Source organism: Cibotium barometz, chromosome 1 (genome assembly GCF_041138505.1).
Source record: "Cibotium barometz isolate CiBa-2024 chromosome 1, ASM4113850v1, whole genome shotgun sequence".
NCBI classification, from domain to species: domain Eukaryota; kingdom Viridiplantae; phylum Streptophyta; class Polypodiopsida; order Cyatheales; family Cibotiaceae; genus Cibotium; species Cibotium barometz.
The window spans coordinates 28,102,142-28,246,320 of record NC_141046.1 but is presented as its reverse complement, the minus strand read 5'-3'; the positions used below and the strand labels follow the sequence as shown (position 1 = coordinate 28,246,320).

Sequence of the window (144,179 nt, the reverse complement as noted above, 5' to 3'; positions counted from 1 at the left end):
AGGGTTCAATGCTGCCCCATGCAAGCATGCTCATATTTTGATCATTTTCATGCCATTCTGTGAACGTCAATCTGATTGTAAATGCATGCAGAAAAGGGACTTGTATTACAATTAGCACATGCAAGAAAGATTGTTAATTGCTGTGTACTGAGTTTTTTGTTTCACTTCTTTGTGAAGTCTTATGAGGAGTTCTTACTCGGGAACAGTATACCACCGGATAGCAGCAGCAAGTCTAACGACTCTCTGGAAGCTTTGAGAGACGAGGACTGGTTATCACCTCTAATCCTTGATGATGCTTCGGGTAGCCATGCCCTGGATGCGACCACTGTGCAGTACTCTCTTCATAAGCCAGCAGAAAGGCTTGCCAACGTAGATCCGGCAGCAGTATCTTCGGCCACATTCAATATTCACCACAAGAAAATCGAATCCCGACCTTACCACATCACCTCAATCCACCCCAACAAAGGACCCTTAATGGCACAGAAATTCAAGCCCAGAAACAGAAGTGCAGAGTTTTCCAGGCACCTTCATCAAGCTGATTGGAACACATCCAATGCTAATTTCAGTAAGAAGCCCCTAACTAGTGAGCTTCTTAGTGAGATTGCAGCTAAGAAGAGCTCTAATCAAGCTGCTAATAACCGTGATACCAGCACTAACACACATGTCAGCCATGAATCTGCCACTACTACTCAATATTCAATCAAGTCCAATTCATCAACGTTTGGGGCTGATTATTCTGATAATGGTTGCACATCATGTGATAAGTGCTTGCCTGGAAGCCAGGTGACTGTGGTCCCATTGATGGACTCACGCGATTACACGGAAATTCCCCCCAAAGAGAGAGATTTTTCAGAGTCTGCAGTGGCTAAAAGCAAGGCAGGAAGTAATCCCATAATGTCTTGGTTTAGATCCAAGAAGAAACCGGCTGGCTTTCAAACTCCAGTCTTGAAGGGGGTTAAGTACCAGAGCAGCAACAATCAAGTTCAGATGGTGGGTAAAGAGAGAGCAAATGTTGTTAAGGAGAAAATGAATCTAGAAGAAGAGAAAGACTTGGAGATGGCTGTGAACTGCATGAAGCAGGAGGTTTTGCAGGCGAATGAGAAGAGGGATGAAACTTTGGTTGAAGTGTTTGAGCTCAAGGTGGCTATTCAAGAGATGAGCAAGAAGCTAAATGACCTGGAGATCACCTACTGCCAGAACCTTCAGCATGCATCCTCCAAAAAACCTGGGAATGCCATGATTGCAGGAGACTATGGCGAGAACGGTGAAGATGGCCAGATACCGAGGATATCGCCTGGGGGTACTCAGTATGGAGCCACTAAGAAGTTCTACCATGCAGTGACAGAAGCTAGAGTTGGGGTCAAGCAATTCTGCAGAACTCTGTTGCAGAAGATTCAAGAACAGTCTGCTACAGAGAAGATTGAAAGCATCTTGCAACCTTACAATGTGAGGGTGCAGGCTCCAAGGGTATCCAAAAGTGTGAGGTATCATCTCGAGTCTCTGATCAATCAAGCTTTTTATGAAGAGTTTGAGAACATCAAGTTCCAGAGGAGCGGAACCAACTGTGTTCTGGACCCGAGGCAGAGACCTGGGGCATTCTACAAGACATATCTGAGCATCTCCAAGATGGGGTGGAGTGAGCTTGTGAGCAAGGAGTCGAGCGGCTACAGTGAGAGCTTCGACGGGTTCTGTGATGAGAAGATGAACAGGATGGAGGTGCTGCTGAATTGGAAAGGGAGATGGCCTGATGAGCTCGCAAGGTCTTTCTTCGTGGCTGCCAAATGGGTTTGGCTTCTGCACCTGCTGGCTTTCTCATTTGAGAACCCAGCCGTCATCTTTAGAGTGGGAAGTGAGGCTCACTTCGACTCAGATTACATGGAGGAGCTTCCTGTGGACCAGAGTGCCAAAATGATTAAACAGCATAACAGCAATGTAATCAATGGAGTGGATGCCGCAGCCGCTCCTCAAATCAGAGCTATGGTGATGCCCGGTTTCTTCTTCAACAGCTACGAGGTTATCAAGTGCAAGGTGTTACTCTCTAGGCAGCCGGTCGCGCCCAGTTGAACTAACACAGGCTCACATAATGACACTCTCTCTCTCTCTCTCTCTCTCTCTCTCACACACACACACACGCCTGCGATCGCCCAGACAGATCACACAATACTAACTGCCAACAACTCTTCTAATTGCCATTGATCGCTCTCTTTTCTTCTCTCAATGCTGCCCCTAATACACTTTGCATGTCTTCATTCTCCATCTAAGCCCAAGCTACAACACTTACAATCAAGCGCAACCTGTAGAATCTCCAAAAAATAATTTAGCTCTATTCAACAGCGTTCTCTTCATTGCAGGTTAATGCTCTATCTGTGAAGGTGTGTCCCCTCCTTCCTAATCTGCATTTTGTTCATCTATTAAGATGCTAATAACCTGTACAACTTCATGGTAAGTTGTGTTTAGAGTAAGTTAGCAAGTCTCTCCACTGCCTAACCATCTTCCCCACTTCACCTATACAAGCTGGACAGGACAAAAAGATTATTGGTATTTGATTTTCTTTCAAATTCAATGTTTCTCTAGGCCAACTAGGGGGATTACAAAATAGTTACACAATAACATTCATGCGTTGAGGTAATGCAAGAGTACATGGCATCTCTTATGCCAATTTTTTGAATGGGTTCAAGTGTAGCGTTGGGACACGCTGTATAATTCCGTTATAATACGTACGCAACACTAAGGAAGGTTTCATTTCTTTACTCGGACGTCATTTTTTTCAGCAAGAAATTCAAAAAAAAATCGTTAAAATCTAGCTTTATCTATAGCAAGACTTGACATGCTACACATGGCATCACTATGTCTCTCATATTGCATGTCTCTCTCGTAGTATTCTATGACCCCCCTCCCCCCAGTGTTCACAAAAAACCCGCAAACCCTTACAATGCACCCGCAAACCCTTACAATGCACCTGCAAAATTCACGATCTCACTTGTAAATTTTATTTTTGTAATTTTAAAGATAGACAAAATTTTAAGCATTTTAGTTATATTTTAGTAGAAAAACTTGTAATTATTGAAGAAAAACTTGTAAATTTTTAAAATTGCAAGTTTTAAGATCTGAGAAAAAAATATTCTCCGCGAACACCGCTCCCCCCTATATTGACCCCCCTCCTCTCTCTCTCTCTCTCTCTCTCTCTCTCTCTCTCTCTCTCTCTCTCTCTCTCTCTCTCTCACACACACACACACACACAAAACACACAAGGTGACGACATGTCCATGTGTCTCTCTATGCTTGTTGGTGTGCTAAGGAGAGGACTAGGTTGGTGTCCATGTCTCTCTATTGGGGGCGTGGGTTGCATTGAGGAGAGGATTTGGTTGAAAGGCGAAGGTGATTGAGGGCTAAGGCTTAACTATAAGGATTAAGCCTTAGAATTATATAATGCTACTGTACTAATCAACATTATTCTCAAATAGAGTCGCCAATTATTTTTATGTTAGGTTATGCAAGAATTTCCCTTTTTGACCATTGAGTTGACCTCGTGGCATGGTCCTGGGCGCCCACTTTCTTCGCTTCGCGAAGCGTTCCGAGCACTCGATCGTGCCCACTTTAGACACTGTCTAGATGGTTAGAATGCGGCTTATATAAACTTGGTGCCATGCCAAGTAGGATGTGGCATATGTAGACTTGGTGCCATGCCAAGTAGGATGCATGTAATTGTAGGTTGATAGACTGAACTCAAGGATAGAAGGAGATCTTGTTTAGATCGATCTCACTGCATTGTGCACCCTTGTTAGTCCATGACATCCGCTGTCCAGAATTTACGTAGATCACCATCAAATCTCCTTGCCATGGCATTCGAGTGGGTAGATGTCATCAGTTTGTATTTTTGCTTTACAAACAATAATTCAATATTGTTCTCTATCTCTCTTGCATCAAGTTCTTTGTCTTGTGAAGACTTTGTTGTTTGTATACATTTGCAATTTGTATTTTCCTTACGTGGTATTAGAGCATAGCCTCTAGAATAAAGATTTTTGGCAAGTGATTCTTTGTTAGCAAATTTGGAGAAATGGCTCAACCAACAAATAATGTAGTCACACAGGCTCCCACAAGGTCTTGAGCCACCACCATTCAGGTGCTCGGAAGTTGGATGGAACCAACTATACACTCTAGAGGTTCAAGTTGAGGTCCATTTTGGACTTTTATGAGTTATTATGGCAGATAGCCCACTGGGATTGATGTGAGGCTGGATTTAACACCAAATCTGTCGACAAGTCCCCAACACTGACATCCAACACAAAATTTAGCTCTTTTTTTAGCATGGAGGAGAAGGAATGCAATTCTCTATATGCCATCATCACTAACGTCACTGATTGTATGATGATCTAGTTTATTGCCACTCTCTTGCAAAAAGGATTGTTAATGCTAGTATGTGTACCAAAATCCTGGAATTATGCATCTATTTCAAGACCACATAGCCCAAGTGTTCAAACCTCTCGTGCCACAATCTACAAGTGCCCACATTAGGATGGGAAAGTTCTAAAGGTTAACATTTTATTCTAAATTAGTACGTGTGTTTCTTGTTGGCATGGTTACACCACCCTGATCAAAGTGAACCCTCAAGTCACGGTCCATGACTGCTCTATGATTGCTCCATGATTACACTAGCTTGAACCCTTAGGTCATGGTCCATGATTGCACTAGCTTGATCAAAGTGACCAATCAGGTCATGGTCCATGATTGCGGTAGCTTGATCAAAGTGAACTAGTCAGGTCATTATCCATGATTGCACCAATCTAAGTGTGGTTTCCAAGGGGTCTGCATAAACTGACTCACAAGTCCAATAACATAACTCAAGTCCAGCCTAATAATGGTCATGTAGATCAAACTACCTACTATGCGCATGTATGTAGTAGGGTCCTCCAAAAGCTCACCTGTATCTGCGAAAAGCTTTGTGTTCTGCTCCAATGGCGTTGAAATAGGCTTACAGCCTATCATACCATACTTGGACAACGTGTCTAATTCATCTACAAAATAACAAAATGCCATGAGGTGATCTCACCACCTCTATGCCCAAGAAATATTGCAGCTCACCCAAATCCTTCATCTCAAATTTTTGCTTTAAAAGCCTCCCGACATCATGTATGTCAACATCACTATCACCAGTGATGATAATCAAGTCATCCACATAGATGACTAATAGCATGATCCCTCTATCTGTCTTTTTCACATAAAATAAACAATCTGCATTAGATATCTCGAATCCAATGGTAACAAGATACTCCTCAATCTTGTTTGACCATGCTCTAGGTGCTTGCTTTAAGCCATACAAGGCTTTGCGTAACCTGCACACAAAATCTGGGTGTGCATCTTCTCATAACCTAGTGGGCTGCATCATGTAAACTTCTTCTTTACAAATCACCATGCAAGAAGGCATTCTTTACATCCATCTGATGTAAAGACCAACCCTTTGCTACTTTAGCAATGACAGCTCTCACGGTTGCCATTCTTGCAATCGGGCTGAATGTCTCTTCATAGTCAATGCCATAAGTCTATACATAGCCTTTGGCCACCAATATTTCCTTATACCTGCTCACTGAACCATCAGCGTTATGCTTGACATTATATATCCACTTCCATACAACTGCCTTCTTTTTCTTAGGTAAAGGCACTAACTCCCATGTTGCATTTATATTCAATGCTGTCATCTCCTCATTCATGGCATCTTCCCATTTCTTATTTTCAAGTGCCTACTCAAAACAAATGGGTTCTAATTCCTATATTGCTTTAATCATGTAAGCATAATGATGTATTATATATCATATCTCAACCTGTCAACAGGGTGCCTAACCCTCGTAGACCTATGTACGATTGGATCACTACCGGGGGTGTCCTTAAAAAAGCCCTCGTAGACCTATGTACGATTGGATCACTGCCGAGGGTGTCCTTAAAAAAGCCCTCGGTTCTCCTTACACCAGGAGTAACAACAACAGATGGAATGCCAAGATTCTCATCAAGGTTCTGCTTAGAGCCACTAGAGTCACCATCCACATATGAGTGACTTGCTGACAGATGAGGCACAAAGGGTTGATCTTTCTTTTCTTTCCCTTTGCGTGATACATGTGTACCTACATTTATCCTCAACCTGACTAACCATGCACTAACATTGGATCCATTGTTAGAGGACTCTCTAGGTCCACTAAGCACCTATGATTGTTGCTCTACATGTGGTGCAATCATAAGCACTTCTTACATCTACATCTTATGTTGCCTTCATTTTGCTAGTGCATACCAGCTACTCATCTCGTCATCAAAACAACATCTCTCCTTACTCGCATCTCAGGAGTGGTAGGGTTATAACATCTATAACCTTTGTGATCCATAGCATAATTAATAAAGATGCATTTCTCTGCCTTTGGATCCAACTTTTTTCTCACTTTATCATGCACATATGCAATACACCCAAACACTTTCAAGTGAGACACATCTGGTCTTATGCATGTAAACTTCTGTTCAAGCATCATACCATCAATAGCTGTAGTGGGTGTCCTGTTCATAATGACAACAATTACTACTGCTTCTACCCAAAAATAATGTGGCATATTCTTTTCAGCCCATCAAGGCACGTGCGACTGCTACAATGTGCCTATTTTTTCTATCCACAACACCATTCTATTGCGGAGTGTACTTGCATGTGAACTGTCTCTTGATTCCTTGCTTTCTCAGGAAATTGTTGAACTCATTGACCATCTAATCTGAGGCATTTTATTTGCAGTCTTTTTCCTTCTAGACCAAGGCTTTAAATCTCTGAAAGTGAGCAAACACCTCACTTTTCTCCCTCATGAAATAAACCCACACATTTCTAGTGTGTCATCAATGAATGTAAGATAATACATGTAACCTGTTTTGCAGTCTTGGTCAGCCCCCATACATCTGAATGTATGACATCTAATGGCCTTGCACTGACATGCTTTTCATGTGGAAAAGCATGTTTGGCCTGCTTACCAAGCTGGCATGCTTCACATTCTTTGTGCATACCATCAACCTTAAACTTTGGCAAACTTGCACAATAATATTTTGGGCCTACATAGACTTCAGTCATTATACATTCACATGACCAATGCACTTGTGTCATATGTCAATATTTGCAATGACACATGTTCCATGCACAAACATGGTTGCCTTTACTTCAGGCATGTTCACATCTAAAGTAAATATCCTGCCATTTCTGTTACCCTTTGCAACCAAGTGATTGATTTTTGAAGTCTTCCACAAAACATACTTGAGGATTAAACCTCACTTGTTATGGAGACCCTGCTCAACCATCTGTCCAAAAGAATCCAAGTTCTTTGTAATATTTGTAACATGAAGTATATCTTCCAACAAGTATATCTTCCAACAAGGATTAAACCTCACTTGTTGTGCAGACCCTGCTCAACCATCTGTCCAAAAGAATCCAAGGTCTTTGTAATATTTGTAACATGAAGTATATCTTCCAACAAGTACTTCATTTTTTCATCATGCATAGACAATGGCACTTTACCAACATGCACAATGGGGATGCGCAGTATCATCACCTATTTCAACATAACCTGGTTTTTCCATTTTCTACATATCTCTAAACCACTCAGCTTGACTGGTCATGTGGTTAGAGGCACCAGAATTCACATACCATGTATCTTGAGATCTTGACACATCTCTTGTTATGGAACTGAGTATGTGCTGCATCACAAATAACTACTCACTTCTATCATCACCTCCCTGTTTACTAGATGATGCATAGTTGCCTTACTGCAACTTTCCACTTCTATCATCACCTCCCTATTTACTAGATGATGCATAGTTGCCTTACTGCAACTTTCCACTTTTAATGTCATTCTGCTTTTTATAGCAATCCTTTGCCATGTGCCCTAGTTTGCCACAATAATAACACTCTATGTTGTTTGCATTCTCATTTCTTTGCCAACCACTCGGCCTCTTTGGGCTTCCCGTGTCTCTAGACTGGCCTCTTCTACCTGTGTATGATTGTTGCTGTGAATCATTGGAGTGTTGTCCAGAATTCAGATTTCCTTGTCAACCACCACCTTGGCCTCGACCACAACCTTTACCTCTACCTCTACCTCTACCTCCACCTCTACCTCTACCTCTACCTCTACCTCTACCTCTACCTGAATTGGAGTAGAAGACAGTTTCTAATGTATTCTTACTTTGTGAAGAAGAGTCCTCACCTAAAGACTTTTTTTCTATGATCAGCATGGACACCAAATCCCAAAAGTTTGGAAAATTCTCCCTGACTGCAATGGAGGTCTTGAATGGCTTATACTCTTTGCCAACCCATTCGAATAGACACTTACCAAGTCATTATCTTCCACGGATACATTGATAGACCCAAGGGATTCAATAATGCCCTTGATCTTTAAAGCATACTCATTTATTGACATGCTTTTTTTTCCCACAGTATGCAGTAATTGGCTTAGCTGCAATTTCCTTGCCTTTGTGTTGGTTTGGAGAACATCTGCACCAAATTCTGTCACGCCAACTGTTGGAGTGTTGGTATCCTGTATGTGTTCTATCATCATCAGTTTGTGACACTAATTGAAATCCAATACATGAATTTCCTTGCACTCTTTTTCCAATCTTTAAATGTCTTTAGGTTTTCTAGAGTGGCATTATCTTTAGACAACTTAGGAGGCTCCTCATTGTCTCCTTCAACATAGTTCCAAAATCTTTTATCCATAAGGAAATTGGTCATTCTGAACTTCCAAGCATGAAAGTTGTTCTTTTCTAGCTTCTCACTAATGATTGATTCCATCACCATACATGTTTTCCTACAACAATCAAGACTACAACAGATAGTTTCTATATACAGCCTGTAACACAACAGATAGTTTCTATATACAGCCTGTAACACAACAGTATCTTCTATGACTACTGCAGTGATACTTCAACACAACCGGTAGGTCACCAGATCTGACCAAAGTACATGTACATACACCCAATGTCAACAATACATGTGCAAACACTATATACACTCCCAAAATGCACTATAGCACTACAAAAACCAGATTTTGACTAGAGACAGTTCTCAACCAGAACTTCTTGAAACTATCGAAAATACCTTATAGTGACAGAATAAAGATCGAGACGTGTCCGAAACACGTTTCTAGATGTAAAACTATAGTATAAAGTACCCTATGTACCACATAGTCACCTCCAAGCTTGTGAAGAAAGCTCCTCAATGTGACAGATGTGTAGCTCCTGGGAGCTACCAATGGGTGTTGTACCTAAACCAAGAAGGGAAAGAGATGGTGATGCTCTTACCCACGTACCGCTTCCTTACTTGCTTGTTCTTACCTCTTGCTTTCCCCCTTAGCTCTCACACGAAATCGGAGCTCTGATACCATAAAGAGAATGTAGAGGAGAGAGAGAGCTTGAGTTCCTTGCAAGTACACACACACACACACACACACACACACACACACACACACACACACACAAAGAGTGCAAGACACAAGAGAGATGGATGGCTGAATTTTCTTCTATCTTCTTCTCTTCTCTACAACCATATATCTAAAAGATAAGAGTACATACATAAAGGAAAAGTACTCTCCTACAACAACATACAAAGTAGTCAATCTATAGTGTGAAGCCGACTATATGAACTGGTGCTATAACTATGCCATAACTCTAGTACTCCAAAGTGGCTATCACATAGCCTGTCATATCCACTGGCAACATATCAACCATAATGGCGCGCCAACCGTGCTAGTGACATAGGTATGGAAGCTATCACCCAGGCAGGTCATCAATGTCCGTTGTAGCACTTGTTGAGCTCGATATCTCAACAATGCCTACCACTATACTAGGCACTGAGTGGTTCTTCCTATTTTATGTTTTACATGAAGTTACAAAAAATGATAACTAAATCGTGAAAACGATAACTAAATCGTGAAAATGACAACCCACTTTTGTTTTAACAAAAAATCATTAAAAACACCTCTTTTTTAATAAATTTTAAGTTTTTGAGTGTTTTTTAAAGAAGTGAAAAAATACATCATTTCTCAAAATTTTAATCACAATCCATTAACTAAAAAAACTATAAATCCATAAATGCATCATTATTTCAAGTCACAAAAAGAAGCTCGTAACAATCATTCTCGTTCAAGTACTTTGGAGAACATATAAAGTGAGATATTAAAGTCATCTTTTTTTATCAACTCCGTCTACCACCAATTCCAAGTATATTTCCTTGTAATCCAAGCACTTTTTTCCATGTTTTGTAAGTTTCTATCACTTTGTGCTTTGTTTTTCTAGATGAATCTTCAAAGCATGTTGAATGGCATCTATAAAAAAATATCAAATACTCTGCAGATATTGAATATGAACGCAAATGTTAAATCAAGAACCGTTCAAAATCATTGTAGCTTACCTCTCTTCTCTTTGGTCTTTGTGTTCTATTAACTTACCTTTGATTCTACACAAATCTCACATGCACACATCCTGATCTTTTTGGGAATTTTTTAGTATGAAAAGTATTGCCTCCAAATACGAAGGAAAGATGGGAGAGAGAGAGTCTTCTCTCTGAGGTATCCCTGAATGATTCTATGTACACATTCTGTGCTTCCTTCTTAGTGATCATATCAGGAGGATGAGTGAAGTTAGAATTTAGGATTATTTCAACACCACAAAGTTATCTAATCATTGTCGCACGAAACAAAGTTGTGGAGTTTCATGTGAACCAAATTCCAAGCTTGCCTCAAAACTTAAAGATGTTAATACTTTTTGAATCCTTATGTTCCCAACTGCATAAACTTTTAAAAAAATATATCTTCAACAAATAGTGATGATAGAAATAGTATACTTTGGTAAAGATCTACCATGTAATATGGATATATTTTCAACAACATATTTTGTTGAGCTTTGCTTAAAGAAAAATATATATATATTGTTTCCCTATATTTTGAATGTCCTAACTTTCTAAAATAATTTTTCACACAACAAAATGATTTGTATATTTATCTTATTGACTCCTTTAATAGCATGTGTTGATTTCATTGATTATAATGCTTCATTTTCTCTCAAAGGGTTGCTTCTTTCATCTTCTTCATTTGCTTCATTTCCACTTCATTTTCTTCATTGCACTTTTTGTTAGATGAGAAAATCCTCATATTTTCTCATATTTATGAGAAGTTTGCTGACTTCACCTTCTTCTTGTTGCTAACATAGACAAAACCTTACTCACTTTAGAAGTTCTAAATCTGAATCTAGGGATGAATTGAATGAAATGTAGGAACACCCTACGTTAGATTCGATGTCTTTTTATTGAATTCTAATCATGCCATACCATCTTGAAGAGTGCAACATAACTTAAGATCGACTTACTACTATGAAAAGCACTACAAGCTTTGATGTAAAAGGTCTTCACACTAAAATCATTTTTGAAACATTGTAAATGCAATAAACACAATGAGTAATTAAAATCTAGGTTTTTTTCAAAATTTAATGATCTAAAAACTAATCATCAAAATAATTATTATTATTTTTTTAACTTTTAAAAGCAAGGACAAGCCTTCAGCACTCTCAAGTGGATCTAGCAATTTAGAGCTTGTGCAAGGGCATTTAGTCTATTTTGAGCCTTTTCAGCCTTTTAAGATATTTTATATTTTTTAAGTGCGTTAATTCAAGTGAACTAAGTGAAATAGTAAAAGTATATTTTTCAAGTGAATTAAGCGAAATAGTAAAAGTATTTTTTTTAATGTACTAAAATTATTTTATTAATGAAAATATCATATTATTGAAAGTTTCAATTTTAAACAAATCAAATGTGAAACGTTTTTCAATAACAGACTCTTTATTTTGTTAAAATTTGGATTATAAAAGCTTTAAAACTAAAATATTAGCACTTTTTTATTTTTTAACACTTAAAACCAATAACTTCTTATTGTTTTATTATTGGTAATTTTTTATACTTGCTAAATAATATATGTAAGAAAAAAATCAAATAGCGAAAAATTTAGATCCAAAAAAAAATCAAATAGCGAAAAATTTAGATCCAAACCTATGGATCACTTGGATTCCAAAATCCATCTTGATGGATCGTGCAATTCATGTGAAAACTCTCTTGCATTTCAAAATCCGCTCCCTGTAGAATTATATTCATATTTTTAACACTTAAAAATTAAATTTTTTTATTATTAATAAATTTGTATACTTTCTAAGTAATATATTTAAGAAAATATCGAGGCCGTTCAATCAAAACAAATAGCTCACTTGGATTCCAGAATCCATCTTGATGGATCCTACAATCCAAAGTGCATGCTTACTTAGATTCCCGAATCCTTCTTGATGGATCCTACAATCCAAAGTGCATGCTTACTTGGATTCCAAGATCCACCTTGGCAAATTTTGGAATCCAAAAGTGAGCTTATTATATATTTTTTTCAATTCTCTCCCCTTGTCTTCATGTGTCTTCTTGTAGTAAAGTGGGAGTGTGATGTCAATGTAAGTCTTCTTCTTGCTCTCATCTTTTTTTTTCCCTTGTTCTTATTTATATATTCTTCTTCCTCTCGTCCTTTTCATTCCCTTTTTCTTGTTTATGTCTTCTTCTTCCTTCCATGTACTTCTTTTTTGTGTATGTTGTGGCACTTTTCAAGAAAGGGTGGAGGATGGGAGAATGGTTGGTTGGGAAGGGGGTAGGCCATAATGGCAAAGTTAGGAAGGGTGGAAGAAGGGGAAGCAGAAGCGGCAATGGCTACGTGGTTGAGGGATGGAATAGGGGGAGGAGGTGTAGGCAGTGGGAGAAGGGGGTGGGGTGGTAACAATGTGGTTGGGGGGCCAAAGAATGGGAGGAGATTCTAGAGAGTCGAAGAAGGGGGGGCTCATCAAGCCGATGATGTCATGCTCTCGAGAAGGAGCCGCTCCCCATGCCCCGACCCACCTCTCCCCCATTCTTTTTTTATATTGATGAAGGGGGCCACATCAATGTCCTGCTTTCGTGTGGCATCTCACTTTGTGTCGTTCTATCAAGCATTAGTTCAGGAGTTTTGGAGAAGGGGGTAGGAGGGTTGGCTAGGAAGGTGGAAGCAATGGTGATGTTATTAGATAAGACAGAAGAGGTGGATGGGAGAAGAAGGTGTGGAGGATGTTGTTAGATAAGACAAAAGAAGAGGTGGATGGGAGAATAAGATGTGGAGGATGGGATAAAGGAGGAGGAGGCAGTAGGGCATGTTAAAAAAAAAATAGAGATTTGATGTACAAATTTACCCCCAAAACCCATATAGGGCATATCATTTATTTTTTACTACAAGACTTTAAATGAAACTTGTGTTCTCTCCTTTTCTTTTCCATAGCTCTATGTGCTTCAAGTTGGCCATCTTTATGCATTATTCATGCACTGCCAAGCTAATTTTCCAATGACTTTTGTATTTCCACCACTTAGTTATGGTAGGTCTTTTGTTGCTACTTTATTTCATGTTCCTTCTTTTATTTTTAGTGTCTCCTTCTTGGATCTCCTAAGTTCTTGGTTGCATCAACTTCTTCTTGAACCTTATTTTCTTAATCCACCAATTCATACTTGTTAGTAGAAGGCTTTTTCATGGTCCTTTCTTTGTCTTCGGGGCTAACTATCATTAGATTCTCAAGGTCCTTATGCATAGCCCTTGTGGTAATCTTGTTGCATCCTAGCATGGTGTATGTTGCATCTAGCATATCCTTTTATAAAATAATCCAATGGAATTCATTATAATCCAAATTCACTATGTCACAATCTTGAAATTCAAATTCTACATGAGTGAGATATGTCTCCTTCATCTTTTGGGCATAGGCATAAGCTCAAAAGTGGTTGTCCTACTAGCAGTGCTTGATTTGAATTTCTCTTATTTTTCCACATACTATTATTAGAGGGCATAAGCTCAAAAGTGGTTGTCCTACTAGCAGTGCTTGATTTGAATTTCTCTTATTTTTCCACATACTATTATTAGAGGGCTTGTTCATGGGCATTTTCTTGTCTTTGACTAGATCTATCATTAGATTCTCAAGTTCTTTATTCATAGCCCTTATGGTAATCTTATGGAATCTTAGTATGGTGTCTGTTGCATCCAACATATCCTTTTGTAAAAGAATCCAATGGGATTCATTACAATCCAAATCCGCTAGGTCAAAATCTTGCACTTCAAATTCTATGTGAGAGAGCTATGTCTCCTTCATTATCTTTTGGGCAAGGGAAAAGCTTCAATAATTAGCTCAAAAATGGTTATCCTAGCAGCTTTGATTCTTGTTGCTCTTGTGTTTCCACCTATTTTTATTTAATTAGAGATATTTTGGAAGTTATGCTATGTTCTCCCCAGTTGAACGTGTCAGAGTCTTCCTTGTGGTTGAGATTGAGGTTGAGGTTGATGTGGTCATGGAATGTGGTTACTTTGATGCGATTGATGTGGTTGATATTCTTGTTTTTAGTGCTATAATGGACTTCCAAGAAATCATGTGCTTTTGCGTGAACATTTTGTGAGAACGTAAACTTTTCCTAAGAAATCATTTCCTTTGGAGGCATATGGTTATTCATCAAACATTCTTAGTATCATTTCCTTTGGAGGCATATGCTATTCTTTATCAAACATTCTTATTATTTAGGTTCCTTTTTGGACCTCATTCCAATCACTCTTTGGGAAGTTCTGGGAAATCTGGGTCTATGAAAATTACTATGTCATTGGACAGCCTTTAAAACAATGATCCAAACCACATTTGTTTTTACAAGTTTAGGCCATCGGGATTACAACTGTTTGTAAGTTCATAGTATTTTTCATTGGACACTCTACAATTCTATACGGTAGTACAGTAAGAGAAGTACTACAAGTTGTTGTGTTAATATATCTACATCAAGAGTAAACCCCAAGACATCCTATGGGTGGTTGTGTTAATATCTCTACCTTGGGGTTGAACCCCTCCTTGAAAACCTAAATAAAATTCTTTAATGATCCTATTAATAGCTTGGTAAAGAATTTTAGGTTTCATATGTTTATGGTGGGTTTAGTTCAACTCCAATTATATATGGTGGGTTTGTTTCAAGTTCAACTTTGTACCCCAATTTTTCTATAGTTTCATCAATCAAGGCTAGATTGATAGGCATAGTTCTCAATTCCATAGACTATGATGGTGATAGTATCCAATGTACACTCCTTTGATTATATGCAGTTGCACCCTAGCATTTAAGCTTGTATACTACAAAATGGTTCTCAACCATAGTCAAACATGGTGGCACAGGTAAAATGGCAATGCATTAGACATTATAAAATAATGGTAGAATTGGTATCATGGTTACCATATCCTATAAAATGCAACAAGTTAATATAACAAGCATTAATCTAATGCTAACCTTTGCTCTTTTTGTACTCGTTAGATACTTTTGGTGGAATATTACACACAACACTAGATCTTTGCGAGAATACAAATGAGCATACCTTGCATTGTCTAAATTATCTTAAATCTTGAGTTTATGTCCTAACTTTTCCAATAACACTGCTGCAATAAGCTCATCAACAATTATTGGCATTTGAGCTATAGGTTATTGAGAAACTAAGGAAGTTTTTCTTTCTAGCCCTATCTTTCATCTTATCATCTATTCTGATGGAGAGAAAACATGATGCATCCCATGTTTGCAATCCTAGCAATCACATGAATATGAAGACCTGGACAGTGAAATCCAATAACAAATCATGGCCAGCCATCACTCATGTTAATACTCATTCTCTCCCTTTCTTCACATCTTTGATTTAGATGTTTCATGGAAGCCATAAATTCATGCACACTTTCACTCTCAATTTTATTATATGGCATAATTGTTTAGCTACACTCCATTGTGCTGCACTTTGAACAATTCCAACCATAAATGCTGCTTTTATAATTTCCAAATGCTTTTGAGATCTAAACCATTCACCTACTCTTCCATCTAGTGTGAGACTAAATTCTCTAACCTAAACTTAGTCAAGTCATTCAGCTCACAAAATGTATCATAAATTTATTCAAAAATCTCCAAATGATGCTACCTAGGATTTGTATCTCCTTGAAATTTGTGCATCAATTAGGTGACTTAAGCTTGCTGGATTTAAGTTCCTCTCGATCCTCTTCCAACATCTCTTGTTACCCCTCTTCCTATCTCAAAATATCCACTACCAAGGTTGTGGTGGTGGGCTGGAGGTGTCAACAAACCTTCTTGTAGTATGCACCCACCTTCTAGCATTCCATAAAATGGTGGTATCACATGAGAAATTCTAGCTAGGGTTCTCAATATTGGTCATCCTATCATATTCACCATGATCGGCAATGGGAAAAAAAAAACCCTCATATAAACCTTGGTCTTGTTATTGGCACGTGAGAATGTAATATTGTGGTATGAATCCCCATTATTCATGTTTTTACCACTCTTGAATTCTCTCTTACTCCACCCCTTACTACATGTGTGCATGTTCATCTCAATTAAGGAGTCATTGTAGTTTTCCCCACATTACGAATCAAGGATTCCTTTAAGAGTTGAGTTGATGTTTCACCCAAGCATTTGACTAAGATTTCATCAATCCCTTTCTTTCTAACTCCTCCTACTTCTAAAAAATACACATCATTAATTGTTAACATTCCAAAAGTTCTTTCTCTATGAAGTCTTCTAGCATAAAACGAGGAAACATCCTCTTTAGTTGGTGGTCTTGTGGCCACAACTCAGTCTTTGTCTACATAGGCTTAAAGTTAAAGCTGGCATTTCATCTAGAGGTCCCTTCTCTTGGTTATAAACTGATTTCAAGGTCCCTTGAAATGGCACCTTCCCTTAACTCTAAGTCTTCTTTTGAAATCCTTCCTAGATAGAGTTTTCTGTGATAGGGTTTATCCCGAAACAACTTAAGATAGTCCCTAACAAACCATTGGGAAGGCATTAGTTGATGACACTAGTTGGTGATAGTGGTATGATTGGATTAGAATTTCCTTCCATTATTGCATATATCTTATGTAAATCCCAACTTTCCTCACATTATTGCATATACGTGATGTAAATCCCAACTTTCATTCCTTTGATCCATATGGAATTTGTGTTTGGATGGAAGCATGATACGGTGTCCCAAAAAATACTCTTTTGACAAAACAAATGGCGGATTACTAAGCACAAATTTAGTACTAAATTAAATAGTAGTTATGGGTTGGCACCTAAGTAAAATTGCATAAAATTCAGATCCTTCCCTACACAATGAGGATTTCGTTCATGTTTTCTGTGATCTGCAATCGTTCTTCTGGCGGCAGCAGATTCTCTCTCTCTCTCTCTCTCTCACACACACACACACACACACAAAGGATCGCTTGCATAGGTCTCTCCCTCCCTCCTCTCTCTCTCTCTCTCTCTCTCTCTCTCTCTCTCTCACAAGTTGAACACATGTATTTGTTATTTGATCAAGCCCCTTCCTTTGCCATTGATATTCTCTTTCTCCATACAGTAAGATTGATTCACCAAGCATGCATGTATTAATGTTAATTCTTCTTGTCCCATTCATTAATTCAAGATTAGCCACCATTGAAATATGATTGTATGCAAGATGGATCATTCATCTTCAAATGCAGTGGAATCTGAAGTTGTTCATAATGATATCAGCACCTAAGCTCGGACATCTAACACAGGTCTATTAAATGAAGATGAATCATGTTGTGTACGACCGAAATGCTCTGAAAGAACATACAACACTTGACATTGACAATTGTGCCACATTTCAAGAAAGTGACAAGAAACCTTGAGTTAAGTATGAAGACATACATTTTGGCCAGGCTTATATGACATCTAGATGTGAAACAGGTTGTGTATAAGATAGATTTTCCAAGCCATTCAATATCAATGGCAATTGTGGAGAATATGTAGACATCACTGGGTGTTGTCAAAGGAGTGCAAAGTGCTGATAAGGTAGCTGCAAATGAGAGCAGTGCTCCACATGATGGCGAAAAAATCAGCAGAGTAAAAGAATATAGTGATAGCAAAGTCGCTAAAGCCCTTGGTATTCACCATGAAATTTAAAGAAGCATTGTGTCAACATAGAAGGAGAAGATTTCAAATGGGCTAATGGAGGTTGAAAGCACATAAAAGATTTCTTGAGTTTTGAGGTTGTTGAAAGTGTCACCGACTTCTAGAAAGATAACACTAGGGTGTGTCCAAACAAGAAGGATGTTTGTAAGAAGAGGCTTAGTCCAAAATAGTATGAAGAGCATCCCATTTCTTGGAGCTTACAGAGTATGTATTAGACACTCATTTAACACTTGACATGGACTTGATGTATCCAAACAAGAAGGATGTTTGTAAGAAGAGGCTTCCAAAATAGTATGAAGAGCATCCCATTTCTTGGAGCTTACAGAGTATGTATTAGACACTCATTTAACACTTGACATGGACTTTTGATGTATCTAGTACTATTTATTTAGTACCATGTATTATTTAGAACTATTCAGTAATATTTAGTACTTTTTGGTACTTGGTAATTAGTACTATATGTAGTACTATTATATAGGAGTACTTGTACTATTAAGTACTATTTATAATAGAGACACTTAGTACTTAGTACTATTTAGTAGTAGTTATACTAGAGATACTATTAGAGACACTATTTAACACTGTTAGAGACACTATTTAGTTTTAGCAAGTACTATTTGATAGTATACTAGTTATATAATAGTTGTAGTTAAACCCTATGTATTTAAAAATATTAGAGACACTACTAAAAATATTATCTAATACTATCATATGTACTCGTTGTTACTAGCACTATTAATAGTACTTTTTAAATAATATTATAATACAGTACTATTATTATTACTATGCAATACTAAATAGTATTATTTAATAGTTCTTAATAATTGTTTAACAATATTGGTTGTAATAACATTCAAAACTTCTAGAAAAACTATTTGGTAATATTAAACAATAGTATTCAGTACTATTATTAAGTAGGACTTTTAGTACTAAATAGTTATCTTTAGTAGTGACGTTGATGACCCACCTGTGTGATAGCTTCCGCACTTATGCCATTGGCATAGTTGGTGAGATTATGGTCAATATGCCGCTACATATACGTGCATAGTGGTGGGTAGCTTGATGTGCATGACCATTACTAGGCCAGACTTGGGTTATGCTGTTGGACTTGTTAGTCAGTTTATGCAGGCCCCTAGGAAGCCACACTTGGATTAGGCTAGACAGATTCTTTGGTACATAAAGTCCATAGTTGATTATGGACTTTCTAGTTGGTGAGATTATGGTCAATATGCCGCTACATATATGTGCATAGTGGTGGGTAGCTTGATGTGCATGACCATTACTAGGCCAGACTTGGGTTGTGCTGTTGGACTTGTTAGTCAGTTTATGTAGGCCCCTAGGAAGCCACACTTGGATTAGGCTAGACAGATTCTTTGGTACATAAAGTCCACAGTTGATTATGGACTTTCTAATGAGGCTGTTATAGAGATACAGCTTGCAAGGAACTCAAGCTCTCTCTCTCACACATTCTCTTTACTCTTTACCAAAATGCCATTCATATCAAATACAAGCAACTTCTTTGAGGCAAGACATTTTGAGTATAACCTATAAGTAACAATGATCTGTGATAACAAATCTAAATACATGAATAAATAACAAAAAACAAGAAAAGGGGAATGTAGATAAAATGAGTTTTTCATTTCATGTTATGTAAAAAGTAAGAAGACCAACACAAATACAATGTTCTCACTTCATAGAGGATCTTGTCCTACTAGGCTCATTTACAGGAACATTAGAAGTCTTCTCAAGACCAAATTTCCTTTTCTTCAAACCAGCTGAGAGAAGGCTACCTGTACAGTGTTATCCAAAAGGTCATCTCCCTTAGAGCCAATAGAGCTAAGAAAAATGAAAAAAATTGAAATAATATATGCCGCCTCTATGAGCTTTTCGTTTGTTGTTCCTCTCTATACCCTAGCCATCCTTGCTCCCATCTTGTGGGATGTCTTTTCCAGGCACATCTAGGTTGTCTACCGCAACTTCTTTGGTGTCTTCCATACATTGTTCACAATTGTCTCTGCAATAACATCCAAGTCCTCTAGCAAGACTTTGTGTATCTTCCTTATCCTTGTCTATAGTGTAATTACAACAAGGTCAATTATATTAGGACTGTAATTGAAGTATAGCACGTAGTACAAGTCTCAGAATGTGCATCTTTGGATATACATACAGACCCTTCTTATCTTTTCTCTTCTTGCTCTTGTACAAGGACTATACAACACTTCTCTTTTTGGGTTCTATCCCTCACTTCATGGCACCAACAACCTCCTTTTCTGACATACTTTTGCCTAGTGAAGCAAATAACAAAATGCAATAATCTCTATATGTATAAAACATACATTACAATAGAAAAACCAAGAAAAAAGGGAAGAATGATCAAGACATGGCCACCCCTGGAGGGTCTCCCTCTATCCCATCTCCCTCTTTTGAATCTTCCTTTGTCGAATCTCCCTTTGTAGTAGCTGCTTTCTCAATGACTGCCTTTTGCTCTTTCAGACCCTTTCCAATACATCATCCTCATCATAGCCCTGGCTCCCTTTGGCATCTACCAAGTCACCCACAGGGTTATCATCTTCCACCATGGTGATGGTGACACGTACGAAATCATCATCACCCAAGTGGCTGCCATCCATAAGGATATCATTCCCCTATTTTCTACACGAGGCCTGTGCAGATCCATGTTGGTCTTTCTTCAAGTTTGGGAACACCTTCCTATAATACTCCTAGACTTCTCCCAACATGTTGTATGAGAGACTCCACCTACATTTGCATTGAGTACTAAATTAGAACTACGCGCGCGAAACTAGTTTAGTACTAAAGCAATTGTACTACTTTATATACAGTTAATCACTACTACCTTAGTACTAAATTAGTACTAACATGATACTAAAATAGTTATAAAAACAAAGAAGAAAATAGTACTAAAATAGTAAAATCAGTAACAATTAGCACTAACTAGTACTTGTATATAGTGCCAATTTAGTTAAAACACATCACCACTAGTACTAATAGTACTAAAATAGTTAAATTAGCATATAGTACTAAATATTACAATCATCCTATAATCCTAACATAGTTCAATCCTAGTAAAATAAGCATAAGGCATATGTTGATAGTACTAACGTAGTACTATTAGGATGTCAAGATACTACTATCAGCATATAAACATGTATAGTACTGTGAATCAGAGAGATGCCATGGTAGCACCCAACAATAGTCACAGAGTACTTTGTTAGTACTAACACAATATTATTTAAGTACCAACATAAAATTAAATTAGTACTAATATAATATATGTAAGTACTAATATAGCACTATGTTAGTACTAAAATATGACTATTTCAATATTGACATAGTGCTATGTTAGTACTAGCATAGTACTATATTGGTATCTGCTAGATTAACAACATATTACTAATCTAGGATTTTACTAATTACTAAAAAACTGATATTTTAACAATCACACATGTGACATAGCAAATTTACCATTTTTTTGTGAATCCCCAGAGGCCACCCATGCATCAAATTTACCATATTTTTGTGAATCCCCAGGCTGCCACCCATGCATCTAATACATACTTATCGTAGGACAGTGAAATTGATTGCAAACACTCAAAAAATGAAGTGCTGCACACAACATGCGATAAGTGTGCAGACATGGTGCAAACACCACATCAATGGTCTCTTTACAAAATCCAAGCCCACAATAAACACACCTGCATATGTATGGAAAGGGTTAGTAGATACTAGCTATAAAGACCTAGCCCCCTAAGATAAAACAGAGATTTTGTTAATGGAATGTTCATCTTAACATTCAATGTCCACCTTCATTCTTGAAGAGCCTAGTGGATGGTCTACTAGTTTGGGGTTCATAACCCACAAACCCTGCTTTGTAAGGTCCTCAATCAAATCGTTCATATTACTCCAAAATCTTGTACTTGCCCCAATGGGGACACAGTGCATTTTTGCCAATTCTAACATTTTTCTTATTGATTCCTGCTCTGCTTCCAAGTTGGTCATATCCTTCATTAGCTCTTGCTGAAGTGCCTGATTAGCGGTGCTAAAGGCATGTAGAACATTATCAATTTTGCCTACAGACCCAATTAGCAGTGTACGTAATTGAGTCAACCTTTTTTGGGCTTTTGACTCACTTAGGGTAGCAGACTCAAATTCTGACAACAATATGGTATTCTCCTCACCCACCTTACTCTTCCAATCACACAGTACACTTTTTTGGTCCACAGTCAAGTTCTCATGCTGTACAATAGTCGCTTGCATTTTCCCAGCATGTTCCAATTTCAATGCTTCTGATGGGGTGTGTACATTAGGCTCGTGTTTAATACATGTGTTGTCTTTACTAACTACCCTTGTTAACCCATGGCGGACATGGCGACGTACTATATTTTACGTCATTAATTTAAATATTCTGAGCCATGGCCGGGCTTGTCGGCACCATATGTTAAGGATGAAGGGATTGGGTGATCGCCGATGAGAGGCGCACCTTGGATATCAGTAGGATAAGGGTTAGGGTCGGCCGGCCATGTATGGGCGCCCAAGTGTGAACGGCCAAGTCACCTATATGAGTCAAATGTAACCCTAAAATCCTCATTCTCATGTGTTGTGAATACAAGAGTGCTCTTGCCTTATCTCCTTGGTTTCCTTCTCCTGCGTGTGTGTGTGTGAGAGAGAGAGAGAGAGTGAGAGGGCGATCGAGCGCACTGTGTAGCGGCACGGCGACAGCGGCGAGGCGGTAGAGCGGCGACGGCGGCTCCTCCTTCACAGCTGCGACACGGGAATCCTTCAAGGTGGCGGTTGAGCGGTGAGTGACACACCCTTTGGCATTCTGTTTGAGCTTCCTTCCCTGGTTGTATGCTTGTAGCCATTCGTGGCTCGCATACGGTGTCTGGCAAGTCCCCAGCTACGACCTGTGCGGCAAAAGCACACATTTTTGGCGTCACTACCGGGGAGTTACCCTGCACCAAGCTCTAGTTTGCAACTCGGCTGCTGCGTGAAGTTTAATCTACACTGTAGGAAAGCGTCTATGTTGCTGTTGAGGTGTTTCTGTGGTTTTCTTTCTCTGTTTCTGCAATTTGTCTTCTGCATTTCTGTTTCTTTCGTTGTTTTTCCGCTCCGCGTGTGGGCGTGCGTTCTGTTATTTGGTTTCTGTGTGTGAGGGGGTGAGGGGGATTTCTGAATCCCCAGATCTGTGCTGTGTGTGCGAACTGCGCCGCGGCCAAGGCTGCACCCTAAGGAAACCCTAGAAAACTTATCTCAAAAAAAATAGAAAATAAAAAATAAAAAAAACTATAAAAAATAAAAAAGAAAAAATTAAATTTTATTTTCAAAGAAAGAACCGAACGTGTGGAGAGGAAAGATTTTCTAATTGGAGAAAAAAATTTTGAAAAGAAAGAACCCCAATTGACCCACGACCCCGGCCTCGGTCTCGGTCTCGGTCTTTTGATATATATATATAGGAGAGTGAGCCTCCATAGCTTTCTTTCAAGTGAGAGCTTATGGGAAGTTGTGCCCTATATGTAGCCCACTCCCCAAGGAGTAAAGTGAGTATGTGGGATAAAGCCCTCACCCTTTCCTCCACAAGCAAATAGGCTTTTGCCCCTTCCCCCCAAGGGAAACGGACTGTTTTGAGGACTACAGGAGCTCTAGATAGGTGAACACGGTGCTGTAAAGCACACTAGGATCCTTTGAACGATACGCTCATTTCGAGCTATCATACGCCCTAGTCCAAGTTCGACCGTAAGTAAGGGGGTCAAAAACGGGTTAAAAACAACACAAAAACAAGTAAAAACGGGGTGCGAAACACCTAAGAAACCACTTGCGTGAGTTTCAAGGGTAGTTACCAACGCACGTAGGGTATCCACGTCACATGCATCTACGCTCTGGTCGGGTGCTGGAGTCTGAGCCACTAGAAAGCGTTTCAGTCTACGCAGGCTCACACCATCCCTCCACGTTAGCATCTTGGCCTTCGGCTGCTGGAACCCAAGGGAGTGCGACCCAAGATCCACGAATAGTGGATAGTGACTCATCTTCTGACTCAGAAGCCATGGAAGGACACCCTACCAAGAACCCTGAGGAGACAAGCCAAAACATGCCAGTGTGGGCCCCACAACCTGGATCTAGCATGTTTAATCGTCTAATAGAGACTTTTAGTAGAGCTACACGCTCTGAACATGCGACAAGCGAAGTAAATGAAGAAGGAGGGGTAGTGGATTCGCCATTCACATCTTATGTAGACCCTACCCTCCAAAAGAGTGTCCATGTGGATATTCTACCCACTTCGTTTAATGAGAGCCCTACTGAGCTACCACCTTCCGATACTCTTCCTAAAGTAGAGGTCCCTAGAAGCCAATCCATAAGAAGTGACATTGCGTCCACTTCAAGAGAACCGTTTGGCACACCAAGTCTAGATGGGATATTTCTCAATGAAAATTGGGAATATGATCTACACACAGAGACTCTAACGGACCTATACACGGGTTACACATACCATGTAGGTTGGTTAGAAGTCCTACGATCTACATCTAGCGCCACTAATCTAGAGGAGCAACAACACATGATATGTGATGTTATTCATAGAATTATCCAAATTGAGAGGCAAAATAGGGGAGTGGACCTAGTTTCCACTGGCCCTATGAGGTTTTTGGATACGGGCAAGGCCAAACAACCAACCCTATCACAATTGGAACTCCCTCGGTGAGTCCCATAGACCCTTCATACGTTGTTTCGCGTGGAGTCTCAATGCAGGTTGAGCCCACGAGTAGTAACTTTAGCTTTCCAACCTTGGCTCAACTTTCCATTAGGGAATCCGCAATGCCTACCCCAATGATGAGCATAGCTGAAAGTGCACCTGTTACCGCTGTAGTTAGTACGACACCACTACCTAGTGGAACAGTACCTACAACAGTGCGTGCCAGTGCCTATCAACCATATGTACCTATCGCTACTCATGCTTATGTAGCTCCTACGCCTCTTAGTATGCCAATGGCGTATGCTCCACGACCACCTTATCATAACCATTATCCAAGGGGAGCTAGGCCTAGCCACATATCATATCCTACATCATTTGCCAACTTACTCAGACCAACGCCTACTCCTATCAGCCAGGCTATCCCGGAAGTGCCTCCACCAACTATGCCTGTCACTTAGGTGATCTCGCAGCATTTGCTCAGACGATCGGACGATCCATTGCAGAAAACATGCGGGGTATGCCTGAGAGAGAACCTAGAAGCAAGGCAGTACAAGTGGCTAAGCTCACTCAAAACTTCAATGGTAACGAGGATGTTAGGAAGCACATTGAAGTCTTTGAACACGTGTGTGATTCCTTTGGAAGAGCACAATGAGCTGCATAAGTGTAAAGCTTTAGGCTTAACCTTGAGTGGGAAGGCCGGAGATTGGTATCGAACCTTAAGGGTTGAAGAGCGCACTCACTACCCCACTCTCAAGAGATTGTTCTTGAAGGAATACATACGTGAGGGTGTGCTTTGGGGAGTAGCATCTCAACTCCAAAAAGCTGAACGTGAGGAAGGGGAGTCAGTGAGAGACTTTATAAGTCGATTGAAGCATCTAAATTCTCGCTGCACTCCCGATGAACGCTTCAATAACAACCAACTCCTCGATAGATTCATCCGAGGATTGCGCCACGAGGACATTTACAATGGCCTAGTCATTAGAGGTCTTACAACGTGGGAAGCAGTCACTGCCAATGCAATCCAGTTAGAAGACAACTTGATGATTGCAGGTAAAAAGGTGTCTTCAGAAACAAAATCCGTTAGTTCGCAAGTATCTGGGCACGAGCCAATGACGGTAAAACCTATTGCCAAGGAGCCCAAGATATCTGAAATGTCTGTGACCGACCTTACTAAGGCTCTCCAAGAATACTTTAGGGGTAATCGAGCTCCTCAGAATAGCCATATGTACCCAAGGAGAGAGCAACAATGGTGTTCGGTGTGCTTAGGACCACATAGCACGAGTGAATGTCCCACATTTAGAGTCAAATTCAATGGGAATTGCAATGCATGTGGTAAGTATGGCCATCAATCTAAAGATTGCCTAGTACTTAAGCGAATGTTGGCGAATCAGGCACCACTAGCCTGGTCAAACACACCTCAAGTATCCGCACTAATGCCTGCACAACCTGTCGAGCAACCGTCACAGCACATAGTTCCAAGGAATCCAAATGTAGTCCAGTCTGTGCCGTTACCACCGCCAGTGCTAGGACCACAACCTCCACATCCAAGGATTACCCCAATAAACCAGATGGGTTGTGAGTCACATAGTTCATGTGGGGATTATGAAGAGGAGATAGACCCCACTGCTCCATACGGGATTGATACGTTTGAAATGATTCCCCAGTACTACATGGAGGATCATTTCGGGCAAGTTAAGCCTGTATATCAAGCGGCTGCTCTCGCCACAAGAGGGCAAAACCTTAATACCTTGGCGAGGAGACCACCTCTTCAATGCTACGATTGTGGTGGACCGCATCGTGTAGCGGAGTGCCCTAATAGGCTACAGAAGATCTCTACTCAAATGCAACCAAATCAAGAGAGCACATCGGGAATGCCGGTACTTACATGTAATCGTTGTGGCATAGATCATTTGATCGCTCAATGTCCACATAATCCTAATGCACCCAAGATTACGCCATTGAATTTGGTTGAGGTCACCAACCAAGCACGAGGAACCACACCCGTTGTAACCGCGAATGTAGTTACACGGTCAATGCTTCAAAATCAAAACTACATTCTTGAAGAGAGGGATACTGCATCAATCGCTCAGGCAAAGAAAAAGAAAACACGACGAAAGAGATCACTTAATGCCACGAGCTCCAAGCCCAGTTCAAAGACTAACATAGGGACAGGAGACGACCCCGTGTATATGAATGATCCTGAAGATGATTCCGATTCAATAGAAACCATGGGGACCAAAGCCACTACCTTAAGGGAGGAACCCACTCGGGAGCTCAATGAAGGAGAATCAAGCGAGTACAAAAATAAGGGGAAACAGAAGGAAACTTCCTCGGCCCCACAACCAAGTCAGTTAATGCCCTCTCGACCACCCAAACTGACTGAGACTCCCCAAGACAAGCCACGTGGGCCAAAAATCCTCAAGAAAAAGATTGGTACTTACCCGAACCCAGTTGAGGAGATTGAACAAGTGCAACACTTAAGGGGTTTGGTGGAAGAAACACAAAGAGAACTGGAGCCAAACCCGAGAAAAATCAAAATTCCAGACACAGTGTTTCCTACGCAAGTTCAGCCTCACCGAAACCATAAACCGTTAGCTATACCGAGTATCATTCGGGAAGAAAGTGAGGATAGGACATCCGGAAGTGGGCAAACACCCTTCTTGCTGGAAAGAATGTTTAGTGAGGGAATGCCTGACCCCATTGAAGAGGAAGTGATTCCATCTTCACCAGTCCCTAGTCAAGGGGCGATGTCTCGAAAAGTACCGTTGAATGTGTCTAAGCTAATGGATTTCATGTCCTCTGAGATCAGAACCACGATCATATCCAAATTATACGGAGATCCTGAGCTATTCTTAGCTCTTCGGGCATTTCTCACTGGAGAACTAAAGGCGGGGCTACCACAATTTGCAAATATGGATAGACCTGACACGCTTCAAGATGAAGGGGGGCATTGGGATCTACAACCCAAATTCGGTCGTGGAAATACCTGTGAACAAGTTGGGTCAGTACTTTGAAGGGGACGAATCTAATGCCACCCTCCCCATTACTACCAAGGGATTAACTCTAAAGGGAATCCTTGATGGTGGTGCTGGCGTGAGCATTGTGACTAAAAACTGTTGGGAATCTATGGGAAGACCTCACCTCGAAGTCACAAACATAGTGGTTAAGATGGCAAACGGAACCATAGCTAAACCTATTGGAATGTTAAGGGACCTCAAGATCAAGGTCCTGGGATACAAGGTAAAACATACCTTCATTGTAATGGATTTCTCCAAGCATCCTATGTCATATCAAATGATCTTAGGACGTCCTTTCATGAGGGAAGCACAAATGGTACATGACTGGTCCAAAAACCATGTCTACCTACAATTCCAGGACTCTGTCATTCGAGTTGATCTTGAGAATGGTCGTGCACATCCCTTAGGAAGCAAGGTTATCATCGATAATCGATCGGATACCACTGTTCATTCCGCCCCATTAAGGTATTGCTATACATGCAAAAAAGAGACTGATGATGGGAAAGATTCTCCTTACATGGATGTCCTACCGGGTATGACTGAGTCGGATAACGTGGATTGGGTACACCTAGCGGCAACCATAGACACATGGGGAAATAGAGGCACAAGTTGGGTAACACCTGAGGGGCAAGATATGCCGCCGTTAGTGCCAATAAACATGATAGGTGTTATGCACTTGACTCCTGATGGCGAGAACGTGGCAAACTCCACCGACACTGAAAGTAGCGAAGACTCTGACCAATGCAACTCTGAGTATGAATCTCAAGAAGAAACTGACCCTGAGCCTGATGGAGAAAATGAATCAAATATTCACCCAAATGTGGAAGCAAGGTGCTCAAGGCCTAGGACAGTGACCTCCTGCAGTTCATCCAAAAGTGAGGGGGACACAAGTGAAGATCGACCAAGTGAGTCCGAATCGGATAGAAACAAAAATCAAAAACTTGGTAAGAAGAAAACGAGACATAAGCGCCAACGCTATCGAGCTAATGTACGAACTGCAATAAATAAGGAGAGATCCACTGCAGAATGGCTTAGTTATGTAGGAGCCATTGACGCTCATCGGAAGATAGCGGATAATTGGGGACAATACCTCCAAAGTGTTATGTGGTGTATTCCGCAACCTCATGACGTCGCCCAATTAGAAATCGAAGAGAAGCCAAAACTAAGTCGTACTGCAAGAAGGCGGCAAAACCAAGAGTTGGCTCAACAACAAAAGGAGGCAGAATTAAAAGAAAAAAACCGGGCACAACAAGAACCAGTAGACTTACACCCCGCACCCGAGCATTTCAAATCATTCACCACAGGGGAACGTAAAGTATGGCCCTGCGGGTAGTTAAGGAGATAGACTTAGCAGATCCGGGTGAGGAGTCTAAACCAGTTTTTATTGCTCAAGACCTCACCAAGGCGGAAGAAGCTGCACTTACGAAGCTTCTTAAAGAATTCAAGGACATATTTGCTTGGACATATCATGATATGAAGGGTGTTCCACCCTCGGTGGTGCAACACACAATTCCAATGATTAGCACTGCTAAACCAGTCCAGCAACGTCCCTACCCAATGAATCCTAAGTACGCAAAGATTGTACAAGAGGAAATTGAAAAGCTGGTAAAATGTGGATTCATATACCCAATTGAGCACTCAGAATGGGTTTCTCCGATAGTCATCGTGCCAAAGAAGAATGGGAAACTCAGAGTGTGCGTTGATCTCAAAAAGGTTAATGCAGCCACCAGAAGGGATCATTACCCCTTGCCATATTCTGAACATGTGCTTGAAAGAGTGGCAGGCAAGGAGGCATATAGCTTTTTAGATGGGTACTCGGGTTACAATCAGATCACAATTGCAAACGAGGACCAAGCTAAAACAGCATTTATCACGGAGTTTGGAGTGTTTGCCTTTCGCGTCATGGCTTTTGGCTTGACCAATGCACCTGCAACATTCCAACGATTGATAAACACGACCTTTAAGGAATATCTAAGGGACTTCTGTGAAGCTTTCTTAGATGATCTTTGTGTTCATTCCTCTTGGGACGAGCACTTGATGTGTTTACGAAAGATATTTGAAAGGTGTAGATTATATCGCATCTCCTTGAATCCTTTCAAATGCCAATTTTGGGTTAAACACGGAGTTATCTTAGGACATATAGTGTCCAAAAATGGGATTTCCACTGACGAGAGTAAAATCAAGGTCATTCTGGAATTACCCCCACCCACCAACTACAAGGGAGTCCAACGCTTTATGGGCCACATTGGTTATTATCGAAGGTTTATTCTCTTCTTCGCCGAGATAGCTCGACCATTGTATAAGCTTCTCATCGAGTTTATTTGGACCGAAGAATGTGACCGTGCCTATGAGCTATTAAAGAAGGCCTTGGCGAGTGCTCCAATCTTGAGAATGCCTAACTGGGATTTACTCTTCCATGTGCATATTGATGCATCAAACTTTGCTATTGGGTGTGTGTTGACTCAACCTGGAGAACACAAGCTAGACTACCCCATTAGCTTTGCCAGTCCCCAGTTGAATGATGCAGAGATGAACTACACCACTACGGAGCGAGAAGGGTTGGCAATGATATATGCAGTAAGGAAATTTCGTTATTACCTCCTTGCCACCAAGTTTGTTTTCTATGTGGATCATCAAGCATTGTTGTATCTGGTAAACAAACCATGCTCCACAGGAAGAATCACACGATGGCTATTGATTCTTCTTGAGTTTGATTTCACTGTTGTCGTGAGACCTGGCAAAAAACATATTATGGCTGATCATTTGTCTCGCATACCCAATGGTGAGGCTCCTACAGGGGTTGATGATGACTTACCTGACACTTCCCTGTTCATGGTGGAGACAATGCCTGAATGGAGTGAGAAGATTGTTAACTTTTTGGTTAATGGCTTTCCACCCAAGGAGCTTCGTAAAGATCTAGCTCGAAAGCTAATCAAAGAATGCGAACCCTATTGCCTGATAGCCGGGACTCTTTATAAAAGAGGAAAGGATGACGTTCTTAGGCATTGTGCCCGAGAGGATGAGTATCTATACATTTTGCAAGAGGCACATATGGGCGTAGCCGGTGGTCACTTCTCAGGAGACTTAACTGCGCGAAAGATCTTACAATCAGGGTATTGGTGGCCCACTATGTTCCAAGATGCATCACTCTTTGTGAAGGGTTGCGATGAATGCCAACGATATAAGAAACCCCAGAGGAAAGATCAGATGCCCCTACATCCGATCAAAGTAAACCAACCATTTAAAAAGTGGGGTTTAGACTTTGTAGGTCCAATTAGTCCAGCGGCCCGGAACACACAATCTCGCTATATTATTGTGGCCACTGACTATATGACCAAATGGGCTGAAGCGAAAGCGACACGTAAGGCAGATGCGAGGACAACAGCCAAGTTCCTCTTTGAAAATATAATCACACGATTCGGTTGTCCTTTTGAACTTGTGAGCGACAATGGTACGCATTTTATAAATGAAGTGATTAAGGAGCTCACAACAAATTTCATGATATCGCATCATAAATCTACTCCTTACTATCCGCAAGCGAATGGCCAAGCCGAGAGTACCAACAAGATTTTAATCTCTATTTTGACAAAGACAGTTGAAGCTCATCGCACGGATTGGGATCTAAAGCTTATGACAGCTTTATGGGCCTATCGTACTGCGTACAAAGTGGCTATTAATTGCACACCATTCAAAATGGTGTATGGCCAAGAAGCAGTCATGCCATGGGAATTTGTCATTCCTAGTCTTCGTGTTGCTACTCAAGAGGGTTGGGATGGTAATCCCTTAGCAGAGCGTCTATATATCCTTGAGCGGCTAAACGAAGAAAGACAATTGGCGGTATACAATGCCCTTGTGGAGAAGGATAGAAGGAAAAAATGGTTTGATCGCCATCTAAAGGACAAGGACATCAAGGTTGGGGATAAAGTCCTGATGTATGGAGTGCGAAACGAAAAGAAGAAGCTTAAATATGCTGGTAAGGGACCATATAGAGTATGTGAAATTACCCCGCAAGGTACCATCAGAGTGGAGACTCTCGACGGAGTTGAAACCATTGGATTCCTTAATGGGAGTAAATTCAAAAGGTACTATGACCCCCTGAGCCAAGAGGAGTTACATGCAATCCATCAAAAGAAGGCAGCTAAAGAACAGGCTGAGCTTAAAAAGATACAAGCGAGAGTCGAAGCCAAAGAACGTCAACAGCGTGCTAGGAGACAACGAGAAGCCAACTTGGGAATTACGCAAGTATTTTTCGAGGAAGTAGAGGAGGATGCACTAGAATCTGACCCACCTCTAAGATACCCAATTGAGTTACAGAGTCCTTACGGGGAGGTGCTGTATAATGCATTATTGGATACAGGAGCTCAACACAATTTGCTATCATATGGCGTGTGGTGTCAACTAGGAAAACCACCTCTATCCAAGAGTTCTATCCAAGTTCAGGGAATCAACAAGAAGAAAACCCCTGTCTCAGGAATTCTGCACACTCCGGTTGCCTATGACAAGGGAACCATAATTCAAAGCTTTTTGGTTATGCCTGCTGGTACCATGGAAGGGACTGTAATCTTAGGGCGCAAATGGATGATGGCCACCAAGTGCAATATCGATTGGGCAACCAGACAAGTCACAACGCAAGAACCAACACTAGGTCTGACCGCTCAAAATCCCGCACCTAAGTCATCCACTCAAATATTAGATAATGAAAAATCACAAAGTCCAGTGGCAAAACCATCTTCGATTGTTGGCCACCCCTCTAACGCTTCAACGCCAAGAATGGAAACAGGCAAGGTGGTCCCTAAAGCTTCGCTTACTATGCCAAAGAGTACATACAAATGGGTCCCCAAAGCTTTGTTAACAGCTACTTCCCCTGCTCAATCCACCAAGAAGCCTCGTAAAAGGAAAGCAGCTACCCACCCGAAAAAGAGCAAGGTAACATCACGATGAATCCCTAAAAAATTATTAATAGCCCAAGGGTACTACGAGGGAAATGACCAGATTTGGGTCCCTAAACATAAGCTGAATCCCTCTACATCACCTGTAAAACTTTGCAAACCAATTGTTGCCACCCCAACGATAATTCAAGATCGTGGTAAGGGAAAGGTAACAGAGTGCTCCACACCACTTCTTCCAGAGTTAGTTTGGATTCCCAAACGATATCGATCATTACCACCTAGCTCAGGAAGGGGGGAGCCACATGAAGCTTCTAACTCCTCATGCCAGGCACACGCTGATATAGAAGTTTCTACATGCTCTACACCTACTCTTGTCAACACCCAACAAAAAACTGATGAGTCTACGTCTCCCCTTGTAATAGTATCGTCGGAAACCATTTCCTCCATTCGCCAATGGGAGAGTACACTACCATCTCTGCAATTGGATGTGGCCACAAGGGTCATAAAAAGCTATCTGCCCACATCACAACCTATGACCCGCTGGACAAATTGGTTCCAAGAGGCTGCAACATCATTGCAAATAATATGATCTACCCAAGGAAAGGGGGAGCATGTACTCACGCTTGACATTCTAATGCTTCCTCCTTAACCTTCTCCCCTGACCATGTAATTGCCAAATTAAAGGGGATGTATATATATAGCTTTATACATTTTTAAAAAAAAAAAGAAAAGAAAAACAAAAAATAGTAAAAAGAGCAAGAGCACAAAAACAAGAGAAATATCCGTATACAATCAAGAACTAGATTGTCCTGTCATAAACCTACTGATGCTATATCTGTGTTTGCAGATATGGCAGATGCCCGATCATCATACACTTCATCCACTCCTACCTTTGGTGAGAGGTATCACCTGTACCTTTCTCAGATATTCCACATGTGCTATCCTGTAATTGAAACTGAACGGGATCATATTGATGTACTAGCCAGAGAGGAAAATATTGAGGAATTAGAATGGCTAATTCGCCTATTGACCATGACTGACCCCTACTCCGTAGAGGACATATCCCCGATAGCCCAATGCTTTCCTTTTCCACAAGATGACTATCCTCGCATGGTTACATTTTTGATGAGTTTATGTGGATGGAAAAATGAAAAGGAAATATCTGACAATGATGAATGGACGGATGAAACTCATGGCACTACTGAGGTTGACTTTATTTGTTTGGATGATGCGGATAGAGGCTTAGCCTTAGGGCTAGAGCCAGGACTCTACAACATCCTCTTACCGTATCCTCAGTAGTAGTGTGGTGACTGGTAGGTAGGTTAGCGTTTTCAAGTTTTTTCTAGTTTAGATTCCTTAAACAAGTCTTGAAATTTTCACACTGATGTGCCTCTCGAGGTATAGTGCTTGTTAGTTGATTGTACAGGTTGAAAAGTTTGAGGTGGGTTCGCTTTCAAGTCTTGAGACTGCCGCAACGTTCATCAAAATATATCTACATCAAATTGCAAGCTGTCTCGTCAAATCAAGGAGATCTCCAATTACAGGTGTAATTCTTCCATACCCACTCTCTTTCGTTTTTACTGTTCAATTAATTGCATAAACTATAATGCATGACCACATGGAAATTGTCAATGTACTACTTAGTTTTTGAAGTTGCTTGCATGCTAGTGTAAAACATTAATGAGCTTAACTTTATTGGAAATATTCCTAGGCAGCATGATGTCTTTAGTTAACCTTGGAATACGATTGTCTTAGGTCTAGGGTCAAACCATCTTAATGTTTGACACTTGGCCATGTGTGTGTTGACCTCTAGGACATAGCTATTACCCCTTTGTCGAAAGGATGCAAGACAAATAATAGTTCAGGAGCAAAGATCAAAAGAAATAGATTTTTTAAAAAAAGCCTACAATAAATGGCAATACAAGTCTTAATGTGCTTTAATGTTGGCCTATCGCCTTATTGATACTTGGTAGGCGAGGAGTATTCTACTCCAGACCGATGCCTTGGTTGGTAGAGGGTAGCCTTGCCTAAAGTGAGCTAATAGATTCCTGGATAATGCCTTGTGTTAAACATGGTACCAGGATCGATGTTAGTTTTGCCTTAAGAAGGTCGCCATTGTGTGTAAAAATTGTCACGTGCATTAAAAAAAAAAAGAGGCAAAAGGCTCCTGTAACTCTGATGTTTCTTGTGTCCCTGGATGCGTGGTATTAACTTGTTCTTAGAGTAGACACAATGTGGTCATCTGTTTATTTATTAAGCTTGGTTATTTTCCGTGACTTAGGCCAGTTATAAACCTTGATTAACCTTTAACACCTTGCTAACTCTTGAATTCCTTTCAATAATTTTAAACTCCTATTAATTTGCTACACTAGCTCACTCATGTGACCCTTAAACTAAGTTCTCCTAGCAACATCCATTGTGGTCTAACATGCTTGAATTTATACACTTTATATCTTTTGAATTCCAGCATACCTTCACTCTACTTCCCTGTTTTGCAGACGGTCTACCACAACACCCTCTCGAGCTTACCATACCATAGCTTCCGAGGACGAATCTACATCAGGAAGGGGGGCATGTTAACCCATGGCGGACATGGCGACGTACTATATTTTACGTCATTAATTTAAATATTCTGAGCCATGGCCGGGCTTGTTGGCACCATATGTTAAGGATGAAGGGATTGGGTGATCGCCGATGAGAGGCGCACCTTGGATATCAGTAGGATAAGGGTTAGGGTCGGCCGGCCATGTATGGGCGCCCAAGTGTGAACGGCCAAGTCACCTATATGAGTCAAATGTAACCCTAAAATCCTCATTCTCATGTGTTGTGAATACAAGAGTGCTCTTGCCTTATCTCCTTGGTTTCCTTCTCCTGCGTGTGTGTGTGTGAGAGAGAGAGAGAGAGAGAGTGAGAGGGCGATCGAGCGCACTGTGTAGCGGCACGGCGACAGCGGTAGAGCGACGACGGCGGCTCCTCCTTCACAGCTGCGACACGGGAATCCTTCAAGGCGGCGGTTGAGCGGTGAGTGACACACCCTTTGGCATTCTGTTTGAGCTTCCTTCCCTGGTTGTATGCTTGTAGCCATTCGTGGCTCGCATATGGTGTCTGGCAAGTCCCCAGCTACGACCTGTGCGGCAAAAGCGCACAACCCTCAAGTTTTGATCTCTATGTTGTGCAAAGTTGTCCCAATCCACTTGAATTTTGTGAGCAGATACAGCATATGCTCTTGCTAAAATAGTGCCTACCTCGTGTTAATGACCAATTGGGTTTCGTATATCATGTTGTATACTTACAATGAATTCCTCAAACAAACCTCCCTCGAGACCGCTGATATGATAGCCATGGTAGCTAGCCTTGTCATTGGTGCCCTAGGTATCAAGCATCCATTTCTTGAACGCGGATACAATTCGAGCCTAGCTCTAAGGAAAAATTTCCATCCATGCTTAACACATGTTAGAATTAAAAGGATTTTTTGTGCCTTACACTTTCCCTTTCCCTTTGTTACAGATTTTCTAGTGGTAGAGGTGATCGATTTCTTGGTGCAAGAGGTCATTGATTTCCTAATGGGAGAGGTGATCAATTTCCTCGTGTGGGGGAGAGGGGATCGATCCCAAGCTTTGATGTGGATTTATTTGGAGACATGTTGGGCTTCTATTTACAAAGTTAGAGTATATTCCTATGAAACAGAGCAAAAGAAGAAGAGGAAGAAGAAGAAGAGAGAGAAAGAGAGAGAGAGAGAGAGAGAGAGAGAGCACAGAGTATCACACACTCACATGTCTGCTTGTTCTTTTTCTACGTAGCTTCAGATCAAAGGCTCTCTAGCAAAGAAAGTACCAAAAGGATTGTCAATACAATGAAATTTTGAAAAGTGAACTAGTGCGCGTATATGAGAATCTATAATGTGATAGTTCGCATGCATTAATTCATCATTTACCTAACCTGAAACATACTTATAGTATAGTACTACATTTTTGCCAAAAGTGCATACACTGTATTAAATAAAATTTTGAAAAGCAGAAAAATCTAATGTGATAGTTTGCATGCATTAGTTCATCATTTACCTAACCTAAAACGTACTAATAATATAGTACTACATTTTTGCCACAAGTATCATGCTTTAACTCATTTCAAGATTCCTAACATCTCAAACCAACAACACTTCACAAACTATCATACATGAGTGACATGAACCTAAGCTTAGTTGTTTATAAGGGGATCTTGTTAGATGTACTTTTGTTGACATCATTCACAATGATTCTTCTTGATCTCAAGTGAATTAATTGGGTTGGTTCAAGAACCCATATACTCAAAAAACTCAAAGATTGAACCTATTCTATTCTGAATTAATGAACCTATCTAACTCAAAAAAACTCAATTGCATCAAGTAGGACTTCCCTGTTATGCTTTCGATTTGATCTCACTGCGTCCGGATTTGTTTGTGCAAACGTGGTGTAATTTCGTATTTTTCTAACTAGTTATTAATTGGAAGCAAGTTGGATGGCGATGAATTATGATTGGTCTAAACCTTCAACCTCGTTCAACACAGCGAATGAAGGCTGAAAGAAGGTTCAAGGTTGAGCTATCCTACTAAAAATTAATGAACCTATCTAACTCAAAAAATCAATTGCATCAAGTAGGATAGGTTCAGGATCAAACCTATCATGCTCAAAAACTTGAGCATTCTCAAGCTCTGAAAATGTGCCCCAAAACTCAAAAATATATGTCTAAGTTTTTAGTTTTCTACAATTGTATGTGTATAATATAATTTTTCTACGTAGGATTATAAATATTCTATATGGTATTATATACGACATATATGGTTTATACGTACAATTGCAAATGTAACATATTTTTCAAATTGTATGGTTATACAATATGGTTTATATGACATAAAATAAAATGTACATGCCAATTTTTATGGCTTCGCACACGTATTGTATCGATCAAAATGTACAAGATGATATTAAAAGTACGACATATAATATAATGTGATATTATACAGTGTACCAATCAAAATGTACAAGATGATATGAGAAGTATGACGTATCAAATGAAACATACACATATAAGACAAAGTTCAAACTATTTGACTGACAATCAAGTTGTATGATATATTTTTAAAATGTATAATGTTTTTTTCATTTCATTTACCATGTATCAAATTTTCATTTGTCTGTGGTGGATAATGTTATCATTTTTTTTCATGTACAAAATGATAATATACAACGTACAATGCAAACAATGTGTACATTTTGTAGGTTTCAAATTTTTGAGATGTTCTTGCAAATTTTGAGTTTTTGAGTTGTTACCTAGGTTTCAATGAATGAATCAAGTATGAGTGCACCTAATTTTTCTATCAATTGAAATTATTAAGCTCAAATTTTATGGATTTTAATTTTTTTTTAATAAAATAAATGCTTAAAATAAATAGGATACAATAAATTACACCAAATTGGAAGCTATGTTGTGCACAAAAACCCATTGACAAGGTTTTCCCAAAGTGTTCCATGGTCCTCAACTTTCAATGCAAAATAAAGTAACAATAAACAAATCTTTTCAACCTAACACCATGTTCAAAGAACACAAGCAAGAAAACACATCTCAAGTGTACTAAGCTAGCAAATAAAAAGAGGGAAGGTAGCAAGACATCCCCCTAGCAATGGCATCAAAGATGTTACTTCCTACCGCAACCTAACTAGTATAAGTGCAAAATTCTCATTTGGAACTTATCTATTACCCACACCAAGTCGTGCCCCTAGGTGGTGCCTTTATTTGGTCATTCACTCTCCTAGTTCGCTCCACGAGTGTCACTAACTGTGGTTGCTCTAACATACGAGAGATGATCTATTCTCTCACTCCCTCTCTCACACACACAAGAAAAAAAAGAGGAGGCAAAACACACAATAGGCAAGACTGTCTCAAGCTCACTCTCTTTCTCATGCACAGGAGTTAGTCAAGAGTCATTTCTATTATGTTTAAGAATGTATTTTCATACAAGCAAAAAGTCACTTATATTGTTACATGGACTCAAAAAGAATGTATCTCCATACACGCAAAAAGTAACTTATATTGTTACATGGACTCAAAAGATTGACACTTGGCTAAGTTATTGGCTAACCCATTACATAAAAAAGTATTAGCTTACAATGGGAGACAAAATAGTGTTAACATATGTTATGCCACCATATGGGTGAACGTACTTGTTGCAATTGAAAAAGAGTGTCATGCTACCCAAGTGAAGAAAAGAGAATCGTTGAGCTTTAAGGAATTCAGCACAAGGTTGAAGACCACCATGTTGGAGAAGATGACTTTGACCTTCATGCTAATTGTTCACTATGTTGGGTTCAAGGGTTGAAAGAGCTTGTTATGTGGTGGCATGAGCAAATTTTAATTCAATCAATTGTCATTATTTATGCGGCTATGTCATCCCCTTTTTTGCTATCAATCAAAAGCCTGAACAATTCTTGGTCATCATTATTCCTTTTGTCAACTTCCTTATTTCCAAGCTTTGAGGAGCCAAAGTCGAATTTCAAACTCGGCCATATAACACTCTGGATCCTGTAGGCAATATGCACCCACAACGTTTTTTTTTCCACTTAAATTAAATAGATTGTAATATGCTTTGAAATAAATCAAATTTGCATACACAACCTTCATTGGATCACTTTAGTAAGAGATCTAATGCAATCTTGCTTTCTTAGTATATTGGACACGTCTTTTAATCATATGCATGCACGTTAACTCTTGCAATTCGGCTTTGTAGGGCAGACTGTAGCTCATTTGTGCTTTGGAGCTACCGGATGATCTCATTTCTGAGCTTCATCGGCTTTGAGCAGCTTCTTGTCTCTCTTCATGGCCGGGGCTGTGTGGTGCGTGGGCTGTGGATGGGGGGATTGGGAGCCTGAGTCTTGAGGAGGAGGAGATGAAGCGTCGAAGAGAGCTGAAGGTTCCAAGAGGCCTAATTACGCTTGACATGGCATGCCTTTATTGCGCATCAACGAACCATTTTCATTTATTTTCACTTACATTATGGTTATTAAGGTTATATGAGAGAGAGAGAGAGAGAGACACACACACACACACACACAGAGAGAGACTGTGTGTGTGTGTGTGTGTGTGTAACGGGAGAGAAAGAGAGGGGTTTCTTTCTTGACATTCAACTGGGGATATTCTTGCATCAAAGCGACCACAAAAATCACGTATTACTAAAGATTCAATACAATCCACCACCAATGCCAACTTTTTGAGTGATGTTTGTTGATGGCTGAAGGTTCATCCAAAGGTGATTCTATCCTGCAAAAGTTCATTTATCTAGAGACACTATAATGTTGACATGTTTGCGAAACCCACATGATTGATCATGTTGCTCTTTAAAAATTAGAGGTCAGACTATTTCCAGCCTGTTTCATCAAGTCGCAACACCCTTTTAGGAGAAAATCATGTTCAGATACACTCCCAAGACCGAGGAGATTGCAAACCAAGGTGAGCATGCATGGGAGAGTTCCATTTGAAAGGCTGGAACCTGAAACTGCCCTGATGTTGCCGGATTTACTGCAGGGAATTTCTATTGTATGGTGGCATTTCCATGCCCTTTCTAAGTAGAAAAAACCACCATAAAATTAGAGATGGCAAATCATACTCTGCCTGACTACCTCAGAGTGCTGAACTCTTCCCTCTAAGAAACAATGATACATTTTTTAGCTTTGCAAAAGCTTGACCAGGAAAATTACATACTAATTGAGCGCCATGTCCACAAAGGGGTTCCGCCGGGGCTGCAGTTTGCTGCTCACCATCTTGGGGGTTTTAGCAGCCTGCATGGTTGCAAAAAATCCATATGAACATTTGCTTTCTAGGCTATAGAAGGTATTGATATGCATAATGCAAGGACGAGAGTTGCCAGCTAAGATAAACATGGACACTACTCAGAAAAGGTTAAGCATGTTCGAGTGTTGGCTCAGCCCAAGCATTTTCTCTCCGATCCCACAAATCATGTGAGTTCACATATAAAAGCAGAACCATGATAACAAGGACACCAAGAATTCAAGCTAAGCTCCCAATAAAGGGAATACCGGAAGTTACAAAACGGCCTTTAGGAAGAACATCCAAGCTGATCTCCAAACGGTGAGAAAAGGTTTAAGTACAAAACAGTCTTTCCGGCTACTGAGACTTTTACATAGGGAGAACATAGTAGAGTACGATTGGCAATCACTTGAACCTATCAACCTACTTTGATTCCTAACAATGACTATAATTTACAGGACATGCAACTTGGAGAAGTTGAGAAACTTACTCGCTTTCCTTTCCTCTTAAACCTTCCTCGGACCCTGTTCTTGGGTGACTTCAACTTGTAGATACGGACCATCCAGTGATGGGTTGTAAAGACCTGGAAACAGTTGAGATCATTAAGAACTGCAAAAAGAACTGAGTCTACCATAACTGACACCAAACCTGCGGCAGATGCATCTGCAACTGCCAGCAGCACAAACCTCTTCAAAGTGTGTCAACTTGAAACTCTTCTTCCCAATCTCCGTCTTCCGTACACGATCAAAACCTTTCCCATCTGTGGATGACTCAGCAAACCTAATACCATGTAAAAACAGAGGATCCAGACTCATCCATAGTCATGTTTCATCTAAAGCTATCATAGAAGAGAATCTTTTGCAATACAACAAAATCTTACCGGTAGTATGAAAGCTTGTACATCAGACAGTTCAACATAGTTGGTGTGGCCTGTGCATCGATTCTGTATGTGCCATCTCTCTGCAAAACACGATCAAACTCTCAACAAGACTTGAGGAATAGAACTACTGCATAAATCGAACACAGTTAAGATGAGGATGGTTAGGGTCATTACCAAGTAATCCGGCTCTTTTATGTGGGGGAACACCCCCCCTCCAATCCGCACCATCCATAAAAACTTATTTATATCATCGCTTGGATAGCCAACTAATCCTGGAGAAAAAAATACCAAGATTTTATAAGGCAAAGAAGGGGTGAGATGCAACAATCTAAGAAAGACTTATACAATTTAACACTACATTTACGTACCTCCAAATACTACAAAGACATATTTCACATCGAGAGACTGGAAAATTTCCCATGCTTGTTTCTCTGGGGAAGACATGGCTGTGCCCACTGTTGCGATATGGGTGTTATTCCAGGTATTATTGTCAACAATTACTGTTCTGTTCGCCATTGCTGTCGTCTGGTACCCGTAATCCCACCACGAAGCTACCTGCACTGTCAAATATAAATTAGAAAAGCTGTACACAGTGGAGACTTCAATAATCAGTTTGTTGGGTAAAGGGCTCTCTCTCTCTCTCTCTCTCTCATATGCCTTCAAGGCATTCCGCGGAAGTTAATATGACTTTCTTTCTTTCTTTCTTTCTTTCTCTCTCTCTCTCTCTCTCTCTCACACCCACACACACATAGCATGACAATGTGGGATCTATGGGACAACGAAAAAGGCCACAGAAAAGCTAAATATCGAAGTTTGAATTGCAATGGCACTTCATGATCAGATCCTGGAAACTTAAGTGAAACTTACATAGACAGAGTTAATACAGAGAGAGGACTACCAATTGTGATAGGGTATAGCTGCATGTGTAGTAGCTGTGCTTTTCCGATCACACCTCTTGAAGATTCTCTCTATTGTGAAGGACACAAATGTGCAATACCTGTGTGGGTGATCAAGACCAAAGGACTTCAACAAGTTTGATTGCTGCATGCTACTTCCCTCACAATGGGTCACCATACACCAGTAAGGAGATTCGAGAGGGAGAGTGTATGAGGATATTGTTATGATTCGGGTTCAATAGGTGTAAATACCCTCTTAGGTGTGAACACCCCCTAATTGTGGATACAATGAGTGTGCCACGTTTCATCAGTTCAGTGTATGTGTGTGTGTGTGATTTCTATGGGTCAAAAGATAAGGCTTCAAGCCTACAAAGGCATGTACTTGGTGAAGGTTCAACACATCAATCACATCATCATTGAGTGGTGCAACCATAGTTGCCAAGAAACGCGTTTCTTCCATGAAAGATCTTGGGGAAACGTTTCGTGTTTGAAACTCACGTTTCTTTGAAGGCTTTTTCTAAAACTCTTTTTTTGTTCTCATTTTTCATTGATGTAGCCTCTTTGACTTGAGAGCCTTGACTCTTCATTTATGGCTCTAGTGACTACTCTCCTTTTTTTCATCTATGAATCATTTCATGAACATGTGTTTTTGTCTTATGAAGATGTGTTTGAATGTTCATGTCATGATTTCTACCCATAAATCGCAGGGCATAATATTGCTTGTGTAGCTGTGATTTATTCAGTTCAAGTTTGAAGATGGTCATGACTGCTCTTGCAGCTCATCTACAACTCATCTGATGTGTTAATTTGACATCTTGTGCAATGTGCATCAATATTTAGATGACTACCATGAGTTTATAACTTGAACTTTCTTATAAGGTTAATTTGGGCATGTTTCTGGATTCATCTAGGTATATATATATATATATATATATATATTTAGAGTCTATGTATAGAGATATATGTTTATCTTTGAGTTTTTTACGAAACCTCTCCGACGGCATTTCATGCATGGACCAAAACCTCTTGAAACCTTTGAAACCCGTTTCGAAACTCCATGCCTACCATGGGTGCAACCTAGCTCTCACTCTCTCTCTCTCTCTTCAAAGGACCATAAGTTTAATAAAACATATTAAACTTATGGTCCTTTGAAGAGAGAGAGAAAAGAAAGTTATATTAAACATCTTCATAAGGTCTATGAGACATAAGGGAAAATTATGTGTTACAAAAAACTGGTAAAAAGACGAAAAAGACAAAATAATGCTGCTTAGTTAAAGGCTTTGGGCCTTGGGGCATGTGTACATCATGTAGCTGGTGTGTCCATGCCATCCACATCTACATCTATGAGGTGAGACACATCCACTCATAGGGAGAGGCAGATCCGATACCACTCAAGTATGTCCCGAACCTGGAGCTGTTGTGTCCAGGGTCTGCACCTGGGTGAGCATGCGCCGTGGACATCGGGCTCATCAAATCTGGCATGCTCTCTCAATGGTGACCCCTCGCTAATGGGTGCTCTAGGTAAGGCGTTGGCGGGTCTGCCTGATTTGGGATGAATCCTGCTCATGGGTATGACGTCTGGTCACCTCGGGGGTTGTCTGGGCAAAAAACTGTGAGGACTCTCGGTGATGTGTCCTGAATAGTCTCTCTCTGTGGCGACGCATCTCCAACAGAAATAGGCCTAGGCAACGCTGATCCTCATAATCCATCACCCTAGAGAGTGGGCCAAATCCTCCCTGAATAGGCAATGGTATCGGCCCCAAATCTCATGAGGCATCTGCAGATATAGTGCTCCTTTGTCTCTACCTCCCCAAAGGTACACATCTGACAAATCCTCTGCTCTTGTATGCACTCGTATCTCCCTGTCTCTATCCTCAGCAAGTGGGATGAGACTCAGATCCAGCCAATCGCCATCCTCATGGCATGTGACATGTGACATGTGGCCGTTGTATGAATCCATTTGGTGTGAGCTTGAGAAAATGCTCACTGTAGAACCGAGATTTGGTGGGAAGCTCCTGAGGGTCTAGCCATGTACAGTGAGACAGATGGCAAAGCCGTAGAGTGAGAACTAGATTGCACAACTTGATGATTTGACTGATGTGTTGAACCTTAACCAAGTACATGCTTTTGTAGGCTTGAAGCCTTATCTTTTGACACAGAGAAATCACACACACACACACACACAGAACCGAGACGATGCATGGCACACTTATCCTATCCTCAATTGTGCCTAGTCCTCTTCCTACTAGAGCTTCATCGCCACAGAGACTCACTGATTAGGGAGTTGAGACCTCGAGAGAGACATCCATCCCAGCCCCAGGTGACCATCACTCGGTTCTTACGACCGTGAGAGGACGCCACACCAGTCATGGATGACATACCCCCAGCCTCATCGAGAGAGACATTCTCGAGTGCCCGACTTCCCGTCAAACCCCACTCTGGTATGACTCTAGATCCGGCCATGGCACTTAAGTGAGCCCGACGTCCCAAGCTCCCTGGACCTCACCAGCAACACAGACATCAGCCCCAGCTTGAGGAGATCTTGGAGAGGCACAGAGCCACCTTCCCACGCCCAACGGATCTGCAGAGCCTTCTACAGGCTACCCCCATGCTTTCTATCCTTGATGGCCCCCTCCTCCTACCGGGGGGTAGCTCCATAGACTGCATGATGATGATTGTCCCATTTTGTAACATATGGCTCGGATTTGACATTCCTAGCTCATAGCTCATCTTTGTTTTCTTTTGTACCATGATGAGATTACATGGACACTATTGTATCACTTTTGGTCTCACAGACCCATTGGGTCTTTTCAAGACGTTTAATATAACTCTCTCTCTCTCTCTCTCTCTCTCTCTCTCTCTCTCGTAATAGAAGATATATTACCAAAATTACTTTACAAATGGCCACATGGCTGCCATGTGATGTACTAGCTTTCCCTCACTAATTCCTCCGAACTACAGGTGTAGCTCGTAGTACCCTCATCCAATATATAGCCGTGTCATTCTCCACCAAATGAGCTAATCGCAAGAAAGAGACTTGCCACAATGGTAGCCCTTTTATACAACCTATGTGAGCTGTAATACCCGCTTTTGCATCAAATATGAAGGCATTCCCAGTTAATCGGATATGCCACACAAACATGTCCACTTGAAAAAATGAAAAAAAACTGAATGTTCTGGGTTATCTAGCCTATTCAGAATCCTGCCAAAAATCCAGTCTTTAACCTTTACGGGCGGGCCTATCTATCAACGGAGTCCAAACGTGTGAAAGAAAATCCCACGCCTTCTTTGCCACCAAACATGAAATGAAAAGATGCGGACATGTTTCCAAGCATGTAGAACAAAACACACAATTACCAGAAGCAATCTGCCGCGTTCGCAACTGGTCCCCCAATGGTAGACCTCCAACTAGCATGTGCCATAGGAGCACCTTCCCTTGATATGGAATCATAGATCACCAACCCTGTAAGATTACTTCCTTCCACCAGGCCCTACTCTTCCTGATATTTTATACCCTATTAGCCTTCTCAGTGATCTAGCGCTTATCTTCCACCATCATATGGTACACTTGATTTATTGTACACGAGACAATGTCCTCAGGCTTTCTAAATGCCCAAACTAACCAAGGTTGCTAATCCTCTAACTGAGGAATATCACCAAACAGTGTAAGTGCTGCTCTCACCTTCTCCCATAACTGCACATATCCGCATGGAACCTGAAAATATTGACGGATTTTCCGAAAAGACAATAAGCGACCTCCACGTGACAACAAAGCATCCAAAATTCTCACTAGTCCCAATTGAGCCATTCTATTGAAATTTGGCCGCTCAACAATTTTGTCAGGCCACTCCAGAATTTGTGAAGTAGCCAACACCTCACCTACCATAGAATTCAACTACAACCGTTGATCTGAAGGCTTCCATTTAGTGTGTGCCAACACCTCCTTCCATGAGATCATCAAATGAGAAAGGAGAGGTGAAGCTACCACTCGAACCTATTGGGAACCATTCACTACATCCCACCATCAATCTTGGTATTACCATGCACAAGTGCGACCCCCTCTATAAGGACCTTAGCTATTACCACCCATGGCTCTTGAGATACACACGTATCTTGCAATAAAGGCCATCTCCTAGCGAGAAATCCACGTCTATCGTGGCTTATTTCTTGCTCTTTTCCATAGCAGAGCAGACAGTGTGAGGTGTATGACTATGATGACATGGAGATCCTCCACCCTGTGGATCCACAGGAGATAGGGGCTAGTCGGGCATCAGAGGACACTGGACCAGACAGAGGACATTATGGGGACCACTTACTAGAGTTGGGAGCCAGGCATCGTCTCATTATTTATAACGGGATGCTACAGTGGCCGGGATCAGGAGGGCTAACATGCTTCCCACATGGGGGTCATACACGGACCGGAGACACAGTGGTAGACTACATTATGGGGTCTTTGGAGGCATCACAGCTTGTCACCTCATTCTCCATCCCACCTCGTCCTATTGGGGCAGATCATACATACTTGGCATTTTCACTAGCCGGATCACCAGTATCACCAGCCCCCCACATACCGACGCCACACACTACCATCTATTTCACACATGACATGGCAGACATATACACTGGCAAAGTAGAGGATGGGCTCCTATTCATGGATCCCCTGGTACCTATGGATACCATTACAGCCCAGCTGGCATCCCTCCTACACACGGCTGCATTACAGAGCTTCCCACATACACAGCCTCTTCCACCGAAGATGTTGTACTACAGAGATCACTTCATGAGTATCACTGATGATGCATTTATAGAGAGGCCTAGATACATGGAGGGCTTTTTACCACACGGCTCCCGAGTAGCTATTGGTCAGCTTAGAGTCTCATCACATCGATTGGAGATCGAGACTGGCAGAGCAGCACAGATCCCCCGAGAGGAGAGGGTATGCAGATTGTGCAGAGAGGAGGTGGAGAGTGAGGAGCATTATGTACGCAGATGCAGAGCATATACAGCCATCAGAGAGAGATATCTCATTTTATTTAGAGAGCCACCTTCCCTACACCAGCTCTTTGAGGCAGCAAACCAGCACATACTGGGGAGATTCATTCTAGACATAGAGCGTCACAAGAGACATCATTACAGGCTCAGACAGCTCCAGAGGGGGGACGACAGACACAGATTACTACATTTTTTCAGAGATCCACCCCACTCCCAGCCCCTACACAACAGGGAATTACTCTCCAGAGAGCAGAGACACTCAGAGCCCGCAGAGCCCGCAGGATACAGAGGACACCTGGCTTTCCGACACCACGCCTATACCAAAGAGAGATGACAGAGATCACAGCTCAGTTTCACAGAGAGGGTGTGGAGCGACTGGCTCGCTTCAGAGCAGACCCAGGCATGTTCTTCAGGGAGCTGTGGACACCCCCTTCATTGATGTATACCATTTTATACCCCCAGTATGATACAGGATGGAGCTAGCTAGGTTGCATATCATGATTGTATACTCCATGCATATAGCTTTGCATTCTCCTAGTAGTAGAGCTCCATCCCCTCCCCCACTCATTGTACTTATTGCACACCCAGATTCAGCTTTTTAGTTCAGTACTCTTTCATTTTGTTGGGACACTGATTTGTCTCATAGGCTGAGTTCGGTCTTTTGGAAGACGTTAATAAAATCTCTCTCTCTCTCTCTCTCTCTCTCTCTCTCTCTCTCTCTCTCTATATATATATATATATGTGTGTGTGTGTGTGTGTGTGTGTGTGTGTGTGTGTGTGTGTGTGTGTGTACACGCGCGCGCACACACACACACACACACACATATATACATACATATGTATATATATATGTGTGTGTGTGTGTGTGTGTGTGTGTGTGTACACATATACATACATACATATAATATATATATATATACCTAGATGAATCGACGAACATGCCCAAATTCACCTTGGAAGAAAGTGCAATTTATAACCTTATGGTAGTCATCCACAAGACAATAACCCATCAACTCCATCATGCATAGTATGGACTAAATACTACAACATCCCTACTAACGACATTAGTGTGTACGTGTATATATACACACACACACACTTTTTTTTTTTGGTAATGTCTAGTGCAGTATATTTATATGTTCACAAATTTACAAAGATGGGAGATCTCCATAAAGGAGAGGAACCCAAATGTCAAAAACATAAACAGAAGAGCTCTATGCAAGAAGCATCCATATCACCCTCATGGCAGGCATCATATAAGGATTGCTGCAATGAGGCTCTGAAGAATTCATATGACTGTTGATTCAGCCTACCCAAGTATGCCATGTTGTGCTCACTCCAAATTGTCCAAAGAGCCCAATATCTCACCCAAAAAAGAAATAGTGAGTATCGGGACAAAGACTGCAATAATCTGCCAAAAAGCCAAAAATGTTTCCCAAAATCTGTGACTCGGGAATCGGAGCCGAAGATAGCCTGAAATTCTGCTGAGGAGGGTCCTGGAACAAGGACATTGCCACAGCAGATGAAGAAAGGTCTCTGAGGGAGCTGAACATCTTAGACATGTGGATGGTGCAATGTGACGTTTGGCAAGTGTGACCCCAACTGATAATGTGCCTATCAAACATCTCCAAAGAAAGAGTCTTTGCTTCAGTGGCATTTTACACTTCCATAACATGCGGAGATTCTTCCGCCACCAAGAGAGAGGCTTTCTCATATGCCACAGAATTGGCATGTTGCTGAATCCATGGGGGAGGCTGAAAAAGCCTGTAAGCTTTGATGGAGGTCAAGGCTGGAAGGGGAACAGGATGAGTGCTTGCAGTAGATGAGCACAATTGCCAATCCATGAGCCTGTCTATGTCAGCCATAGTTGGAATAGGTAAAAAAGGAAGCAATATATCAGCAATTTTCTTCCATATTGGCCTATGATGCATTCCCAATGCATAGGTAGGAGTGGCCCGAGGAAAGGATAAGACATATCCTCGATCATCCACCACATCATGTATGTACCTAATTCCCAGTTTCATAAGATTGTATGCCCGAACAGGTTCCTCCAAGGCAAGTGGAGTGTCAAAAATGGCACTCCAATGAATACTTTCCTTCCTCATGGAGTTCATCCCCAAGCAATTACGAGGAGCCCATTTGACCTTAGAGAGAACTTGTTTCTAGTCAAGTATTAAGGCAGTGGAAAAAGGACAGCCAGGTATCATGCCTTGAAATCTCCCAATAACAACCTCCCAATGATCCGTAATCCAATGACCATAAGCTGAAGTCCTCATGTTGACACACATGGACGCTAACATACAAGTCCATGGCTGTTGTTGGCAAAAGAAAGTGTGCAACATAGTAGCCTTCCTTGCAAGTACATGATATCTTATATTGAGAATATTGAGTCCACCATGCATCCTTGGGGAACACACCATTTCCATCTTCATCAGTCTCAAAGCTTTAACAGCAGATTTTGTCTTCCATAATATCTCCATAGCTTGAGACATAAAGGCTGAAATATCCCTGGAGGACCAATGCAATAAAGGCAAATAGAACTGAACATAAGACATCACTATGGATTGCACAATTCTGAGCCTGACATGAAGAGGCCAAGTAGATATCTTCCAGTATTCCAGCTTATGATGGAGTTTTTGGAAAATCCATTTTAGTTGCTGCTTTCTTGAGATATGCCATCCAATGGGATATCCCAAATGTCTGACCACATCTCTGGAATGCACCACCTGCCCCGGCCAAAGAATAGAATGCCAATCACATTCTTTCAGGGGTATTAATTTAGATTTATCAAAATTAATATGCAATCCAGCTGCCTGTCCATATAATGAGAGAGTGGCCATAAGCTTGCAAAGTTCCGTAGGAGAATTCTGTGGCATAAAGAAGGAATCATCTGCATATGCTTGTGCCAAGAAAGGTTTAGCCCCTGGGATTTTAAGACCAGTCATCTGTCCTGAGTCTGTTAGATGATCAAGATACATCAACAGAGGATGAGTGGCAATGGCATAGAAGAGAGCACTAAGAGGACAGCCCTGTCTAACCGATCGACCCAATATCCATGATCGAGACAAATGGCCCCCAAGAATGCATTGAGCAGTAGCGCCAGAGTATAGCCAATAAACAGCATTTGCCATCTTGGGACCAAAGCCCAGCTTTGTCATAATCTGAGAAATGAAATCCCATTGAACATTGTCAAATGCCTTAGCAATATCCACCTGCAATATCAGCACATCCTGACGAGAATACTTAGCATATTCAATTGCAGTCAAGGCATTGGATATATTGTCATGGATTTGTCTTCGCGGCAGAAACCCATACTGATAAGGGTGAAGACCTGCATGGAGTATCCCATGAAGCCTATGCACTAACATTTTGGCAATAAGTTTGTGAATTACCGGCATCAATGTAATAGGCCTCCAATCAAATATGTGATCACACAGATGGTTTTTGGGCACAAGCTTGACTATGCCATGTTTCCAAGAATGCAGCAACTGATTTTCTTGCCATGCCACATTGATCATTCTCAAGAGGACCTCTTTCAAATCATCCCAAAAAGAAATGTAGAATTCCACCGTAAGGCCATCCCAGCCAGGAGACTTATATTTACTGAGGTGGAACAATGCATTATCCAATTCTGTGTGAATAAAAGGCCTCTCCAAAGCAAGAGCATTATCCGGCTCAACTATTGCAGAAACGTATTGGAGTAACTCAGTCCATGCATCAATCACTTGATTAGATGGGAAAGGAGGAGCAGAGAACAATTTCTGAAAATAGTTGTGGCATTCATCTTGGAGATCCAAAAAAGAATGAGTCCAAGAACCATCCAACTTCCTAACCCTTAAGCATGAGTTTTTCTTTCGAGTAGCATGCAACCCCTGAAAGAATGCTTTTGATGAGCAGCCCTTGTCCATGAGGGGCTTCATTCTCGCCCTTATCTGCCATTTGTGCAATTTCCTCTAATCATTAGCAGAAAGTTTTGATTGAGCACGTGATAGGTAATCCTTTTCTGAATCCGTAAGTGACCTAGATTGAGAAAACTCAGTCAATTATTGCACTGTCTTTTTTGCCCCCCTAATCTCATTCCTCCATTCAGTCATATGCCACTTGCCATACTCCCTAATGACATTTTGCATGCAAGAGACAAAGCTGTCCCAAGCAAAATTCATGTCCTCCTGGGCATGCAATAGCAAAGGATGAATAGCAAATTTAATCATCGGCCGGAAATATATGTGCTAGAAGTATGCGCTGTTAACATGCAACAATCTACTCGGAAAAAGTGGCAAATCATCCAGAGGCATGCCAAGCTGTAAATTCATCCACAATGGAGCATGGTCTGACAATCCCAATGAGAAATCTATTAGTAGATGAGGGCTGAAATCTGCAAATTGTTGTGGATAAAACAGATACCAGCTATCTAGCCTTGCCCAATATGTGGTAAGTGCATTATGGTGAAAGGTATATCCAGGGACCGACCCTTGAAGAAGTAGCCATAAATCTTCAGCCTGCACAGAGAGAAGCATGCCATCCCATTTCTGCCTTTCCAAAGATAGCATATGAGACCGTGAAGTGGTGTTATCCCTAAGCAGAGGGGAATTATTAAAATCCCCACAGATGAATGCATTGGATCTCCATGGATATCTGCATATAGAGTCCCACAATGTAGCCCTCATGGCCGAGGTCTGGGAGGCATACACTGATGCAAACTCAAGAATATCACCATTGACATTACATTGTATGACAATCCATCTGCCACTGCTGTCATTGAAGGCCAACTGAGGCTCCAACTCATGTCTCACCAGTATGCATACAGCTGAATAGGTAGCGGTACCAGCATAATATATATCATAACCCTGCAAAAAGCCATGATGTCCACAGTCCAGCCATGGAGTGCTGATTGTGCTCTTGCAAACAAACAATATCTGGCTGCATTTTATGTACATAATTCCATAGAAGCCTCCACTTTGAAACATTGCAGAGGCTCTGTACATTATATGTAAAGCACTTAAGTGTTTGAAGCATAAAGGGGGTATGTACAAAAAAGTGAGGATAAAAGGAGAACTTCAAAGAGGCTAAGCCTCTGCCTGCATAGGCTGCATGCCTTCACTACTCATGTAGGACATAGCATTTTTCCCCTCCTCTGAATCACATATGGGGATGCCTTTCTTCAAGACCCCCACCCAATTTTGAAGGACAGGGGCAGAGGCTGAAGTAGAAGTCTGTCCTGGCGAAGGAGAAGAAGCATCCCATTCACGAGATTGAAGAGGGCGTTGCTTCAGAACAACTACCTTCTTAGGTTGTTGGAAACCATCCTGATCAATTCCCACAGATTCCTTCAGCTTCTCTTTCCCTTTATCTTTTCCTTTTCTAACAAGCGAGTGCACCTGATTAGCTGATTTTGCATTCCTGGCTGCATTTGTATTTGCTGCCTTAGCTTACAAATTCTCATTCTGAGCTGAACAAAAGGAGATGGGAGGTTTAAACTTACTCCAATCATGGAGTAAGGATCTAGAATTAGTTATGGGAAGAAGTGAGGAGAAATTTCAAACTTATAACCCATAAATGAGGAGCCTAGAGCTGAGGAAGGGTTTGTAACCCTAGAACAAGAGGATAATCGAGCAAGAGTGGTGGGTGAAGTAGTAGTTTCTTGTATGACCTTTTGCAAGCATTCGTCAGCACACACACACACACGACAGTCTCTTCTACAACCTGTGCAAGCATTCGTCAGCAGACCCAGGCGATAGTTGTAACATAACGCATCATTTTTTTTTTAAATTACCAAAAAAAAAAAAAAAAGAGAGAAAAAGAGAAACTTCATCGCCTCTTAGGCTCATCACACAAAGTCAAAAAATTGAATTATAAAAGAGAAGGATCCACCATCAAGCTCTCATGTATTGGCTGCTAGCTTATGAAGAAAGGAGAAGAATGGCCACCAACGTGAGGGAACTTTTGAGCTTTAACCTTTAGGTTTTTTTCTCCCTTGGTCTTTTCACACTTGTTTCTTTCTCAGGTGGCAAAGCATTTGGAGGGGGCTGATGGAGAACCATCGGGCATTCAGAAGCTAGATGCCCAAACTTGTGACAGGTAAAACAAGCACCTGCAAACACACCCCACTTCAATTCAAAATACTTTTTGCCCAATTGCACCCCCTCAACTTCAACTGCAATAGAAGGAGGGGTAGGTATATCAGTGTCCCAAAGTATACAGAATCTGTTACGGTTTCCCATGGGTGGAGGACAAATAACCTGTCCCAAAGTGGCAGCCAAGCCAGGCAACTCTTCACGCATATAATCCGGAAAGTTTGCAACCTCAACCCATACTGGGCAGTGGTGCCGTATCAGGCTTTGGTAATCCTTGTTGGGGGACCAGGGCATAGCATGCACCATTTGCCTCCCATAAAACAGCGGAGAAAACTCAAGAAGCCTCTGTTTGCATGAAGCATCTGATAGATGCACCTCATAAAAACCTCTGGAAGCAAAGTATACTCCTTCTACAAAGCATCCTCCAAGGATGGATTTGATCCATTGTGCAACATCACTGGCCGCGGGAATTCTTCCTGGAAAGAATATTATGACCGCAGTTTGAGAGAGCTTCCTGAGGGGATTCACAATGGACGGCAATTTCAACTTATAGGTGACCTCTGGAATGGGTTTGCCCCATTCTTGGGGAGACTGCTGGAAGTCATCTTTAAGAGTGTCATATACATATTGAGCTTCTGATGTAGATTCTTCCTGCAACAAAGGAGGCTCTAATAAGCGACGTTTCGCATCTGTATTTCTTTCTTTCCTGGCATATGTACAGACGTCCATTCCTTGAGCCATAATCAAAGCACGCAGGAAAAGGAGAGAAAGGTTCTTGAAGGAGGCAGATGAGATATTGACAGAGAATTCGAGGAGAGGGCAGAATCAATAGAAGTGGATACGCAGGTACGTGGATGAATGGGAGAGAGAATTAGGGTTAGGTTAGAGTTCATGTGTGGGAGACATACACAGAAAACTAGGGAGAGAGAGAGAGAGAGAGAGAGAGAGAGTTGTGGGGATAAGTCAACTCAAGCATTGAGTGTGTGACTCCCCTATCACACATGTATATTGCACTAGTACACATAGTGCACTTAGTACATTAAAAGTACTAAGTGTACTATGTACTATAACCAATGGGCTTGTACACACTATAAGGGCGGGCATAATGCCTTTACCCCAACAACCTCCCACTTAAAGGCAAAGTGCCCTTAAATGAAGGAAAAGAAAAAAAATCAGCATGTACATGATAATATACAAGGCCATATCAAGGCTGAAACTGGCCTCATCCAATGCCCATCAAGTGTCTGCAATGAGCAAACCGCTCCGGAGGCAAACTCTTTGTCAACAGATCAGCCGGGTTGTCATCCGTATGAATCTTAACAAGCTGAATTTGCTTGTTCTCTATCACCTCTCTGATGAAGTGATACTTCACATCCACATGCTTCGTCTTTGCATGAAAGACAGGGTTCTTTGCCAACTGGATGGCACTCTGACTGTCACAATGCAACAATGGAATATCACCTGTATAGCCCAAATCAACCACTAACCGAGATAGCCATAATGCCTCCTTGCAAGCCTCTGTGACTGCAATATACTCGGCCTCTGTAGTAGATAAGGCTGTGCACTTCTGCATCCTGGATATCCATGAAACAGCACCTCCTGTGAATGTAAACACATAACCGGTAGTATGACCGGCATAATCCGAATCCGTGTAACCATGCACTAATGCATCCTGTTTGCCAAAGCAAATGCACATATCCTGTGTGCCCTTCAGGTATCTCATGACACCTTTCACTGCTTCCCAATGCTTCTTGCCAGGGTTGGCCATGTATCTAGAAACCACTCCCACTGCAAATGCAATGTCCGGCCTAGTAGCAACCATGGCATACATGAGACTGCCACAAGCTGAAGCATACGGAATCTTGGCCATATCAGCCCTGCCACTATCTGACTGTGGGCTATCCATAGCACTGAGTTTCACATATGGAGGCAAAGGAGTACTAGTCTTCTTCCCCCCGTCCATATTGAACCTCTGCAAAACTTTGCCAATGTATTCCTTCTGAGACAAATACAACACATGCTGATTTCTGTCCCGAAGTATCCGCATACCCAAGATGTGATTTGCATCACCCAAATCCTTCATATCAAAGGTTTGATGCAGCCTCTTCTTCAAGGCATCCATCTCTTTACGAGATTTCTCGGCAATCAACATATCATCAATATACAAGATGAGGATCAATAGACTGCCATCCAAAGCTTTCTTGGTGTATAAGCAATGATCTATGTCACTTCTCCTGAATTTCTGGGATTTCATGAATGTATCAAATTTATGATACCATTCTCTTGGTGCCTGTTTGAGCCCATAAAGACTCTTTTTCAGCTTGCATACAAGCTTCTCCTTTCCACTCACTGCATCATAACCCTCTGGCTGTTGCATATATATCTCCTCATGGAGATCACCGTGAAGAAAAGCAGTCTTCACATCCATTTGAATCAAGTCCAGATCATCATGTGCAACCAAAGCTAACACAGCTCTAAGTGTGGTCATTTTGACCACTGGAGAGAAGATCTCATCAAAGTCCACACCATATTCCTGCTTGAAGCCCTTAGCCGCTAACCTAGCTTTGTACCTTGGCTTTGCATCAGGTGCAACTTTGAGCCTGTAAACCCACTTGCATGGCAAAACCTTTTTGCCTGCAGGCAATGCACCAACTTCCATGTTCCATTTTTGTGCAAAGAATCCATCTCTGACTTCATGGCACGCTCCCAAAGAGCCTTGTCTGCCCTCTGTAAAGCCTCCTTATAACATGAGGGCTCCCCACAATCAGTAAGCATCAAGTAGTCAACCCCTGGAACAAACCTGTCAGGGGCTCTAGAGGGTCTTGTGGACCTCCGTACCCAATGACCATCATTTGCAGGTTGCTGTCCAGCCTGCATATCACCTATTGGTGGCTCTTGTTCCATGCCATAAGGCTGAAATATCATGCCCGGTATCTCCTCTAACTGTGGCATATCCATAGGGATATTTTCTGCCATCTCTGGCTGTCCATTTGGACCATTTTCAGCACCATTTAAGGGCTGGTTTTCCTGCTGTAATGGCTGATTTACATCCCTTGGTTGTTGTCCATGATGTCCATCATCATCAAAGATGACTCTGCCAGGCTCCTGTTGCCTTGCAGGCTCCTTATACATGCATGTTTCATCAAAAATGACATCATTGCTGCGTATAATCTTTCTATTCACGGGATCCCAAAGTCTATACCCCATTTCACCTATGTCACCATATCCTAGGAATATGCATTTGTGAGACTTAGGATCAAGTTTGGTGCGCATTTCCCTGCGTATGTGCAGGTACGCAACGCAACCAAATACTCTCAAGTGCTTGTATGACGGAGGCTTCTCTGTCCATACTTCTTCTGGCACTTTCCCACCAAGCCTCGTGTTAGGTGACCTGTTTATAAGGTGAACGGCTGTCATAACAGCTTCAGCCCAAAAACCATGAGGTAATGCAGCATGTGACAACATAGAATGGACCTTCTCCTGTATGGTCCTGTTCATCCTCTCTGCTGTCCCGTTTTGTGGAGGATCATAAGGAGTAGAGAGCACCCTCTTGATGCCTTTAGCATCACAAAAGTCCTGAAACTGTTTGGACATATACTCTCCACCATTGTCGGAACGCAAAGCCTTCAGTGTTTTGTCAGTTTGATTCTCAACAAGAGCAACAAACTTCTCAAACACTGAGAATGTATCACTCTTCAAACGAAGAGGATAAACCCACACCTTACGTGTGGCATCATCTATAAAAGACACAAAGTATTTCGCCCCTCCCAAAGAAAGCTGAGGCATCTCACATATAAAACACAAAGTATTTCGCCCCTCCCAAAGAAAGCTGAGGCATCTCACATACATCTGTATGCACAACCTCTAACTGAGCATCTTTCTGTCCAAGAGCTTTCTTGTGGGGGCACTGTAGTTGCCTACCATATATACAATGCTCACAAAACTGAAAACTTGAAAACTTTAGAGAAGGCAAGTAACCCAAACGAGACAATTGCTCCATTCCCTTGATACTCATGTGTCCCAACTGGCTATGCCACATAGAAATTTCCGGCAGCTCGGTTGCATTTACATTAGCATGGTGACAAACACCTGCATGCATGAAGTAAAGAGTGTCCACCTTAGAGCCTCTGGCAACAACCAGTGAGTCCTTACTAATCTTCCACTTTCCACGACCAAATGTGGTAACATAATCAGCATCATCAAGCTGTCCAGTAGAAAGCAGATTCTTCTTGATCTCACGCACATGCCTGACATCATGGAGCATAAGCTGTGAGCCATCTGAAAACATAAGCCTCACATCACCTCTGCCAAGAATCTTGCATGCATGGTTATCACCCAAATAAACCACTCCTTCATTGCCAGCAGTATACCTGACAAACAAGTCTCTGCAACCTGTGACATGAAAGGAGGCACCTGAATCAATGATCCATGAGTGCATACCATGACCACCTGTAAGAAGTGAATGGGCATCAAGTGAAGACGTAAATAGGACCTCATCCTCACTGTCACCTGCATGTGACACATTGATTTCTTCAATCTTGACTCCACTTTTGCCCTTTGGCTTTACATCTTTGGCTTCATCTTTGTCTTTGCCTTTGCCTTTTCCCTTTTCCTTTTGATCATTTTTCCATTTGTAGCATTGCTTTTTGATGTGTCCCTTCTTGCCACAATAATGGCATTCCAAATCCTTTTTGGAGCGAGACTTGCTCCTTCCTCTTTCTTGGCTTTTACCCCTTTGTTGGGATCTCCCACGTGTATTCATTGCATTGGACTTTCCAACAGAGTTGTTTTTCTTGTTCATCTCTTCTTGAAGAAGAGCACCCTCAACATCTGCATATGACAGCATAGCATTCGAATTGCTAGTGGGTGTCCTGAATGTGTCCCAACTCTCTGGCAAAGTGCATAAGAGAAAAGTGGCTTTGAACTCATCGTCCATTGCCAACTTTTGATTTATAACTTGGCTGACAATACCATTAAACTCATTTAGATGGGCTGTCATAGACGCCCCTTCCTTCATCTGAAGACCTATGAGTTTCTTCAACCAATACACTTTGCTTGCGGCACTTTGCTGGGCATACAAGTCCTGCAATCTCTGCCACATTCCCCAAAAGGTCTTCTCTTCACGAATGCTGAAAAGTAAAGAGTCTGACACAGATAACATGATAGTAGATCTTGCCAGCTCAAACATATCTTCCCACTCTTCAGCAGTAAGAGAAGCGGGCTTTACACCCCTTTCTTTGATAGGCTTGTGCTGCTTCTTCTGGAGCAACACATTATAGCACTGGGTTTGCCAAATATCATAGTTATGTGAGCCTTCAAGCTTCTTGATGTGAAGCAATGAAGAGCTCTCACCTGTGGTTGCCATAGCAATATGCAACCTGTCAATGCCTGACTCCCTGCAAAATGTGCAAACACTGCACCAAAAGCACACAAAGTGCTTACAGTTATTCTCCCAAGCTTTATCTCCCACTGCAGAAGCACAAATGCAACTTTTCTCCCACTGTATGTGATGAAAACACCAAAATCTGGTTGCTGCAGATTTAGGACAGCACCTTAAATGTGCTCTGTTGCCCTTCCAAAGTACTGTACAACAGTACCAAGTGCTCACCTGTGATGTACCAAACCTGTACCGGCAAGTACAGCAGCTGAAATTGAACCTTTTTCTCACTCAAATCAGTGTACAGCCATGCCAAAACTTGCACAAAGCTGTGCCAAATCTGTACCAAAAGGTACAGTAGCAATAAATGCTCTCCTGGCTGTCCAAATGAGTGAAAATCAGACTTTTACAGTCCCGAACACTGCATACAACAGTCCCGAACAGAAATTGGGCAAAAGCCCCTTGACTGCAAGCTGATTTCTGAGGATTCAAGGCATAAAAGTCTTGCTTGCTGCTTTGCCAAGCTTAACAAGCATAAAATCTTGAAAAGCCCCTTGATTTAAGATCAATTTCTGATCATACATGGTACATTGACGCACATGAAGGCATCCAGAGTCTTCGCGATGCTTCCCCCTGGCCACATATACATCTAATACATGAAAGCCCCTTGATTTACAGGCACATTGAGTGCTTGACAGGCATCAACACATTGCCCAAAGCATCAATTGCGAGTGCCTGCATGCAAATCAACCAAATCAGCACAAAAGCCCCTTGATTTGCACTGCAATTTGCTGCAATTTTGCCCGAATGTGCGATTTCTCACATCATACAGCATGTATGAATGCTTAATTGCACAAATACATCAAAAGCCCCAAATTTCGACATCCAATTTCCTCTTAATTTTTGAATTTCTCTGAGATTTGCAGGCTGAATTTCTGTTGATGCTGTTGCAGAAATCTCATGCAGAAAGGGGGGGGGCGCTTCTTGCTGTAGCTGATACCAGTTGAATTTGCTGTTGAAGGGCGCCTGGTTGGCAGGTACAGTAGCGCTTTAGGCTTGTACATCAATAGAGATGCACAAAGAATACGAGCCGAGTGTGCTGCACCGGAAAATGGCAAGCTCTAGGGCAAAGGGGGAGGATCACGAAGACTCTGGATGCCTTCATGTGCGTCAATGTACCATGTATGATCAGAAATTGATCTTAAATCAAGGGGCTTTTCAAGATTTTATGCTTGTTAAGCTTGGCAAAGCAGCAGGCAAGACTTTTATGCCTTGAATCCTCAAAAATCAGACTTTTACAGTCCCGAACACTGCATACAACAGTCCCGAACAGAAATTGGGCAAAAGCTGATACCAGTTGAATGGGAGAGAGAATTAGGGTTAGGTTAGAGTTCATGTGTGGGAGACATACACAGAAAACTAGGGAGAGAGAGAGAGAGAAATGAAAATGATATATTAACGTCTTCAAAAGGCCAAAATGACCTATGAGACCAAAAAGGTTACAACAATTGGTGGATCTGATACAATGTCTGTGTAAGAAAAGCTAAAAACAACTAACTGAAACTGAAATAACTATGAGGAAAAGTACGGTACTAGGAGCTCCATGGATAACATCTGGGAGGAAAACTCCAGCAACAACAAAGGTAAGCATCATACACATCACTATCCAAAGAAGTCTCTCATCGGTCGATGGTGGATATCCTTAATGTCCTCCATGGTGAGTACTCTGACTGGACGTCTCCCATGCCGTGCTAGTATGGTCCTGATCCTCTCTTGTAGTCTCCGCCGGTGTCGAGATGGGCCTCTCATCTTGGGGCGCCTGGACCGCCCCAGCTCTATAGCCCGATCAATCAGTGTACCTCTAGTGCGGCTATGCTCTGGGGCTAGCTGCAATGCCTGCTGGCGTGACTGCTCAATCTCTGGTCGAAAGAAGTCTGTAATCTGCCTCTGTAGTAGGTGTCTCTCCCTCTCTGATCCCCTCCCTCTCAAGAGACCCTCTCTATGTCTACGAAGCTCCAGAGAGAGAGAGAGAGTTGTGGGGATAAGTCAACTCAAGCATTGAGTGTGTGACTCCCCTATCACACATGTATATTGCACTAGTACACATAGTGCACTTAGTACATTAAAAGTACTAAGTGTACTATGTACTATAACCAATGGACTTGTACACACTATAAGGGTGGGCATAATGCCTTTACCCCAACAGTGGACAGATAGGGGAGGAAGATTGAGGGCTGTTTGGCGGTCACAGTGCAGAACAGAAAAGGAGAGAACTGGAACAAAAACTGCGAGGCAGAAAAACTGAAGCGTAAACAGTGAAAGAGGGCAGCACAGGTGCGACAGACAGATGAGGAGCAGGGAGGATGATGAGCGGCAGTCTGGGAGACGATGGTCGGATGCTGCACGCCGCGTTAAGCAGGGCAGAGCTTGCAGCGGGTATCCTCTGTCGACGTCTTGAAGGCAGGCAGCAGGGTGCTCTCTTTCTCTCTCTCTCTCTCTCTCTCTCTCACACACACACACACACACACACACACATATATATATATACACACATATAATATATGTATATACCTAGATGAATCGAGGACCCAAATTCACCTTGTAAGAAAGTGCAATTTATAACCTCATGGTAGTCATCCACAAGACAATAAACCATCAACTCCATCATGCATAGTATGGGCTAAATACTACGACATCCCCACTAACGTCATCAATGCCCAATAGTGGGTGTAGAACTTGGTATCAATATATATACTCCCATACACACACACACCCCACGAGCATGCACACCATAGCAGCAAAGAAACGTGTTTCTTTCGAAAAGAAATGTACGGGACATTTCTTACAATAAGAAATATTTCTTTCATAAAAAACGTGAGGTAAGGGGTTTTTTTTTTAATAAACTTTAGCCTTAGCAAAGATTTTAACGGTTTGATGTTTTCAATCCTCTGCTCGCTCTCTCTGTGTGTGCCGCGTTCTCTTGGTTTGGCATGCACGGTATGCAGATGGAGGCACTCCCCCCCTTCCAGTACAGCATAGAGGCCCCGTCATTTGCTCTCAGCCCGCACAGAGCAGAACAGGGTTATCAGGAAGGACATTGTCAGACTGGATACTCAGAGGACATGGAGTTCACCTAGTCGTCCACTGGGGACGAAGATGGCCTTCTACAGAGATCACCTCCTATGCCTAACAGTGGATGGGTTCATCATCCATCCACGCTACATGGACATACACCTATCCTTTGGGGTGAGATGTGCGATCGGGCAGATCCGCACCTCGTCCCACCAGCTGAGAGTGGAGACTGCCAAATATGGGCCTAGGGCGGCCACACCAGAGGATAGGATATGCTAGCTCTGTCACACAGAGCCCGAGATAGAGGACCATTACATATGATGATGCCCTGTATACTATGAGATTCGGGGGAGGTTCTACTGCCTCTTCCGAGCTGGGTTCGGACCACCTTCTAGGATCATGGACTTCCCGGATTAGAGATGCATGGGACTTTTTCTTTCTACAGCTCCGCAGACACAGGGAGTCCTTAGTGAGATCCAGATCAGCTGTACTTGCTCGAGGACGAGCACAGAGAGCTCTCACCGACTTCTTCCATACCAGCACTCCGAGGGCCGATCCACCCATCATACCCAGACCACAGGCTAGTGTAGGAGCTCGACGGAGAGGTGTGACACTCGACAGAGCCACTGAGTTCTGCAGAGCTCGACGCCCCAGACCCCATGGTCCTCGCCCACGGCCACGCCACCACAAGAAGATCCAGGCAATTATCTTCCATCATCGCAGGACATTCTCGCGCCAGCTCAGTTTTACCACCTTGAGCACCATGTCACAGCGGCCCATGAGGGATGTATTAGGGTGATATGAGAGCTCTCTGCTCATGTACCTAGATCAGATTTTAAAGTTCTAGATTTTTTGTTATCTTTCTTTATTACTATTTTGTACCCAGGATGATATACCTCATGGATATGATGTAATCTTTTGGTCTCATAGGTCATTTTGGCCTTTTGAAGACATTAATACAACTTTCTTTCTTTCTCCCTCTCTCTCTCTCTCGTGCGCTTCTTCTTCTTCTTCTTTTTCCTTCCCTCTTCTTTCTTCTTCTTCTTCTCCTTCTTCCTTCTTCTTCTTCTTCCCTCCCTCTTCTTCCTTCTTCCCTCTTCTTCTTCCTCTTCTTCTTCTTCTTCTTCATCCTCCTCTTCTCCTTTCTTTCATCTTCTTCTCCTCCTCTTCTATTCTTCCTCTTCATCCCCATATCATTCTCAGAAAATGACAAGTTTTAGCTTCTTACTACTTTAGTGTTGCTATAATGTTTAGGTTTGAAGCTAAAATCCTATATGAAAATATTAAAAACCTTTTAAAAAAAGGGTGTTTCTTATTTTGGCCCGAATTTTATAAACGTTTCTTATGCGTTTCATGCGTTTCTATTTCTAACGTTTAATATGTTTCTAGCTGCTATGGCGCACGCGCACACACACACACACACATAAGAGCATACATTCATATAAAGGTCTATGTACTGAGTTTCTGTCAGAACTCCGGAGATACAGGGCAGACTCAGCCATAATGAAGCCTAGCACTAAGGCTCATAACAAATAGAAAGAATTATTACAACAAAAAGGTAGTTGATAGGGCATATGCACCACTAAAGATAGAAAGAATTAACACAATATCAACCGGCTGCAACTTGGACGAAAACTTCACAATGTGAAATTTGCATGTCCGCTAATACAGCATAAAGATATGCCTAGATGAATCCAAGAACATGCCCAAATTCACTTTATAAGAAAGTGCAATTTATACCCTGATGGTAGTCATCCACAAGGCAATAAACCATCAACTCCATCATACATAGTATGGACTAGATACTAAGAACATGCCCAAATTCACTTTATAAGAAAGTGCAATTTATACCCTGATGGTAGTCATCCACAAGGCAATAAACCATCAACTCCATCATACATAGTATGGACTAGATACTACGCCATCTCCAATAACGTCATCAATGCCCAATAGCGGTTGTAGAACTTGGTATCAATAAATGCTCCCCCACACACACCCCCCACGCGCACACTTTTTTTAGTAATTCTTATATTAACAGTGAGAAACCTCGTTGTGAAGTGAAACCCACAAAAAAGAATCATGATACAACTAAGGCCCTTTGTAAGGGCCACGGATGTGACTGCCTAGAAGCAGTCAAAGAAGACCGTGTGTTGTTGGTCATCTATTTGTTGAAGGTTTCGACAGTCATGCATAAACTGTCTCAACAAGCGAAGTAGGCATATTGATCAAGAGGAATGTGTTCGTAATGCATTTGATTGTCCACAGTGCCAAAAAAGTAGTGATTCCTAAATTTTAGGAAATCTCTATTTTTGAGGGTTAGCCTTCTTAGGGCAAACCGAGATCCCTATTTTTTTAGGACCCGACCCTAGATTTTAGGGACCCCCCAATATGGGAGTCAAATGAAAGCTCTTTCCGTCCACATTCACAAAAAGTAATGGTTTTTCAATCTGATGCATCTAAATCATGTAAAATGAAAATCAAGCAATCACTCTAACATAGACTTTAATTGGTCATGCCATCTTATCGATTGTGACTGTCTGTTCTAGCGGATCTAGCCCACACTCCCAGGCATCAATCCTTTCTATGTGCAAGCTTGACCTTGGTATGCTTGATTTCCGGCCATAGGCGCCCACTCAGGTCATATAGGAGGAAGTGTGCACTATCCATGTTCTAGTCCACTGCGTGGACCCACCATGACCTATGGCCACTCACCAGTAGCCAGCTCCTATGCATGAATCTATCCAAATGAATGGATTTTCTTGCTTTATCTAAATTCAAAGGAAAACATCAAAATTATAGAAGAAAGTATAATTATTACCAAGGATACAAAGAATTCTTTCTTTCATTTTGTGTTGAGTCATGACAAGGTTGATATAGACCCTTTTAGCTATTAGTTCATGTAACCTTGTAGCTTGTGGTGGAGCGACCCGCCAGTCTTTCAAACGTTCCTCATGATTCAGCAAAGGCACTAGCTGAAGAGGCTGTAAGAGGGTGCGCATGAGATGCCATAGAGGCCTATAATGCATGCCTAACCCATACCTCCAGCATGCTCCTGGGAAGGAGATAACATAGCCTTCATCATTAACCACGTCCGCCACGAAACGTACACCCTTTTGTGACAAGAAGAAAGCTTTCTGTAGCTCAAGAAGGCCTAACGAAGCACGAAACAGCCTACTCCAATGTATGCTTTCCAGCCGCATGGTGTTTCCAACGTCGAGTGGTCTACCATGCCATTCTAGTTTCTCTGTCAGTAATTTCCAGTCCATGAGTAGCCTAGAGCTGTAAGGGAAGCCTGGAATTTTACCTTTAAAGTGCCTGAAAACCACCTCCCAGTAATTTGTGGTCCATGCACCGAATGTGGCGGACTGCAGAGTGGTGCACATGGCTGCTAGCATCTGTGCCCATGGCTGTTTTTGAGCCGCAAAATCAGTGAGCAAAGTGGCTTTCCTCGCAATAACATGAGTACGAAGGTTGAGAATGTTGACGCTGCCATGATTTCTTGGCGTACATAGCTTGTCCTTTCACAACAATCTGAGGCCTTGAGTATGGTGCTTAATTTTCCAAAGTACCTCTAGTATAGCAGACATGTACTCATCCAACTGCTTCTTTGGCCAAGCAAGCAGCAGCAAGAAAGAATTGTATGTATGCGATGAGAATGGACTACACAATATGGAGTCTAACATGTAAGGCCATGTGGCCAACTTCCAGTACTGCGATTTAACATTTATTCTTTGCAGAACCCAATCAGCCTAGAGTTTGAATGACGTGTGCCATGGTGGCATGAAGAAAGAATCATTTGCATAAGCTTGTGGCACAAAATGCTTGCCAGATGGCAATTGAAGACCACGAAGTGAACCTTGCTGAGTAAGATGATCCATGTGTAGGCACAGAGGATGAGTTGCTATGGCATATAACAAGGCACTCAAAGGGCATCCTTGTTGCACCGACTTACCCAAAGACCACGAGTCAGAGAGTTCACCATCAAGAATACATGATGCCTTACTACCTTGATACAACCAAAACACAAGATTTGACATCTTAATTCCGAACCCCATCTTGCACATGGTCTCCGTGATAAAATCCCATTGCACTGTGTGTCAAAGGCCTTCTCTATGTCCACTTGCAAAATAAGCACATCTGGTTTTGTATATTTTGCATATTCAACCCCAATGTAAGCATTTGCAATGTTATCCCCGTTATATGCCTTTGCGGGACAAAACCATATTGCGCCTTGTGTAAGCATGCATATGCCATAAAGTACCCCTTTTACCCTATTGACCAATATTTGGGTGACCAATTTGTATACGATGGGCATCAAGGTTATTGGCCACCAATCAGCAAAGGTCTCACATGGACTCTTTTTTGGGAGAAGTTTTACAAGCCCTTCTTTCCATGACACGGGCATTTCCCAAGTACGCCAAGCATCATTAATCCTGAAAAGCAACGCATGTTTGACGTCATCCCAAAAGTGCAAGAAGAATTCCACAATTAAACCATCCCAACCTGGAGATTTCCAAGTGCCCAATTGTTTTATTGCATCTTGCAATTCTTCCTCCGTGAAGCATTGTTCCATAGAGAGTGCCTCTTTTTTTTTTCTTTGAGAAAAAGATCCTTCTATTAGTTAATGAAAAACAGCCAAAATGGGCCAAATACAACCCCCAAGGGCTAGATACAACCTCGCCTCATGTACAGGGTGGGGATCAAATAATCAAAGGGTTGAGAAAGATGCACTTCCCCTCCAGGTGGCCGCTCTGTGAGGAGAAGGCTATCTCATACGGGGGGGAAACAACCACACAGGTGGCTTGTAATGCCAAGTGGGTTCACCTCCTCTATCGGTAAGAAAAGGGCCAGGCCTGCAAAGCCTCAGGAAACCTTCCTGTCGCTTCTGTATGCGATCAAAGCCTCCCTACAACTTCCCCCACTGACCGCGGAGGGTATGAATGATGTTGAGCCAAATGCTCCTGATGGACTCCACAAGCAGAGTGTGGGTACCCTCTATGGCTTCGCTGCATCTAGCCCGCCATATGTGCCATGTTGTAATGCTACTGCAAATCTCCCATCCCTAACATGAGCCCAGTCTCTAGTGGTTCGTAGATGGGGCTGTGCCTAGTACTGCCGAAATACGGAGGTGAGAGACCTGAAGGGCAAGCCTCCCAACATCCTCCTCATAAGATCTGATCATCTCAGCCTCTGTGGCCCAAGCGACGGTGCCCCAAGAAATGATCCAAGTTGAGGCCCTATCCATCGTGAAGATGCCGAGAATCCACTGCCAAACCTGAGGCCCTATCCATCGTGAAGATGCTGAGAATCCACTGCCAAACCTGCTGAGCCTTTAAGCCTTTAGACACTCCCAAAGGCAATGACGCTGGTGCATACAAGTTACGGGTCGACCTCCAATGGCCAACCGCCAAACTCATGTGTGCCATGAGCAAGAGAAAGAGGGTGATCTTTCAAGGCCGAAAATTGTCCCAAAGCCTCTTCCAAAAATCTGAGAGGAACGCTGTGAGAGGCCCTGGGACTGCCAATGTACTGCTACTACCGGGGTGCCATCAATCTCTAGAATCAGAATCTTGCGGCCTAGCCGCGCTATATATGCAAAAAACGGGCCATCCAAGGTCTCCTCCCGATCAGCAGGGTCATGCCAAGTCCACTCTCTTGGGTCCTACTGGAGGCGCATGAGGGGTCGGCTCTCCCATATCCATAGCCGCTAGAATCTCTCCCTGGCCACCTTGGCGGGTGGGGGGTCTATGTGTCATTTCCGCTCCTGAAATCCAATCACCCTCACCCTCTGTAAGGTGTAACCATTGAAATCCTCCAAGGGGGGGTCGGATCTCTCTAATCTGCCATGTGAACCAATAGAAAAAGTAAGCAAACCACTGCTCTCATCCGCTCCGTGGACTGCCAAAAGAATATCATGCCTAGTAAACACACCTAGCCACAGAGGGGAACTTGGGTGTGGGATAGGGGTCAACCACTCTTGAGGGATAGCAAAGTCACTGTCGATGTTGAGCCTATCTCTACCGCGGATTCTTGTTAGGCCTCTCCTGAAGCTCCAGGGGTAACTGCCTGTGTGCAATCCAATCTCTAAGGGACTTGGCAAGTCCCATGCTCAAAGCACCGCATGATACATGAGGTCACATTGATGCCAACGATCAAGACCAACTTCAAAACCTTGAAATCAGCCTTTATACATGGCTTTTCAAGACAAGATGATCGGTGGAGCGCATCAACAAAACTCTATTTAATTGAGTGTCAAGCAAATGAATCCATGAGAGATTTTATCCTTCGGTAGATAAAACTCTTAGACTCACGTTGTGAGTCATGGGAAAAATTAAACGATGTTCAATTGAAGAGATGTTTCATGATGGGCTTGAAGAATAACAACTTACACAACTTGATCACTGTATCCAATTCGGAAACATTCGATCAATGTTGTAAAGAAGCAATATGTTTAGATGACAACATGTTGGAAGATGATCATGCTACGAGGTGTTCGTCATCTAAACCAAGTGAAGCAATGGCAAAAGAAAGATCGATCTCGGAATTGACATTCCCCTCTATGCAGCCTTGCTTAAAACCTTCCAATCGACATCTATAAGAGAGGATGAGAACCTTCAAAACCAGACATCCTTAATGCCTCTACAAGTGAGGAACGAAATGCCTTGTGTTGAGTGAAATCACTACGACCATCCCAATCCCCATTGTGCATACAAGGCACTTGTTCTTCTATACTGCATATATTGTAAGACCTTTGACCACGATACTAAAAAGTGTCCTGCTTCATCCACAATTGACTCAAAACCTCCAGCTCTCGTGCACCAAACAGAAACAGTCCAAAGGGTAGAAATTGCTCAGGAAGCAGTTAATCGAACACATGAGTGTTTCTATTGTCGTGGATCTCACAAGGTGGCAAACTGCACAGTTTGGAATACTTCCATGCCCATAGTCATTGAAACCAATGGATCAAGGGGTTCCAAATCGATGGCTGCCGGAGCTGCTCCTCTGACGCCACCGGAGCAATATGCCTTACGGGCCGGCCTGAGGTGATCCCAAGCCCCAAGAAAACTGGCTGCAAATCTGACCTCAAAAGTTGGGCTGAATCTGCGAGCCCGCATCACTCTGCGCCAAGGGCTCCCTAGGCTTGGGGTGCGGGCTAAAATTCGGGCCAAGAGGAAGTCCTTCCAAGGCTCACCACCAAGGAGGCGTCCTCTAACAATCAACTTACCCAACAGGGCACGGCTCTGAATACCAGGGTCAATGATGCCTAGCCCTCTCTACATCGTGGCTGAATGATCACTCTCCATGCCACCTTGGCCCTAGCGGGCCTCCCATCACTGCCAGCCCATAAGAAGTTTCGGATCAAACGTTGCACCTGGCCAATACATGCTCCAGAGAAGGCCCAGCAAGAAGTGATGTACCACATGGTGCCAAGAAGGACCTGGTTCGCCACCACCGCTCTACCAGCTAGAAGAAGAGGGGTGAGTTGCTGCTCCAGAGAGATGTCAATGCCCACCTAACATCCAAGATAGCGAACTAGAGTGCCCCTCGGGATCCACTAAAAAGCCTCAACTGGGCGCCAAGTCGGGGCAGGTACATAGCCTACCCAAAAACCGCACGACTTGTGCCAGTTGATCTGTTCTCCTGATGCGCGATAGAAGATCTCGATCGCTTCAAATCTCTAGAGATTCCCAACATCTCCAGAAAGAAAAGCGGTTGTATCATCTGAAAACTCTGAGTCCAACAGCTCCTCCTGTGAACGGAGGGGGAGACGCGATCCTCGAAGCCCTGTCTCCTGGGCTGAGAGGAAACTCCTCATGGCCTCGGCGACGAATATGAAAAGGTAAGGTCCCAGAGGGCAGCCCTGCCGAACCGAGTGGGAGAGGGAAAATCTGTCACCACGGGCTTCCTAAATGAGAACCTGGCTGTAAAAGGCTAAGTATAGTCTTGAAACCCCAGGGTGATGGGTCTCCACTATCAGATCTCCAATCCGTCACCACCCTCCTTAGGAATCAAGTGTATCAAACCCTCAAGAAGCCTCTCTCGCATGGCTCCTATGGACATAATCTCATTGAAGGCAGCTCGAAGGCCGCCTTCCATGAGGTCCCAGAGGCAGAGAAAGAAAGAAACTAGAAGCTCATCCGCCCCCGCGCATTTACCCCTAGGAAGAGCAATCAATGCCTCCACCATCTCCTCTATAGTAAAGGCAATCAATACGAAGACAGTGCCTCTTCCTGTGATACTATGCGTGAAACATGACAGAGCAACTAATCCCTAGCTGCCCGAACTTGTGCATTTGCAGGACCTGTAGTAGCAAAGACCTGCACATAGTGGGACACACATTCACCAGCCAATTGTTTTTTGAAACATGTCCAAGCTTGCGTCGAGGCCTTGACGCATTTAACGGTGTCTTTTTGCCGTTCAAAGTGTAAGCTTTTGAAAAAATCCTTGAAACAGTATCCCTTATCCTTGAATGGTTGTTGCATGGCTTTGACTTGCCATTTTTCTGGCTTACATATGTCGTTTTCAGCAAGAACATGTTTTGCACTGTATGAATTCTCCTCTTCAGACAACGAAAGATTTCTCGTGTGAACAAGCTCCTCCAGAACTTGACAAGTTGCTTTTGCATCATGGACCCTCTCTTTTTCTTCATGCATGTACCAGTGACCATGGTCTCTAATGATGAATTGGACCCTCTGAACAAAACAATACCAAGCCACATCCGTACTTTCAGCATTTGCAGCTTTAGCGGTGTGATCACCACTTTAACCAAGTTATGGAAAATGTCATGCGAGAGGTAACGGTTATTGATTAGAAGTGGACAATGGAGGTATAAAGGACGATCATCTAATTGCACTCCAAAGTATAGCCCCATCCAAAGTGGTACATGGCCAGATAACACTTCTGAGTGATCCATCCAAAGCTTGCACATAAAATCATCATTCTGATCTGCATGTAATAAGTACCATCTATCCAGGCGGGCTCTATATCGAGAAAAAGCCCTGTAGTGGAAAGTAAAGCCGAAAACCCCATGGCACATGTGAGTCCACAAATCAACAACTTGCAAAGCATTTAAAATCCCCCACGCACACACACACAAGAGCATACATTCATACAAAGGTCTTTGTACTGAGTTTCTGTCAGAACTCCGTAGATACAAGGCAGACTCAACAGCTTAGCACTAAGGATCATAACAAATAGAAAGAATTATTACAACAAAAAGGTAGTTGATAGGGCATATACAACACTAAAGATAGAAAGACTTAACACAATATCAATTGGCTGCAACTTGGACGAAAACTTCACAATGTGAAATTTGCATGTCCACTAATATAGCATAAAGATATACCCCTAGATGAATCCAAGAACATGCCCAAATTCACCTTATAAGAAACTGCAATTTACAACCTCATGGTAGTCATCCACAAGACAATAAACCATCAACTCCATCATGCATAGTATGGACTAGATACTACGACATCCCCACTAACGTCATCAGTGCCCAATAGTGGGTGTGGAACTTGGTATCAATATATGCTCCCACACACACACCCCCCACGCGCACACATGCACACATAAGAGCATACATTCATACAAAGGTCTGTGTACTCAGTTTCTATCAGAGCTCCCGATATACAAGGCAGACTCAGCCATAATGAAGCCTAGCACTAAGGATCATAACAAATAGAAAGAATTATTATAACAAAAAGGTAGTTGATAGGGCATATGCACCACTAAAGATAGAAATAATTAACACAATATCAGCTCACTGCAGCTTGGACGAAAACTTCACAATGTGAAATTTGCATGTCCACTAATACAACATAAAGATATACCTAGATGAATCCAAGAACATGCCCAGATTCACCTTATAAGAAAGTGCAATTTATAACCTCATGATAGTCATCCACAAGACAATAAACCATCAACTCCATCATGCATAGTATGGACTAGATACTACGACATCCCCACTAACGTCATCAGTGCCCAATAGTGGATGGAACTTGGTATCAATATATGCTCCCACACACACACACCCCACGCGCACACACATAAGAGCATACATTCATACAAAGGTCTGTGTACTGAGTTTCTATCAAAACTTCGGAGATACAGAGCAGACTCAGCCAAAATGAAGCTTAGCACTAAGGATCATAACAAATAGAAATAATTATTACAACAAAAGGTAGTTGATAGGGCATATGCACCACTAGAGATAGAAAGAATTAACACAATATCAACTGACTGCATCTTGGAAGAAAACTTCACAATGTGAAATTTGCATGTCCGCTAATACAACATAAAGATATACCTAGATGAATCCAGCAACATGCCCAAGAAACTGCAATTTATAACCTCATGGCAGTCATCCACAAGGCAATAAACCATGAACTCTATCATGCATAGTATGGACTAGATACTACGACATCCCCACTAACGTCATCAGTGCCCAGTAGTGGGTATAGAACTTGGTATCAATATATGCTCTCACACACACACCCCACGCACACACGGACATGGACATACACGCACACAAACACACACACACACACACACACACATAAGAGCATACATTCATACAAAGGTCTGTGTACTCAGTTTCTGTCAGAGCTCCAGAGATACAGGGCAGCCTGAGTCATAATAAAGCCTAGCACTAAGGATCATAACAAATAGAAAGAATTATTACAACAAAAAGGTAGTTGATAGGACATATACGCCACTAAAGATAGAAATAATTAACACAATATCAATTGGCTGCAACTTGGACGAAAACTTCACAATGTGAAATTTGCATGTCCGCTAATATAGCATAAAGATATACCCCTAGATGAATCCAGGAACATGCCCAGATTCACCTTATAAGAAAGTGCAATTTATAACCTAATGGTAGTCATCCACAAGACAATAAACCATCAACTCCATCATGCATAGTGTGCACTAGATACTACGACATCCCCACTAACGTCATCAGTGCCCAATAGTGGGTGTAGAACTTGGTTTCAATATATGCACCCACACACACACCCCATGCGCACGTGCGCACACACACACACACATAAGAGAATACATTGATACAAAGGTCTATGTACTGAGTTTTTGTCAAAGCTCAAGAGATACAGGGCAGACTCAGCCATAATGAAGCCTAGCACTAAGGATCATAACAAATAGAAAGAATTATTACAACAAATATATATATATATATATTTATGTGTGTGTGTGTGTGTGTGTGTGTGTGTGTGTGTATGTATACATACATACATACATACATTTGAAGCAAGGCGTGGGGATCCTATTACATAGTTAATTGTGCCATCCTGTATATATATATATATATATATATATATATATATATATATATATATATATATATATATATATATATATATATATTTATTTTATTTTTTTAATTATTTTTTTGAAGCAAGGCGTGGGGATCCTATTACATAGTTAACTATGACATCACCTTGCTTCAAATGCCTTTATATATATATATATATCACCTTGCTTCAAATGCCTTTATATATATATATATATATATATAAAGGCATTTGAAGCAAGGTGATGTCATAGTCAACTATGTAATAACGCCCTGCTTCAAATGCCCTTGTAGCTGCAGAAGTGAACCAAACCTTGTCATTTTCCTCGGTGTTGTGTCGCAGCCAGGCATATGCCTCTCTAAAATCATCAAACACATGGAGACCATCCCCCGTATGTGAAGTCAGCACAATCGAAGGAGCTGAGTAAGCCTCCGCTGCTGCCCATACACAGTGAACCTGCAAAAAAAAAAAAAAAAAAATCAAGTTATGCCATATAAGCGAGGAACCCTTCCACTCTGTACCTATGTAAGTAGAAGAAACTATTAAAAACACACAGTAGTCGATTAGACTCTAAATTTTATGTGAAACTTGAATATAATGTATTGGCTGTTGAAAAACAAGACACTTCTATGAGTCAATGGCACAAGTGTGGGAAGTTTATCCTTCAGAGGCATCACAGAGGCATCACATACCACATAGAAACTCCCAAGGATGATAAGTAGCACAATACCAACAGCTGATGCTTCATACGGCAGCCCTAAAAGCCTCTTCTTCGTCTCTGTGTCAGCGATCTTCTCTAGCACCTCTTTCTCTTTCTCTTTCTCTTTCTTTCTGCTACGTTTGGACGACCTTTCTTTCAATTGATCTTTTCCCTTCTCACCTAACGCTTCCTTGGATTTCTCCTTTTCTCCATTTAATGATGGTATGAGATTATGATTCGTGTTAACAGTTGGATTCCCTCCTGTAAGCTTTGTTTGCAGAGACTCCTTGTTCTTGAGCCCAAAACATCAGCGCACATATAATCAGATAAATGCTCTTGTAACCTGAATCAGTTTGCATGCTTTGAGTTGGCTTTTGGAAACCCACCAAATCTTGTGATGGTTGAGAAGCACTTGGGACAGGGACATAATACTTGAGTGAACGGGTAAAGGTGGTGAAGGCTTCTGATAAGGCAATGCCAGACAAGATGCAAGCAGCTGGAGCAAGCACCAACATGAGACGAACCTACAGAGAATAATCTCAACAGTTACAAGGCACAACCAAGTTAGCAAAAGCTTAGAGTTAAAAACTGGTGACTAGAGCCTGTCAGAGAGAGTGAGACTGTTTGCTTGACATACTTTTATTTCTACTTGCATGCACTCTTATCTCACCATAACACCCGAGAAGTATGCAGCCGTCACCAGATAAAGAACCACAAATGAGCTGGAATCAGACAGTGGAAGAAAGCAAGCCTGTATCAAGCAGAATAAGAAAGATAAGTCCAAGCAAGCAAGCAAGGGAGACGAATCAGAGCACCATGGACATCGCATTATCTTTCCACGTTACAACACCAAAACATATACTTACAAGAATTCCAGCTGGCACCAGGAAAGCCAGTACATTGATGTCCATGAAGTATGACGGCCAGGTTGGCGGTTGATGTTCACTAACACTTGCTATTATAGGTATGTACTTGCTAGCATAGGTTCTACAAAGTCAAAGAAAAAAAAATGGATAAACAAGCTAGTTCGAATTTGTTGATAATCCATGGTTTTCCAAAAAACGCAACATAGAAAATTCCTGTTACATGTTCCAAATTCATATGACACACCCAAACTAGAAAATTCCTGTAAGATGTTCCAAATTCATATGACACACCCAAAAAGTAGTTACGGATCAAGCAAGTTCAAGCTCCAAACACTCCAACCTTTTGTTGGACTTGCTGCAACGAAGGTAACTAAAACTGCACCTAGAAAATTCCTGTTACATGTTCCAAATTCATATGACACCGAAAAAGTACTTACGGATCAAGCAAGCTCAAGCTCCGACCACTCCAACCTTTTGTTGGACTAGCTGCAACCAAGGTAACTAAAACCACACCTAGTGTGACGGCACCTACCCTGCAGCAGATGCAACAACAAAAAAAAAGGGTTAATTTCACAAAGTTGTGAATATGTTCACAAAACTAGGTGAGCATGACAGGATAAGACACAGGCAGATTGTAACTACAGCAACAATTTGTGGATCCCCAAAACAATTCTAACAACATTTGTGTGCCACTAACTCTCCATGAACAACAAAGTATTACAAAGCCAATGTAAAGCAGCTGCAGAATACAAGGGCTGATAGTCACATGCCTAAGAAATAGAAATCAATAGATCAGGCTATCCTCCTGAGCGTGCAGAAGCAAACAACTGCCTATAGTTCTTGATAGCTTTTCTAGGCTGTATACACAATTCTCCCCATCCATGGGACAGGCATGCAATTGGATGGGCAAGACTGCCCATCAGTCATGCACCTGGTCTTTCTAGCTACAGAGAAACACCCATGCATCATCCATCAAAAACCACAAATCAGAAGCACACTTGGCCAAAATGGTAGCACTTTACCAGGTTTTTCTATATGTGATAGCATAAATTAGAATTCTTTGCTTACACCATGAAAAGCCAAGCCCTTTCTTCCATTTGAATATAGTAAATAGACATTTCCGTCTGACCCATTCTATGTCACTCAAAGGTCCATTGACACCATACTATGTTCGATAGCCAACCAATGCAAAAAAACTACCTTGTGTGATCTTCTTATGCAAACCCTGCAAAAAAAGGAGGCTCAATTTTGACAAGTAACCCAAACCCACCTGCCATTGTGCAAACAGCACAGCACATACATCTGAGGAGAGTTTTTGAGAGAACGAGTTGCAGGTCCTATGGGCACATAGAACTAGATTGACCATTTTATATTAGCTACAAAATAAAACAAGAATGTATAGGGGTGCCTTCTTGAAGCTCTATGGATAGAAAACACTTTCTCTTTAACAAGACAATGAACAGGAGAGCACAGTGTGCAGTGACGTTGTTGGGAGTTTTTTGGTGACCCACGGAGGAGCCAAGGCGGGCACCAAGACCGATGTTAAGCTGATGATGATGATGAGCCCTAGATGTACATACTTTTTTGTCTGTGTGTCAGTGTTGAGCTTTGTGTGCCCAATGGATGAATAAGCTCTTGTATATATTCAATCAGTGTCTGCATGTGTGTTGAAGGGTGTAGCCATTGCATCTTTTACATCTTGTAAATATATAGCATGGCTTCTTGCAAAGCTGTGTGTGCACGCGCCAGTGCTCTTGTTCCTTATGTAAGTGCTTAGTGTGAACCTACACTATTGGAGGTGACACGTGCTTAAGAGGTGGTGGGTGTGAATCTTTGCTAGCTTAGGAAAGTACATTGGACCTAAGGGCAAGTGGCCAACATGTGAGTAAATGCAATATGTAATTCAAAAGCTTTCTGCCACGTGGGGCAGATCGATGGTGTGAATTGCCGCTAACCTGATTAGTAGATGATGGCGCTGCCAAACCCGATTTGGAAGGTGATGGTGGACTTCTAAATAGCACGAGATGGAGCTTATGACAAGAAGCCGAGAGATGGATGAGTATGGGTCACCACCACAAAATTAAGCATGGTGTATGGAACACCGACGAAGCCACAAATAGCAAGCATAGGAGGTGCATGATGGGCGAAGAAGCAGCCGACTGCAGTTGGGGTAGCCGATGGCCTATATATACAATTGTCTGCGAATGAGCAAAGCCCGGCTGGGAGGAGATACCAAGATGCTATTATTATGAGAGCAAAGGATATAATTCAAAAAAAAGATAGAGAAGGAGCAGCCGCCAACGCCTAGAGTCGACCAGTCTGCAGCGAAGGAACGAATTCTTACGACATACAACACTGATTAAAGGGGAGTAGGGGCACGTTGCATTGTGCAAGTCTGATTAATATTGTCTCTTGAGTCTGTATTGCATCATTCTATCTTCTTGTTAAAAGTTATAGCATGTGCATGAGGATGTCTTTGTTTATTTACACAGTTGTGCATGAAGCTAGTTGATGGATATATGAAGATGATGATGAGTTCTCCTGCCATAAGCCTTGTATCATCAGAGTCGACAATGAGTGTGTCTTGTTTGAATTGTGGAGACAAATCCATTGAATGTATGACTGAGAGAAGAGATTGAGATAATACCATGCTATATCTTGTTCTATGACAAGCTGAGAAGACATTTGATGCTGTGCTAAGGTCCCTTGCCTTCTCAAGGGTGGTGCCCCTTTCACATTGTGTGACGATGTTTGTTGCTGTGTGTTGTCGAGTTGGTTATATGTGGATGTTTTTCTGGGTTTTAGGTATTCTCGTTGATCAAGAGTGGTGAGAAAGCTATGGAGAGGCTGTATTGTGCTCTACCCAAATTCCTAACAAACGTGTCACGCCATGGTCTCCTTGACACAAGATATCACCAGCCTGGACATTTCCAAGTGTGAAAGGGGTTTGGTGGACTCAAAGACGTCTAAATATTTGGAAAGCACAAGCTTTGGGAATGGGGGATTATCCTGGAATACAAAGGACCACACTCCTAAAATTTAGGAGAGTTGCTATTTTTGGCCAGACTCCGATGGAAATTCTGTTCGCGTCATTACATCTCGAATTGAGCAGATACCAAGAGTTGGCAAAGTACCTATGACAGAATGTCTACCAGTTGGGATATTTTTAGAGATAAAGTTTATGGAAGGACCAATCTCTTAGATTGGGACATGTCGCAAGAAAGTGGACCAAAGTGAGACAAGTGGCCTCACACTTGTCACTTCACCTATTGTGTGGCTCTCCACTTGTCATCATAGCCTTCTCTTTCCATTTTCACTCATGGGAGCCCCAAATCTATGAATTGGAGCCCTCTTTCTTCATTAATGGAGGCTCTCTTGCTACACACTAGCCTCTACCACCGTTTACAGGCTGCCCTAATGATGGCTACTCTCTTTCTCTCTCTCTTGAAGGCTGCCTATGAAGAATACCGGCTGTCGGAGACTATTTTGGAGGCTTCCATCGCGAAGAAATACTGTTTTGGAGGCTTCCATCGCGAAGAAATACTAAAGGCAAGGGTATTTAATCATTTATTATGATTTCTAGCCATTGTACTTGTTGTACCAGCCCTTGTACCTACTGTAACAGCCACTGTACTGGCTGTACCAGTCCTTGTACTTACTGTACCTGCTTGTACCAGCCATTGTACCAACTGTACCAACCATTCTACCTGTGCTGTACCAGCCATTGTACCTACTACCAACTGTACCAGCCATTGTACCTATTGTGCCAGCATGTGTACTTGCTGTACCTACTGTACCTGATGTATCAACCACTGTACTTGTTACCAGCTGAATGGAGAGTTGTACTTGCTGTACCAGCTCTATTGCATGAAGACCCGTGGTTTTTGGGGAAGAATCAGTACCCACACGAAGGTATATGGATTATATTGTTGGCTCGGCATTTCTACAGCCTGTGTTCCGGCTTGGTTGCCTCGTGTTGGGCTATGTTACGGCATTTTGTATATGGATAATCCGGCATCTCCCGTGGGGAGAGTAAGGCCCTCAAAGCTTTACATAATATTATTCTCCTTGGGTAATAAAATACTCCAAGGGGGGGTCGACCCATTCCGGCCTCTATGCGGTGTCACATGTGCAAGCTCCATTTTCAGCATTTGTGGATGTTTTGTCCAGCTTTATGTTTTATGCAAAGTGATGATGGATATGTGTTAAGGCTGGGGCCATGTTTAAATGTGTTAATATGCATTGATGGTATCAACAAGTGTGCCAAAGGCCCTAGTCCCCCGAGCGCCACGAGTTTCACAAGAAGGAAAGCACAAGGTGCAATAATGCGACGTCTTTTTTGAGAGAAACAAGGTTCACTTGGAGAATGACTAGTTTTCAATACAAGGCTGTGTGGCTTAGCACCCCCTCCTTGTGTGTTCGACCTAGTTCACAAGCATTTTTCATTTAGTGTTGCATTGCTCTATGAAATCTGTCTCACTGTTTCCATATCTTATCAAAGTCCGGTCAAGTCTCATAGCAGCTCAAACAAGTAAAATTCAGTAATCAAAAGTAAAATAACTTACACTCCCACCATTACCACTAGTGTAACTGCCACTTTGTACATTCTTGGGGCAAGGAGACGCTTCACATGATATGCCACCGCAACAACTTGCAGTATAACTAGAACCTGCAAAAGAAAACAAAAAAAAAATGAGCACTCCTAAAAGATTCTGGCAAAAGAGAGACAGAAAAAGAGGAAGGCATTAGACAGGAACTAGCATAAATCTAGCATTACGTTCAACAGCCTGCCTCATCATAACATTCTAAGCCAACTAGTGGCCTCCACACATTCTGAGGCAATCTGGAAATCTGAAACGTTCATCCCAAAACCATTCCACATGAGAATTGATGGGAGTTTCAACTTTTGTTTCCCCGCGGAAAAGATCCTCTATTAATTAAAAATCAAGCAGCCATAGGCTAAATGTACATGCTCAGACCCCTCAAAAGGAGGCGAAGAGAAAAAACTGGGGGAGGGGGTTCCTCTACGGCTCACCACTCTCAGAGGAAAACTACCTTGGGGGGAGAGAAGCCACACAAGAGGCCTGTAATGCCAAAAGATCTCGCCATCCGTGTCAGAGAGAAAGGGACCTGGTCGCATCATATTTGTCCATATGGAATGGATGGACTCAGCTGGGGAGGTGTAAATACCCTCAATAACCTCGCTGCATCGGACCCGTCATATATGCCAAGCAGCAATGATGATGATTATCTCCCATCTCTGACAAGTGCCTTGAGACCAGATCTCTGAAGATAGATCAAGCATAGCAATTGACTCTAAAGAAATGCCAATCCTTTATAAGCATTGATGTTAATATATGTAGCTTTGAAGAGGATAAAGGAAATTGAAATGATATGGCCCTAAAACAAGACTTCATTTACCAATAAGGTGATAGCTCAAGTGGTGAAAGTGTTTGCCTAGGACCAAGAGGTCTTGGGGTTCAGAACACCCTTGGTGGTTCCTAGGCGGCATCGCCTACGGGCAGATAAATAAGCGCCTATGGGCGGGCGCCTACGGGTGGTGAAAAATTGGTAACTATGGGAGGATCTTGGGCCAAAGGCCAGTTGAAAAAAAAAACACTTTGTTTTTTCCAATACACTTTCATGGTTTGTATGTTTAAGATACTTTTATCACAAAGATTGTGCTAGCTCTTGGTCGATACCGCAAGTAGGTACCACAAAGTTTAGTCATGCCCAAAAAGGGTCATGTAAGCAGAAAATGACTGACTGGCCTCTGATGCAATGCCCTCCCTTCCTCCCCCTACACATATTGGCTTCCCTCCCCATACACATACTGATCTGACCCATGTTGGGCATTGCCAGCCTGCAATTGTTTTCCGAGAAAGAGATCCTTCTATTAGTTAAAAATCAAACCGCCATAGACATGATCAGAACCCTCCAAAGAGATAAAGTAGGAACTGGGGAGGTGGCTCCCTCCATGGCTGGACACTCTCGGAGGGAACCTACCTCTTAAGGGAAGAGGGGGGGGGGGGGGGGGGGGGGGGGAGGGGCATACACGCAGCCTCTGTAACGCCATGTGATCTCGTCGTCTTGATCAGAGACAAAGGAAGCCGGGCGCCATGTGCGCAGAAAAACCTCTCGCCATCTATGCATGCGATCCAGACCATCCCAAAGCTTCCCCCACTTGCTGCAGAGCATATGAATGATGTCAGTCCATATGGAACAGATGGACTCAGCAGAAGGGGTGAGAGTGCACTCGATGGCCTTGCTACAACCGGCCCACCATATTCTACTTAACTTGACGGAAGCCACAAAGCCTCCTAACAGTCCGTCAATAATGCCGGAAAATCTTCGAAGAAGGTATTGTCAAGCCACATCGCTTCGCGTGTCCCTCATTCTTGAAACTTCGTGAGAAACTTTTCTTTTTGGCCGGAGCCGTGCTTGAAACGATGATGAAGGATGTGTTCTGGAACCATAACTTTAGCTTCGTCCACTATGTCTAGTTCCCGTTCATCGTGGACACCAAAGAGAGAAGGTCCAATATAAGGCTTCAACCAACTCACATGGAACACATCATGCATAGTCTCACTATGTGGTAGCTTCAGCTTCATGGAAACCTCAGTGATCTTCTTCAAAATGGAAAAGGGTCCGAAGCTCCAAAATGACAACTCTAGGCATCGCTTGCCCACCTATTTCAACCTCTGCTTCATTATCCTGAGATAAACCCAATCTCCTTCCGAAAAGATTACATCTCGACTATCCTTGTTGGCCTATCAAGTGTCGGCTTCCTGCAATTTAGCCAATCTATCTTTCACAGACTCCAATATCTCCTGGTAAGACTCCGTCAATCTGTTCGCTTCAAGCACTAGGATGATATTTTAGTCAACAAAGATTGGAACGGTCTTCCAAATGTTGCCGCATATGGAGTCCTGCCAATAGCTGAAGAAAAAGAGTCATTCAAAATAGCTTGAACTAAAGGCAAATATTGTTCCCACTTACCTTGCTCGTCGTGAACATAACACTTCAGCACATCGAACGCCAGTTGTTTGTAAATCTCCATCTGGTTGTCCGTCTGTGGGTGGAATGCACTCGAAAAGTTCAACTTCGTCCCAAAGTTATCAAATAATGCCCTCCAGAAATGACTAGTAAACTTGGTATCTCAATTTGACACAATGGTCCTAGGTATGCCACCTATGGGGTACCACTTGTCCTTCATGTCATCTATCCACAAGAAAATTCCAACCAAGTGGATGTGGAACACAATTCCTTCATGCCCAAGGCATCAACCACTGGGTTGGCCTTGCCCAAAAGATACTTGATCATACCACCAAACTGCTAGAAAATTTGGCTCCAATTTGCGCTTGTCATCGTCTGAAAACGATGTAGAGCCTGGTGATCTATGCGAACCTCAAAGTCGCCCATAAAGGAAATGTTTCCAATGCTTCAAGACCTGTATCACTGTGAGGAGTTCCCGATCATAAACCGAGTAGTTCTTCTCTACAAGGATTAGCGTATGGGACATGTAAACTACTGAATGTCCATTCTGTTGCAAGACCGCTTCGATAGCAATCTTACTCGCATCAGTTATCACCTGAAATGGGTCATCACATGAGGCTAATGTTAAACAAGGAGCCTCAAATAATGCAACCTTGAGGTCCTTGAAAGCCTACAAACTTGGAGGGATCATCTTGATCTTTTGCCTCCGAGTCTTGACACCTTTAAGCAAATCAGTCAGAGCTACTAAGACCTCGGAAAACTTGTCGATGTGGGTGGAATATGTTTGGTAAATACCCACAAACGACCTAACATCATACGCTATTTCCAGAATCTCCCAGTTTAGGATCTCTTCCACTTTTGTTGGGTCTAATTGGATGCCTTCGGCACTGATTATATATCCACGGTACTGAACCTCATATAAATAAAACTCTAATTTCCTCTCATTGACATAAAGCTCGTTGCTTTTCAACAACTTCATCACTTTTTCAACGTCAATGTCGTGCTGTTCTTCCGGTAGCTGAGAAAATCAATATGTCGTCCAAAAAGATGAAGATATTGTCCTATCAAGTCCTTGAAAACACGCATCATCATGCGGTTAAACAAACCTGGGACATTGGTTGATCCAAAAGGCATGACCACGAACTCGTAGTGGGCCCGCTCAGTTCGAAATGCGGCTTTGGGGATGTCCCCATCCACAATTCTCACCTGATGGTTGCCACTTTTGAGGTCAATTTTTGAAAATACCCATGCTCCATTCAGCCTCTCTAAGATATAATCAATCCAAGGCATAGGAAACTTGCTCTTTATCGTCAGCTTATTGAGCGCATGATAATCTACGCAAAGTCTAGAAAATCCATCCTTCTTTTTCACAAAGAGGATAGGGACTGCGAATGGAGACACACTAGAACGTATGAAACCAGACAATTCTTGGAGTTGACGATCCAACATCGTCTCCATGGCCATACTCAAGCGGTATGAAAACTAAATGGGGGAGTTTGGAACTTGGGAGGAGCTCAATTTTATGGTCCTCCGGTCTAGATGGGAGTAGTCTAGGAGGTAAATTGTCTTGAAGAAAGATCTTCTGGAACCGGTCATGTAGAGCCTTATACTTCTTCGAAGCACTAGTCACAGTCTGGGTGGCCCGAACGTATATCACCGCACACTGTGCGCCTTTTCGAATCTCTCTTTTAGCCTACAGATGGCTAATGACTAGAAAGTTATATAGCTTGGGTTCACACTTAATGATTACTAGGACCTTTCACGCATTTTGGGTAATTTGGAACGTGTGTTGGTCCCAATCGATGTTTGGGATAAACTCGTGAAACCATTGGATCCCTAAGATTATGTCTGCTCCTACAAGAGGGGAAACCATGAAATCCCACATAAATTTTGTGCCTTGTATGACCAATTTAGCTCAGCAAGCTTCAAACTTGATGCTCGTTGTCATGCCCGTGCTAAATCCCTCTACTTTCTCGTCTATCGAGGTCAACGAAAACTAGGCTCTCCAGGTAGCCTGTTCCGTGACCACATCCTCTGTACTGTCGTTGTCAAACAAGATGACGACTCTCTGGGCACCTATGTAGCCAAAGGTCTTGAGCAATTCATTTACGCTCATACTCCGGGTCATGGTTGCCCTTCTACCTGTCTTCGAGCTCTCGGCTGACAATGGCACCAACCAAAGATATGGGAGCGGGGGGATCAGCAACAACCTGGGAGGCCGGTGTGGAAGGCTGTCTCACCACAAAAACTGTCAAGGCCAGGGTGGTGGTCTGAGCAGGGATCTTCTTAGGGCAATCCCTAATAGTGTGTCCTTTTGTATGATAGAAGAAGCATTGCCCCTCCTCCTTGTACTCTGCACGCTCTTCGTCATTGAGCTTACCACCTGTCTTGCCAAACAAAACCTTCTAGTCTAGAGCAAGGCGAGCTCCGTTGTTCAAGTTCTTGGAGCCAACGGCTACGGGGTTAGACCCTGACTGGGTCTGGTTCTGACCCTTGCCAGAGGAAGTGGTTGCCTTGGCTACTCCGGACTGGGAGGTCTTCAGTTTCCCGTTGTCATACTTAATCTTGGCACTTTGCGCAAGCGAAAGTGCCCAATCAAAAGTTTGTGGTTCGAATATGCGCACATCCCACTGGATCTGCGTGTCCAAACCGTAGAGGAATTGTCCTCTTTTGTCTGCGTCCAACTTTTCCAACGGTAAAGCCAACTTTGTTTGCAAATTGTAGGACAGGTAGCGCGTTCTAGCGCAAACCCCGAAACTCGTCCTCAAGCCGCTCAAGATAATGAGGCGATAGAAACCGCTTCTTGAGGTCAATGACAAATTGGTCCCACCTATAGTCAGCAACTCCATAGTTGGAATTGACTTGGGCCCAATGAGTCTACCATGAGATGGACTCCCTTTCAATGTAGCAACTAGCTAACACCCCCTTCTCTATGTTTGACTTCATAGTTGGAATTGACTTAGGCCCAGTGAGTCCACTATGAGATGGTTTCCCCTTCAATGTAGCAACTAGCTAAACAAAACTTTATTTCAATACAAGTCTTCGTCTTTACAGAGTTGAACATCCATTACATCCTCAGAACCATCTTCATCTAACACCCATTCATAATCAGCCCACTCCCCTTCAGCGATATGAACTATGACTGACCAGTACCCTGCATCACTCTCAGAATAAACGACCTCAAACATAGAACCATCTTCAAAGTACAGTTCTTCGATGTCTGGACCAAACTCCAGGACAAGATACATATCTGGGGTGGGCTATCCTCAAAGCTCTTCTTCAAATTTACAAAACTGTATTTTCAGGATAGTAACTATTACAAGCATGTATACAAAAGCTCAGTCCCAGCTTTGACTCTTTACATAAAATCTCACAGAAAAAACCCGTCCAGTATGCTCTCACACAAGAATTCAAGCGCTAGTGTTTGATTGATCAACCAAGAACACAAACATATATTGCCATCATCATCATAATCATCATCATGGCCATAGAATGCAGCAATGTCCACAACCCACAAAGGCAGCAATACAATCCTAACAAAGGCCCTATGGCAGCCAACCCTTGCATTCCACAGTCGGACAAAACTTGACCACAGCAGGCCCACTATATTGGCCAAACAGCCCGTCAACACACCCACATGAGCTTACCATCATAAGGAGAGACCTCAACGCCAAACCCTCCTTTTCCATCAAACACAATCTACTCCCAGTTGTTGCAGGAGACTCCCATGCTTCATACCAAAAGATCTCTGTATCTAATACCTCAGCCACCACACAACGTACAACATGGCTGAGAGCATAGCTCTGTCTATAGCCACCACACAACGTACAACATGGCTAGCCTTGATGATGTGAAGAAGTGCTTCAACCAGTTCTCAGCAAGACGCGGCAACAGACCTCCAAGGCTCCTTGTTTCCAACTATCCCACAGCCACAGCAGCCCACTCTTAACTCCCCACGGTCTCTGATCTCATGCCTAGCATCTTGCTCCCCTGACGTGCATACTTCTGTCCACGCCCCTGCTAATTGAACATTGACAACAACCAAGCAGGCAGCCACGCATGCAATCTTCTGGCCTGTAGGCTACCGAGCAAGTCCTTCCCCTCTGAGGTTTCAAAATATGAACACTGTATGCTTGTAAACTATGGCAAATACAGCCAGATAACACCCAAAATTAACTCCAAACTCCTTAAAACAGATTTCAGCAATCCTGCCATCCTCTCAAATCGGCCTGCTTCTCTGCGCTGCCTGGCAACAGGAAACTCCAAAAAGAAAACTTGCCTACTTTTTGGCCATTGATTGATGTCTGACTTCCTACTAGCAACAAAGTAGGCTTCAAACTGATGAATCCAAGAGTAAAGAGTTGTGGAATCGAGTTTATCGCTATACTTATTGAAGTTCACCTTATCGTGAAGATGAGTCGAGAAGGTCGCGGGTATTGACCTTGTGTCATGCTCGTGCTCCACGTGTCGTCTTTGGTCGTCGAGTGCAGCAGCGCAAGCTGTTGCCTGTGTTCGAAGCTCTACCTCCCATACCTGGATTTCATGTATAATGTACGAGAATGCTATGTTAACTCCTCAAGGGAGAAAGCCAAGGTATGGATCTAGGAAGGGTGCTCCGTGATGACTAGCAGGGGGGATGGGTGTCAAGGCTTCTTGAACAGGTATCCATTTCTGCAAGGCTTGTATAGAAGCCGTACATTTCTCCATCTGTTTCCCTTGTCACAAGGACGTGTGGAACATGGCGTTAGTATCATCACTGATGACCTGGCTTCTGGAAGCAGTCACTATCGAGGAAATAGTTTCTGTTGGGATCTGGTGCTCTCTTTCATCGCCGAAATTCGCCATAGTGGGAGTGGTCAAGATTTTCTGTGTCGGAGACATTCCGGGTCGCTTCTAGAGGAAATAAACCAACCATCCTTCGAGGGACAAGAGTCATGCTGGAATGACACAAGCGGAAAAAAAAAATCTTCTTTTTCCTTGGCTGAGTCTCTTTACCGAAAGGCAAAGCTCCGATAACACTGTACCATGTGGAAGCTTACTGACAAAATTATACTTCGGATAACGAATATTCAACACCTTGGTTCGTGACAATTTGCACATGTAGTGGAAGTAAGAGTGCAAGAGAGAGCGGAAGAAATGAAATGAAATGAAATGACATATTAATGTCTCTAAGAGGCCATAGTGGCCTATGAGACCAAAAGTGAGAGTACATCTGAAGTTGGTGTCTCATCAAAGAGAACAAGACTAGAAAGTACAATAAACTGATTGTCCTACAATTATAAGAACAAAACTGCAAGACTCCGAGATGATACTGAGTAGAAAATACTGAAAAATACTGGAAAATGTATATCAGGTAGATCCATGTATGATTATCAGTTGAATTGTTGCCCTCTCCTTAGATCAAGTATCTCCGCCATGGGGCTGTCTAGAATGGAGAGGTCGTAGAAGCGAGGTAGGCGCCTCCGATGCCGAGCAATAATGGCTCTCATCTCGCGATGGTGAGGATGCCGTGGTCGGGATCCTGGTGGGCGTGGCCGACGAGCACGACATAAGATAACTGCTTTATCAGTGGTGACTCCCTCGGAGCGTGGTTGGTGCCCTGATGGCCCAATGGAGGAGGTGTCAGGAGGTGTGTGGGCTGGGTTGCTAACTTGCTGGTGCTGGTGCCAAAGAAATCTGCCAGGGTCCTCTGTCTAGCTACATCATGGCTCGGCCTCCTGTCTGCCAAGAGGGTCTCTCCGTGTCTCCTGAGCTCAAGTAGAAATAATCCCAGGCATCTCTGATCCTCAAACTCCATGACCCTGCGTAACGGCCCAAAACCCTCTCGGAAGAGGCAGTGATATCTCCCTCGGATCTCATAATAGACTGTACATCGGCAAATGTAGTGTTCCTCTGTCTCTACCTCCTGGTAGCATAGCTGACAAATGCGGTCATCCACGATCTGATGCACATATCGCCCTGTCTCAATCCGCAACTGGTGTGATGAGGTCCGGATCTGTCCAATGGCACAACGTATCCCATGTGATAGGTGTACATCCATGTATGCCGGGCGGGTGATAAAATCATCCGGTGAGAGGTGTAGAAAATGGCTCTTGTAATGAGTCATTTTCGTGCCCAAGGGCTCAAGGGGGCTAGTCCATGTCCTCTCTGTGTACACTCTCATGATATCCATCCTGATCACGCGGTTTTGCTCTGAGCGGGTGAGATCCAAAAATGGACAATCCAGACTGTACTGAAAGGGTGGTAGTGCCTCTATCCGCAAACCATGTAGGTCAAACCATGATCTTATCTGAGCGTACCAACAATGAGTATCTCCATCCTCTGCCAACTGTATGGATGAGGTCAATGCCAAACAGGAGTACCTCTGCTGAGGAAGCTCCCATAGCCGCTATAAAAAGGTAACTGCCTGGAATAGGGCCTCGATTACTACTGGTGGGGTACCCAGCTCAGCCCGAACAATCTCATGTGGTACTGATGATTTGCTCCAAATCATACGAGCAATCATCATAATCAGTGGCCTCTCCATTTGCCTCCATCCCTCATCTGTCCCTCTCTGAGATCTGTGATGTATACTGGGAACCCAAATTGGAGCTCCGTACAGGAGAGTCGGTGTGACAAGCGTATCAAATAGCCACAATTTGGTGCGTGGCTCCTGAAACTGTATGTGTGCACACTGCCTCTCAAGTGCCCCCAAGGCTGCATGCCCTCGAGCTAATCTAGCTGCTGCTACCCCCTTCAGGGAGAAACGCGGTCCTGTGAAAGTAACTCCCAAGTAGACATATGACCTGACGTACTCTACCGGCTCCCCTCAGAAAGTGAACTAAGGCTCTGATCTCGTCACCCATGCCTGTGTGGTGTTAAATACCATAACCTTGGTTTTCCCAAGGTTCACTGTCAGATCTCTATCTGCACAGAAAGCCTATAATGCATCCAGGTGTCTCTGTAGTCCCTCTGGAGAGTCTGAGATTAGAACAATATCATCAGCATATAACAAGATGGGTATCAACACCCCTGCCAGGCATGCCCCTGGGCCTCCCAATCTGTCTACATAATCAGAGACTGCATCAATGTACAATCCAAAGAGGGTGGGCGATAGCGAGCATCCTTGCTTCACCCCTATCGTGCTGGTCACCCTATCAGACTCATACAAAGCATATATCCCCCACTGCATATCCTCGGGTACCTCAATGTCATGCAATCTATGCATAAGCTTGGCACGTGGTACGGTATCGAAGGCTTTGCGGAAGTCCACAAAGCAGCAATATATCCTTCTCTTCTGTGCCCTGCCCTCTTCAATAAGTGCCCGAAGTGTCAGTATGTAATCCAAGGTAGTAAATCCTCTCCTGAAGCCAGCCTGTCCATGTGCTCGATGACCATGCCTCTCTGCCCATCGGCTCAGCTCTAACTCCAATATAGAGCCATATATCCCCACTCTTAAAGAGTGATACAATGATATGCTCTGTCCAGCTTGTCGGGAAACCCTCACAAATGGCACGATTAAACACATGTAGCGATGAGCGGAGCCAAAGTGTCTCGTGCATATGAGAAGTGCTCTCCAACTAGCCCATCATGATCCTATGCCTTTCCATTCTGTAACTTGTCTATCGCATCTAGCACCATCCGCATAGTAAAAAAGGTGCTGCTATTAGCCGGTCTAGCTCCCAGTGGAGGGGGGGTGGGGGGCTGTCCTGGTGCATCATATAGCTCTCTAGCATAAGTATGCCATGCCTCAGGTGCAGTAATCGGAGTACCAGGCTGTCTCTCCTGAAACATCTTCCATGCCCTCTTGCTGTCCTCCCCCACGAAGAGTTGGTAGATCTCCTCGTCTAGCTTAGCCAGATAGGCTCGTTTCTTCTTCCGCACAAGGCGCCAAAAGATCATCCTGGCCTGTCTATGCGTGTGAGACCCAATGGCAATCTCACGATGTAGCTGTGCTCGTGTCTCACGACACTCATCATCATACCAACTGTTCTGTGGGGCAGTGCTGCGCGGGTGGGTGGAAGGGATCATAGTGCAGGGAAAAGCATATAAGGCGGATGCATGTAGAATACCTGCCAATCCTCTCGTGATCTCGTCCAGAGAGCTATGCGGGTCTAAAGCGAACAAGCCATCAAATACTGCATCCCGATAAACCCCAACTGTCTCACGTGTAAACTGATATCTCGGGTACCTAGGTAGATGAGTGGTTGGCCCATCTCTCGGGGATCTACCTACTAGTGTGAAACTCAGGTATGCATGATCGGCTGCTATGCCAATGGGCCTACTGGAAATCATGAAACCCCGCACATCAGGTATCAATGACGGAGATCCCATCAAGTAGTCCATTGTGAGTATCATACAACTCTGTCTGCTCTGTGCCTGTACGTGCATTAAAGTCTCCCAATAGTAGTATGTCTCCCATGCTGGCAAACCTCATGATATCATCATATAGTGGTATATAGGGTGACTCTCCTGATGGTGCAAACCTGGAGTGGGCTGGGGGAAAGTAGCATACCGCCACATATAGCTCGCGGAGCCCCTCTCTGCATATTCGGACCCACATGTACCTCGCATCTGCATCTCTATGTACCACATGTATTTTGTCACGAAGCTCCTCCCTGTAAAGTATTGCCACTCCTTCAGATCCTCTGGTACCTCCCACTGTGCATGGCTAAGGGCGGAAAACTGATTCCCATCTATAACCCCAGACGTCAGGAAGCCTCTTGTTTGTGCACTGATGGGTCTCCGTATACATAGCAATATCACTGTGTCTGAAAGTATCCTCAAAGTATCCTGCATCTGTTCTAAGGGCTCCGTTGCAATTCCACACCGTGAATCGCAAGGTCTCATAGGCCGCGCACCGTCAAGCGGGCCTCCTCTCCGTAATGATGACTCGACCATCTCTATATACCGCCCATTTCCCCTCTTTCCTTGCCTCAAGCACACGCGGCATGTGTTCCTTCCGGTGTGCTATTTGTGCCGGTGTAAGGTCCTCATCCAAATAAATCTTTTCCCCCTTAAGGGCCATCCTTTTGGAGAGGAAGGCCTTCTTCTTCTCCAAGTCACCAAACCTGATGATCAATATCTTCGCCATGGTTTCATCTCTGCCTACTCGCCATGCTCCGGTAATGGGTACATCAATGGCTCCAATTTTTGTTGCAAGAGCTTTTGCATCCTCTTGGGGATTTCCCTTATCTTCCCACCCAACTACACGTACATGTAAGGCACGTGCCCGTCTCTTGGCTTCCTCTTCCAATGTAGCATTCATCACCTCTGCTTTATTGACTGGTGTATCCTTCTGTTTTTTTACTACTTCAATCCATGGGTTGACTTCCTCAATTTGTTTCTTTGTGGCACTGGCAATTTCAGCCCATGAATGCATTTCCTTCTCACCTGCAGCCACTTTTGCCTTACATGATTCCAAAGTGTTTTGCATTTTTGTGATGTCTTTTTCACGGTCAGCCATACATGTCTTCAAAGTGCCTTCGTACGACGCAACTATTGTGCCAATCTCTCGGAGCATGTCATCCTTCCATTTTTGCATCTCTTTTTCCATTTCCGTGTGCATCAAGGCTTGGGCTAATTCCATTTCAACCCGTTCTTGGGCTTGCATTTCTCCCTTCAATTGGACATATATCTCTTCCTTCAGCGTTTCGTATATCACTTTCCTTTGGGCATGCATCTGCTCGGTCCATTCCTTTTCAAGCTCCTGTCGCATGGTGTTCATCTCTGTCCTTATGTGAAGCTGTAGCTCCTCATAAAGGGCCTCATCTCGTCGGGCCATCTTCGTAATCCTTCGTGAGCCAGGGGACATGATTCCTTCCCTCAGTCTTCTGCGGTAGGCATTTGGTGCCTTCGTGGGGTGTGAAAGGTTGTCTCACCATCCTGTTCCCCCTCTAGGGGTTGAGACATGTTTTCCTCTACTAGTTGCTGCTTTGGGGGCCTGAGCAAGGGTGGGTGGGAAAAGGGACGTAGATGCACCTTACTGTACCTCCTGCACCTTACTGTTTGCACGCAGATGCACCTTACTATACCTCCTGCACCTCACTGTTTGCACCTGACGCAGATGTACCTTACTGTACCTCCTGCACCTTACTGTTTGCACGCAGATGCACCTTCCTGTTTGCACCTGACGCAGATGCTCCTTACTGTACCTTCTCTTGTTAATCTCTGTGCACTGCCTGTAGCCTGGCCACCCTGCAGTCCTGCGCAGCCTTCCACAAGAGAGAGAGAAAGTGCAGTCCTGCGCCTCCCCTCCTACATCCGTGTGCAGCTCACCAGTCGCCAAAAGAGAGAGAGAGATTAAACTAGGCGGCTGTCTCTGTTCAGCAACGCTCCCCTTGTTTCTCTCCCACCTGTGTCCGGATGTCCGGTCACCAGTGTCAAAACTCAAACAGGCTACGCCGCCATTGATTCGCTAAAGGCTGGCCGCTGAAGCGACAGGCTGAAGCGAAACCTCTGTCCGCAACTTTTTGAAGGCTGAGGCGCCGCAGATGAATCCACGTAGGGCGATATGGCGCCAACGAGCGCCAACGAGCGAGAGAGAGAGAGAGAGAGAGAGAGAGAGAGAGAGAGAGAGAGAGAGAGAGAGAGAAAGATATATTAACGTCTACAAAAGGCCAAAATTGGCCTATGAGACAAACAAGTAGTACAATGATATTCCTCCAGTCATCAAGAGGAAAATGTGGAGTAAGAATAAAATGTACAAGTATGACAGCACGACCACAGGGGACTCAATGGTGGTGTACAAACGAGAGAGAGAGAGAGAGAAGAGACAATAAGGCACAGTACACCCAATTGGGTCCCAAATACCCTCCGCACGGCCCCCACCAAGGATCGTGTATTTGCTTTATTGAAAGATGAGAAAAAGAATCAGTTCTGTAGATCTTCTCTTGGCTGTAGACTTTCAGCCTGTAGATGATCTGATTCTTGACCTTCAATCTTAACCTTTGCTTGAGAATTCCCTTGGCTATCCTGGCCCTTGAATACCTTCAGCACTTTGTGAATTATGAGATATCTAGAATACTAATCAGCCCATGCTTGCATAGTCTCTTTTAGATGCTGGTCAATGGGTGATAAAGGCTGTCGGCCTGTAGGAAAACCCTCCACGACCTGTTTTGTTTCTATTAATTTAGGCGCCTTTTCTTATTGACTAGCAGCCTTGCTTTTGATGTCCAGGCTGGCCGCCTTCCAGTCTGCCTGCCCACGCCATAGGGCGAGCTGACAGGCTGGCCAAGGCCTTGTGGGCTGGCCGACTTGGCCCCTAGCCCTTCTAGGCCTGGCCGACAGCATGCCCAGCCATGGATTGGCTGTAGGGCTTGGCCATGGGTCTCCTTGACCCTTAGGGTGGCCTACAAGGCCTACCCCTTTCTTAGGCAAGGGTCTCCAACCCTTTTCTGGGGTAGCCCAAAGGGCTGCCCCTTCTTCTACATGCAGCTACATGCTCTACTCAGATGCCTAGTATCTGGACAAGCCGAACACATGGAACACCTATCATCATTCCAGAGGGTGACTCATAGTATGGACTGGCACTGCCTTCATGTGCAGGACTTGCACACCTGACCAAGACCATGTACGGGACTTGTACACCTAACCTTGGACACTAACCCTGGCTGTCCCGGACTGGGGCACACAAGGGACCAATTTCCACTCCAGGTCTTGCACCTGCTTGTACAGATATGTCCATGTGACATCCAAGTGCGGGATGCACGTGACACCCAAAAGGGCTCTGCTTTGATTAGTTGGATCAATGATGCCCAATCCTCATCAATGTCGAGGCTGGATAATAACCGTCCACGCCACCTTGGCCCTAGCAGGCCAACTGTCTATCCCTGCCCAAAAGGAAATCAACCTCTGCACCTGTCCGGCGCATGCCTAAGAAACACCACACGCCCAGCAAGAAGCAATGTACCACATGGTGGCCATGAGCACCTCGTTGGCCACCACCGCGCAGCCACTGAGGGAGAGCCGAGTGGTACACCAGTAACAGGAGATTCTTCTGAATGCGCAGAAGAAGAGGGGCATGTTGCTGCTCTTCTCGCGAGATATCGATCGCCACGTGACATCCCAAATATCTTACCGGGGTGGGTATCCACTAAAAAGACTCAACTCAACCCCAAGCCGGGGTGAGTGAGGATCCAACCCAAAAACCACATGACTTGTGCCAGTTTATCTGTGCACAAGAGACCAAACAAAAGTCCTCGATTGCTTGCACAAACCTCTGAAGATTCCCCTCCTCTCCTAAGAGGTAGGCGGTTGCACCATCCCCAAACTTTGAATTTAGAAGCACCACCTAGGATCTGATGGGGAGATGCAAACCCTGTAACATTGTCCCTTCAGCAGACAAAAAAGTGCTCCTCGCCTTTGCAACAAAGAGCAAGAGGAAGGGAGCGAGAGGACACCCTTGACGAACTGCTTCTGGTGATCGGATATCTGTCCCCCGTGGCACACCTGACAAACTGAATCGTGGAGGAATAAAGTGCAGAAACTCCCCGGATCCATCCTCTCGGGAATCCCATCGATGACATGGTGCCCTCAAGAAAAGCCCAATCCACTCTGTCATAGGCTTTCTCAAAATCCAGCAGCAGCACTGCCATATTCTCATGTCGGGGGTCGCCTCCCAAAAAGTGAAGATGTTATCCAAGATGCTCCTATCCAGGATGAATCCTGTCTAGTGCCATGAATCAAATCTGGGAGGTAAGGCACCCCAGATTCAGCATTGAAACTTGATTCTCTTTGACAACCTTTCTCTACAATTTCATGTTGCTTTTAAATCAATACCACAAAGAAAGTGCCAGTCTCTTTTGAGATGTTCACATCAATTGCAGACCTTGCTTTCAACAACACTCGTTAGCAAGCACACCTCTTATGTATGGCAACCCCAAAGTGCCTGATGTGTCAACACAAGATTCATAAAGCACAATTGGGAGCATTCAACATCAACTGCTCCATAGGAAAATAAAAGATGGAACTCCATAGAATAAAAAGAAAACGTTTAAAGCTCCAACCAGAAATGAAGCAAAATGTTCTGAAGTCATGACAGCATTGAAGCCAACAACAGGTACAAGAGCTGCCAGCAAAGTCCCTAAAATTACCTATAAATGCCACAAAGCCAGGTAGCATTGCTTAGAAAGCAATCCTTGTTATTGATCCTTTCACTGACATCTCACAGTCAAATCAGAGTGAGAGAAGCAAGCGTATTTACCAAGGGTGAGTAGGCAATGTACAAATTTGCTGAGAATCTTCCTGTAACAATGCATAGCAGGACATGCATTGGAATAAGATTTATGATGAACGTATAGCCTCCCCAAGAGCAAACCTAGTCACACAGGAAAAAAAAATGCTCTCAAGAATCCTGAACTTGAATGTATGGTAAACAGTATCACTCTTTATTGAGCCGCTACAAATGAGCCCTAAACCATCACCTGGATCAAACTCGACAAGTCCAACATGCTACCCCTACTTGCACCATAAGTCTTAAAAAAGCACTACAACTTAGGGTCTCACCATGTAGAAGTAGGCAAGGGCATTCAATGTGGCATAGAAGAGGGAGCCTGTATTGAGTGTCTGTAGAAAGAACCAAGCATAGATGTAAGATCCACCTTCAAAAGAAAGAAACTTATTTAACCCAGTTATTTCACTCACTCATTGTACTATGGCAGTATACCATTCAATTTTTTTCAAACCTAAATGGAAGGCTAACTTAGAGCACAACCATTGCAACAACCTTGATATAAAGGTAGAACGTGAAAACTAGAGCAAAAATAGCAACTGCTTCATTATCATAAGAGCCTGCCACAGACCGTGACATGTATGAAGGAACCTGGAATAACAAACACTTTATTAGTATCTTCTCAAGCACCAAACTAAGCCTTTTGCATACATATATATACATGCATGCATGCATGTATATATATACATACATATATTTACATACATGCATGCATACAAACACACACAAATATTATATGTATGTATATCTATATACATACATGCATACACCCGTTTGATACACAAATATTATATGTATGTATATCTATATACATGCATGCATACACCCGTTTGATACACACAACACACAAATATACTCTCTCTCTCTCTCTCTCTCTCTCTCTCTCTAACTTGGTTGAACACAATGCTAATCAATACACTTAAATACACTAAGATTTGATGGACACATGTTCAATACAAGAAGTAATTTGCTGAATTGACAAGAGACACACAATGAGCCGGAACGGCCGGCCCCTCCCTCAAATAAAGTATATTGTTTAGCAAAATCAAGTACATAGTGTCATGGGCATTTCTGACCAAATTTCCATACCAATGCATATGAATAATGTATTGCAAACAAGTGGTTTGTCGATGTAGACTTACAACTCACACTACCCTCTCAAGTGCCCATGTTCCCTACCATCTTCTCTCTATTGTTCCACCAACACATGGTAGCAACAATCTACAAGAGAGCACGTAGGACAAGAGAACACTACACATGGTATGTGATCTTGTAATCCGGTTCCTCCCTACTGCTACTTGCTTCCACATTTAAGCATAAAAGCTTACCAATTGCAAGTAGAGTCGATGACAGCGGAAGTCTTCGCGATGGAAGTCCTTGGAATGATGAGATCTTCGATTTGTCGCATTTCTTCGCGACAAAAGTCTTCAAGAGGATGAAGGGAATCCTAGGAAAGCTTCCCCTATGGTTCAACTTGAGAAAGGAGGACTGAAATTAGGGTTTTCAGCAAAAAGACCAGAAATTACAGCAATAAAGAGAGCTGTTTTGCTGAATTTCAGTCATTGGGAGTGTGTAGGAGAGTGATTAGCACAAGGAAACACTCTTGAAAGCTTGGGAAACACCTTAGCAAGCTTGGATATGGAGTTGGGAAGAAGAAAGTGCAAAAAATACAGCCCAAATGCCCTCATGAAGGAGGCGCCTATCTCTGAGAGAGGAGGAGGAGTGAGGTGGTGAGTTGTCCAGTATAGGTGGCAGGCATGTGCTTTGTGGAGCAAGCTAGAGAGGACACATGGCTGGTTACTCCCTTTGTACAAAGGGATTAAGGTCTAGGCGGTGGGCATTGGGCTTTGTCTACCTCGGGACATCAATGTGTGTGAACACCGAGCTGGTCATAATTTATAGGCGAGTTTTGGTCGCCCAAAACTTAATGAAGTGTGTACACACTCACTTATAAATTAGTGTTAACACCTAAGGCAAGGTTTATGACCAATACTTACCACCTGTCACATGCCACATAACCATGTCAGCAGATAGTTTCACACGCATGGTTCACGAGCGGGCGTTCCCTTACCTGGAACTACACATTGGTCAAGCAAGCATGAAAACAGCATGCAATTTCAATTGCAAGCAAGCACATAAAAATGCTATGCAATGCAGCATTGGTATGGACAACCCCCGTTCATGAGACTATACCATAGTCACAGGGGACGGAGGGGACGGACCCTTGGAACGGGGGGACGCCGTCCCGGGAACACTGTGGGACGAGGACGGGCGGGGACGGACGGACGTCCCCAATTGGGCGTCCCTCACAAGGGACGGCGTTCCGGGGACGGACGGACGTCCCCAACTGGGCGTCCCTCACAAGGGACAGCGTTCCGGGGACAGATCCAGGAGGGGCCCGTTGTGGGGGCCGGCTGCATGGGAACGCCGCAGGTTACTGTTTGGGCAATGGTCACATTTTTTACCTTTGTTTTTGGCTGTTTGGGAGGGGTTTTTCATGGGCCTTTAGCCTTGGCCCATAGGCCTTGAGCCTTTGAGGCTTTGGGCCTTGGCCTCTCTCTTGCCTCCCTCCCTATAAGAAGACACACACACACACACACACACACTCCCTCTGTCACACTTCAAGCTTTAGCTTCACACACACACACACAATCTCTCTCTCTCCCTCAAGCGGCAAGCCTCAAGAGCCAAGGTCTCAAGTTTCAAGCTCTCACACAAGCAAGCTGTAGCCTCTCAAGACACTCTCTCCCCCTCACACACACACTCTCTCAAACTTCACACACACACACACACACACCCACCCACTCTCACACTCAACTTCTCAAGTTCTCCCTCAACTTTCAAGGCTCAAGCCTCACTCCCTCTCTCTCTCTCAAGCTATCAAGTGACAAGGAGGCATCCATCATCCAGGGCATCCTCCTTGTGGTAGTGGCTCTTCAAGTTCCAACTACCCGTAGAAGGACGATGGGATGGACATTTTGGGATGAGGTCAATCACACCCCATCCCCTCATGGAGGTGGTGCACAGCCATGGGCATGCAAGCTTTGCCCGTATAGGCGAGTGGGTGGTACTAACAAAGTAATTTTTAAGTGTCGTTCTTACCCCCGTCCCCGTTCCCTACATATGGCCGTCCCCTGTCCCGTTCCCGTCCTCGTCCCCCGTCCCTTGTGACTATGGACTATACCAAAATAGACATGCTCCAGGCAAGTACACGAAGTACCACACCCAATGGAACACCAATCCACCAGGCTTTGCCGGACATGTACACAGAGGCACAAGTCCCAACGGAAAGCCAAGTCCACAGTATCACATGAGTGGCATCAATCCCCAACATATGCAACTGCCATGGACACCAATCCAATGTACATACATGATGAGAAAGTACGGGTGGACCAATTGGATGGCCAAATGGTAAAATCCCCCCTGGCTTCTAAACAGTTGTCCACAACTCAAAAGCATCCAAATATGTCTGAAGCACATGCGGGCAATCTCTGAAGAACTCTTCATCTACCCATTTAGCCATCAATGGGAAGATAGTTCTTAAACTTCACAAGGTAACGCCTGACAACTTTGCCTGCAGCAAGCTCGCATTCCTTGTGATACACAATCTGCTCTAGTTGCAAGATCTCCTAAGCTCATCCACTTCTGGTGGATCCTCGATCACCGTTTCACTGGGCTCCGGTCCATAGTTGTATGCGGGATGCGTACCACAGCACAGGTACGTAAAGCACGAGATGGGACGAAACGAGCAGAGCGAAACGGATGTGAAACGTCCTTCAAGCCAGCGGACGTTTCGGTCCAACGAAACGACCCGGATTTCGTAACGGTGTACCGTACCAGATAGCTACGAAACGGACCTAGAAAAATCACCGTTTTTGACCTTGAAGTTGGGCATGTCACATGTGCCTTGGGCCACATGGCCTTGGCCCTTGGATCCCTTTAGGCTTTCACCTCCATGCTTGAGTCTTGGCCCTTGTATAAGAGCTCTCAAGGTCTCTCCCTCTCTCATCATTCAAGGCTCAAGCTCAAGCTCTCAAGCTCTCTCAAGCTCTCTCTCTCTCTCTCTCTCTCTCAGAAATGGAAGGATGACATGCTCCAAGAGATTGGCACAACAGTTGCATCGTACGAAGGCACTTTGAAGACATGTATGGCTGACTGTGAAAAAGACATCACAGAAATGCAAAACACTTTGGAATCATGTAAGGCAAAAGTGGCTGTAGGCATGGTTAGTTAGTACGAAGGGTACGATACGGTACGGTACGATAAAATACGGTACTAATTGGTACCTTAAAATTTTTTGAGGTACGGTACGATATTAGTACGTTTTTTTTTTTTTAAATACTTCCTAAACTTAAAAATTGTAGACAAGAAGTTACAAAATAGTAGAACCACGAACATGATGTCATCATGCCATTAGAGTACAAAATTGCTACAAAAGGATAGGCCAAAAACTCATGGCATGGGCGACCGCCAACATGCGTACATACATGATACAGTATACTACATACTACAATACATCATCGATGGGCTAGAAGGAGATAGATGCCCAATGCCTAGAGAGCTATAACATATCAAAAGTCTACATCATCACCAACATCTGCATGATCATCAACATGATCACTACTAGAGTGTCCATCAAGAGAGTTCTCTGAAGAGGACTCTTCGAAGGTGGACGAGACACTCTGGGGATCATTCTCGCTAAGTAGGTTGCCATCATCATCAAACAAGGGCTCTCTAGGCAGTGGGGTATCATCATGAGGGGGCAATGGAAGCTCACTATAGAGCTCCATGAAGATTGCCTCCTCCTCCTCATCAGGCAATATGATCGCTTGCCTAATATGGCAATGGCAAGTGCACACGCTCCTGACAAACAGCTTCCTATAGGCTGCAAAGGGCGATGAATGGCTCTCTAGAAGACTGAAATTGCTCCACGCAACAACAACAACAACAACAACAACAACAACAACAACACCACCACATCCCCCCCCCCCCCAAAAAAAAAAAAAAAAAAACTCGTACGGTATTGTACGAATCCGTACGGTACCGTACCGTACAGCAGGTACGTGCGATTTCAGTCGTACGACGTACGGAACTAACCCTGGCTGCTGCAGGTGAGAAGGAAATGCACTCATGGGCTGAAATTGCCAGTGCCACAAAGAAACAAATTGAGGAAGTCAACCCATGGATTGAAGTAGTAAAAAAACAAAAGGATACACCAGTCAATAAAGTAGAGGTGATGAATGCTACATTGGAAGAGGAAGCCAAGAGACGGGAACGTGCCTTACATGTACGGGTAGTTGGGTGGGAAGATAAGGGAAATCCCCCAGAGGATGCAAAAGCTCTTGCAACAAAAATTGGAGCCACTGATGTACCCATTACCGGAGCATGGCAAGTAGGCAGAGATGAAACCAGGGCAAAGATATTGATCATCAGGTTTGGTGACTTGGAGAAGAAGAAGGCCTTCCTCTCCACCCAGAAGGATGGCCCTTAAGGGGGAAAAGATTTATTTGGATGAGGACCTTACACCGGCACAGATAGCATGCCGGAAGGAACACATGCCGTGTGTGCTTGAGGCAAGGAAAGAGGGAAAATGGGCGGTATACAGAGATGGCCGTCATCATTACGGAGAGGAGGCCCGCTTGACGGTGCGCGGCCTATGAGACCTTGCGATTCACGGTGTGGAAATGCAACGGAGCCCTAAGAACAGATGCAGGATACTCTGAGGATACTTTCAGACCCAGTGATATTGCTATGTATACGAAGACCCATCACTACACAAACAAGAGGCTTCCTGACGTCCGGGGTTATAGATGGGAATCAGTTTTCCGCCCTCAGCCACGCACAGTGGGAGGTACCAAAGGATTTGGAGGAGTGGCAATACTTTACAGGGAGGAGCTTCGTGACAAAATACATGTGGTACATAGAGATGCAGATGCGAGGTACATGTGGGTCCGAATATGCAGAGGGGGGCTCCGCGAGCTACATGTGGCGGTATGCTACTTTCCTCCAGCGGTTTGCACCATTAGGAGAGTCGCCCTATATACCACTATATGATGATATCATGAGGTTTGCCAGCATGGGAGACATATTACTATTGGGAGACTTTAATGCACGTATAGGCACAGAGCAGACAGACTGTGTGATACTCAAGAGGCTATGTACCGGGAGATCACGGCAGAGGATGTAGGGTTGCAGAGATCAGCACACGATGAGGGGGAGATTACAGATTATAGCAGGCATTTTCTCACACTCGGGAGTGCACATGGGTTGGTCATATACAATGGTTTATCGAGATGGCAAGGATCAGATGCTCTCACACACAACAACTCTAAAGGGGGAGCGAGCACAATGGACTATTTGATGGGATCTCCTTCATTGATACCTGATGTGCGGCGTTTCACGATTTCCAATAGGCCCATTGGCATAGCAGCCGATCATGCATACCTGAGTTTCACACTAGTAGGTAGATCCCCGAGAGATGGGCCAGCCACTCATCTACCTAGGTACTCCAGATATCAGTTTACACGTGAGACAGTTGGGGTTTATCGGGATGCAGTATCTGGTCGCTTGTTCACTTTAGACCCGCATAGCCCTCTAGACGAGATCACGAGAGGATTGGCAGGTGTACTACATGCATCCGCCTCATACACGTTTCCCTGCAGTACGATCCCTTCCACCCACCCCCGCAGCACTGCCCCACAGAACAGTTGGTATGATGATGAGTGTCGTGAGACACGAGCACAGCTACAACGTGAGATTGCCATTGGGTCTCACACGCATAGACAGGTCACGATGATCTTTCGGCGCCTTGTGCGGAGGAAGAAACGAGCCTATCTGGCTAAGCTAGAGGAGGAGATCTACCAACTCTTCTTGGGGAAGGACAGCAAGAGGGCATGGAAGATGTTTCAAGAGAGACAGCCTAGTACTCCGATTACTGCACCTGAGGCATGGCATACTTATGCTAGAGAGCTATATGATGCACCAGGACAGCACCCCACCCCCCCTCCACTGGGAGCTAGACCGGCGACCAGCACTTTTTTTACTATGCGGATGGTGCTAGATGCGATAGACAGGTTACAGAATGGAAAGGCACAGAATCGTGATGGGCTACTTGGAGAGCACTTCTCATATGCACGAGACACTTTGGCTCTGCTCATCGTACATGTGTTTAACCGTGCCATTTGTGAGGGTTTCCCGACAAGCTAGACAGAGCATATCATTGTACCACTCTTTAAGAGTGGGGACCCCATGGTCATTACTTGGCCAAATTATATGGCTCTATATTGGAGGAGCTGAGCCGATGGGCAGAGAGGCATGATCATCGAGCACATGGACAGGCTGGCTTCAGGAGAGGATTTACTACCTTGGATCACATACTGACACTTCGGGCACTTATTGAAGAGGGCAGGGCACAGAAGAGAAGGATATACTGCTGCTTTGTGGACTTCCACAAAGCCTTCGATACTGTACCACGTGCCAGGCTTATGCACAAATTGCATGACATTGAGGTACCCGAGGATATGCAATGGGGGATATATGCTTTGTATGAGTCTATGACAGGCAGAGTCTGAGCTCCAGGCGGACTATCTAATAGGGTAACCAGCACGATAGGGGTGAAGCAGGGATGCCCGCTATCGCCCACCCTCTTTGGATTGCACATTGATGCGGTCTCTGATTATGTAGACAGATTGGGAGGCCCAGGGGCATGCCTCGCAGGGGTGTTGATACCCATCTTATTATATGCTGATGATATTGTTCTAATCTCAGACTCTCCGGAGGGATTACAAAGACACCTGGATGCATTACAGGCTTTCTGTGCGGATATAGATCTAACAGTGAACCTTGGGAAAACCAAGGTTATGGTGTTTAACACCACACAGGCATGGGTGACAAGATCAGAGCCTTAGTTCACTTTCCGAGGGGAGCCGGTAGAGTACGTCAGGTCATATGTCTACTTGGGAGTTACTTTCATAGGACCGTGTTTCTCCCTGAAGGAGGCAGCAGCAGCTAGATTAGCTCGAGGGCATGCAGCCTTGGGGACACTTGAGAGGCAGTGTGCACACATACAGTTTCAGGAGCCACGCACCAAGTTGTTGATACGCTTGTCACACCAACCCCCCTGTACGGAGCTCCAATTTGGGTTCCCAGTATACATCACAGATCTCAGAGAGGGACAGATGAGGGATGGAGGCAAATGGAGAGACCACTGATTATGATGATTGTCCGCATGATTCGTATCAAATCATCAGTACCACATGAGATTGTTCGGGCTGAGCTAGGTGCCCCACCAGTAGTAACCGAGGCCCTATTCCAGGCAGTTACCTTTTTACAGCGGCTAAGGGAGCTCCCTCAGCAGAGGTACTCCCGATTGGCATTGACCTCATCCATACAGTTGGCAGAGGATGGAGATACTCATTGTTGGTACGCTCAGATGAGATCATGGTTTGACCTACATGGTTTGCGGATAGAGGCACTACCACCCTTTCAGTACAGTCTGGATTGTCCATTTTTGGATCTCACCCGCTCAGAGCAAAACCGCATGATCAGGATGGATATCATCAGAGTGGACACAGAGACGACATGGACTAGCCCCCTTGAGCCCTTGGGCAGCACGAAAATGGCTCATTACAAGAGCCATTTTCTACGCCTCTCACCAGATGATTTTATCACCCGCGCCCGGCGTACATGGATGTACACCTATCACATGGGATACGTTCTGCCATTGGACAGATCCGGACCTCATCACACCAGTTGCGGATTGAGATAGGGCGATATGAGCAACAGATCTTGGATGACTGCATTTATCAGCTATGCTACCAGGAGGTAGAGACAGAGGAACACTACATTTGCCGATGTACAGTCTATTATGAGATCCGAGGGAGATATCACTACCTCTTCCGAGAGGGTTTTGGGCCGTTACGTAGGGTCATGGAGTTTGAGGATCAGAGATGCCTGGGATTATTTTTACTTGAGCTCAGGAGACACACAGAGACCCTCTTGGCAGACAAGAGGCCGAGCCATGATGTACCTAGACAGAGGACCCTGACAGATTTCTTCGGCACCAGCACCAACAACCCAGCCCACACACCTCCTGATACCTCCTCCATTGGGCCATCAAGGCACCGACCACGCTCCCAGGGAGTCACCACTGATAGAGCAGTTATCTTATGTCGTGCTCGTCGGCCACGCCCACCAGAATCTCGACCACGGCATCCTCACCATCGCCAAATCATAGCCATTATTGCTCGGCATCGGAGGCGCCTACCTCACTTCTACGACCTCTCCATTCTAGACAGCCCCATGGCGGAGATACTTGATCTAAGGAGAGGGCACACTTCAACTGATCAGCATACATGGATCTACCTAATATACATTTTTCAGTATTTTCCAGTATTTTCTACTCAGTATCATCTCGGAGTCTTACAGTTATGTTCTTATAACTGAAGGACAATCAGTTTATTGTACTTTTTAGTCTCATTTAGTTGTTCTTTTTGATGAGACACCAACTTCAGATGTATTCTCAGTTTTGGTCTCATAGGCCACTATGGCCTCTTAGAGACGTTAATATATCATTTCATTTCTCTCTCAAGACTTAAGCTCAAGATTCAAGGCTCAAGCTCTCAAGCTCTCTCTCTCTCTCTCCCCTACCTCTCTCCCTCTCACGAGTCCCGCCCTCTAGGGCCTACTACCTAGTACCTTGAGGCTAGGGTCTAGCCTCTCCCTCTAGGCTCTATCTCCCAAACTACATCAGAGGGAGATCACAGAGATACGGGCTCGACATCAGCACCATATCCAGGAGCGGCTAGCTCACTGACACTCACACCCGGAGATCATGCTCCGAGGTATTTTTGCCTCGCCATCACCTATGTATCACATATTACACCCCCATCATGGTACTGGTTGGAGCTAGACAGATCTACATTGCATTCTTGTATACCCCGCGCATATAGGTTGCATACTGAGCCTCTAGCAGTAGTGCTCCATCCATCACACCCCCCCACTAAAAGAGTACTTTCATAGTTTATTTCATGTTCATTTTGTTCTTTTTTTTCTGGACATCCAGAAGACAATGACAGTTGTACATTGATTTGTCTCATAGGTCGAGTTCGGCCTCTAGTAGACGTTAATACAACTTTCTTTCTTTCTTCTTCTTTCTCAAGCTCTCTTTCCCTCTCTCAAGTTCTCTCTCTCTCTCTTTAGACTTTGCCTGCCAATGAGGTCCGGAGGAAAGGACAAGCATGAGGCTTTTGCCTTAGACACCACCACCGGTGAGAACCTATATGTAGGTACTTATATATGCACATTGCACGTTTATGTATGCTGATTACCAATAAATACCGACCCCAAAAAGATAATAAGCAATCACCACTAGGATTAGATAGCATGTAAAATAAGTTTAACTGCTAGAGAGGTAAATGCAGTAACAGTTCCTACCATAGCAATTAGAGCTGCTGCAGCAAGGCCTGCTCCTGTACCTTTCACTTCCTGTGAATCAAACACAAAAGTACAAAACAGAAATGCTTACATCCTGAACTGTAAGTTGAAAAGAAGATTCAACCTTTATTTGTTTTGTTGATTAATTTGAGTTGCCCATTTGTTGTAATGAAACAGTAAATATTCAACTTTTTCCCCCAAACAGGAGAATTCACACACAGACATAGGGATTCATCCATGTAAAACAAGTTGTTGTAGTGGGCGCAAAGCCAAAGATATATTCAGCACTATCCAGATTACGCACAATGCTTACCCATGCCTAGTTATGGGAATCATAAACTCAGGATATGGAGGAACTGTGTCCAATTTGAAGAGAAGCCAGAGCCACAATGCCATCTCAATGAGAGAAAGACGGTGGAAGAAGAAAGTACACACACACACCCCTTTTTTTTTTGTAAAAGTCTATGTTATATTGCTTCACTACACAAAGAAAGAAGTCCTCAAAAAAGGGCAAGCTTCTTAAAGAGCAGTCACATAAGCTAAAAGCACTCAAAAAACAAAGCCAGCTGGCCATCATCAATGTGGATGGAATCCAACAAGGATTGACACAAGGACTGACAAAAGTAGGGATATCGTGCAATCCTTACGAAATGAAAAACCAACTGATTTTTTGCATACCACATTGTCAAGTTCAGATTAGAAAGGGCTGTGCATGATTCAATGTAGAAGGCCACCTACCAAAGAGCCCAAAAAATCTAGAGAAGGAATACCCTGGAAATTTGAGTCGAAGAAAAAGTGAAATTTGGCAAAGGAAACTTTTGGTCTGTGGACAACACCAAAGAAGATACATCACTTTTTCCTTTATGCAAGGGCAAGAAGGGCATTTCGGTGCAGCTATGTGTCTTTTTCAAGAAGTTCTCTAACTCGGAGCAAGGACCCATCTCTTCGATTGGGACATATGGCAAGAAAGTGGACCAAAGTGAGACAAGTGGCCTGACACTTGTTAGAAAATGAATCAAAGTGAGACAAGTGGCCTCACACTTGTCACTTCAGCTATTGTGTGGCTCTCCACTTGTCATTGTAGCCTTCTCTTGCCATTTTAGCTCATGGGAGGCCCAAATCTATAAATTGGAGCCCTCTCTCTTCATTAATGGAGACTCTCTTGCTGCACACTAGCCTCTACCACCATTGTTGAAGGCTTCCCTAATGATGGCTACTCTCTTTCTCTCTCTCTTGAAAGCTGTTCATGAAGAATACCAGTTGTTGGAGACTGTTTTGGAGGCTTCCATCGCGAAGAAATATTGAAGGCAAGGGTATTTAATCATTTATTATGATTTCTAGCCATTGTACTTGTTGTACCAGCCCTTGCACCAGCTTTTGTACTTGCTGTACCAACTTCTGTACTTGTTGTACCATCCATTGTACCAGCTTTTGTACTTGCTATACTAGCCACTGTACCTACTGTACCAACCACTGTACATGTTGTACCAACATTTGTACTTACTGTACTTGCTCTACCAACCACCGTACCTACTCTACCAGCCATTGTACCTGCTGTACCGACTGAATGGAGAGTTGTACTTGTTGTACCAGCTCTATTGCATGAAGACCCGTGGTTTTTGGGGAAGAATCAGTACCCACACGGAGGTATAAGGATTATATTGTTGACTCGGCATTTCTACAGCCTATGTTCCGGCTTGGTTGCCTCGTGTTGGGCTGTGTTATGGCATTTGTATATGGATAATCCGGCATCTCCCGTGGGGAGAGTAAGGCCCTCAAAGCTTGTACATGATATTATTCTCCTTGGGTAATAAAATACTCCAAGGGGGGGGGCGGGGGGGGGGGGTCGGCCCATTCCGGCCTCTATGTGGTGTCACATGTGCAAGCTCCATTTTCAGCATTTGTGGATGTTTTGTCCAACTTTATGTTTCATGCAAAGTGATGATGGATATGTGTTAAGGCTGTGGCCATGTTTAAATGTTTTAATATGCATTGATGGTATCAACAAGTGTGTCAAAGGCCCTAGTTCCCCGGGCACCGCTGCGAGTTACATTGGTATCAGAGCATAGGCTTCCTTGGAAGCGGAGGCTTCCTTTTATCAATAAGGAAGAGAAAAGATCTCAAGTGGGGACCACACTTACCATCATTGCTGTTAAGCATGGCCAGCCACTTCATAGCTTATGAAGCAAGAGCATGAGCAGTAGACAGCTTGTTGATCTAAGGATTTATGAATTCACAAAATTTTATCTTGGAAGTGTGAAGTTGGCTTTATGTGCACACGTTTAGCACTCTTTCCATATGGATATTGTGGATTATATTATCAAGCTTACAAGCAAGCTATATGGAGATATATCTCGGGATCTCTTAAGGATATGGTGAGGAGATATTTTTTTTGGCTTCATGACCAACTTGGCAAAGAAAAGTTAAGTATACTTTGAGTTTGCAAAGTTGGTGCTTTGGCTATTTACTATGAAGTATTTTTTATGTTCACTAACCCTTGTATAGCCATGCAAGGAGAAAGGTGGTGTTGTTTGCCTTGAGATGGTTTCAGGGAAACATTGTTTATGGCTCCCTTTATTGGGATGGATTATATCTATGGAGATTTCTTTCTTGGACGAGATTTATATAGATATTGGGCTTCACAAGCAATTTCTATGGACGAATCTGTTCGAGTTTATAGAGAAGAAATTTTTGGATATCTCATGGATATGATGCTTTTATGGATAAAGTCCACCTCTACTCCAAGGTGTGTGGTTAGCACGGAGTATGTGGTAAGAGGTATGGTATACAGGTCTATGGATTCTTGGACTTCTTTTCTAGAGATTTGGATCCATCCTCAGGTTTATGGATTTTTATTTTTATTTTTCCGAGAAAAGATCCTTTCATTAGTTATATAAAAACGCCCGTAGGGCTACAAAAAATCTCTCCTGCTCATAAGAGAAAAAGAGCAGTGAATACAGCATGGTAGCCCGGGAGACTCTCCCTAAGTGCTGCAAAATACAAGCATCAGCACAAAGGACTGAGAGGCTAAATCATACAATAGGGGGGGGGAAGAGCCAAACAAGTGGCCTGTAGTGCCAACGAGGGGATCCCGTGTGTAAGGTGTAGAAGGGGCCACAGCGCCAAGCGGTGTGAAAGGCCTGGTGCCGCAAGATCGCCTCATCCGAGTCTCCCCGGATGCGGTCGTACTGTCCTCGCAGGGTGTGGATCAACTCCTGCCAAATCCCCCGTACAATCTCTGCCGGTGGCTCCAATCTCCCCTCAAAGGCCGTGAAGCACCGGGCCCTCCAGGTGAACTAGATGGTGAGGCTGCTGAGGAGCTCCCATCGTAAATCCCTCTCCTGTGTCCAGCTGGCGGACGAGAAATCCGGTGCCGGAACCAGGCGAGGCTGGCCCCTAATAAATCTAATGGCCTGACTGCCCTGCTCCATCTCATAGCCCATCGCAGGCCCTGACGAGGTCGACCAAGCAGCGGCACCCCACGTAAACATACCCTCAGGAGAGAGGGGAGCCAGAATACGCAGCATCCGCAGCCAAATCTGCTGCGCCTGAGGGCAATCCCAAAGGCAATGTCTCTGTGTCTTCATAGGGTGGCCGCATCGGACGCAGGCCGCCGGAAGACCGCTGTAAACAAGCCAAGTGCCAACTGCTGAGCCCATGTGGGCGACCAGCCCCACTGAAAAGTCGAGATCCTGCGGGCCTGTCGACTAGCCCAAAGCCGAGCCCAAAAATCCTCTAGGAACTCCTGTGAGAGTCCCTGTAGCCGCCAATGCCCCGCTGCCGCTGGAGAGACCGTCCTCCTCGCCGTCAAAATATGCCGCCCCAGCCGAACAGTATACTGGAAAAAGGTAATCTCTGTGGCCTCAAGGGATGCATAAGGATCATGCCACTCGTACTCCCCGGGGTCCTACTGTAGCTGGGCCAAGGAGCGCGCTGCATATGCCCATATGCGCCAATCCGGGAGCACATCTGCAGGGTCAGGGTCAATATGCCACTTCCGAGAAGCGGCGGCCACTACCCGAATCCTCAGAAAGGTGCACTCTGCAACCAAAGGCGACTCCACCTCCACTCTCTGGAGTCTGCCCTCATCCTGAATCTCATAGTAGAGGCAACTGCCATCCTCAGTGCAAGCGCTGACTGCAATCAAGATCTCCAACTATGTAAAGGCTCCCATCCACCGTGGGGCCACTGGCTCGAGAGGCGTGAACCACTCCTCTGTGAGTGCCTCCTAAATATCATCCCTCATAATCAACCCCCCTCTGAAGTGACTCAGCCTCTCCACCTGGATCTCCTCTAGGAGACTGCAGAAGGCCTGCCAGTCTCCAAAACTACGAGCTGGGCCTGCCGCTAAAGGTCCCCAGGCTAGACGAGGCCGAGAACCCAACATATGACCCTGCGCCATGCGAACCGCTGGGCTCCAGATGAGCGGCTGTCTGGCCCGCTCCTCAACACAAGAAGGAGGTCGCTGAGAGAGCCCCGGTCTCAGCAGCTCCCAAGCCCTCAGGATACTCAAAGCAAATCTGTCCTCCCATCCTCTACTGAGAGCTGTCCTCCTCATCTCTATATGAAGATCCAGCGAATCTCTGGTGCCCAAGTACCCCCTGCTGGGGGCGCCCGAGCCTGCAGCCGCTGCAAGAGGAGCTCTTTCCAAGGCTCAGCGCCTGGAAGCAACCCCCGAACAATAAGCTTCCCCAATAAGGCTCTACTCTGATCGACTGGATCTATAATGCCCAAACCTCCCTGAGCCAGCGGAAGTGTAATAACTGCCCATGCAACCTTTGCCCGAGCTGGCTGACCGTCCCGCCCAGACCACAGAAAGTTCCTGATCAGCCTCTGTACCTGGCTGATGCAAGAGCTCGAGAAATCCAGCAAGACGTAATGTACCACATGGTCGCTAACAGCACCTGATTTGCCACCACCACCCTCCCAGCCAAGGATAGTCGAGCTGTACTCCAATACAAAAGCTTCTTCCGAATGCTCAGAAGAAGCGGGGCAATCTGCTGCTCAGGTGACAAATCTAGGCCAATCTGGCATCCCAAATACCGCACTGCTGTGCCTGGAGGAATCCATCTAAAACCGGGGTCCGGGCTCCATGCCGGAGTGGGAGCACTACTGATCCAAAAGGCCACTGTCTTGCGCCAATTGATCAATGCTCCCGAAGCTGCACTAAAAACCTGGAGCGACTGCTCTGCCCGACGAAGATTGGCCTCTTGGCCATGCAAAAATAAGCCCGTGTCGTCTGCAAACTCAGCATCAAGCAGGTCCTCCCCCCGGACTGGGAGCTGAAGTCCTCTCAAACCAACCTCCTCTGTCGTCAAATACATGCTCATAGCCTCCGCAAAGAAGAGAAAAAGAAAAGGGGCGAGGGGACACCCCTGACGGACTGATCTGGTCAGCTCAAAACTCGGCCTCTGTCCTCCTGCAATCAGCACCTGGCTGCGAGCTGTGGAATACAGAGCCGCCACCCCTCTGATCCATCCTGGCTCAAAGCCCAGGCGAAGCATAGTGCCCTCTAAGAAACCCCAATCAACTCTATGAAGACCAAGTCCTCGCCAAGAAATCTAGCTCGGGCCGTCGCCTCCCAAAAAGTAAAGATGTTGTCAAGGATACTGCGCTCCTTGACAAATCCTGTCTGAGTAGCATAAATCAACTCCCCCAGGAAGGGTTGGATCCTCAAACTCAAGGCCTTTGCTAAGACCTTGTAGACAGTATTGAGGATCGTAATAGGCCTCCAATGCCGAATATCATCTGATACTCCCTCCCCCTTGGGGATAAGATAGATCAAGCCCTCTGAAAAGCTCTGCGGCATCACCCCAGTGTCCAAAACATGCTGAAAGCCCCTGCGGAGGCCTGGCCCCAAAAGGTCCCAATAGCGCATAAAAAAGGCCGGCGTCAGTCCGTCCTCCCCTGGGCAACTATGTCGCGGCAAGACCCTCAAGGCCTCGGCAAGCTCAATCTCTAACAGAGGCGCACCTAGAACTGTACGCATACGGTCTGTGACCCTCCTCTGCACATGGGCCCACACAGTCTGTCTGCAAACATCTCGATCCTCAGTGGCTGGCTCCGCTGAAAGCAGGTCTCTATAAAATGCAGTGGCAATGGCTCTGATCTCCCCGAGCTCAGTAGCTACCGATCCATCCGGTCTACCAAGCTGGCGGACTCCTGCTCGCGCATGACGGGGTCCAGTGATCTCAAAAAACTCCCCAGTCACTCTGTCACCAAGCTGCGTCCACTGAGAGGCCTGACAACGATAGTAAAACTCATGTCTCTGCTCCTCTACCTCTCTAACCTCCTGGTGTGCCTGGCTCAGCTGGGACGCCACCCACTCACATGCAGGCTGCTGCTCCTGAAGGCGCTGTAGCGAAGCAAGGCTGCGTCTCAGCCGATGCTCCTGCTCGCGAATCTCTCCCAGCCGTGTCAAAGCTGCAGCGTGTAGAAAAGAGCTAAGATCGGTGAGTCCCTGGGCACACTGGCCCGCTGCATCCTGGTCAGAGCACTGACTATCATGCCAGATCCTCTCAATGTCCTCAGCGAGACTGGGATCTGTAAGTACCCTCTCTGGGATCCTCAACTGCAAGCTGGGCTCCCGTGTCTCCTCCTCCAATGTCAATATAACTGGCGCATGATCTGAAAATGAGGTGCCAGCGAGAATGCCGACGGAGCCCCCTCGCTCCCCTAACCAGTCGCCCACATAAAAGCGATCAATCCGTGATAGATTAGTCCCTCCCTGCCGGCGATCCGACCGAGAGAAACTAAGACTATCCTGAGACCGGGAGAAAGCCCCATGCTGCCATGCATCAGTGATCCTCAGTGACATGCAAAACCGGTCCCAAGCTGCAAGCTCCGTGCCGTGCACTGTAACATGACTGCCTCCCACCCTATCTGCCGGGTCCTCAAGCATGTTGAAGTCTCCCCCGACACACCAATGTGCCGCCTCTGGCAATGCATCCGTAACCTGGGTCCAGAACTCTGCTCTGGCACTAGCATGATTGGGCGCATAGACGTTGAGCACACCCAATAGCTCATCATGCATCCTCAGAATGACATACTGTGCTCTACCAGGCACAATGATCCCTCGATCCACAATGGCCTGCCGCCATACATCTGCAATGACCATGCATACTCCTCCCTGTCCACCCAAAGGACCAAACCCTACAGACCAAAAAGTGTCCCATCTACCAGGCATCACCGAACCATATCTCCGGATCCTGCTCTCACCCAAGTGGTGCTCCTGCATCATCAAAATATCAATGTTGCCACCAACCAGGCATCTCTGAAGCTCCTACCTCAAGCAACCACGATAGCGTATAAAGTGTGCTCCGCCAAGGCCCTGTACATTCCATGAGATGATCCTCATGGATACCCTGCTGAGGTGGATGCTGTCTCAGCCGTACGGTGGGCCTTCGCAAGCGGCTTGGATGGAGAGTAGTCCCCATCCGAGCGGCTGCGAATCTGCCCACCCGGTGTACTGCAAGAATCCCGGATCAGGCGCCAGTGGCTGTGGCCCATGGCGACTGCCTCCCGCTCTGACAGAGCAACCTCGTGTATACACACATATCCAGGGTCGCGTGCTAAGTCTGCCACTATACGCACGACCAAATGCCGAATCCCTGAGGTATCCACACTCCCGCGATCCAAGAAAAAATGAGCCAACTCCCAAAGTCGGCCTATCACATCTGTCACCTCCAAATCGCTCATGTGATGAGAAAACTCAACTGCCTGAGTCTTCAAAGTGCTGAGAGCGAGCTCTAGAGTCCACTCCCGGTCACAAGGGCCACATAGAGGGAACGAGAAGGCCACCGCTGAGTCTAGTGCCTCCTCCCCGCGGGCCGGAGGTATCGCTACATGAACTCGGATGGGTGCTGGCTCATGGGGGCCCTCTGCTCCAAAAAGCCGTGTGAAGGTATAATCAAAAGCCTCCGAGCACTGTCTAATGCCAAGGCGACTCAGCCGACTGCGGATAGATGTAATCTGTGAAGCCCTAATCGGCATAGGTCTCCTCTGTGATGCTCGAGCGAGGTCAGTGCTCAGCGCTCTCCGGACTACAGATGAACGCCAGGGAACTGCCAGGGCCTCCCGGGAAGGTGAGGCGGGCGGAGGGGGAGGAGGGGGAGGCGAGGGGGGTGGAGAGGGAGCCGCTGCCGAAACCGGAGCGGAGACGGGAGGAGGCGATGGTGGAAGCGAGGCGGTGGGAGGGGACGGGGGTGGGGGGGGTGAAGGAGGGGGTGCTGGCATCTCCTGGTCCTCGATCGTCGCCGCGGGGGTCTCCTCCTGGAGGGGAGAAAAGCTGTTCCTCACGGGAACCCAGTGAGGCTGAGACTGGCTGCTGCTGCAGCAGTCTCTAGGCGTGCTGCTGTGGCTGTCTCCCTCGGCGGCGCCCCTGTCCAGGCTGCCACTCCGAGGTCTCTGTGGCCTGAGCAGGTGTCCCGGAGGCAGCCTGCCGAGCCGAATCTGTGGGCGGGCCATCAGTAGCCTGCTGCTGTGGTGAGGGTCGGGGTCTCCTATGAGGGCAGGCCTTGGCCAGATGACCGACCTGCCTGCAAATGAAGCACTGATTCAGGAGCCCCGAGAACTCCACTCTCTAATCTATCCATCCCCCCCCTATCCTAGGTAGCTGAATGACCTTAGGAAGGGAGGAGATGTCAGACACCAACACTCTGACCGAAAGTAGCCGAGCTGCTCTGGCCACCACTGAAGCTGCTGAGGGGCCAGTCTCTAGTACTACCGAGCCCACCAATGCTCCGAGCCTGGAGAGGAGCGGAAGATACTCCCGGCGGAGTCCAGGGAAGCAAACTGTAACATGGAAGAGGCGCTCTCCCTGCTCCGCCGCTACTAGGTCAAATCCATGCTGCCAAGGTCTGAAGAAAGCCCGAGCACCCCTGATGTCAAGGGGACTCATGGCAAGGACCTTGGCAACGCTCTGGGCGGCCTCGAACTCGATCTGATAATGTCCCCGGCCCAGGAGCTGTACATCCCCACATCTGCAAGAAGGCGGGCCTAAAGAAGATCCCTGATCTCCCCTCTGCTGGGGCGAGTGCCGACTATACGACAGATGGTGGAATGAGCCTGGAGGCGTTCCACCTCTGCGGTGAGGCTCGCTTCCTCTTCTGGCGAAAGAGAAAGCCTGATGGGGGTGTCCTCAGGGGTGGGCGAGGGGGCTGCGGATGAGTCCCTCTGAGGCGGGGCGGGAGGAGCCTCCATCAGAGTCTGAAGCTGCAGCGAAGGCGAGGCGAAGGCGGGATCCTGCTGGAACCGAGTTGCACACAGAGAGGCGGAATACGAAGCAAAAAAGGAAAACAAAACCCCCAAGGGGCGGAAGCAAGAAAAAGGAGGGAGGGGGGGGGAGGGGGGGGCAGGCGAAGGAAAAAACCTAAAAGGGGGGGGAGGGCGGGGACTGTGCGCAAGAGGGAGGGGAGGAAAGCGAGCTGGCGGGGGGGGGGGGGGGGGGGGGGGGGGAAGAGGCGCTGCAGAGGGGAGGAGGGCACGAAGACAAGGGGGGGAGGCGCGAAGGAGAGGAAGGCGGCGAGCAGAGCAAGGCGGTGGCAGCGAAGGCAGGCGGAAGGGGGGGGGACGCAGCAACGAATGCAGGCGAGGGGGGGGGGGGGGGGCTAAAAAAAAAAGGCGGCGGGCAATGCAGGGAAGGCGGGGGGGCAAGGAATGAGGGGAAGGCGAGGGGGCGAGCAGGCAAGGAGGGCGCTGTGCAGCAACGCGAGCAGGGAGAGGGGGCCAGGTTTATGGATTATGTTTATGACTCCTTTTTACTAGGATGGATTATTCTTTATGGCTCCCTTTATTTGGGATGCATTGGACTTATGAAACTCATTGTTCACATACCCTGTGTAGTGTTCTCTTGTCCTACGTGCTCTCTTGAAGATTGTTTCTACCATGTGTGGATGGAACAATAGAGAGCAGATGGAAGGGAACATGGGCACTTCAAAGGGTAGTGTCGAGCACAACATATCGTGTGTAGTGTTCTCTTGTCCTACGTGCTCTCTTGAAGATTGTTTCTACCATATCTAGGTGGAACAATAGAGAGCAGATGGAAGGGAACATGGGCACTTTAGAGGGTAGTGTGAGTTTGTGGCCGAAATGCCTACAAACTATTGGTGGCCGAAATGCCTTTTAACTATGTGTAGCAGAAATGCTTACGGAACACCAGGTTATCTATGCCTGTGAGTGATTGTTTTATCTTGTTACTTGAGCCCACCTCTCATCCAAGGTGTGTGGTCAGAGTATCAACATGGAGTGCAAGTGGTAAAGTGGACATGACGCCTGGTTGGCACGGGACTTATGTCTATGCCAAGGGTCATGTGGACCAATGGCTTGTTGGCAGGAGACTTATTTTGTCTCACCCATTTACTTGGGACATGATTATGATATCTGGACTTATGGAACTGTTTTGTCTTGCCCGTTTATTTGGGACATGGATTTATTTATTTTTTAAAGCCATATTAGAATCACTATTCTTCCATGGAATTCTCGCCCATTTATTTTGGGACATGATTTTGATATTGGTATTATGGAGACTTATTTAGTCTCACCCATTTCTTTGGGACATGGATTCTTCAGTTATATTGGATTTTTGAGACTGTCTCGTCTCGCCCACGTGATGGGACATGATTATATCTTGAATATATGGCTTCAAGCTTAAAGTTACGGACAACTTTTAAGAAGCTGGGAAGATGTCACCAGCCTGGAAATTTCCCAGTATAAAAGAGGTCTGGTGGACTCAAGGATGTCTAAATATTTGGAAAGTACAAGCTTTGGGAATGGGGGATTATCCTAGAATACAAAGGACCACACTCCTAAAATTTAGGAGAGTTGCTATTTTTGGCCTGACTCCGATGGAAATTCTGTCGCGTCATTACATTTGGAATTGAGCAGATACCAAGAGTTGGCAAAGTGCCTATGACAGACTGTCTACCAGTTAGGATATTTTTAGAGATAAAGTTTATGGAAGGACCCATCTCTTAGATTGGGACATGTGGCAAGAAAGTGGACCAAAGTGAGACAAGTGGCCTGACACTTGTTAGAAAATGGATCAAAGTGAGACAAGTGGCCTCACACTTGTCACTTCAGCTATTGTGTGGCTCTCCACTTGTCATTGTAGCCTTCTCTTGCCATTTTAGCTCATGGGAGGCCCAAATCTATAATTTGGAGCCCTCTCTCTTCGTTAATGGAGGCTCTCTTGCTGCACACTAGCCTCTACCACAGTTGAAGGCTTCCCTAATGATGGCTACTCTCTTTCTCTCTCTTGAAGGATGTTCATGAAAAATACCGGCTGTTGGGGATTGTTTTGGAGGCTTCCATCGCGAAGAGATACTGAAGGCATAGTTGTCACGGTACGAAAATACGATACGGTACGGTACGATACCGTACGGGAATATTCGGTACGATATGAAATTTTGGGATACGGTACGATAAAATACGGTTTTTATTTTTTACACTTACAAGCTATGGAGCTTCAAGCTTGAATGTGAGGGAAGGTTGGGAGGGGAGGAGTCTACAGTGCTTGAGAAACCAGTACATGGATATGTGTCTCTCCCGGTTGGATCTCCCGATTGTCTCCAAAAAAGAACCTGGATGGGTAATGCAATACCAAAGGTCTCCCAGTGTAGCGTTTATGACTAAGGGACCATCCTTGCACAAATACGAGGAGTGCATCTAGGGTGATAAGTTTAGGGACTCCTCTCTAGATCAAAATGGCCATGTCCAAATGTTCTCCCTTGTGCATAACTTGAGAATCTAATTGTCTAGCCTACCTATACCAGGGATCCCCAAGTGATGTAGCAAGATTCTCTCATCCTACCAATCAAGTGTACACTACCAGTCTACCTCGCCAGATTTTTTAGGTCTCTCCACAACCCCATATGGAATACTGAGTGGACACGAAAGTTGCGAAGTATTGCGAGCATTTGGGATCTTCGTACAGCAGGGTTTCTATTTTTTTTTTGCATTTGGAATTTTTTTTCAAGGAAAAAAAAATTTTGGGAGAAAAAAAAAAAAACCTAACTCGTACCGTACGATATCGTACGAATTCGTACGGTATCGTACCGTACGACTCGTACGTACGAATAGGTTCGTACGCGTACGAGAAACAACTATGACTGAAGGCAAGGGTATTTAATCATTTATTATGATTTCTAGCCATTGTACTTGTTGTACCAGCCATTGTACCGATTGTACCAGCTTCTGTATTTGTTGTACCACCCATTGTACCAACTGTACCAGCTTCTGTACTTGCTGTACCAACCACTGTACTTGCTGTACCAACATTTATACTTGCTGTACCTACTGTACCAACCACCATACCTGCTGTACCAACCATTGTACCTGTTGTACCGGCTGAATGGAGAGTTGTACTTGCTGTACCAGCTCTATTGCATGAAGACCCGTGGTTTTTGGGGAAGAATCAGTACCCACACGGAGGTATAAGGATTATATTGTTGGCTCGGCATTTCTACAGCCTATGTTCCGGCTTGGTTGCCTCGTGTTGGGCTGTGTTATGGCATTTGTATATGGATAATCCGGCATCTCCCGTGGGGAGAGTAAGGCCCTCAAAGCTTGTACATGATATTATTCTCCTTGGGTAATAAAATACTCCAAGGGGGGGAGGGGGGGGGGGGGGGGGGGGGTCGGCCCATTCCGGCCTCTATGTGGTGTCACATGTGCAAGCTCCATTTTCAGCATTTGTGGATGTTTTGTCCAGCTTTATGTTTTATGCAAAGTGCTGATGGATATGTGTTGAGGCTGTGGCCATGTTTAAATGTTTTAATATGCATTGATGGTATCAACAAGTGTGTCAAAGGCCCTCCCGGCCACCAGCGCGAGTGACACAAACTGACATGAAGCAACCAAGTAGAGAGTTTCCAATATTCCAATTTTTGTGGCACCCAATCTGTAGCATCACGAAGTGAAAGATTCCATCCCACAAGATATCCCAAACGTCTGACATGTTGTGTAGGTGGTATGATTTGCCTAGGCCATAGAATGATGTGCCTTTGAACTTCATTAAGAGGCAATAGTGTTGATTTTTTAAAATTGATAAAAAGACTTGCTGCCAATCCAAACATATGCAAAGTGCTCATGAGACATTGCAGATCTGATGCATATTCTGCGGAAAAAAGAAAGAGTCATCGGCATATGCTTGAACCAAATGTTGACCATCAAGGAGACAAAGCCATGTAATCTGCCAGCCTCAATGAGCTTATCCATATATGTCAAGAAGCCAACACATGCTTTGCATAGACAATATGATCCTCCTCTTGCCGAGATAGCATGTGAGAATGACTGGCCTCCTCCAGAAACTACTACATATTCTTCAGCTGATATATATATATGTGTTGTCTTTCATCCCCCAAATATCATTTGGGGGATGAAAGACAAATACCATTTGCCATATTCTTCAGCTGATATATATATACATTGTCTTTCATCCCCCAAATACCATTTGCAATAGTCATTGATAACCATTTGCATACAGGCAGCAAAATGATACCATGCAATGTCTATGTTCTCATACATTTCAGCCTGTAAGGCGTCAGTAACATCAATAGTCATATCCTAAAACAATGCATGTGAGAGATAGGAATTGTTCACCACAATAGAAGCCGTTTAGGGAGTAAGGAAATCTCATCAAGAGGCATATCAAAGTACAAACCCACCCAAACCCATGCATGATCAGAAAGGTTAAAAGAGTAATCAATCCACACACGACATGCAAAAGTGTCAACATGATCCGCATGTAAGAGATACCAACGATCCAAGCTTGCACGATAATCCGAGTGCGCATTATGATGAAAAGCAAAACCTCTCTTATCAAGAGAAGTGGACGCCCATAAATCTCTCAATCCAAGATTAACCACGACATTTCTCCATGCCACTTTCTCAAAAGCATGCATATGTGAATGACCGTGAGTGTTGCCTTGAGGAGAAGGAGAGTTACTAAAATCCCCACAGATAAGCGCATTGGACGACCAAGGATACCCACTCATAAAATGCCACAAATGAGTTCGATGGGCTGAAACTGTAGGGGCATATGCAGAGCCAAACTCATAGAGCTCCCCATTGAGCATGCACTGCAAAACAATCAATCTACCATCTGGGTCCTTATAAGCCACTGCGGGCTATAAAATTTGCTTAACCAACACACAAACACCAGAGAAAGAACTCAAGCCAACATAGTATATACAGTAACCACCAAAGAAACCTGTCTTGCCAGCAAATTCATGCTGGTCATATTCTAGAAAAAACATGATATCATGATGCATCTTATGTACATATTCCCAAACAAGTCACCATTTATCAGAGGAACAGAAACCCTGTACATTGTATGATACACATTTCATAGGTGCATTCATCATCATGAATAAGAGAAAAGAGATGGTTAAGAAACCATCATATCTATATCACCGTGCAAAGCCCGAATGCCACCTCTCACAACATTAGACCAGAGCTCTAACATGGTATCAGAGCCATCCTCCCATGAACCTCTCCAATCTTACCATTGCATTATCATTAGCTTAATCATTCTGTATTAACAGTAGTCCCATCTCATTAGTGAAGCTTATCTACAAGCTTATCTTCATCTCTCTCTTGTGGCTGAGATTGCAAAGCTCAGTTCTCTCCATCCTCTTAGCCATTGCCCAAGAAATCTTAGGGAAGTAAGCACCTCAATAGGGCGTCCCACTACACCAAAGGCCTCAACATCTTTCGCCGTCAGCAGAGCGCAAATTCACTGTTGCTAGCCCGACTGGAAAAATGACGCATTCGCCGTGCATACTTTAAATTAGCCTTAGCCTTTTGTAGGCTTGCTTGAAATCAGGTTGCTTTAGCACCACTTCATAAAAACCACAAGCTACATTGTAAACACCTTCTACATGTAAACCTGCAAGCACTGTGTTCAACCACTGTCCAACATCCTCTGCAGGGGGCACCCGGCCCAGAAAGAAGAGAATTACAGCCTGTTCAAAGAACCTTTTTACTTTGGGGAGAATTACATTCTTCGGGATAGTGCACTTTAGTGTAGGTTTGGGCTTCTCCCACTTTGCACCCTGAAAATCCTGATGCAGCACATCATAAAGAAACTGCGCAGCAGGATCCTTGTGTCTTGGCTTCTTGGAATCTGTGACGTCAACAGATTTTTCATGTCTTTTTCCATAGTGAATTACATGTTCCTGCTGTCTCATGGTGTCAAGAGAAAAACCAGCCACATCCATAGCTGATGGAGAGCGCTTGGAGAAGATGCTCACAGCAAAAAGAGAAAAAGCTAAAGATTCACATAGACACACACACTTTTTTTTTTTGGTAATATCCAGTGCAGTATATTTATATGCTCATAAATTTACAAGATGGGAAGTCTCCGAAGCGGAGAGTATCCCAAATGTCAGAAACATAAAGAGAAAAGCTCTAAACAAGAAGCATCCATATCACCCTCATGGCAGGCATCATATAAGGATTGCTGCAATGAGGCTCTGAAGGATTCATATGATTGGTGATTTTGCCGACCCAAGTATGCCAAATTATGCTCACTCCAAATTGTCCAAAGAGCCCAATATCTCACCCAAGAGAGAAAAAGTGAGTATTGGGACAAGGACCGCATATATCTGCCAAAAAGCCAGAAATGTTTCCCAAATCTGTGAGTAGGGAAACGGAGCCGAAGAAAATCTGAAATTCGCCTGAGGAGGATCTTGGAACAAGGGCAGTGCCAAAGCAGATGAAGAACAGTCTCTGAGGGAGCCTGACATCTTAGACATGTGGAAGGTGCAATGTGACGTTTAGCAAGTATGACCCCCACTGACAATGTGCCTGTCAAACATCTCCAGAGAAAAAGTCTTTGTTTCAATGGCATTTTACACTTCCACAACATCAGGAGATTCTTCCGCCACCATGAGAGGGGCTTCTTTATATGCCACAGAGAATTAGCATGTTGATGAATCCATGGTGCAGGCTGAAGAAGCCTGTAGGCTTTGATGGAGGTTAAGGCAAGAAGGGGAATAGGATGAATGCATGTAGTAGATGGCTGCAATTGCCAATCCATAAGCCTGTCTGTGTCAGCCACGGGTGGAATAGGTAAAAAGGGATGCAATAAATCAGCAATTTTCTTCCATATCAACCTATGATGCATTCCCAATGCATAGGTAGCAGTGGCCTGGGGAAAGGATAAGACATATCCCCGATCATCTACCACATCATGTATGTACCTAATTCCCAATTTCATAAGATTATATGCCCAAACAGGTTCCTGTAAAGCAAGTGGAGTGTCAAAGATGGCACTCCAATGAATACTTTCTTTCCTCATCGAGTTTGTCTCCAAGCAATTATCAGGAGCCCATTTGACCTTAGAGAGAACTTGTTTCCAGTCAAGTATGAGGGCAGTAAAGAAAGGACAACCAGGTATCCTCCCTACAAATCTCCCAATCACAACCTCCCAATGATCCGTAATCCAATGACCATAAGCACAAGTCCACATGTTGACACACATGGATGCTAACATACAAGTCCATGGCTGCTGTTGACAGAAGAAAGTATGCAACATTGTAGCCTTCCTTGCAAGTATATGATATTTTATATTGAGGACATTAAGTCCACCATGCATCTTTGGGGAGCACACCATTTCCATCTTCATCAGTCTCAATGCTTTCACAACAGTTTTTGTCTTCCATAATATCTCCATAGCTTGAGACATAAAAGCTGAAATATCCCTGGAGGACCAATGCAGCAAGGGCAAATAGAACTGGACATAGGACATCACAATGGATTGTACTATTCTGAGCCTGACATGAAGAGGCCAAGTAGAAATCTTCCAGTATTCCAGTTTATGTTGAAGTCTCTGGAAAATCCATTTTAACTGCTGCTTTCTGGTGATATGCCATCCTATGGGGTATCCCAAATGCCTGACAATATCTCTGGAATGCACCACCTAACCCGGCCAAAGAATAGAATGCTAGTCACATTGTTTCAGGGGGAGTAATTTAGATTTGTCAAAATTGACATGCAATCCCGCTGCCAACCCATATAAAGAAAGAGTGGCCATAAGCATGCGAAGTTCCTGAGGAGAATTCTGTGGCATGAAGAAGGAATCATCAGCATATGCTTGTGCCAAAAAAGATGTAGCCCCTGGGATTTTGAGACCAGTCATCTGTCCTGTGTTTGTAAGATGATCAAGATACATCAAAAGAGGATGGGTCGCAATGGCATAGAAGAGAGCACTGAGAGGGCAGCCCTGTCTAACTGATCGACCCAATATCCACGACCGAGACAGATGCCGCCCAAGAATGCACTGAGCAGTAGAGCCAGAATAAAGCCAGTAAACAGCATTTGCCATCTTGGGACCAAAGCCCAACTTTGTCATGATCTGAGAGATGAAATCCCATTGAACATTGTCAAATGCCTTAGCAATATCCACCTGCAATATAAGCACATCTTGATGCGAGTACTTAGCATATTCAATTGCAGTCAAGGCATTGGATATATTGTCATGGATTTGTCTTCGTGGCACAAAATCATACTGATGAGGATGAAGTCCTGCATGCAGTATCCTGTGAAGCCTATGTACAATCATTTTGGCAATAAGTTTATAAAGTACAAGCATCAAAGTAATAGGCCTCCAATCTGATATATGATCACACAGATGTTTTTTGGGGACAAGCTTGACTATACCATGCTTCCAAGAGTGCGGCAACTGATTTTCTTGCCAGGCCACATTGATCATTCGCAAAAGGACCTCTTTCAAATCATCCCAAAAAGAAATATAAAATTCTACTGTAAGGCCATCCCAGCCAGGGGACTTGTATTTGCTGAGGTGGAACAACGCATTATCAAGTTCTGTGTCAGTAAAAGGCCTCTCCAAGGTAAGAGCATCATCCATTTCAACTATTCCAGAAACATATTGAAGAAATTCAGTCCTGGCATCAGTCACTTGATTTGATGGGGAACCAGGAGCAGAAAACAATTTCTGGAAAAAATTGTGGCATTCGTCTTGGAGATCAGAGAAAGAGTGAGTCCAAGAGCCATCCAGTTTCCGAACCCTTAGACATGAATTTTTATTTCGAGTAGCATGCAAGCCCTGGAAAAAGGATTTTGAAGAGCAGCCCTTATCCATGAGGGGCTTCATTCTTGCCCTAATCTGCCATTTGTGCAATTTCCTCTGATCATTAACAGTAAGTTTAAATTGTGCATGTGAAAGGGAATCCTTTTCTGAATCAGAGAGTGGCCTCGACTGAGAAAATTCAGTCAAATGTTGTGCTGTCCTTTTTGCCCATTTAACCTCATTCCTCCATTTTGTCATATGCCATTTGCCATACTCCCTGATGACATTCTGAATACGAGAGACGAAGCTATCCCAAGCATAATTCATGTCCTCCTGGGCATGAACTGGCAAAGGATGAATGGCAAATCTGATCATTTGCTGAAAGTTGTGATGTTGGAAATAAGCCCGATTAACATGCAACAATCTACTGGAGAAAAATGACAAATCATCATGAGGCATGCCAAGCTGCAAATTCATCCACAATGGAGCATGATCTGACAAGCCCAATGAGAAGTCTATAAGGAGATGAGGGCTAAAATCTGCAAATTGTTGTGGATAAAACAAATACCATCTGTCAAGCCTTGCCCAATACGTAGTAAGTGCATTATGATGAAAAGTATATCCAAGGACTGACCCTTGGAGAAGTACCCATAAATCTTCAGCCTGCACAGAAAGAAGCATGTCATCCCATTTGTGCCTTTCCAATGATAGCATATGAGATCGTGAAGTGGTATTATCTCTAGGCAGAGGGGAATTATTAAAATCCCCACAGATGAATGCATTGGATCTCCATGGATATCTGCATAAAGAATCCCACAAAGAAGCCCTCATGGCAGAGGTCTGGGAGGCATAGACTGATGCAAACTCAAAAATATCACCATTAACATTGCATTGTATTACTATCCATCTGCCACTATTGTCATTGAAGGCCAACTGAGGCTGCAACTCATGTCTAACCAGTATGCATACACCTGAATAGGTAGTAGTACCAGCATAATATAAATATAGCCATGCAAAAAAACATGTTGTCCAGCCATGGAGTGTTGATTATGCTCTTGCAAACGAACAATATCTGGCTGCATTTTATGTACATATATCCATAATAGCCTCCACTTTGAGACATTGCAGAGGCTCTGTACATTGTATGTAAAGCACTTAAGTGTTTGAAGCATGAAAAGGTATGTACAGCAGAGTGTGAGGATAAGAACCAGACATCAGAGAGGCTATGTCTCTGCCTGCATAGGCTGCATGCCTTCATTGCCCATGAAAGACATAGCATTTTCCTCTTCTTCTGAATCACATATGGGGATGCCCTTCTTGAGTACGCCCACCCAATTTTGAAGGATAGGAGCAGAGGCTGAAGTAGAAGTTTGTCCTGGTGAGGGAGAAGAAGCATCCCATTAACGAGATTGAAGGGGGCGTTGCTTCAATATAACCACCTTCTTGGGTTGTTTAAAACTGTCCTGTTCAATCCCCACAGTTTCCTTCATCTTCTCTTTCCCTTTATCTTTTCCTTTTTCTACAAGTGCGGGCACCTGATTGACTGATTTTGCATTCTTTGCTCCATTTGTATTTGCTGTCTTGACTTGCAAATTATCATTCTTTTCCCGTGTTTGGGGTGGCAAGGCATTCGGGGGGGGGCTGATGCAGGACCATTGGGCATTCAGAGGCTAGATGCCCAAACTTGTGACAGGCAAAACAAGCACCTGCAAACACACCCCACTTCAATTCAAAATACTTTTTGCCCAATTGCACTCCCTCAACTTCTACCGCAATAGAAGGGGGGGTAGGTATGTCAGTGTCCCAGAGAATGCAAAACCTGTTACGGTTTCCCATGGGGTGTGGTGGACAAATGACTTGTCCCAAAGAGGCAGCCAGGCCAGGCAACTCTTCACGCATATAGTCCGGGAAGTTTGCAACCTCAACCCATACAGGGCAGTGATGCCGTACAAGACTTTGATAGTCCTTGTTTGGGGACCAGGGCATAGCATGTACCATTTGCCTCCCATAAAACAGGGGAGAGAACTCAAGAAGCCTCTACTTGCATGAAGCATCTGATAAATGCACCTCATAAAAGCCTCTTGAAGCAAAATACACTCCCTCTACAAAGCATCCTCCAAGGAAGGACTTAATCCACTGCGCGACATCGCTGGCCGCAGGGATTCTTCCTGGAAAGAATATTATAACCACAGTTTGAGACAACTTTCTGAGAGGGTTTACCAGGGACGGCAACTTCAATTTGTAGGTGACCTCTGGAATCGGTTTGCCCCATTCCTGTCGTGACTGTTAAAAGTCATCCTTAAGGGTATCAAACACATACTGAGCTTCCAACGTAAATGTATCATCTTGTAAAGCCGGCTCTGATAGGCGGCGCTTAGCATCTGCAGATCTTTCTTTTCGGGCATATGTACAAACATTTAAAGCTGAAGCCATTGATAGAATCACGGAAAGGGAAAGGCTGTGAAAAGGAACAGGCTGACACACACATAGACGCAGCTATACACGCACGCTGGCGCTGCAGCTTGCAAACTGAAGAAAGAGGGGAAGTGAAGGAGGAACGTAAGGAAACTCGCAATATGAGGATGAAACGAGCAGTTGAGCAGGCAGACAGCAGTGACAGAAAAAAAGGGACAATTAGTACGCTGATTACAAATTGGACAGAAAAGACAGAAGGAGAAGGCGGAAGTGCAATGGCAGGCGGAATAGGAGACGGCAGGCGGAAGTGCAACGGCAGCAGGAATAGGAGACGGTAGGCGGCGCATACACAGTCGCGTAGAGGTCGCTGGCTCCCGGCAGCAGGAACAGAAGACCCCAGGCGGCGCGTATTGTCTCTCTCTCTCTCACACACACACAAGGCAGCCAAGAGGCTGAAGAGAAAGCAAAGACGGAAGCTATGAAACAAGAAGAGGCGGCGAGCAGCAAATAGATGGAGCAGAGCAGCAGGCGAGCAAGGTACACACACGAAAAGTGAAACAAAAGAGCAGGTGAGGCTCACACAGACAGCAGAACTAGCGGGCGAGAAAGCAAACATGCGAACAGAATCAGAAGGGGGCGAGCAGGCAAGCGTCTCAGCACACACACACAAGGGGGCGAGCAGGTCAATCAAGCAAGGAGGTCGAAACAGATGATGTAGATGAGCACGTCTGCAGGCGAACAGGTCGAACAGGTCCTCTCTCTCTCTCTCTCACCCCCCCCCCAACACACACACAGGCAAAGTTCTATCACATCTACAGGAGGCTTGAGTAGCCCATTAGATGAAAGATAATACATGAATCACGATGAGTTACACTAATATCACTAAAGTCTCCCTGAGTTAAGGGATCTAAATCTATCAGAGAGAAAATAGAGTTTCAATTATTTGACAACTTCCTTTTCGAAACCTGATAAGACCAAAAAGGGGTCCTCTGTACCCGTGGTAAGTGTGTATAGCCCTAATCATGATTTCTCATAGGTGTCTCACAAGGGGATTCCTCTGCTGGGTCTAAGGTCTCCCATTTGTTATTAGTGGGCACCTAGAGGCAGCTACTCTAACTACCTGGTTATCGAGCTGTGCAACTATCTGGTTATCAAGCTGTGCCAACAACATATTGGCTAAAGCTGCCATTTGCTCGTCCATGGCCATGATGGAGAAAGAAAATTCGAAAAAAGATAAGGGTACCCAAAGAAAACTTTTCCCAAACTCAATTGTGCTCTCCTAACTCTATGGGCTGACTTTTACATGACAAAATGCTAGAAAAGAAACATTTTGCACAAAACACTAAGCTTTGTTACCAATGTAAGGCTAGACACAAGGGTTTAATAGATAGATAATGACAACGGAAGACTTAATGCACAAAAACAAGCATTCAACAACAGCATATTGCTAATATGTATATTAATCTGTGAGAAAACACTCCAAAATACAAAAATTGATCACTATTGTAATTGTAAGAGTAAAGAAAAGGTGACTATTGTAATTGTAAGCGTAATGAAAAGGTGACCAATTGCAAATAAATTCCCAAGTTGGTGAAATGCAAATGCTTTGAGGGTTTATAGGTGATTAAGCTCCCTCATGGCTAGTCAGCTGTTGAGGCTGTCGCTGGACCTGTCCACACATGCGCCTGCACACTGCCCTAAAACTGGTCTGGTCCTACCCGGCCTCTTTCCTGGGATCTCGTAGGTAGCCCGTCCCTAGCAAAGGTTACTAATCCAAATCATGCTATGCAGATAACTTGGGTCAGCCATATGTGGAGAATTCAAGTGCTCAACAGGGTGCTGAAATTCAGCCCCTAACAGATGCAAATCAGCCCCCATTGGCTGAGATTCAGTTTACAGCATCATTGCATTCCGTACTCATACTCATCCGTTCGGTACTTTCAATACATACCGTACCGGTACCGTGCTTTCCGTACCCATACTTAAAAAAAAGTTTAAAGTGGCTAGTCACTAATAACTACTAGTGAATACATGGTATGTAGGCTGATTTTGAGGAGCTTGAGTGTCGCAAACACTAGCGGCCAAGGAGAGCGACATAGTATATGATGAGCAAGAGGAGATATACAGACAGCTTCACAGAGAGTTTGAGGGCATTGATAGACGAGTCACTCAAGCTCACTATTGAGCTCTCACGACCACTTCCCTCACTCAATCCCTAATAGCAAGTCTACATACTCTAGATGCATAACATAGCACTCAAGAATATCTCTGTAGTCCTGAATCCAGATCGGTAGCTTCTCCACCTTTTGATCCCACACTTGCCGACCCGCAGGTAGGCGTACCTCGTAGGTATGATCGCTAGGCATCGTGTCCAGACCCAATTTCTGCACAAGTTTGTAATTAACAAAGTTGTGTGACCTTTCAGGGTCCCAAAAGAATGTGGATTATGTGGCCATTCACTTCTCCATAAACTCAGAGAAGATTGTGCAAGCCAAAAACCGTAAGAGTTGAACAGACAATAAGAACATAGTTGTTTGTGGGACGCATACCGCACCACAGGGACGTAAAAACCAGTACGAAACGAAACTAAGGTCCGGGACTTTTTTTTTTCCAATGACAGTTTCGTTGCAGCGTTCTTGCCAGTTCGTATGGTTTCGTACCTGACCGGTAAAGTACGATCAAAAAAGACGTTTTTACCCTTTTTTGGCATTCGCTCTCTGTTGACGTCTTGTTGTTGTTTTTTCTTGCTCTCTTGGTTGTTGCACCCTCGACCCACCCGCCCTTTGCTCAGGCCCCCAAGGCAACAAGGCAGCTCGCTTGGCCCCCATCTCTCTTTCCCCTCTCTCTTAAGCTCTCTAGGGCCTACTACCTAGGCTCTCCCCCCCCCCTCTCAAGCTCTCTATATCTACTACCTAGGCCCGAGAGGAGTTACCTCGGACCGAGCCTATGCACTCTAGCGTGCCCGACGCCCTTGACCCCCCCGTCGACCACGATCACCTCATCAGCTCCAGATCCAAGACATGCTCCACTGTTTTATCATTTTTCCTCACTCCCCGTATTTTTCCCATTTTTTCCATGGTGTGGATGGTTGCCAGATGTTGGCAGGAGCTTCTGGTGGTGGCTGGCCGACTGTCCATTCATCAGTCGTGTGGCTGGCCGACTGCCCATCAGCAAGCGTGGAGTATTCTACTGCTGACCGACTTGCTGTATGCAGTCGTGGAGTTCTCTACTGCTGGCCGACTGCTTCATGTAGTCGTGGAGGGCCACCAGTGCTGGCCGACTACTCACATGGGGCATATAAATAGGCCCCATGCCCCCACCACTTTCTCATCCAGTTATTTGCGGGATCTTGTGTATAGAGAAGAGTTTACACACCTCTCTCTCTGTGTTTCTTTCCTTTCCACGTGACATAGCTGAGGGAGACCTCTCGGCCATACTCGTCAGCCCCATGCTTGACATTTTGGAGAGTGGTATACCATCTTCTCTGAGCTGAGGTTTGCTCCCATGTTTTTATGTTCTCAGTATTCCATGACGAGTTTCCATGGACAGTTTTGTATCACCCCAGTGAGATAGCTATATTTATGTTTTCATTCTGTTTTATTTTCCATTCCATGATGAGATATGCCATGGACATTATTGTATCACTTTGGTCTCATAGGCCCATTGAGTCTCTAGTAGACGCTTAATATATCTTTCTTTCTCTCTCTCTCTCTCGTCGCTTGGGCCCCATCTCTCTCTCAAGCTCTCTAGGGCCTACTACCTAGGCTCTCCCTCCCTCTCTCTTTGGCAATTAGGTCTGGGCTCCACAAGAAAGGAAGGCATGAGGTCCCCAGACTGAAAGTATGAAAAGTGAAGGAGAGTATGGTGCCAAGTCTGAAAGTATGGCCCCCCACTCGCAATTTGAAAGTATGAAAAGTAAAGGAGAGTATGGTGCCATGATTTGTTTCAGGTACTAAAAAAGTAAAGGAGGGTATGGTACCAATTCTGAAAGTATGGCCAAAAGTGTACAAATATCTATTTTTCAAGTGTTTTTTAAAGTGGATCGTACCTCAATCGAACTTATTTTTCAAAATTTAAGAGTCCCCCGTATCGGTACCATTTTTTCGTACCTTTGTTTTATACCTGACAACTATGGCGAGAAAGTACAGTGCTTGAAGTACCTGTCAAAGACAACTGGTTGGCTGCCTTCATCTTGGGTCCTGTGTTGGTCTTAGCATCCTTCCTCTTTGGGCACTCGTTACGCATGTGTCCTTTTTCGTCGCAGATGAAGCAATGTCCGTCCTTCTTGAGCTTCAAAGCCTTGAGGAGACAAGTTTTCTTCACTGGAGTTGAAGTAGAATTCTTCGAAGGTTGGTCTGAAGACTTTCCTCCTATCGTGCATCGGCGTGAAGAACTTTCTTTTGTTCTTGTTCCCCTGCTCAATTCCGGGCTTGGTTTTGGAAGAGACCATCGTATCATCATAAATACGCGCAAAGTGCTTGTAAACCATTGGTGGCATATCGCCTATAATCTCACTAGCCATGCCAGTGGCATAAGTGCAAAAGCGAGTCGGTTAATCCTACTACGAAGAAACCCAAAAGAGTTGTAGAATCCATCTTCGTAGCTTTCATCTACAAATCTCTAAATTTCTGGAGGTAGACCTCATAAGTGAGGTTCTGCAAGGTCATGGTCAAACTGGCAAGCTGAGCAACTATGTTGTGGTGATCCTCCTTCTTGAGGAACTCTTTCTTGAAGACTTCTTCAAACTGTGCCCAGGTTGTACTGACGGTCCACTGGGAACGTGGGGAGAGTCAAGATCTTCACGTGCTTCTCAGCCATCTCTAGTAAATCTGCCATCGCCGGGATTAAACTGAAAAGGGTGGGTGGGTGGGAAAAAAAATCTCTAAAACCTGCAAGTGGCTGTCCAGCACCTTAGCCCGCCTTCCTCTTGCAACTTCTCTTCCCGAACAGTCCAAAACAGTCCACCAATCAACAACCTAACTATCCCCCTCTTGCTCAGAAAACTCCCAAGATCTATTACGAGCCTAGGGCTCTGATACCATGTCAGAATATGCAGCGGAAATGATAACCAAACTTGGGTTGACAAGAGCAAGTAGAGTGCAGAAAATAGACAGCACAAGAGACACAGAGAAATAGGCGTGTAAACTCTTCTCTATACACAAGATCCCGCAAAAAACTGAAAGAGAAAGTGGTGGGGAGCATGGGGCATATTTATATGCCCCATAGATGGGGTCGGCCAGCGCATGATGGCCCTCCACGACTGCATAAAGCAAGTCGGCCAGTAGAAAATCTCCACGCTTGCTGAATAGGCAGTCGGCCAGCCACACGACTGCTGAATGGACAATCGGCCAGCCACCAAAGGCTCCTGCCAACATCTGGCATCCATCCACACCACGGAAAAATGGGGAAAAATGGGGAAAAAGTACGGGGAGTGAGGAAAAATGATAAAACACCTATGCAGGGCGGGCACACCCACAACAGAGGCCCTGGTGTATAAAAATAGACAGGAGATGACTTCTAACAGACTGAGCCCGAAGCTGAGGAACCACAGTCTTGACGAGCACAAGAAAACAAACGTTGTGTTCTTATTTTGTGCCGGCATGTGGGATTCACCTAAGAATACATGTTACTGCGTGGGTCCAAGAGTGGCTTGACAGATCCGATTTCATAGCAACGGAATTTTGATGAGAGTGTTCTCCTCCACGTCTCCTTTGCTACAACAATCCAAGCTCTGAAAAAGAAGAAGAAAAAAAGCATGCCTTCTTTTTCTTTGTCTTCTTCTACTTATTCGAGCATAAGAAGAAGGGGAAGAAGGAAGAAAAAAATTTTGCATGAATAAGGAGGAGGAATTTTTCATGGTCATGAACCCACAACTCCGTGCACCGTATCCTTCACTCCAAGAGTTTTTTCTCTTTTTATGCAAGAAAGGAGGTCCATTCAAAGCTTGTGACGGTGAGCCCCCTCCCTTTTTGCCCATGACTCCCAAAAGCCTTGATATTTATTCAATTATTGTAAATACCCTACATCTAAGGGGAAGCTCCCATGCTAAGTGTCAGGGGAGCATCTCTCACACCGGAGCTTCAAATTACAATGGGCTTGGAAGCACTGAGATTCCTCATCTGTCCATTCTCCTACTGGAGCTCCAAAACCAGTTAAAGCACTGTATCCTTAGTGCACCACTCTTACAAAACTCGGCACTTAAGAGACCAAAACCTTTTTTTTTAATGTAACAATGGGTGCAGATGGGTGCCTCCTGTCAGGCCGAGGGTGTCCAGTGCACTGTAGCTAGGGTGCCCGGTCCGATGTGACCCCTGGGAGCTTTGGGACTCCCTACCTGGTCTGTCGAGTGGAGTCCTCAGGATCAGGCCTGTGGGACCGTTGTTTGGTGCCTCCTCCATATACCACAGTAAAGAAGCTGGTGATGAAGGCTTGTGCAGTATCCTGGACCCTGTCCCTGTCATCTCGAAGTAGCTCAGTGTCCCCACAGCTTCATCAAGTAAAGCCCTAGGCATCACTGATCTGGAAAGTCCATGATGATCCTGCAGAGGCATTTAAACCCATCCTGGAAAAGGCAATGAAATCACCCATAAATCTCATAATACACTGGGCATCTGCATATGTAATGCTCCTCTATCTCAATCTCCAGGTGGCAGTCTGCAGATCCTGTCCTCGAGCGACGCAATTGGCACTCCTTGTCTCCGCCTGATGTCCAAGAAAATGAGACTCGTTCTGGTGTGATAAGACTCTAAACTGATCAATTGCAAATCGCATGGCATGGGACATGTGGCAGCTTAAATAGTGAGGCCACTGAATAAATCCATCATCTGTGACCCTCAGGAACTGATCTCACTGCACCTTCAGGGATAAATGTGAGGGTCCCAACCACGTAGTGTGAGTGTGTAGGCAGAGAAGGTCAGAGCGGACCGTTGATATCCTGATGGGTGAAAGGGAGTAGGGTGCATCTAGGCTATAGCGGAAGGGTGGCAGGCAGTCTATATGGAGCTCATGGGAGAGGAACCAATGAGTAACTTTCGCATACCATATCCTCTCATGTCTGTGTTCTGCTAGGTGCCGAGGTGACTCTCCTAGGGAGTCTGCCTCTTTCAAGTGTGTAGATAGGTAAATGAAAGCCAATGTTTGAAAACAAAAATGAGAGAGGGAGAGAGGAAAAAATGTAATAAGAAAGAAGTGAGTAGGAGAGGTGGAATAGGCTGCTCAAAACAAACCCCTTTTGAGGAGCTTGAACCATTTTCCAATCAAAGAAAAATTTAATTAGAGAAGAACCCCGAGCATGTAATGCCAGGATCCCAACCCCCTAACAAAAGTTTGTACACATTTAGCATGTCGAGTGTGCTACCATGAAGGCGTGTACAAAATGAACCACTTGAACAATACCTAACATAAAACTGAAACCAATGAAGACTAGGTATTAAAGGGTCCCCTGGATGAACTTTGTGATTTACTAAACAAATACATTAAACTTGGGAGTGTGCTGGGCTAAATGATGACGCTGATTACTTGAAGCTGCTGGCACACCTGCTCAGATCTTGCTGCAGATAGGACTGGAAAAGCGGGCACACCTGCTCAGATACTGCTGCAGATGGGACTGGAAAAGGGGGCTAAAAATACTGTCAAGATTTGCTGCAAGTCTGTTGGAGAAGATGCCTGTGAACACATCAAAGGAGACCGTAATCGTGCAAGCCAATTAAAAGATCCCATGCTTGGGAGGACTGCAAGAACACAATTCCTCATCACTCTTGCACAGGTTCCAAGCATACACTACATTAAATGTCCTCACGAGGGACCAATTATTCAATAAAAAAAGCTCATCCCTTTCATGCTGATTTGAAGTTGCATAATGCATTTCACTTGTAAACCATGAGGTAGTTATACAGCCCTTTCACATAAGCCAAAAAAAAAAACACTTGATAAGCACCAACCCTTGTCAGTAGGAAGGTTGCCCATGAAGCGTTGGCCGAAAAGATTGGAGCAGTAAAAACACAAACAGTTTCCACTGACAAAGGAATGTTCACAGAATTTACAAGCCTGCAATAGACACAAGCAACATCACCAAAAACTTAATGCATCACCACCACTGTGCTCCAAAAGTATATTGCAAGTTGCAATAAAGTAATCCAAACAAAAAGCCTACCACCACATGAATCCTGCTGTCAGTGTTAAGCCTGGGTACACAGTTCCTCCAATCACACGACCAAGAGGATACCTGTGAAGACCAGCTTGCCCATGAAATCCTGAATCACTTAACAGTTATGTTATGAGCATCATCAGCGTATTTTGAAACTTACCAAGTGCGATCGTCAAACCAGTTCCAAAAATCATAGATCCCATGTTTTGCAAGATACTGCAAGATGCACATGATAACAAATTGGTAGAGATAGAACAGCTTAATTGTCTGTAAAAATTTAATGATTGAACCAAAAAAATAGCATCCATTCACTGTAGAGCTCCAATTTAAACTCCCATTACAAAAACATTACAATAACTTGTTCCACAGGGATCATCCATTCATACTGCTCACCTGAGGTCACCTTTACAAGGAAAGCAATGAGCTCAAAAGACCACAGGAAGTCAAATGAGGCCAAGGTTTGGTGTCTATGGCACAAGGCATAATAGAGATAATATGTTGGGGATTAGGGTTCACAATGGGTAGCAAAACTAGCAGCAAGGCTGGAACAAATCTGGCAGGCATTGGAAAATAGGACAGCCAGGCATTTAGACCAACTGCAGGCGGCATGTGGACTAGTCATCTGAGCAAAGTAGGCACCCCCTCTTGGGAGGCTTTAAGGGGGAAAAGGCTGCCCAGGCTTGGCCCCAACATAGAGTGCCCGAATGGTACGCAGGCAATGCAAGCCAACCAGCCAGCAGGCCCCCTTATGGGCTGGTCATGCCCACATGGTACGGAGGCAATGCTAGCCAACCAGCCAGCAGGCCCCCTTATGGGCTGGCCCCAACATAGGGTGCCCAAATGGTACGGAGGCAATGCTAGCCAACCAGCCAGCAGGCCCCCTTATGGGCTGGTCATGCCTTCTAAAAAGGGCCCCTGTTCCACACTTGAACCACTACGAACCAGCATACATTAAATAATTGTAATTTATGCAACTTGCCTGTTAAGGTTAACTGAACAAGACCAAGCAGCTTACTGAACCCTGAGGCATTAGCAACATCATCAAGAACTTTCTGGACAAACCCAAACAAGCCCCCACTGTCAAACGCCTGTCCGATTACATCTCTCCGGAAATAATCCATGGTTAAGCACTCTCAGACAATTGGAAGCACCCCCTGCTTTTGAATCATTGTCACTTTTCCTTATGGACTCCAAGTAGCCACACCAAATGTAGTATCCTTTAGTGTAAGTAGGTCCAAGGTGTCCTCTAGGGCTTCCAAAGCATCTCCATCAATTGCATGTGTTGTTAACGGCTTTGCGTCATCTAAAGAAATCATTTGCTGCCAATCTTGAGATATTGCCAGCATTGATAGCATCTTGAACTAACAATATTTTCAATGACTTACGATGAGGGCCCATTAACCAAGGAATCCTCTTACACTGTTGAGTCTGAGCCTAACAACCATCCAATCTGATCTGCAAGCTGATTCTTCCCCAAAACAGAAAAAATATGTACACAACTTTTTGGTGTCTGATTATGGCTATCTACACCTACTCTGATACCTTTGCCAGGCAGCAACCCTCCTTACATAATTTCCGTTGCCCTCAATCCATGTGCCTAAGGCCCATAATGAGACATGAAAAGGCCCCCTCCGAACACCTACCTTAGAATTGATTTGCATTAGCCTGGTTGTTTTGAAGAGTAGGCTAATAAGAGCTCAAGACACAGAGAAATAGAATATCCAGGTTTTTAAATGTTTCTTTTTCGTCCAGGGAGCCTCATTGGATGATCTTCTATAAAGTAAAAACCATACCTTACGTGCAATGATACACATTAAAATGTAATTTTTTTATAATCAACGTTAGTGTAAATAAATGAAGGGTATTTTATGTCCATGGAAGGCATCCAAAAAATTGGAAAGAATTCTGTAACCTAGCTTAGTGCAGATAATTGAAGAGAAGTTATGCATAGTCTATATATCAAATGGAGGGCATCTGGCTGCTTCTAAAACCTAAGTTAGTGCAGGTAATTTTGGCATAATTGATGTCAATGGTAGGCATCTGGAATCTCACCTGAGTTACCCTAAAGTTGAAATATGGATCGAATTCATGGATGACGCTCTCATATTTGATGACCTGCAAACAAATGCCACGGTTGAAGCAGAGCTTATGGCCATGGTGTGCACGAAAAATAAAATGAGGAAAAATGAGCGACTCAGGAAAGAAATTACCGAGAAGAGGCGGATGGAGAAGGCCAGCAAGCCGATGAGAAGCAGGATTACGGAGGCAAGGATGGATCCGAAGGCCCCCGCGCTGTGAGAAGCCATTCGAGTGCAGAGATCAGGAAGCCTGCCTTCCCACACAAACAGAGCCCCTGGAGACTGCTTAGCTAGGTCCTTGCAGCAGCAACACAACACGACGAGAGTGTGTTCAAGCTGGTCGCGCGCATACAAGAAACGCCTTACCTCCTAACCCATGATTAATCATTTAACCCAACCTTTGATATTCAGGTCTACCCTTAACCTTTGTTTTTCTCATATGTCAACTTCTGTCCTTAACTTTTCCTTGACTATGTATTGTACGCACACGATAGGGCAAATAAGAATCCTATATAAATAATATCGCACTCTCCTATTTTTTCTCTTTTCCATTGAATAATTTGTGATGCTATCCTATTCAATTTTTTACTAAGGTTTTACTAAGGTGTAGAACCTTAGAACCTAGCACATGCGAAAGTACTAAGTTGTAGAACATTAGCAAAACCTTAGACCCTGGTGCCGTGCTCCTCCTCCTCCTAGAGCCGCTCTTTTCAGCTTGACTGCTTGCATCCCATCCCTCGTCTCCTCCCTCCTCCCTCCTCCTCAGCTTGACTGCTTGCATCCCATCCCTTGTCTCCTCCCTCCCTCCCTCCTCCTCACACCACTCTCTCCCCTAATGTAGACCTCATTTTCTTAGAGTGCACAAAGGGGCACCCACCAAAATTCCTGGCATATCAAGCAGAGTTTCCTCTTGTTTACCCCTTTGCACATGCCCAGAGAGAGAGAGAGAGAGAGAGAGAGAGAGAGAGAGAGAGAGAGAGAGAGAGAGAGAGAGATGTGGGTTGTCCTCCTAAATGTAGGAAGAACCAGAGATCTGATGTCATGTGGAGAGAAACATGAACAGACACTGTGGAGAGAGACGAGCAAAAAGACATAGAGCAAACATCAGAGAGCGACGGAGAGCAGATGCCTCAAAGCGAGGGAGGTCATAGAGCATGCATTGCGAGATTGGGAGAGGTCAACAAGGAGAAGGAGATGAGATGTTTGCAAGGGAAGATGCAAATGGTCAAGAGAAGTTCGAAATAAAATTTAAAAACACAAAAAAATTGTTTTCTCATTATGAGCATTAAAGAGGGGGCCAAATTTCAACATTCAACCATCACCTCCTTCCACAACCTCATAATTGAAAAATCCCTACAATGATAACAAAAATCCTTTTTAGCCTAAGGTTTTTAGCCTAAAAACCATTTGTCCCTCTTTTCAATGTTAAGCTCTTCCTTAAAAAAATTTGGGACCAAACTAATTAATAGCAAAAGTAGACGTTGGGTGCTTTACTATTCTTCTATTTGCTCTTTTTCATTAATTAATTTATGATGCTATCACATTTAATTTTTTACTAAGGTTTTACTAAGGTGTAGAACCTTATAACAACCTAGCACATGCTAAGGTTTTACTAAGGTGTAGAACATTAGCAAAACCTTAAAACCCAGTGCTATGCTCCTCCTTCCCCAATAGCCACTCCTGTTAGCTTGGTTGCTTGCATCCCATCCCATCCCCTCCCTCCTCCCTCCTCCCTCCTCCCTCCTCTCTCCTCCTCACACCACCCTCTCCCCTAATATGGACAGCACAAACTCCTCGTTTTCTTGGAGTGCACAAAATGGCACCCACCAAGATTCTCGGCATATTAGGCAAAGCTTCCTCTTGTTTACCCCTTTACACATGCCCAAAGAGAGTGAGAGAAAGATGTGGATTGTCCTCCTACATGCGGGAACCAAAGATCTAACGTCATGGAGAGAAACATGGAGAGACATGATGGATGAGCAAAGAGACGTAGAGTAGGAGAGCATACGCCTCGGAGCAAAGGTGGTCACAGAGCAGGCATTACAAGATTGAGGGAGATGGTGGGGAGGTCGACAAGGAGAAGGAGATGAAATGTTCACAGAGGAAGATGCAAGAAGGTCAAGAGAAGTTTGAAAAAAAAAATAAAAACATAAAAATTTATTTTTCATTAGGGGCATGAAACAGGGCGCCAGATTTCAACGTTCAACTGTCAATGATAACAGAAAGCCATTTTTACCGAAGGTTTTTGGCCTAAAACCATTTGTCCCTCTTTTCAATGCTAAGCTCTTCCTTATATTTTTTGGGACCAAACTAATTAATAGCAAAAGTAGATGTTGGGTGCTTTATAGCGTGGCCATCTTATTTCAATAATAAAGAAATGTTCTAGCTCTGGAATACTCTTATATAAGAAACCTCAATTATGGTCTCTAAGACCATGGAATAAAGGGGGTTGCTCCCTACAATTAAACAAGAGCCATGAGCACTTCTGTCATGCACGATCCAAGACCTTGGAATGAAGGGGGTTAGTACTCCCTACAATTAAAAAAGTAGGCATGACCACTTGTGTCATGCACAATGGAAGTATAAGCTCCATGTGTAATCTTGTGTAGCCCACAACACTTGGATGTTGAAGCCAACAAGATAGCGCAAGCCCTTATTAGCTACTTTTTATATATAAAAACATGCTATAGGAAAAAGTGGACTAGCTACCTACCCAAACGTGGCGTAGGTATGCCCTCGACCATTCTTTTTGTGGAGGGAGCATAAGAAATTTCAAAAAATGGGCCAATTAAGAAGATGATATTGTCAATGTGATATTAGCCTCGTGGGTTTTTTAGGCTTAGGCAAGGCGATTACCAAGTCCTACCCACTACCACCCAAGGAAATGAACTCCTTGATCATGTGTGAGAAAAACTAGGATTGCTTTTTCAAGGCCCTATCATTACATACGAGGTGAGGTGGGGATGATATTGTTAGCCATGCAAGCAAGATCACTACATAGGTTAAAGATGCCTTTCTTGGACTAATATAAGCACACAAGTTTTTCTTGGGATGATACAAGCATTGGTGGGATACTCTAAGGCTAGTTTGATGTTAAAATTTTAATGGATGTGCAAGCACTTGATGCGCTAAGGCAAATAAGTATGCCCTTCAACAAAAGTAGAGAAGTGTCAACTAGCAAAAGACACTTGGCTTGATAGGCTAGAGTGTTGGGCTACTAATTGAGATGGTCATTTCTCATACAATTGAAGGTCATAAATCCCCTAGGTCTTAAGCCTTAGGCTTTTTAGGGTCTTGGGAAAATATCCTAACAATTTTGGGACCTAGATAAGCCAACGAACACACTCACACAACCATGTCTATAGAGAGCAAATGTCTTAGTAGAGGATCCTTGTGCTCCAGGTGCTTGAGGCCTTGGTCGATTTTATCATGGGTGGTGCCACTTTTTTTGGCTAGAAGTCTTTGGGATTTCAACCTTAAGTAAAGGAGGGAGGGGGTGAATCACTGTATTCAAATGAACTCCACAACCTTGCAATGAGGATAAAGGAAGAAATGCAAGGGCTGTTCAAGGGAATAGAGTTATGGGAGAACTCCACTCAACCTTGCTAGCATGCCTAAGTCTCTCTGGATCAAGAATGGAGAAGAAGGAAAAGAGAAGAGTGTTTAGAAGAGGCTTGCAATAATCCTTAATCATATGCACACTACAGAGAAAGCAACTATGCAATCATGAACACAAGAGCAAGCCTCTTTGTTTACATTTATCAACCCATGGTATGTTTTGGGCTCTTTATTCTAAAATTATTCTACTTCTAGCTATATACATTATTATAAGATCATTACTAGCTTCATAAACTCGAGATCCCATTAATATATATTCACAAAGCAGCACACTACATGTGTACAAATTAAGAGCCTAGTGCATACTGCATGTTATAAAATTAATGTTAATTAATGTGGTTAAAACATTAAAAAGAAAAAAAAGAGTGGCAAGCATGCTCAAATATTGAAATTATTCTCTTTGTGTGTTGAGGTTAATAAAAGAAAAAGTGCACACATTTTTCTTGTAGAATACAATTAAAATATTGTGATTTTCACATTATAGACATGACAAAGAGTTTGCCTCACTGATGCTTGTGAGCTTATAGCATTAAGATGATTCATGCAAGAATCTTGACATACTTACATGGTTTTCCTAAGGAATTAAGGGTGATATCAAGTGGTACTTTGGGCAAGTTATGTAGAACTATTTCTTTTAAAATCTTTTTTTATGGTTGGTGTAATTAGCTCATTGTTATGGAATTTCCATTATACATTTGATCTCTAAAATCTAAAAATGTGTTGGTATTAGTCATGGAAAATGTGAGAACTTGACTTTGAAATACATGATTGATTATTTTTCTATAATCATAACTTAATTGGTTTCATGAACTTGATTGCTTCATATGGATTCAATGTGGTCTCTATCATTCTCTCTACATGTACAATGTGATGGTAGATCTAATCGATATACAAGTCATTAATCATTTTGTGACCCTAAATGGGCCATAAAATGTTGGTGTCAATTTCACTATTAAATTCTTCTAAACACTGTTGAATCGTCTCTTTTCAATTCTTTAGAGAAAATAATCACCTTCTTTAAAAGATATGGATTTACATTTCTTATTTGCTTATTTAGTGTATGCTTCTTATAGCTTAGCATACTTACTAAAATATGTTCTCAAAATCTTAAGTTAACTCATTAGTAGCCTCTACTTTGTGAGAAAAGCAAGAGGTAGGAATGGGTAAAGCCTTCTAATAAATAATCTCAAATGGTGCACAGCTTGTAGTTGAATGAGGTATTATCTAAGCAAGGTAAAGAAGATGAATGCATTTGTCCCAAATTCCAGATTGGGGCGAAACATATGCTCTGTCCGTCCAAAATTGTACTATTGGCAACTTCCATTCGTCCATTGGGCTGTTGACAAAATGCAGTCCTAAAATCCAACTTAGTGCTAAGTTATCAAAGACTATAGTCCAAAAATGACTATAAAACTTAAGAGTTATGATCAAACACAATGACGGGGGTATCAAGCCATGATGCTTGTGTGGCTTGTTAAGTTGTTAATATTTTTCTACATGGAATAAAAAAGGCTTATTTACTAAAGCAACCTAGTACAATTGAAATCATATCAATATGAATCTGTAGAGTAGTGGGAAACTTGTAATGAAGTCTATTTATATATGCTCCCATGGTTCATTTAGGAATGGGTAAGGATATCAATAGGCCTTGAGTCTTACCTTTACAGCTCTTGATGTTTTGACATCATGTACTCAATGGCAACAAATCTAGTTGCATGCTCTTTCATTGTAGGCCAATAAAATTCTCTAGCCACAACATGTACTGGAGAGGATACCTATGACCCATGTATGGAGGCAAATTCATCTCCTCTAAAAGAGTTTGTCTAAATGGTCACCTGATGTATTATCTTTTGTGGAAGAAAAGATGTCCTTCACCATTACGAAGGCTATTTTCATATCCTTCATTATATGAATATTCACCATTAGGAATGTTATCTTTCATCAAGTTCCAAGGCTTTAAAAAATCCAGATCCTAATATAAATCCTTCATGGCTTCAAAGGATGAACTCTTTATGGCTAAGATGCTTAGTCATCTACTTAGAGCATCAAGAACTACATTTTCCTTGACATGAATAAAATATGCTCATTCTCATTTGATGTGTCTTTCATAAATCAAGTGTTGAGAGATAAAGTTTTGAATTCTCTTTTGATTAGAAATCAAGGGTTGAGAGAGCAAGTATTTCAATATTCTTTTGATTAGTCTTGATTAGGAATTTGGAACTCATAAGATAATGTTTCCGAATCCTAAGAGCATGTACTACAATGTTTGAGGAATATATGATTCATCATACGACTAAAAGTTGTTGCAGTATTGGTAAGTCTAAACTGAGTCCTAAACATAGTCTTATACTACACATCCTCCTTAACCATTCTACTTAATTAAAATTGAAATAAATTTTGCTAAATACCCTAGCCCCGAAAGCATTAACTCTTTGAATGGGGTACTTATTCTTTACTGTAAACTTATTTAAGGCTCTATAGTCTATACACATACAGTAAGTGTTGTTCTTTTTCTTGACCAAAAGTACGAGAGCACCATAAGGAGCTGCTAGATGTCGTTTCGAGGGACTAGTAAGTGTAGTTTCCATGGCAGTAACCTTGTTAACCAACACCATATAAGTTTTATCTTTCTTACGTAAATCTCTCTTAGCCTAGGTTATATTAACGTATCAAAGGTATGCCTAATATGATGTCTACCCTTTGCAAAGATGCTAGTAGGAAATATCTTTTCTCCCCTAATAAGGTTATATTGATGTCTCAAAGGCATACCTAATATAATGTATCAAAACTTAGCATCTCTATCACTTATAATCCTTTGAGGTAACCCATGCAATCTAAAAATCTCTTTCAAGTGTTGTATAGGCCTTTTTCACTTGGATCAAGTGAGTAACTTTTGTTAGCTGATCCACCACTACTAGGATGGAGTCATACCCTTTAGCAACATCAAGTGTGGTATAGGTCTTTTTCACTAGTATTAAGTGAGCAATCTTTGTTAGGTAATCCACCACTATTAGGATGGAGGCATACCATGCATTCCCTGATGGTAGTCCCATGTCAAAATCTATACTTATGCATTCCCACTTCATTTGTGGAATGTTCAAGGGATGCAACTTTCCTGACATCTTTACTCTTTCGACCTTGATCTTTTGGCGGATTAAGCACTAACGAACATGCTACAATACATCCTTCTTAAGTCTTAGCCAAAAGAAACTCTCTCTTCTTTATAGCTATGAAAGTCTTCATATACCTAGGATGTCCTATGACAGGGATGTTATGAGCCTCATTTATAATTCTCTTCTTTAAATGTCTCCCTTTAAGAATACAATACATGGAGCCATTCTATACCCTTGAAAATTTTCTTCATTTCTCGATTAGTCTTACTTTCTTGTTTTAAGAAAAAGGGACAAAAGGGCTAATAATTTGTTTGTCCTAATTTTCAGCTTGACTTAATAGGTAAGGGATTAGAAATCATGGTTAATAGGTAAGGGATTAGAAATCATGGTTATCGTGAGTAAGGAGGCTTTTCTGCTAAGCGTGTCCCCGCAAACACATTCTCCTTCTTGACTTGTATCTTCATTTCTTGGTTAATCTTACTTTCTTATTTTGAGGAAAAAGGGACGATAAGGGCAAAGAGTTTGTCTGTCCTAATTTTCAGCTCGACTTTAATAGGTAAGGGATTAGAAATCATGGTTATCGTGAGCAAGGATACTTTTCTGCTAAGCACATCCGCGAACACATTCTCCTTCCTGACTTGTATTTTATCTCAAATTCAAAATCTTAACATCATTTTGAGTAAAGAACCAATCAAAGCTTTTATGATTGGTTACTAGGGTGAACTTATGTCCAAGAAGATAGTGTAAGTCATGCACTATTGTAAGTTGCTCTAAATTATAGAAATCATAATTCCTTTCATGTGGCCTCTCCTTCCTACATTAGGATTCCACCAACAACCAGTGGCATTAGTGATCACTTCAAAAAGCTTACCAACTTTGATAGCTTCAATATAGGATTTGTCGCCAATGCAACTTTTAATTTATCAAAATTTCTCTCCTGGGAGTCATTGAAATGGAGCATCCTTCTTAAGAAGTATAGTTAAGGGAGAAGCGATCTAGGATATCAATTAAAGTGGTTTGAGCTTATGTGTTGTATATGCATGGATATTAACTGAAGCAGTTTAAATGGTTGTGTTGACTCATTAGCAAGAATGACTCAATCCACAGGATGAGTCTTTCTTCAAGGATTCCTCAACCCATGGGATGAGTCTTCCCTATTTTCAAGTCTATCTTTGAGGACAGTTGGCAAGGATTGTTGGTTGCCTTTGCATATGAAAATATGATTGGTTTCCCAATCGTGAACCATCCTTGCTTCTCTCATGTAAATGTAAGAAAACAAAATAGCAGAAGTAGGACCTTCATAATACAAAGCATTGAGTTGTAGAAAAAAGTGGAGAATAAATAATATTACTACTTACAAACTTTGATTATAAAACTCGTGGTTGTTCCACCCTTGTGCTTCAAGTAAGGAGCTTTGATGGTGATCTAGATAGACTATGGATGGAGGATATCTTTCTTACAAACTTCAAAAATTGGTGGTTTTCCGTCTAGTTTTCAAAGTGGTGGTTGCTTTGGGTAAG

General features: G+C 43.7%; 2 protein-coding genes across 3 annotated transcripts in view; one reads left to right on the top strand and one right to left on the bottom strand.

Annotated features, from left to right (window-relative positions):
* The window catches only part of LOC147641828 (uncharacterized), a 3,923-nt gene extending 1,755 nt beyond the window's left edge, over positions 1 to 2,168 (top strand). The window contains exon 3 of the mRNA XM_086818999.1: positions 178 to 2,168. Coding sequence (XP_086675125.1) covers positions 178 to 2,064 — 1,887 coding nt within the window. The 3' untranslated portion in view covers positions 2,065 to 2,168. The remainder of the gene's footprint in view (positions 1 to 177) is intronic.
* Positions 2,169 to 39,832: 37,664 nt separating this feature from the next.
* Positions 39,833 to 136,417, bottom strand: LOC147641827 (dolichyl-diphosphooligosaccharide--protein glycosyltransferase subunit STT3A-like). Of its 2 annotated transcripts, XM_086800074.1 has the most exons (24): positions 136,061 to 136,417; positions 135,903 to 135,965; positions 134,011 to 134,066; positions 133,857 to 133,928; positions 133,645 to 133,750; positions 105,259 to 105,309; positions 95,320 to 95,415; positions 95,100 to 95,159; positions 94,798 to 94,911; positions 94,601 to 94,687; positions 79,184 to 79,287; positions 75,056 to 75,151; positions 74,619 to 74,739; positions 74,423 to 74,503; positions 74,139 to 74,276; positions 73,745 to 74,044; positions 73,365 to 73,508; positions 41,695 to 41,881; positions 41,501 to 41,598; positions 41,327 to 41,406; positions 41,133 to 41,226; positions 40,937 to 41,029; positions 40,381 to 40,457; positions 39,833 to 40,240 (listed from the first exon to the last, which is right to left on the bottom strand). In XM_086800074.1, coding segments are annotated over exons 1-24 (2,415 nt in total). In that variant the 5' UTR covers positions 136,157 to 136,417; the 3' UTR covers positions 39,833 to 40,239. The 2 variants fall into 2 exon arrangements, 1 of the variants encoding a protein (XP_086656200.1); XR_015266178.1 differs by lacking the exons at positions 39,833 to 40,240; positions 40,381 to 40,457 and having other exon boundaries at positions 41,133 to 41,206; positions 136,061 to 136,415.
* Positions 136,418 to 144,179: the final 7,762 nt, after the last annotated feature.

Bases quoted from the DNA above. Each gene is read 5' to 3' on its own strand.
- LOC147641827 (XM_086800074.1), bottom strand. From the start codon at position 136,156: ATGGCTTCTCACAGCGCGGGGGCCTTCGGATCCATCCTTGCCTCCGTA. The intron at 95,416-105,258 runs GTAGGAACTGTT...TTGTTATTCCAG, and splicing joins CAGCAGCTCTAATTGCTATG to GTTCCTTCATACATGTCACG. The intron at 74,277-74,422 runs GTGAGATAAGAG...TATTCTCTGTAG, and splicing joins CATACTTCTCGGGTGTTATG to GTTCGTCTCATGTTGGTGCT.